This window comes from Tetrao urogallus (genome assembly GCF_951394365.1).
Source record: "Tetrao urogallus genome assembly, chromosome: 5".
NCBI classification, from domain to species: domain Eukaryota; kingdom Metazoa; phylum Chordata; class Aves; order Galliformes; family Phasianidae; genus Tetrao; species Tetrao urogallus.
The window spans coordinates 45203908-45348086 of record NC_136818.1 but is presented as its reverse complement, the minus strand read 5'-3'; the positions used below and the strand labels follow the sequence as shown (position 1 = coordinate 45348086).

The 144179-nt window shown below is 39.4% G+C and overlaps 3 protein-coding genes across 7 annotated transcripts in view; 1 reads left to right on the top strand and 2 right to left on the bottom strand.

Moving 5' to 3' along the window:
* ANXA7 (annexin A7) overlaps positions 1 to 8453 on the top strand; it is a gene marked incomplete at both ends in the record, with an annotated part of 11266 nt that extends 2813 nt beyond the window's left edge. The window contains 9 exons of one of the 3 annotated variants that reach the window (XM_079535717.1): positions 532 to 572; positions 1505 to 1607; positions 1881 to 1975; positions 3218 to 3331; positions 4590 to 4760; positions 6226 to 6396; positions 6505 to 6580; positions 7731 to 7843; positions 8331 to 8453. In XM_079535717.1, coding sequence (XP_079391843.1) covers positions 532 to 572; positions 1505 to 1607; positions 1881 to 1975; positions 3218 to 3331; positions 4590 to 4760; positions 6226 to 6396; positions 6505 to 6580; positions 7731 to 7843; positions 8331 to 8453 — 1007 coding nt within the window. Of the gene's footprint in view, positions 1 to 528; positions 577 to 1481; positions 1608 to 1880; positions 1976 to 3217; positions 3332 to 4589; positions 4761 to 6225; positions 6397 to 6504; positions 6581 to 7730; positions 7844 to 8330 lie in introns of all 3 variants that reach the window. The other 2 variants (XM_079535716.1, XM_079535715.1) reach the window with 2 other exon arrangements.
* Positions 8454 to 12612: 4159 nt separating this feature from the next.
* PPP3CB (protein phosphatase 3 catalytic subunit beta) lies at positions 12613 to 56804 on the bottom strand (the record flags this gene model as incomplete). Of its 3 annotated transcripts, none has more annotated exons than XM_079535592.1 (14): positions 12613 to 12791; positions 14476 to 14505; positions 19618 to 19715; positions 20682 to 20766; positions 25077 to 25154; positions 27058 to 27183; positions 28612 to 28706; positions 28801 to 28878; positions 28976 to 29115; positions 36181 to 36326; positions 37706 to 37817; positions 40922 to 41046; positions 43205 to 43405; positions 56669 to 56804. In XM_079535592.1, 14 exons carry the CDS (start codon positions 56802 to 56804, stop codon positions 12613 to 12615), a joined length of 1629 nt encoding a protein of 542 aa, XP_079391718.1. The 3 variants fall into 3 exon arrangements, with proteins under 3 accessions (XP_079391718.1, XP_079391719.1, XP_079391720.1); XM_079535593.1 differs by having other exon boundaries at positions 56735 to 56804; XM_079535594.1 differs by lacking the exon at positions 14476 to 14505 and having other exon boundaries at positions 56735 to 56804.
* Positions 56805 to 66310: 9506 nt separating this feature from the next.
* On the bottom strand, positions 66311 to 115541 carry USP54 (ubiquitin specific peptidase 54; the record flags this gene model as incomplete). Its single annotated transcript, XM_079535701.1, has 22 exons — positions 66311 to 66969; positions 67690 to 67876; positions 68653 to 68793; positions 69626 to 69744; positions 72086 to 73533; positions 75680 to 75872; positions 77103 to 77222; positions 80246 to 80419; positions 81398 to 81537; positions 82516 to 82747; positions 84175 to 84555; positions 84794 to 84925; positions 89007 to 89177; positions 90889 to 91057; positions 92535 to 92684; positions 94507 to 94653; positions 97238 to 97343; positions 99714 to 99796; positions 99921 to 100034; positions 102824 to 102958; positions 112869 to 112961; positions 115395 to 115541. The coding sequence occupies 22 exons, from the start codon at positions 115539 to 115541 to the stop codon at positions 66311 to 66313; spliced, it is 5241 nt and encodes a 1746-aa protein (XP_079391827.1).
* Positions 115542 to 144179: the final 28638 nt, after the last annotated feature.

Genomic DNA, 144179 nt, shown 5'->3' with positions numbered 1-144179 from the left:
TGCATATGCACTATAGATAAAAATAAAATACCAGTTTTAAAAAGTGGTTGCATCTTTTGTATTCACAATGATTTTGAACATGAAATGAGATTTCTTCAGTTCTTGCACCAGTGAATTCTCAGCATTTGTTGTTAATATGCTGTAGACATTTTAACATAAATAAAATGACTCTGCCAGCGAGCACGGGACGTGCATTCCTCATTTGCATGGATCATCTTGGCTTTCATCAACGGCAGCCATATTTAATAAGGAGAGATTCTTCCAGCTCTCACAGCACCAGTAAATTTAGCATTTTTATTAGTGCCTCACTAAAGTATCTACCAGAATGCTTCGTGATTGGTTCTTCCCACTGTTCTCAATGGCAAGAGCTTCAGTTATAGGTATTGTTACTTAGCACATAGGTTATTGCTGTGGTAGACCTGTAACTTACCATGTCTATAAATGGTTTTACTTTCAGCTTAAGTAGCGCTTATATAATAAGAAGAAACATAATTAATCTGTTTATCTTGTTATTTCATTCATTTTCAGTAGGCTATCCTGGTGGACAAGCACCATCACCGACACCTGGTCTGGTATGTGCTGTGTGTTTTTTTTATCTTAATATAATAAGATCTTAATGTTGCTTCTCTATTTTTTTCACCTTACTGTTAGTGGGAGATTGGGTGTATGGCAAATATTAGGGAGGAGGCCTGAATACGAGCTGGGGATGCGTCACAGACAAACAGGCACTGATGGCTGAAAATGTATTCTGATATTATTAATAAAGGTTGTTTAATAACAGTCCCTCATTTTGTCCCCAGTGCAAGGAAGAACTGCTATTAGAGGCAGTTCTGGGCAAAGGGGAACTCAGGTAATACAACCCTGAACGTCACTGCATCACTGCAGCACTCAGGTTGTCTATCATAGAATTTCAGAGGGGCTTTCTGCTAAAGGGAAAAAAGGAAAAAAAAAACAAAGCAGAGTATGCATCTTACCATGCAGAAAAGTAATTGATTTGTTGACATTGCTTTCAATAGGATTCCGATTTACTCTATAATTTGAATAATTAATTGAAAGTAATAAAATTTAAGCTGTCATGTATTTGCCTACAGGCATTTTAATACAGCGTTTCTCAATGAGTTTGATATGAAAGGGTGTGAATTGGTCCTACATTATCAACTGGTTTAACACTGACAAACTTTCCTTTGGTGTAAAAGCAATGAAGTCATTGCAGAGTTCCTGGCCACACTCAGAATACACCCCAAACAAAACCATCAGTCAGTATCTCTGTATGCTCAACATGCAGGCCTGCATAAAGGCATTGCTTTGGCAGTGGTGGTCGACCAAAGCTGTTCAACACAACTGTCACCCTGATTTTGTGTCAGAGAAAACCAGTGAGCCAGCAGAACAAGTGGAACAAACCATTCTGTGACTTCTCCCTCTGAAGTACTCACTGCTAAGCAGTTATTTAAAGTTGAATTAGTGTTGTGCAGGATAGCTAGTTATACATCGCTTTTGTTTTCAGCCTGCAGCAATGGCTCAGTATACTCAGGGCACAATTCAAGCTGCTCCAAACTTTGATGCTGGAAGGGATGCAGAAATTTTGCGCAAAGCTATGAAGGGGTTTGGTAAGTAAGCAACAGGCATTACATTTGTAATGTGTTAATGCCATCTGGTGCTTCAGTTTCTATCTAACCATAAAGGTATTCATTTTTCCAAAAGCTCATCAAAAGTCACACCAAAAGAGATTTAGTAGAAATCTCTTTACAAAGAAAATTTGGTAAACAGACTTAAATGATATTCATGCACTTCTTATATAACTATGCAAAAATGTGAGATTAAAAAATGCACTGCCTTAGATGGATTATTACAAGGTCTCCCATTGCCGTTCTGTTTCCAAGGGACTGATGAGAAGGCTATCATTGATGTTGTATCTAACCGCTCCAATGACCAAAGGCAAAAAATCAAGGCAGCTTTCAAGACGATGTATGGCAAGGTATGTTCAGTAAACAAAACCCATCATTTCAGCTGATGTGTAACTGCCAATTGCATTTTAGTCCTGGAGAGTGGTTTGGGGCGTTTATTAAATGCACCTCTTTGGGTTATATTTTTCACTGCATACCATGTAGACACCTGGTATTCAAGTGTTCTGATACCCGGTAGAAGTGAGGGCATACGGCAGTCTGGCAAGGTCCCTCAGCAAAGCAGAAACTTTTCTGAGTTGATAATACTTAGAAGACAGAAATTAATTGAGACTAAACTGCCTTACTGTATGATGTTCCTGAGGTTTTGTGCACAAATATTAGTGCTGAAATAACTTTTTTTTTCCATTAAAAAGCCAACTGATAAATTGGTTGAGGATCACTGCTAAGGCACAGCGCGCTGGAGTAACTCAGCTCCATGCCATTATTGCTGTAACTCTGCTCACCTGAAAACTGCAGACACGTCTACTCCTGTTGCCCCCTTTATGATACATAATGGAAGGTTCTTTTCCAAAGGAGTCTGTCTTGCAGACACTTGCTTTCAAATCATTCCTTTTCTGTGCTTTTTGCTGTGGTGAAATCTTACATTTTTATCTGCTTAGTAGCACTGCTCTGAAAGAATCACAGAATCCTTAAAGGTTAGAAAAGACCTTGAAAATCAAGTCCAACCGTCAACACGTCACCACTGTGCCCACTGATCACATCCCTCAGTGCCACATCCCCACATCTCCTGCAGGGACAGTGACTCCACCACCTCCCTGGGCAGTCCATTCCTGTGCACTGCCACTCCTTCAGAGAAGAAATTTTTTATAATGTCCAACTTGAATCTCCCCTGAAAAAATTGGCTCTTTCCCCACAAGGCTGAACTTGTTGGTTCGTATCTAAAATACGATAAGTAATTCTGCAAGTAACTGGAGTTGTAGGGTTGGAAATACTTGATGCAGGAAGGAACTGAACTCAGCACTCCTTCCTCAGTGAGCACTCCAGTCACTACAGAGTTACGGATGTGTACTGCTATCTGTTTTGCCAGTATTCTCAAAGAGGGGAGTGATAGCCGTGCTCTTGGTGGATATTAGGGATTCTCAGGAGATGGATAAAAATGTAATGTACTGTAGCAAACAAAAGCAGAAGAAGCTCATCAGCTGCTCTAATTTGGGGGTGTGTGTGAAAATTTGTGCCACTTGAACAATGTGTTAAAGTAATTTCTAGCTCCCATATTATATAACAATGGCCTTTTTGTGTTTCTAATTGGACAGGACTTAATTAAAGACCTGAAGTCTGAATTAAGTGGAAATGTGGAAGAACTGATCCTGGCACTCTTCATGCCTAGAACCTACTATGATGCCTGGAGCTTACGTCATGCAATGAAGGTATGGTTCTCCTGTGAACAAAATAATTCAAAACCATCTAAAAATGCTCATTCAAGAAAGCAAAATACCTGATCTCTGCACTGTTGAAAAATCCTGCGGAAAACAAATTTAGGGACTGTTGAGGTTAGAATTCTTCTCTGCTGCATGTGCCAGTACTGCAGGATTGGTCAGTTTGCAACAGCTGTCCAGCAGGGAATGAATGCTGCATGATTGAATTTTATTCTCTGCCCCTCTCTTGGTCATTCTTTTTGCTAGAACCTAATGAGAGCCAGAGTTCTTTTAACCAATAAGCACTGTTCACACTGAAGTTGCATACCTCTCCCTGCTGGAAACAAGCCATAGCTACTAACTGATAGTTTTACATAACCTAATTTTTTTTTTAACAGGACAAAAAGGAAGGAGTATTTTCTTAAGGTCAGGGGATGCAAGTATCTCTTTGGGTGTTAAATCCACATTAGGGGTTAGGTGAGCTAGCTGATTTACCCTTCTAACTCAGGTAAACTGGTACGTCCAACTTACCTGAATTCCTTGCTTGAGTGGCAGCAGCTAGCAGGTGGCTGACTACTGGAAACAAGTCACTTAACTCAGATAGCAATGCAGATCTCTAAAGAATATGGAGCACAAATGAAGATCTAGCTTTAGTGGGGGCAAGACTCACACAACCATTTAAAAAAATTAACCATGTTACAGTACTACTTAGAAGGTTCATATAGATTTAAGCCTACGTAATCCTTGCTCGAATAGTGATGGTCATGCCAGCGGATGTGTCTGTACTCAGAACCCCCAGTTAAATTCTATCCTGAGGAGAGGAAACCAGCTATGAAAAGTTTCTGCTGGTCCTCCATGCAGAGGAACCAGTCACCTTTGGAATAAGAAATGCACCTTCACAGTATTTACATGCATATGTCTGACTTTAAGGGCTATCAGAAGGCTCTGCCTTCCTCCAATATGTTCCCAGAATAAGGTTGCCAAATCATTTTTTCATTTTCTTCTTAAACCTACACTCTGTTACCTATGGCTGACATTGCCATAGTAGACAGGGTATTATTTTAAGCCAGTGCAGAACTGAGTATTTCAGAAATCTTCATTCCATGTTCAGCATTTGGTGAACTTGGTGCTTTCACACCAACTAGAATACTGTTCTTACAATAGGAATCGTATCCTCTTTTAAAATAACAGCTGATTGCTTATTTTTACAGTCAAACAAAATGAAGCAGGTAGTGCTTTGTAGTTATGCCTTCTTTTGCTTTGCCTACAGGGAGCAGGCACGCAGGAGAGAGTGCTGATAGAGATCCTTTGCACAAGGACAAACCAGGAAATACGAGAAATAGTGAACTGCTATAAATCAGAATTTGGAAGGGACATCGAACAAGACATCAGAGCAGACACTTCTGGACACTTTGAACGGTTACTTGTATCTATGTGCCAAGTGAGACAATTTTTATTTTTAAGACATGCACGTGCATTCCTTGCATATATCCATAATTGTTCCATAAATGAATTGCCTGTGCCTGCTTAGCCAGAGACAGAAGTCAGCCCTAGACTAATTTCCTTTCTAACAAGATAAAACACCTCAACTCCTCCTCAAGGAAGAATTCCTTCTTATCTATATGACAGATTGAGCGACTTAATCGAGCACTCTGTATTCCCCACAGAAGACCTGTGTAAATACTTTGAGCAGATGCAATCAAATAGCACGTGCTGCAAGCAGTGCTCCATGCTGCTGTTAAAGCCAGGTGCTTTTCTTTTTTTTTTTGCGTAACATTATTTGGGTAATTTTGTTAGGATGACCTTTATAGCACGTAAAATATCTGTGAGAGTTCCCTCAAGCAAAACATCACCTTCCAAATCACATTGTAACCCTCCCTTCAGATAACCAGCAGTACACGTGTGCTACCACTACACTCCTGTGAACACTGAAGGCTGCATATCTCATGTTATTTACTGGGGCTCTTTTTGTATTGAAGAACAGTAACTTGCTGTTATCCATGTTTAGAAAGAAATACACAGCACGTGCAACTTCCCACATTTTTCTGATACACCTGCCTTGAATTTCTACGACTCTTCTCTACTCTGTTTGCTTCTACCTTTATGAGAGTTCAGCTATTCACCAGACATTTGAGTTACAAAATCAAAGTTCACAAGAAAGCAAAGCTTGAAGCTCATGCTAATTTTTATTTTGATAAATCCAGTACAGTAACTGACAACCACATAATTTAAATATTATATTAACAGCTACAGACACAATAGTATTTAAGAGTGTGTATTTAGCCTACTCAGCCAATACATTTAGCAGCATCCATCCATGCACTGTGCAGCAAGAATGCACATCCCAAAGCGCATAAAATGTCACATAAGCCCTACTTGACATATTACAACTATAGTAAGTATTTTCTGGATACATTCATAGTTGAAATTAGCAATTCTAAATATAATAGAGGACCTGAGATATTTCAGGTGTGCATATTCAGAAAGGTAATTCATTAGTTCATTTAGGAAGATTCATTGCAACTTGAAGCCTAGAAACAAATCAAGAGAAAGCTTTCATTATTAAATAAAATAGAGAATTGAGTGCAGTTCCTGAAAAAGATCAGATGAAAATGTATTTATAGGTGAAGCAACACATGAGTGTGTACGTATATATATACAAATACACACGCAGTATATCCACAGTTTAAACCAAACCCTACTGACAAAGTTTTGGGCCACAATTGTATTTTTTCTAAGAAATATTAATCCAAATAACAGTTTTAAAGCAATGTAATGTATTTCTCACTGGTATCACTCATCCTACTTCAAGCTTCGGAGATACATGCTTGGGGTCTGTACTCCAAGCAGTGAAAGCACAGCTTCTCTGTGCTACTTCCTTTGACTTCTGCTAACCTTGCTTTTAGGGTAACCGGGATGAGAATCAAACCGTGGATTATCAAAAAGCTCAAGAAGATGCTCAGCGTCTTTACCAAGCAGGTGAAGGAAAACTCGGGACGGATGAATCTTGCTTTAATATGGTGCTGGCAAGCAGAAGTTTTCCCCAGTTGAGAGCAACAGCTGAGGCGTATTCCAGGGTAGGAATTCTTCACTGACTTCAAATGAGTTTGGTCAGCATATTTTGAACTAAGGTTCCAAATGTTGCTGCATTTTGTGATCCACAAGTTAATCTCATTTATTTGTAGATTGCTAATCGTGACTTAGCAAGCAGCATTGATCGAGAATTTTCTGGAAATGTGGAACGTGGCTTGAAGGCTATTTGTAAGTGATACTTTCTTCCTTACTCTTATCCCCTAAGACTTTAATTTTCTAAAAGTAATTGAGGAAGAATCCAATTCAGCACTGGCCATATGGCAAATGAATATACAATCTGAGACTCTATTACTACAAAAGTAACTTTAATTATTCAGATTATTCACTTTGCACTTGGAGGAAACAGACATCTAGCTGGGGGTTTGAAACCAGAGAAGGTTACACAGAAACTACTTGTCTAGAAAGACATGTGACTACACAGAAGCAAGGGACACTGCTTAGCACCGGTGGTTCTGTGTTTCAGAGCCCTGCAAAATGAAGCCAGTGCCACTAACAGAGGCAGAGATAGCTGAACCACCCCACATGTGATCTCAGACCCACCATGAAGCTACTTTTAGGCATGGTTCACTCCACAATCCTCTGCCACCACCTACCCCTCAAAAGCTCAACATTTCTGAGGAAAGCATTACCAGAAGAGAAGACCTGTTCCAATTTCACTAATCCCTGCCAACTTATAGAAAAGCATTTCAAATTTGTTATGACATCTGACAGGATCAGTATGAGTTACTGAAGTGAAACCAGTACTCTGCACACCAGCTCTACCACTGTTTACCAAACTGACAGCATTTCTGCAGCCATAGTGATTAAAAGCTATCATACTAAATAAGTTCTTCCCAGATTATATTCTACTGAAGTTCTGCAGGAAAAAATGATCCCTGAGGATCACATAGAAGAAAAAAACAGTAAAAAAAATCTAACAGATTTAGCAGATTTTGTAGCTATTTGTGAATGAAAACTATTTACTTCTGTACTTTTGTTACTGGGGGCCTAGCAATGGAACACCAGTAAAAGTGCTCATGTCCTGGTACCAGCTATGTAAGGAAAAGAACTGGAAACAACCTGTTTGAGAATTAAGGTTTCAGTCACCTGTAAAAAGCACTTTCAGAAAAGTTAACTGGGAATATCTACAACTTTTCTTGTGAAGTAATAACTCATTTGTTCAGCTTCAAAACCCACTTCAGCAAAACAGTTCCTGTAATCCAGAACAGAATCTGTATTGACAGCTACCTGCAGCTGACTACAACATAAATCCTGAACTGATCCTGCCAGTATCACTGTACAATACTGGAACTAATCCTAAGAATATACCTTATTGCAGTGCAATGCGCCTTCGATCGCCCAGCCTTTTTTGCAGAAAGGCTTTATCATTCTATGAAAGGAGCTGGCACAGATGATTCTACCCTCATCAGAATTGTAGTCACTCGCAGTGAGGTAAGAAACCTTCTCCACTGTAGCTTTCCACTCCTTGTGAGGTCTATCTTCTCTAAACACCTTTTTATGCAGTCCTTCTTTCACAGCTGTAGCAATCATGCATTGCAATAAAGCTTCTATCCATTTCAGATTTAAATGAACAAAGTTTTGAAGACAGGTTTCATAGAATAATTTAAGTCTCTGGCTAAATAGCAATGCTGCTTGTCTTCCTTCCTCACTGTGGTTGTTTGCCCATGTAGCAGAAAAGCATCTCAACTTCAACTCTATGAAGTTAGGATACTACCATGCTACCAAAGCAAGGAACAAGCCAGCCTCTGCTTTGGGAGCAGCTGTAGAGGGACCAGTTGGCTTGTACAAATTACAGAGCCGATCAGTTGCACACTGCACCCTTGACTTGTATTCAGTGTGAGGAAAGAGATGCACAGTTATATCTAGGAGTTAAAATTATGCTTTAAGTCTCACACTTTCTTTTATCTTCTTTGCACAGATTGATCTGGTGCAAATTAAACAGAAGTTCACAGAAATGTATCAGAAGACTCTGGCTACAATGATAGCAAGTGATACAAGCGGCGATTACAGGCGTTTGCTACTGGCAATTGTTGGTCAATAGAAGACAATTACCTGGTTGTTTGTTTTCTTTTTTAAAACAAACCGAAGGACATGTAACATGCTTCATGCAGACACTGACTACTCTTGTGCGTAAAAGAATAACATATAATCAAACACGCCTTCTTGGTGATTCATTAAGCTTTTTGCACTTACACTTGCCTTAATTTACAGCACATATTACTCTTTATTGTATAATAAAAGATATATCTTGTCTACTAGCCCTAAGCCTTAGGTTTGTTTGTTTGTTTTACCCAGACAAAACCACCTCCCCTCTTACAAACTCCTGCATAATTACTTCCTTGAAATCTCTAAACTTAACTACAGAGCTAACTGCAGATGACCAAAAAAAAAAAAAAAGGTTCTCTAATAAGAATTCTTTTCTGTCTTCCCCTCCTAATGCTGAAAAAAGCAGCAAGTGCTCAGTTTAAGTCACACTGTACAGTTTAAGCACCTTGGCAGAAGATGACTATGCCTTCTCTATGTAAGTTCTTAAATTAGTTACGATTAGGAGTTAGTCAGCATTGTGCTTAAGGCAGCAATAGAAAGGAGAAGCAATTTCAAATCTAATTTTGAAGTACCGCCTTGTAAAAAAGTGGCTTATATTGTTCTTTCATTGTTCAGTAATTTGCTGTAAGCAAACACTAACACTACAGAACATGTGTTAATCCAAGTTGAAAGTGACAGCGACACACACAATACAAATGATGCAGCAATGGTTTCATAGGATTAAGGAAAACAGAAAACCAGCTTTGAGTAGTGCATTTGTTTTTATAGAAAACCACACTGAATCTGTCCCCAGCTGTAAATTTAATGGAAGCATGAAGTCCAGCAGCTAACAATGAGTTTCCTAACATTTCTAAGCAATGCTTTAACTAGTGAATATCGTATATAGGCCTCACACACAAAAAGCAAAGCTCTTTTTTTCTTACCCCTCTAACAAATCCAGCAGCAGCTGGTAGAATCCATTTTTATATGGCAAATCTTTCATTGTACACACGTACATGAAAGTATTTGTAAAACAGTAACAGATAAAAAAATCCACCATGCAAAAATCCCTCAAGTATTTTCACTTCTATTAAACATTCAGCATTATGTCTGCCACTGAACTAAATGTGAGCAGACAATGTGAACTGGGCTGCCTTCCTGGCTCAGCTCAGCAGGTGGCAGCAAGTATCTCAGCAGCACAAAGCTCTATTGAACAGCAGGCCAAAAAACCATCCTCAAACATGTTCTGTACTTTCAGGCCTGCTTTTCAGATTCGCTAAAATGCATTCACATTTCTCAGAACAGCCAGAACACCTCCCCACCCCCACCACCTCCCAACCCTTCTCCCTGCAGACAGCAGCACTGCAGAAACCACAGCTCTTTGCTTTGCTGTTGCATCCGTGGGCTGGCAGAGCTATTGCCAAGCATTTCCCCCTCCCCACTGAGAACAGACTAACGCTAACGATATGCAGAACCTTCCTCCCACTTAAAATCCTGGAAGCGGAAAACAAAGCGAAACAACTTACAGTTTTCTGAGAGGCAGGATACCTTTTTTTCCTCTTCAACAATGCAAGAATTAGAGACAGCTCCAGACTCTACCTTTCAGAAACAGCAGCAAACAAGGAGGGATTACTTTCTAAACAGAAAAAGCTCACAGGCACAATTCTTTTACCTGACTACTTGCTTAAAGGCTGACAGAACGTACACTATATGACAAACAGCTTGACAATAACTTGACAATAACATTTACTGCACCTCTGCCCTCATATCTGGCAAACACTGCTATTGACAACAGCTGGAAGGGGATTCTCAGGGAAGTGAGCAGAGCTGTTGCATAGCAATGCCTGCCAGATGAGAGCCAGTTCTCTGTCAGACAGCAAGGCCTTTTCTCACAAAGATTTGTATTTTCTCTGCACATACAATTTGAGCTGGCCAGAACACTGAGAATGAAGACTGCAGTATCAAACCATGAATATGCGGTCTTGGGAAATGCTGTTGGTGCTTAGGAGGAAGGTCCCATCACAATGCTCACTATGTAAAACCTGGGCTGTACTGCACCACCAGGTAGCTGTTCTGCTCTGACACACTGCACACAGACTGCACAGCTCATGACTGTGGGTTTCAGAAAAAAACCAACTTACCATTTGTTAACTTGAACTTCTGCGCACAGGCTTTGAGAACAGTTTCCAGTTACAACGCATCTGCAATAAAGTAAAAGCAAACATCAAAACTCCATTAGTGTCACATCAGTTGTGTTCTCATCTCGCTCAGCAGCTTGTCCTACTTACAGAGAACACACGAAAAGCCCTAAATCAGGTATCTGCCTCGACTGTCGAAACAGCCCCATCCCACCCCCAGTGCGCCCAAGGCTCCACCAGCACCATAGCCCTCAGCTCAAAGTGACACACGTGGCACATGGCCGTCCTCATGGCTGCACTACCCAGCAATGGAGACTGGCAGACAGAAGATGTTCAGATATTCAATACATGAGAAATAACGATTAAAAAAAATGAAATAGAATAGTATTTACGTTAAATGATTTCTCCGCAAGCTAAATCTCACCTCGTTGGCTATTCCTTCAATAGCTTAGATTTGGAAGAGCATTTCTAACCAATTTTCAGGGTCAGATGAGACCCCAGTATGCCAAATAAAACCAATACACAGTGATAAGAGCCGCAGCCCATGCACAAAATTTATTGTGTGCTACTGTTTATAAAATACTTGAATAGTTCAGAACATGCATAAAATTCCAACTCAGACGGGGTATGTACAGATCGTACTTCATGGCAAACAAAAAAAGGAGATGAACTCTAGTGACATAAGTTTCAAGTTGTGTTCCAGGGGTTGAGAAGGACACGTAGCAAATGTCAAAATATTAACAAAGTACAGTGGCAATCAGTACAGTCCATTATTTGTGAACAAATTAGCACAGGGCTTCAATTTTTATTTTAACCAAGCAGTCCTGTAGATATCAAAATACATGCAGTCTCGAGTTTACACTTTCACTAATGCCTTAGCAGTTGAACAGAGCAATTGATTACGCGCTGCTTTGCCTAGAACAAAACCTATGTCCGATACAGTTTCAGTTTCCTTTACAGCTTAAAAAATAATGACAAGCTTGCAGCTATTCAGCCCAGTGATTACTAGCTACTTATGCAACCGCAGTACTCACGATAAACTAAAAGTACCCATAACATCTACGTAACCTATAGATGTACAGCATAGGTCTATATATTAAGTATTTGCAAAATGAAAACATGCATACACAAAATACAATGCCAAGCTTTACAGACTTGATATGAATCAAAATTTACTTAAACAATGTACAAAGTTCAATTAAAAGTACCTTAAAATTAACACTCCCATATTTTTCTTACTTTTAAAATTAGTATATATAATTTTTTTTTTCTTTTTTTTAAAGTTCAAGGTGGGGGAGAGTCTTGAAAAAGCTGGGCAAAAATGTTTCTAAATTAAATATTTTTTAAAATCTGTGTTCAAGTAATAAACATTCCTACATAGAAATCTTCCAATAAGCTGTAACTAAAAAATACAGTGAATACAATATAGAATCAGCAACATCTAAGGAGTAAACCTGAGGTCAGCTTTTTACAGAATGACCAACTGAGATTTTTTTTGGCATTTTTTTCTATTTAAAATACAGGGTTTTTTTTGCAGCCTCAGAAATTTTAAGACCATTCTAATCTATTGTTTTAAAGACAATTCATGAAACCGATGTCCATTAATAAATAGTTAGCTCTTAGGGTCGTATCTGAAAGTCTGATTTAAAAAACAAACAAACAAACAAACAAGCTACCTCTACTGAAAGAAAAATCCCATTTGTAAACGTAAAGTGTTGACAACAACAAGCATAAGACGCTAGTCTAGGGGTGCTTTAGTGATAACAGCCCGCTGCCTTCCTCCCAGCTCTTCTGCAGACGCAGCAGCCTGAATACACAAAGGATGCTCCCAGGAGGTCGGTCACCACGTGAAGAGAGGGGCTGTTGTCTCAAAGCACGATGCTGTTCTTCAGCAGGGTCAGGCAGATGGTGCTCCACCTCCTGATAAGTAGTCACCTCGCTGACCCCCCTGGCTATTTCGTCTGTTGTCACATCAAAAAGCAGTAATCTAGGAATTCTCAGGCAAGACATAAGTGAGTAAACCAGAAGTTGACGTGGTCACTGTGCATTGTTGTTGCCAGTTCCATTGTTTCCATTGGCATTTGTTGTGTTTATAGTATTAATACCATCTTGCTGAAGAGCATCTTTTCTTGGTGGCATTCTCTCATTGATCCTATCCAAACCTTTTGCTTCTTCAAAACTGCAGATTTTATGTTGCGGAGAGAATCCTCGTATTGCTTAACAAAATGCAAATTTGATATGTCAGTAATGGAAAAAGAAGTCGAAAGCATATACTTTTTCTAATAAATGATGCTTAAACACAGGTAGGAAATCAGCCACGTAAATGTATGGCTCTGTATCTGTACTAGTAAAAGCTGCTCTAAGTTGCTCTCCTGATACACTCAATGGCTCTCATGACCTGAGTTTATAACAAAAGGCACAGAGTATGGCAAATATTCAGCAAGGAGGAATCAAGGTGCTTAAGCCCACTTGATTGCTTCTGCATGTCTCTGGGGTGGCCGGCTCTGAACACCCTTTGCTCCCGCTGCCAAGCTCAGCTTAACATCCCTATGTCTCAGGGGAATGCCAGTGAGATGCAAGCAGCACAGCGAGTGCAGCGGAGGCAAAGAAGCAAAGGGTCACAAAAGTAATCAGAGGTTTACGTCCTGCACACACATTGATGGCCTGATCCTGCGGTTTTCATGCAGGCAAAACTGCAGGATATGGGTCACATTCTGTGCTAATCACATGGATGATGGAAATGGACACGACCACAGTCACTGGGTTAGCACTGCGTTTAACAATGGTGCCATCTAAATACATACGTATTTAAGATGCATATAGAAAACAAGTATTATTTTTCTACTGATTATTTTAGTGAACGAGGTCTGTAGTTTACTTCAGACCTGAAAACAGTTAACCACATGGTAAGACTGAGTTCTTTGGGATGGGATAATTCTTTGGAGACATGAGCACAGCTTTCACTCACAACAACGGAACATCTTACATGTGTGAGAGAACAGAATACGGCCCTTGTTTATAGTTTTGGAGATCTGACTTCCTTAATTAAAAAACAAATGATAAAGTTATTAATTAGTGCTTCACAACCAAATCTGAAAGCACACAAAGGCCACAAAGGCAGCTCTCCCAATTGCTATGCTGTTTGTCATTCACTTCATTGAATATTGAGCAAGAGGAAACTAAAGCATCTTTGAATAAAACTTCAACAGTCTGAAGTTGAGTACTTGAATACCAAATAACTGGATGGCATTTTACTCAACACAGCTAAAAAGGGTGCACAGATAACAGCTTATTTAGCACAGAAGCACCAATAATCCATGGAGTTTAATATGCCTTGTACTGGCAGGATGGCATATATATAGAAGAAATAAATTTGGTCATCAAATTATGTATAAAATCCATAGGAAAAAAAACACATTACATTTGTATGTCTTACATTATCAGATGTGTTACGGAAATTTAAAAAATATATATATGTTCAAAGCCATTAAAAATAGATTTTATGAGAAAAGCATGCATAAATAACCCTCCTTCCACACGTAACCAGCCCCCCCAAACAAAATCTTGCAGTTGAATGCAGAAAAAAAACCACTAAACACTATCATCATAAGGACTTCAAGACAACACCACGTATCACAACATGCTATTATACAAAAACCTACTGCATATTTTGTAAAAATAAACAAAAAAGACCAAAAAAACCCCAAGAACATCCCTAAAATATTAAAGATAATCATCATCCTGGAGCCAGAAATGAATGTTACATGTAAAAGGGATGAATCAATACAGTTGATTCATCTCTGCTTGTGCAAGTTGAAAGTAAAACACACCCACACAGTACTTTTGAATTCCCTCCCAGACACCACAGATCTCTGCCAATGGCAAAGACTCTGATCATACCTTTTTCAGCCTCAATTGCCTCTACAGTGGCTGTACAGAAGTGAGCAGATGCATGCAAAATGAATGAGAAAGATGAAGAGTGTAATATCGCACAGCAGAAAAGGCAATGATCAATTTAATATAGAACGCTACGCCAGATTAGATTAAAATTATTTAAAATTATAATTAAGGTTCTGGGGGTTGTTTTTAAGCTTAAGTGAAACTTCTCCTACATTTTAACTATTACAATTTATCAAGTCAAAGTATACCAAGAGAAACACTGATTACTGGAACTTCATTTATGTTTTAAACTGTACATTTCTATGAGATTATTTCTTTTTCTTTAAAGAAAGCAACATAAGATGTCAATTAATGTTAAAGTTGTGGTATGGTTAAAAAGAAAATCTATTTGAGATTAACTTTCTGAAGATTAAAATGTATTAGTGAGCTTCATTAAGTTACCAAGCAGGATGTTCTAATGTAATACTATCAGTGTTCTGCTAATAAGAAAATACTTTTCTTTTTACGGTTAACTCCCTGAAGTTAAACTTGTACGTCAATTTCTCATCATATTTTACGCTTAAATGAGTATCCCTGGGAACCAAAACGTGAAATTTAAACTATAAAAGACAAATCTAGCAAGTCATATTTACAAAGTCTCATAAACTGCTTGGTTGAACCAACAACAAAGCCTAGAGCATGAAGAGCTCTGCTTGTAACAGTCTTGGTGGATAACTTCATGTAACATGAAGAAAAATCTAGCTTACTGGTTCTACTGTAATAAGTAACCATAACTAACGTGGTAATTTCTGAGGTTTGAGATTTTTCTGTTGCTTATTGTTTTAGATCTAAAAGTCAAATCTATAACGTAAGGTTATGAGGATTTCAAATTCAAACTAACCTACTTGAGCAGACCAGTCAAGCAAAATACTTGTAATTAAGATCTAAACTGCAGCTGAGTTTCAACGTTGCTAACAGCTTACTGCCTCCCCTTCTATCTGCCATGCCTCTAATCACCTATTCTAATAAATCCTAATTGAAAACAGTACCTAGCAGTAAACCGACTTGCATAGTGCTAGATACTGATGAACATCAATGGATATTAAGCACTACGCAAGTAGGTTTACCTATATTGAAGTGAATGCTAGGAAAACTAGCAATTTAGGAAAAGATGGTGTTAGAACAGAAATTGTCCAAGTGAATTAAGTTTAGTACTTCTCATTTCCTGGCCAACACAAACCAGACACAGCAGATGTATCAGTTGCCTACACTCTGCCTTAACGTTACATAAAACCTTCATTTCCAGAGATACTCTTTAAAAAAAATAGTTGCTTGAATTCCTATTAAAATACTGTTGAATAGATGAGAATAATGCAGCATTTTAACTTCTACATACTGCACATTCCCAGTTACAATAATAGTAATAATAATAATAATAATTAATAATAATAATAATAATAACCCTACACAACTCTAAAGGAGCAAGGGCAATCCCGGAGTTATACCAAAAATCCACTGGAATGGATGGCAATTTATGTTTACATTAGAGAAAATAAACTTTCTCAATTTGTAAAAACAAATTAGTTTAAGAATTGCTTTGGAATATCACTGAATACAAGATATAACCAATTTGCCATATAGGTACAAAACTATGTGATAAGAAACACCTCTTTCCACCATTTCCTGTTACCTGTGAAGTCTTTGTTTTCAATCTTTTCCTGAAAAGATCACGAATACTGATTTATCTCTGTAAGTTATGTAGCTTGATCATAAATACAGATTTGAATATTTACACCTAAGTCATTCTACTAGTACTACTTTAGTTCCAGAAGTATCTTGGAATATACAGTGCACTTAAGAAAAAGGTAACTTTCACCTTGACACAAAAGAACAAACTGACTGGAAAATGCAAGCATTTGAAAAAACACAATTTTCAATTTGGAAAATAATTTTGTTGGATTCTTTTTTGCAGGTACCTCTAGATTGAAACTATAACCTTCATAAGTCCTGATTAACCTAGGATAAATGTTGTATTACACTAACACATTAGTTAAACTAGAACTCTTTGTTCAGAAAATTCACTTTCACAGTAAATTTTAAGTGACAATGTTGAAGGAACCCAATGGCATTTCCATCCTCAATTCCAACCTTGCCCCTGCTTTACTTAAGGGACAGATCTGACCAAAATCCTTGCCAACATATGAAAAGAATTTAGAGATATACAAAGGCTGTCATTTCTCAAGGTCTATTTTTATCCTAGTACATTAAAGCTAACTGGAAACAACCTTTGATTCTTTTTAAAAATATATATCTGTACATTTATGGGAAAAAAAAAAACCAGACTTTTTCAATAGAATGTAGTTCATAGAAGGGCCTGGGTTGAAAAGGACTATAATAATCATCCAGTTTCAACCCCCCTGCTGTGAGCAAGGTTGCCAATTTTGCATTAATTTTTCAAAATTACCTTTTAAAAATGCATTTGTCTTTGTTTAACCCTTTTTACTGTAGTTCAGATTTCTCATTTACCCTCAGATTCATCTGTTTTGTGGTAAGAATCTGTTCAACCATTTCCCACAGAGCAGCTCAGTTCAATGGTCTACTACTTCTGGTGCCCCACGCAGCACCGCGTCAATGCCTGCAACCTCCACATCTATGGGAACGGCCTGTTCCTTACGAAGCACAGGAGGCCTGGCTGAACGGATGCTTCCAACAGCAGTGGTAGCTGCTAAGATTTGAGAGGAATGTAAACACACACTCCCAATCCTGATAACTTCCACAGCTTTTTATAAATGTATTGGTAAACAGCCTGCTTAGATCTGAGCAAATTTTATCGCGAGTAAAATGGGGTAAGCAAAAATAGTACAGCAATGGATACTATTTGTTTTCTCAAATCTAGAGATTTGAGATAGTTATTGATAGCCTATTGATCAACACACGTGCAATATATTTCAAAAAGTAAGTAAAAATTTGTAGTAGGAAATCTTAGTATCAGTGACCATATTTCTGCTGCGAATATGAATTCACTGATGTGATGGTTACAGTAAAGTATCAATTAGTGAAGCTTTATTTTATTTTTGATTTACTTTCAGTTCTGCAATAAGTGTAACAAATCCAAAAAGTTCTTTTTGAGAACCGAGTTAAATCCTTATCTGTAAAAACAAAGTTAGTGGAATTAAGGAGAACTGACAGTCAGCAGGAGATCTTTAGCACATCAGCATGATTTAACAAGTGATGTATATTAATGTAATGCATCAAGGAATATTGCCATCAGAAAATTCTAGTCAAGAAAAAAAAAAACACCCACAAAAATCCAAAATGCATTTTGCATACTTTCCAAACATCCCACATTTTCAGTAATGCTAGAAAGCCGTATGCTTTATGTTAAAAAAATTTTCTAGTCAGTTTGATCCTCTCTAATATTTGCAATGTAACATGGTTAAAAATCTGTTAAATGAGTGAGAGGAATACAAACTCATTTTTTTAAGCATAATAAAGTATCTTATTAAACAATGAAAATTAAAACTAGAACATATGCTTTTGGAATAGTTGGATGGATTAGGAAACGTACACCACTTCTTGTTATAGACATTCAACAAAACAATCACATACATACACTGGACATATAAATTTACTTGTAGACATTATATGTCCACTGAGAAATGACTTAAAATGAGACATTCATGTTTCAAAGCTATAAAAGAACAGCTTTGATTGCTTAATAGTAAATGTAGTGAAAGGGTTTAAAAAAAAAAACAGCAACAAAAAATTCTAATAGAAAATTTAAAAATATTCAAATGAACAGCCTAAATCACAAAACAAGAAAAGCAGCTACTCTTGCAAAACAGATTGTGTAAAAATGTTATTCAGTTAATCAATATATCACAATCTTTCAATAGCTATAAAATTCAGTGGTCAAACACAACTGTTTTATACTTTCTATTAAATCTTGAGGATAGCAAATAAAAAGTCTGAATATCTTATGTTGAGTGCTGCTGATATGAAGTCCACTTTCAGATGGATCTATTTTAGTTATCCACCACTGCAAACCTGGACTTCATTCTTGTAATACATTTGGTACAATCTCACAGCATTGCCTCTAAGCCTAGTTAATCATTTACGGGTCTTGTGAAAAATATGATCCAATAATTCAACAAACTAAAAAAAAAAAAAAGAAAAACTTTTACAAAATATTCAATGAGCCAGATTACAGGTGTATTTTGTATAGAGTTCTTTTTATTTTCATGCAAAAAATATATGCACACTTAGTAACACCCTTTTATTTTGATTTATTTACAAGTTTTAAATTCAATCCCTTTATTCTCAACTGATTTTATAACAATTACTGAATAATTTTCAAGTACATTATTGTTCAAAATGCACAGACAGTGTGCAGCAGCAAATGCAGCAAACCTCAAAAACAAGGTGCTACAACATTGCTTCTACATCAAGAGACAGACAAGTGTCTGGGATAGTGGTTTAATTTTAACACTTATACAGACATACATCTATACCTAGAGAGAGACAGACAGATCTAAGAAAGCAGCTACATCTGCAGAGGAAGGAAACAGCATGTTACAAGGACAATTCAGGGAGGTCAATTATACATAGAACATTTGACAAACAACATAGAGAACAAACTTTGGCATTAATTACCAGGGTACAAAACGAAGCACATTTCAATCTATCAGTGGAGTGTAAAATGGAACTCTGCAGCCTGTAGTCGTTTGTTAGGATTGATACCAGTGAGAATTTGACACTGTCAATGAAAATACTAACAGATACATAGTAAAGTCATTTTCATGGAAAGCAGACGAGGATGCAAAATTACATTGCAATTTTTGTATCTGTTATGACCAAATATCTTAACACCAGATCTACTAGGGCACCCCATCCGCACCTTCTGAAGAATTGTAAACTGAGGATGCTCAAAGCCTGAAAACTGTGGCCTGACACTGCTAAACTCATTTGCTTTTAGTTTTATACCCTGGTTAAGTATCCATTTCACATTGCCTGATTAACACATAACATTCCGCCTGTATCAGCCGCTAAGACAAGAACTGAAAAGCATAAGAAATTCCCTGCATGCATTATGTGTAGTGTTAGCGAAAGAGTGAGATGTGCCCCAGTCCATCTGAGGCACAGCAAGTTGCATAACATCATTACCACTTTGCAGGGTCTGTCGTCCTCCAGCCAACACTCCACTAGGTAACATTCCAGTGGGAGTCAAACCCTTGAGTGTCAGCACACTTTCACTCTCCTCCCTGGTTTAAGAGAAAATAGTAATGAAAATGTAAGTATCTGCTCATGAAAACTGGTATTCTCTATTGGGGAGGAGGGCCTACTTTTACTGTGCTTTATGCATGTCAACACTGATGCAAATTCAAATTCAATCAACTAGAAAGGGGAAAATATTTCTATGCCATATTCGTCTCTCTCTGGTATCTAGAAACTACAAATACTGATTACTTTTGAACCAACGTAGGAGCAACTATTCACATGCAGACTTATTAGCTCTGAACGTAGCAGTGAATGCCTCATGAGGTACTGAAGTAACTCAGCACCATAAAACAACCCACAGTTTCACTGAAAGCATCTGTGCTCCAGGAGAGACCAATTTCAAAAAATTAAGCCTGTTTGAATACTTATGCTCTGTGGAAAGACATAAATACGCTATGCAAGTACTATAACATACTGACATACTATAAGCATACTATATTTTGAGTAAATACAATTTCTGTCTAGCTTGGTACAAGAAAATGGGATCAAACAAACAGGACAGTTCAAAACCACAAAAGAAAAACAAACAAAACAAGTCCTCAACTTTCTGCTATGACAGACACTTTCCCAGCCAGCCCGGACCTTCACTTTCACGCTTCTCATTTCAGTATCTCTATTTTTGTATTGTCCTTCTCACTGTTGCAGTTAATCTATAGAATCATTACAGTTGGAAAAGATCTCTCAGACTATCATGTCCAACCACCCACCTACTGCCAATATTACCCACTAAATCAAATGGCTGGACACATCTCAAAAAATAACAACAAAAAAATATTATTTAACCAAAAGTACCGACATCAATGGGGTACACCAACATGCAAAATGAGATTCTAAGGCGCAATGACCTCCTTGAAAAAATGTCTGGTATATATTATCCTGGAACAGAGATGTGTTTTCCTAGCACACACAGATTAAGAAGGATTTTAAGAAAGCAGAAACAACTCAAATACCTGAGAACAGAGAAGACTCTTGCCATCTTGCCAATTGCACGAATTTTGTTCCTGATTATTTCTTTCCGTGCAGCAGCTGTACCTACTTTCAATGGAATAAGAGAGAGTCTCAAGCTCATTGGTATTTACAAAGCTGCCCTTTTTGAGTGCATCAAATTCAACACAAGTATTTCAGTTCAGTACTCTTCCCAGGAGGTCAGTACCCAGCACTCGGGGACACAATATTACAAATTCAGAATACTACCAAAACCATAACAACTTCTGTGTCCACAAAACAAAAGTTCAGGATATTCACAAAGATTTGATCAAGCTGGCAAGCATCCAAAGTAAAACCACTGTTACAGTGTAGTAACTACCGTAATTCCTTTGCTTAAGTTTTATAGAACCCTAGAATCCTCATAAGTTGGAAGGGACCTTTAGAGGTCATGTAGTCCAGCTCCCCTGCAACAAACAGGGACACGCACAGCTTGATCAGGTTGCCCAGGGCTTGCCTTAAAGCCTTGCCTTAAAGGCCCCAGGGATGGCGCATCAACCGCATCTCTGGGCAACCTGTTCCAGTGCCTCACCACCCTCACTGTGAAAGACTTTACTTCCAACCTAAACCTGCCCTCCTGAAGCTTGAAGCTCTTTCCCCTTGTTCTGTAACCATACACCCTGTCAAAGAGTCTGTCCCCTTCTTTCCTGTAGCTCCCCTTTAGACATCGAAAGGCTAGAAATCACTTTCTGACATCTGTGTATCAAAATACAGGTATGTAACTTGACACAGAAGATAAAGAAAAAAATATATAATTGCTAATTCTTGCACAGCTGACTGAGAGAAAACATGCTGATTTGCTTGATTTTATGTCAACTCCCCAAAACATACACCTGCACTCACAAAAAACTCAACTAAAATGCCAAAGAACTGCAGTGTGCCCTTCCTTACTGATTAATTCTATGTTCTATGTCACCTTAGGTTTGCATCATTTGCAGAAATTGCTAATACCAAGGGCATGGAATAAATACTGCATGTTCCACAGAGCAGAGAAATGTCAATTGTAATAGATAAAAGTGAAGATAAAACTCTGAAAGAGGCTTTGGATTCAAATGAGAGCTGCCTTTGCCTGCACTGATATAAAAACAGAGGTGCCTCTCTTCAACATTTATTTTTGTTCAATGAGAAAATGCCAGAGTCATCCTCCTTTCCTTTTGAGGACAACCCAGGTCCCCTAAGCAGTACAGGCAGATGTGGGGACACCAAAACAGCACAACTGTCAGATTTTTCAGACCGCCACTGCAAGAACACAAGGCTTTTTGTCACACAAGAGTGGATGGATTTCCCATCCTGAACACCAAACCAAAGAAAATACGAGAGAAAAAAAGGCAGGAAGAGAGCTCTGTGCAAACACAATGAAAGAACCCTGGGGTATGACAACTATCTGTCAACCCGCTGAAATGGAATGAAGAAACCCACAAACAACTAAGTAAAACGTTTTTAGACAAAGGAACAACACTGATGAAATACAGACAGCAAAAAAAGTGGTGGCCCAAGGAAAAAAACTGCAGGAATAGGCCAAAAATTTTTATTTTTACTGGCAGTAACTTATCTGAATTTTTAATATTTGAGATGTTCTTACTTTCTCTCTCTGAATATTATTAAAGAGCAGTATGAGATCTGGATTGAGAAGAGAGGTCTTTCAGAGTTTCTGAAAAAGGTGGAGCTAAATGAAGGTCCACACATTTTCCATGTTTTCTCTTTCCATCATTTCTCTCAGTTTTCCTCCTGCCTTCACCTGTTCACTCCTTGAAGGCCACTGCTGCAGGGCTGTAATGCACAAGCTGAGCCCAGTACAGGTGCTGCTGGTGCCCATATCTCAAATCTGGTATCACTACGCCATTAAAGGAGAAATGCTGGTTTAGAGTATTGTTTTTTAAATGATCCTATGCTGTTCCAGCCTTTCAGAGGGAGCACAGCCAAGAAAAAAGGCCAAATATATTACTCCAGGCAGCGGCACTATTAAACCCTTGTTTGTTCAGAGTTAAAACAGCAAAGTAGCATCTGCTTGCAGGAGAGTGTTTTGATTACACCCTAAACTAGAGGGGATATGATAGAACTCTCCCACAGCCCATTCCTAATGCCCCCTCCATGGGAGTTCTATAATGCTCATACTGTTACGCTCCAAAGAATTCACATAAATGTTGCAACTAACCCTATGATCCAATGCACCAAATGAGAAATATTCTTTAAAGTGGCAGATATATACAGAGAGCAAACAGACTAGAAGGTAAGTAACAGCCAGAAGAATTTTCCTGCACAGAAATATCCACCTTGGGATTTCTGAAAAGTGGGTGACAGACTCAGAATTTAAATGAGTAGATGACTTCTTAAATTTTGCATCAAGTCATCTTCAAAACTGCATAGACAATCAGAAGTACCTTTTTGATATCTCAAATGAAGGAAGCTAAAGTACTGTACACGCCAGGTTTTGGAGCACTATAAACACATTCCATGCACAATCTCAGAAAATGCTCACAATGAAATTTTTAAAAAAGCACAACAGAGGACTGAATGCTCCCTACACATGCAGGGCCAAAGATACAATTTTAGAAATAGGTAAAAGAATGAAATTCTACAAAAAGGAGAAAAAAAAAACAACAAAAAAAAAGGGAATGGAAGAAAGGAGGAAAGATTCATGCACAGAAAGACAGATGTCTTGGAATATGACTTCTGATTAACAAAATACATAAGCCTTTATAAATGTCTCTTTAAAATGGGTAATAAAATAAAATACTGTACGTCTCTCAACAAAAATATATTTTCTGCATTAATACTTTTACCAGCAGGTTCTACGAAGTCATATTTCAAAACATTCCTACTGTCTGATCTGTACCTTTTTTATTGCCATACATGAGTCGCTCTTCAGATGGAGAGTCCAGAAAAAAAGGAAGTGAATGATGGAGAAAAAGATGAGTGAGACAAATCAAACAAAGGTATTTAACCTGGTAATGGTAATAAAGAAGGAATGGAGAAGAAATATGAAAAAAGAAAATGGAAAAATGCAACACTTAAAAATGCATTATTCGAATAAGAAGTGGAATTGTTGAGTATAAGTTAAAATTTGATGATAAACAATTGAAACTTGAAAGTCAACAGTTAAAAAAAATTATTCACAGAGAAAGATAAAGCACAGACAGTACCTAGGAGGCATTAAGAGATATGTATCACGCAAAGAAATTGTTAAAGGAGACAGAAGAATAAAATAAATCAAATAAGGAAACTGGAACTACTGTACTGAAGATAGGGCATACGCAACCAGGTGATGAGCGCGCTTTGGCTGGACCACCTAAATCCTAGCGTAGCAGAACACCATCAAGCCTCAGCCTGCAGATGTTTGGTGTAATTGCTTTATCTTCAGTTCAGTAGGATTATGTGCACAAGAAACATAAATTCACTGTCTGCAGGATCACATCTGAGACTATTTCTAATTTTCCACGTTTCTATCTACAGCCTAAATGGCAACAAAGTTCAAGTGGCTCATAATTAATGCATTTCAACCTAAAACACACAGCTGCCTAAGCACAACACAAATCTGCTACTGAATTTTTACACAGTAATTGTCAAAGATTAAGAATTGGATGATGTCACTAACATCTCTTTTAATTTATTTTTAGTGTTACTCAAAGGCTGTCAAAATGTTCATTCCTTCCCCCCAGCCATCAACCAATTCAGCAAATAATTCTGTTATTGGATAAAATGAGGGATGTCTGAAAAACTTTCAGATGTGACACAGAGCAGTACTGTAGGAAAAGAAAAGGACGATGTGCTAAGTCTTGATGTTACGTGCCTCTTCACCACCAGTCTAATGTTGCTTCTTTATCATCACATTACAAACACCTCCTTAACAACCCACTGTTTTAACAGTTCACAAGATGTTATTTATTACATACGTCAGTGTTATGCAATGTACACAAAGTTCATTAACTTTTATGCTTTAACTCAAACACCAAGATTTAAACTTTTATTTCATACTTTGTCTATAGTACTTTGCCATAAGAAATATTAGATCTGACTTTTGACTGTATCAACTCTTCCCCAAAGAGCAGACATTAAGAAATTAAAGAGCTTAAAAAATTCATAATAAATATAAAACACCAACAAATTCTGAAAAATTTTCAAAACATTTCAGCTTTAAATATGCCATATATGAATTCTTGCAAAGGATACAACTACTCCTTCTTGATGACAGACACGAAAATAAAATTCCCTTTCCTCCTCCAAAATACTCATCATCTAAGGAAAAATTTGTAGGCAATTTCCTTCAAATTTCAGGTAATATATTACATCACTTTAAGTTAATTACTACTTCAGAAGTTATTTCCATGAAAAAAAACACCATATCTAATATTAAACCCTACCGTCAAATTGATCTTCTCCCTCTGTCATCAGTTCATCATCAGAACAAATGCTCAAAACATTCACCAACATTTCTGTTACTGTATGTGAAAAAAACAAACTTCAATTAATTGCCTCAAGAATTTTAAATATTTCCAAGCACATAAGATGAAACCAGTCACCAGCAACTGTAGTGAATGAGCTTCCCACATGATAAACTCTTCTCTGCAATCTGGTTTCTAAAACATATGCTGTCATAGAATTTAAAAAGCTCATAGAAATAAGCAGTCATAAACCACACCACCTATCAAAGACACGGCATGGCTTTCTTTCCTATCTCACAAGGAATTATTTTAGATATGAATTATCTTCTTGTGCATTAGTATTTTTTTACATCATGGCAAGTCCATTTCAATTCAATTTTATACAAAATTTACTGATATGTGAAAATATTGAGACTGCTCAAATTCACATAAAAAAGTGAAAGCTATTCCATTCCTGGCACCTGCAGGCACCAAGCAGAAGCACCGAAGCAGAAAAATATTATGATAAAAATACGATATAAACTGCTTGTCAGTGTTTAAGGGGAGTTTGAAAAGACACAGTGGATACTCAAACTTGTCTCAATTTTGCTGTTTCTGGGAACCTCATTATTCTACCACAAAGCCTTTCACATATATATCAGGCTTTTCTTTAAAATGGTCGAGCTTCTCCCACCTTCGGAAGCACTTAGAAACCCATTCCAGAAGTTCAATCAGATGTTTAAAAACTTCGTAGTTTCCTGCCTACATCTGTTCATGACTAGTTCATATAACCCTTGTGTTATCTGCTATGCTATTCTTCTCTGTTCTTGGTCAAGAGTTACTCTCTACTTTGCTGAAGAAGTAAAATAAATAATTCTGACTTTAACTGTGTAGACCAAACAATATTGACAACACGTCCTTCACTGGAAGTTGAAGTATGCGCGTACCCAAAGGCCAAGACAAATTACAAGGTACATTACTTCAGCAGTCTTAGGCATAACAGACTCATTATCGGCATTGTAGAGAAGTAAAATAAACAACATGAGCAAAGGGTTATTTAATGCATCATCAGGTAAGACAAGGAGAAACAAAAATCTCCTTCTAAATGTCCTTGGTTTAAAAACAATAAAGAAGTTCTGAATGGACTTCCTAAAGACAACATAATCAAATCTAGAATCCTAGGTCTGTATGACCATAAATACATATATATCTAGAGTATTTTTCCAGGAAACGTAGAGAGCTTTCCAGATCTCCTTCATGAAAAGAGCAGTTCCTATCACAGAAGCATTTTAAATAGACTCCAATAGCCTCTAACCTCATTGCTTACTAACTGGAGACTACTTGGAGTTCTATTATCCTAGATTTAAAGTTATTAACTCTAGAGGGGAAAAAAAGGACCTGTGCTAAATTATCTTTTCAAGAAAAAATATAGCAGAAATAAGTTATTTTAATGAAGGTCAATCTGTTATAACTACCTAATAAAGTTAAAATTTTACAGGAACATCTCAACATAGTTTACATCTATAGCCATACAAGATTATTAATTATATATGACCTAGCCTTTTGTAGAATAAGAACAGTTTTCATGTCAACTTTATTTGATGCCCAAAAGTAATTCTTAACAACGCAGGTAAATATCTCCTTAGTGGAAATTATAGTTTCTATTAAGACCTTTGCTTTATTAGATCCAGTTCAACTACTTGCATTGAAACAGGTGAAGAAAACAACCAGAACTGTGCAGCAAGTTGTACACGACATATCTTCACATGCCAAACAAAACCCCTGAAATCAGTCTAAAAACGTCACCAAATCTCTCTAATCAAACATCCAAGTATTCCATCCAATAAAGACAAATGCAGATACAAATTTTCACAAAAATAATGAATTAATTAAAAAAATCCAAACAACCCAACCAAACAAAAAACCTTCCTGACAACAGAGAAATTGGAAAGAAATTCACTGGTGTGTGATTCTTGCCTACCTTTTTCTCCAACAAATGGCAAGGACCATGTAAAAACATCCATAAAATTTGGTAGCCAGTAAGGATGAGGAGAACAATTGAATTGACGAATATTCATCACATTGTTTTCATATTTTAAAACAGCAGCTAAAATAAAATTCAAACATTTTGGAAAGAATGTTTAAAACTTATGAAGTACTACAAATGTAAAGTCACAGGTTTGTTTTACTTCTATTTTGTATTACAGACAAAGTAATCCCAGAGATAACTATGCTTTCTTTTGCAATATTTAAATGATAGATATCTAATGGAGAACTTTAGACTGTATTTTATTCCAAGCATCACAGTTTAATGTACCCTTACATGTCAGATTGTGCCTCTACTATCCTATTAAAAGTCCATAATGAGCAATGATTTCAAAAGTTCCTGGAAAGGTATGATTTCAGCAACTTTAACAAAATGTGAACTCAGAATAGCAGCATATCCAGATTCAGGTTCTACACTTGCTGTGTGTCTTCCCATATTATAAGCCTGCATTCTGAGACCCTGTTGTAGAATGTAATATAACCACTGAAATTCAGAAAATCAAAGAGAAGAGGAAACACAGTACAAACAAACAAACAACCAGAAGCATTCTAAGGCTAAATAAGTCTTGGTTGTACTTTTCCCTACTTAAGTTTGCATTACACTGGGAATAGGTGATGGGAAAAAGGATTCTTAAAAATATCTACAGAGATGGCAGAAAACCAGAAAGCCAGCACTGCTACTTCTCCTTTTCTTTACTCCTTTACCTTTGATACAAGTAACAGCAGCTCATCTTACTCTCTAGACAGTTAATCATCCTACATAAGTGGTTTGAGTTGGGTAGATAAGGGTTTCAGAAGCAGAAAGAAGAAAATGCAATGTACTGAATAGGCAAGAGGTGTTGGATTCAAATTAATGCTATTTGTGCTGGAAAGCACCCAGGCAAATTTTTAATATCTCCAGCTAAGAGGACTCAAACAGTTTGGGCAGTACTCTAGATGTGTACTCATCAGGGCAGACTAGAGAGGGAGAACATTCCTTGACCTGCTGTCTGCACTCGTTTTAATTGCTCCACAATAACACTGGCCTTCTTGGCCGCAAGGGCACACCAAAAGGTGGCTGTAATCTGCTGCCCACCAGAACACATAGCTTCTTCTCTGCAGAGCTCCTTTCCAGCATACATATACTGATCCAGGCGGTTATCCCTCCCCAGATGCAGTACCCTACACTTGCCCCTTTTGAACCACATTAGGTTCCTTTCCACCCAACTCTCAATGGTCTCAGTGAAGGCAGTACAGCCTTCTGGTGTGTTAGTCACTTCTTGCAGCTCTGCATCATCAGCAAACTTGCTGAGGGTGCACTCTATCCCTTCATCCAGGCCACTGATGAGTATGTCACACATTCTTCTTCATCACACAACTTTTATTCAGGATTTTTTGGTCTTTTACTAACTGGCAGAAAATTTTTGATATTAGATTGCTTCTTTAGTAAGACATTTTAACAGCACATTTTCATTTTATGATTGCATAGTTATTAATTACAAGTTCTTACCTTTATTATTGTAGACATCCAGGTAATTAGGTGCTGAAAAAATTGTTATTAATGATGGAAACCCTGTAGTTTGACTTTTCCTGTACATTCTATAACTGTAAAATCAAACAGATTATTTTACATCTTACAGGAATAAGCAATTATCTTTCATTTCACATTGTGAATTATTTCTCGAAGGGACATACTTACCCTGCATCTTGTGCTTCGTGTGCTCTAATGATTGACAACAAATTATTATTTTGCAAAAATTCACAAACTGCTGGATAGCTGTGAAATGAAAACAATCGTGAGTAAAATAAATCCTCTAAAGATATGTGGGAAGACTTAGTATTAAAATATTAAGTAGATTCTAGCATACTCTCACCTATAAAAGTATGAGCATCCTCTGACTGTATTGTGACTGAAGTGCTCTGGTGAACTTTCATTTCCAAAATCTTCTGAAGGATCTGACCACAGTAAGTCACACATTGGTCCAAATGCTGGAGGTTCTTTGAATCTATCTAACTGTTTGAGAAAAAAGCAAGAGCACAAAAATTCTCTGAATATTAAATCTGTAAGTTTTATACATTTTTTAGGCTACATATCCATCAATACCAAGTATTTACAGAATGAAATCCAACCATATCATAGATAAATAGGTTTTTTATATTTGTTCTCTCCTTGTCATGAAATAAAGCAGAGGCATGCCAAAAGAACCCAACCTGTTAAGAGCAATAAGGTTTATTAGTTGTAAGAAGAAGTGAGATAAATTCCAGACTGATGGATATGCATAATATAAAGTCAAGTTACAGGCAAGGAACAAGATGGTCCCTTTTCATGCACATGCCGCATCTACCAATCTGGAGACACTACCAGGAATTAGCCAGGAAGAGAAACAGTACAGAAAACAGGAATGATAAAAGAAAAGCATGAATAATTAGCACTTGACTATAACTAGCTAAATACGTCATCCAAAAAAATCCAACCCCCAAACCAAATCCCTGAAGCAGTCATCTCCGTAATGGATCATTCAACAATGAAGAGATGACTAGCTCAGCCATCCTGGTCTTCTCTCATACAGTCTCTATTTCTCAACTACAGCCCTGGTGCAATGGGCCATGTACTTTCTGGAGGGTCTTTTTTGTTTGCTTTTTTTGCTTTTTTCTAGCTGCTTCTTAAAAGATTTTCACTTAGAAACACTTGTTTTAGCAGCCTATACCATTGCTGGTAACCACAGTGAAAAGGGCCAGTGATAAGGACAGTATCATTTGTTAACATAAAAGCAAAATACCCTGTTTAAGTAATAACATTCAACGAATCTCTGATGCCCCAGAAATGAAATCAGTTTTCCCAGATTCAATGTAAAGTTTATTTGATCTTTGTGTAGCTGGAGTTTGTTCACAAGATGATTTTATCCAAGAAATGTAGGAACGGTTCTTTGATGGACAGTGCATTTATCTCACTTTACCTCCCATACCAAAGAAGATGACTTTGATGGTACTAGAGAACACTTAACTCTTCATGACAGGTTCGAAGGGAGGTTTGGTGAGCACCTGGTGAATTTGAGTCTAACGGTCCATAGGAATCCATTCAAATATGGAACCAGCAGTAGTGCCAAGCTCTCTCATGCCCTGGAAAATCAGAGCTCCCGAGGCTGCCACCTGTAACATAAGTGGAAAGGTCCAGATCTTTACAAACTCCTGCCAGATAATGGCAAGGCAGGTATTAACTGAAGTTGTTGTTGGAATTTATTCAATATTAAAAATCCAGTGGTTTAACGTTTCCCACACTGGATGATAAACCCAGCATTGTATATTCCTTTGAGATTGAAGAAATCAGTCCATCAACATCTGCAAGTACCTGAATTTCTGTAGATTAAACCATCAAGTTTCTAAACCTCCAGCAAAAAAAAATTGGGTCTAGAAAGTAACAGAAGCATTCAAATAAGGAAGTTTCATTGTTTCTTGATCGATGTTTCCTGCAACATAGAAGGCTGAAAGTCTAGAAAGCATTTCTAAGAAATTTTTTCTTGAGATAGATAGTGTTCAAGAATTTTTCTTATGACTTTGGCCACATGGTTAGAAGAAGACATTATAAATGAAAAGGTTTTGCTGCTGCAAGCAACACAATTCTTCCAAGCTTGTTTCTCATAGCATTTGGAACAAAAATGTAGATATTTCTTGAAGTAAGGAAGTCAGCTTGTAAAAAAATTAATATACTTACATGCACATCAAATCAGTTTATACTTCACTAGACAATCTACCAAGTGGCATATTTCTCAAGACATTTCAGAATTTAAGAAAATGTCACTTCTACTCAACCCAGATTGTATATATCAAATCAGTAAAATGAGCTTAAAGGTTTCTCTAAGTAGTGACAGCAATAAAAATTAATAAAGGACAAGTCAACTCAAAACAAGCATTAATGAATAACCATTTCCAAGCACGCTGTGACCATGGCAAAGCAGAATCTCAATACAAATTAGGTTAATGTATTTCTAAGCAAGACTAAAGTAACTGAGAATTGAGACAATTTTTTTCAAGAATAACAATCACTATGTCTGGTGTTAAAAGAGAAATGGGTATCGTATTTTCTAATGGACCACAAGATATTTAAATCTAATTAATTTCCAGGTACTGAGAAGTCAGGGCTGCTGCACTGAGGTGTACCACACCTCCATACAGATGAGAAAACTGAGGAATAGCAAAACCTTGGGGGTAGATTAAGGTACAGCAAATTAAAACTACTATATCTCTGAAACAAAAGACCTTCACGAAAGTTTCATATACTCGAAGACACAGACAACAATTTTAATTAACCTGTCCTAATTTTCTGAGAACTATTGTGTAGTAATATTCTAAAAACCACACGAAGGTCAGAGAAGTGCAGCAATCAGATATTACTAAAGAAAAGGAAATTTCAGCATACCACAGAAAGAAAGTAAGGGATTATAAAGAGATTTCTTGGAGCGCCCCATACATTTCAAGGCTCTTTACTGATCAAGCCTACGTGTCACTGAGAACTCAATAGAAGAGTGATCATCCACCGTAAATCAGGAAAAAAATGTATATCTCTCTGCCTCTCTTCTTTAAGAGACAGTTCAATTTTATGCAAACATTTCCATATCAATCACTAGGCACAGAATCAAGATTCCTAAAATACTGTTTCAGCAGAAGGCTTGGCAGTATAAATCAACAAAGCAGCATCTATAAATTGATGGTCACATGTCTGAAAGAGACACTCTACCAACACAACCGTAACATCAGGGTGAATGAACTTCACAGGACAAAAATTAGAGTATTACAAGTTTCACAAACTTGCAATTTCCCAGAAATAAGAAGCACTTGCAGCAATCTTGACAGTTAGGCTTTACTGTCACAGCTACTATGACATCTGTCCTCTACCAGAAATGAGCATGCCAAAAAAATAATTATTTAGTTCACGTAGTTAAATAACTTTCCTGAAAGTCAGTAACACAGACAGAAGTTCATCCAGAAAAAAACTGCATCTACATAGAATTTTTCTTTATTTCTGAGTAATGACTAAACTGCTTTAAGCTGTGATTTCCCTTCATGTGCTGGATGCTGCTGCTGACCGATTTGCAGAAGAGAACTGTCTCCTTATAAGAACTTCTGCTAATAAACCAGAAGGCTCGCAATAGTATACAGTTGTCTTGATGTTTACAGAAGTTGCTTCACACACCACATTTGTATCACAAGTGTATGGTATTTTCCTAGATAGAAGAAGAGGATTTTACACCACCTATTTAATTTAAATACGTGTACAATATCAGTGTATGCCAAGCTCTAATGCAACTATCGAAGCTGCTGCCAACCCATGAAGACTGAACAAAGTTACCACATGATTATTCAAAAAACAAAAAAAAGGCAACATTTCTAACAACACTGTCTTATATTTATAAATGTGCTTTTCATCAGCAGCAATATCCAGTGCAGATTTTTACATATGTATATAAACACACGAGCTTATAACTCATCCTAATGTAGCCTTGAGCATTATAAAAGCAAATGTAAAGACCAACACAACAGAATTACTTTTTAATTAAATTCACTTGACACTTTGAAACCTGATTAGCTCTAAGACTGAGACTAAAAGAAAAATAAATTGCAATCCCTTATAACAGACTGTTTTTGCACACAGTTTCCTTCATGCTACTTTCCAGAAAGCTCTGACAATCTTTCTTTGCATCTGTGATGCAGTAAGAGCTAAGGCCTCATCAGAACAGCACAGTTTACTAGCCTTTCCTTATCACTTCTCTCTCTCTTTCTCTTAACATACAGACATCTGCATGTTAAGACTGCCTTGAAAAATGCAAAATATCTCAATACAATTTCCCATTTCTACCACAGAACTTGTATATATGCTTCATATCTATTTCTACCATTTTATTCTTCTCTCTCATCATTCTCCTTGACTGCAATATTCAAAGTGAAATACAATGACATTCTCAGCCTCCAAAATGGTCCAATTCAGTAACAAAAAACCCACAAAAAACAAATGATTTAAAAGTGAGATAAACTGGACAGCAGCCTCTAATTCTGAGGAGAGGGAGAAGTAAAAAGGGAGTGCAACCAACAGAGACAATTCTAAGAAACAATATACAAGAAAAGACGATACAAAAACAAAGGGGGCTATCAATATTTACAAATATTAGTACAAAGCAAAATTAGGAACATAGTTTTTCCATACCTCTGATATTTTGATATTTTTTGAAATAAGCTCCAACATACCCTTGTTCCATATGTATACAAACTTATTTTTTTCTCCTGTCTCACCTGTGATAATTCCAAAGTTTTCGTAGAAGCAACTATTTCTATTCTACGCTGCTATGAGCTGCTTTTCAGCTGTCACTAATCAGGACAGGAAAACAGGTATGATTTCCAAACACATCAAGCAAAATACAAACGGTGCATTCATATCTCTGATTGAAGGAAGAAAGAGGAAAGCCAGAACACTGGTTCAAAATTACAAGTTTCTGTAACACTCAGATTCTGTTTTGTCTTTCAGCTTTTGAAAATTCCAATGGGGTAACAACCCCCCCCTAACGCCACAGCAGCATTGCTATTCGTAAGCTCTAAGTAGAAGTAATAACAGCCAAGATGCCCAGCTGCACTGATAAAATCGGCTACAATTAAACAACTTCTAAGAAAATAACTGCGGCACCGATCTATACCTGTCATTTAAACTTCAAAAATTGTGCTTCATGTCCCATTCAAGTCTAAAATAAGGCTGCTACCAACCACTGGAAACTTACACTTTCATTCAGCAATCTGAAACCTTCTTCCAAACTTACACGCTTCTGAATCCTTTCAGAAGAGATTTATAACTATTTCCATGTATTCTGAAAATACTGCAACAATGTCAGTTTTTAACTTCCACAATTGGTTAATGGGAGCACTTCTTCCTTAAGATCTGTAACTCAATTTGTAGGTAAAGTCTTCTAGGAGGCCCATCAAATTGTTTATAATTATTTCATTTTAATCTAAGTTCATTATGAATATAAAACTTAATCTTAACAGTTGCCATAAAACTCAATCAATTCTATATCAAGTGTAGCAATTAGACTTCCTGCTAGAAAATACTATCAGAGTTTCAACTCCATTTTTTCTTTAATCATAGCCTCCATTTCTTGTACCAAAATTCCTATAATGAAGTAAAAGAACTATAAATTCCCATCAACAGGATGAATCATTACAAGTAACAGAATGTTGAGTATTGTAATCTGGAAACACATTTCAAAGGGTTCGCAGCTCTAAAATCCACTTTTGTAACCAAAATGCAATCAAACAGCCTCATTTTTCTCTGTACTTTCACAAATTGCAAAATATATTAAAAATAGAATTTCCTTTATTACATTGTAAAAGAAATTCCAACAGGAGGGGAAAAAAATCTTACATAAATGCACTAGTTACCAAAGCCACTGTACTAGGGATATTACTCTAAATATCTAAAAACTGTAGGATATCCACAAATGTTCTAAAACTAACGTCACTACCACAAAAAAAAAAAAAAAAAAAAAAAAAAAAAAAAAAATTATTGTTTTCTCTTTTTTGCATCTTTAATGAAGAAGGTACAATTTTCTTATTTCTTGTAGTTTAGAGGAAAAGTATAGGAATGACTGCTGAGCCATGACAGATACTATAGCCTTCCATGACCAAGAAGTACTGGTGTATTTTGGCAAAGGCTCTCAACAATACAAGTGATAACAATTCCCAAGCAGATAGGCCTTTAGAGAAGGAACGTGCACCTTAAGTTACATAAGATTCACCTGTCCAAAAAACTTTTCATAACAGAAAAAAAAATATATGTTTTTGGTCCCTTCAGAAGTAGAACTTATTTGGTATAACCAGTTCCTCCAAGGATTTCAGATACCAGAAAAGACATGACTACACGTACACAAGGAATTTTGGAAAACCACACAAAATGCACTCAAGCAGTTGATTCAATGCAAGGGAACACTCTTTCCTCCCATCTCTCGTCTCCTTTCCGTTGCCTCCCCCAGTGAGACACTACCTGGAATGACCTAGGGAAGGCAGTAATTGTGCTCAATTCATTATTTCTAGTCTTCAAACAACTGGTTATCTTTTTTTAAAATTTCCTATTGAATAACTCAAACGTTGAAAATAAGACCTAGCAATAAAACAACATTCATCCCAGGCTGTTTGCCAGTATTTCAAAACCTGAATAATCAGGACTCTTTCTTGGCAGAAGAGCCATGTCCTGTAGTCAGGATGTCAGCTGAATTAACTAAAATAAGTCAAAAAGGAGTATGCAAGAAGGAAAGCAACTGTGTTTGAAATTCTCAGATACAATCTTGACCTGACAGCAGCACTCTACAGAAGCTGAAACAAATGTATTAGAAAAAGACATCTTCTGTCATCACAACCGTCTTCCCTTTAAATTGCACACTGTTAACCACTGAGTGTTTCAATTATTCAGTTTTTAAAAATTTTCAGTCTCGTCACTGATACAATCAGCACTTTTCCCACAGTGGGAAGCATTCTATAGCTGTTAAGCAAATACCTTCCATATCTGTCATTTTAAATAGCAACCCAACTTTGTAGTAAACATAGTTTCATACTTTTTCAAAACAGAAAAAAAATCCACATGCTCAAGAGAGTAAAAATAATTTTTTTGAAGAAATATAAGAACTGAAATATGCAAATTGATTTACCAAATGATTTCAAGACTGCAATTAACTTCTATTCCTGAAAGCCACAAGAATTTCAGTTCTTATCTAGTAAAAATTAAAAGCTCTATTTAGATTAGATATGAAGCTCTTACATGTACTACACGTCTTAGAAAAGAAACTTTGTGGAGTTTTTGAGGAGTTTTTGTGTGGTCTGCAACAGTCCCAGCTGTCCCCACTGAGACGTACAATGAAAAATGCACTAGCTGGGCCAAGCAGGAGCACACATAAAAGCCCTTGGTCTCAATTTCAGATCTTGATTTACACTTCCATAATGGACAAGAACAGAAAATAAACTGACAACTTCACAAACATAAATTTGTTTATCATCACACAAATACCTGTACTTCCACTTAGTTTCAAATACACAAAATACTCACTCTCCTAATGTCATCTAGTGTATTAATTTCTGGTGAAAGTCCACCATGAACACAAAGAAACTGTTGATTTAAGAGAGCAGCAAGAGGGAGGCAATCAAAAGCTTCCATGCAAGCATCATAGACTCTTTCAGAGTATTTTATTTTACCTGCAAGAAAGAAAACACAAATTAAGAATTTTTTGTTCCACAGAGAGTGCAGTCTAGTGGATCATAAATGTAAGAGTGAAACTGACAAATTATATACTCAAAACAAATACTGTTGAGTTTAAATGAACATTTTCAAACACTACAACAGCAAGAACATTTTTAAGAAATTCTCTTCCAGAACTAACAACTGTTTTCCATTTATTGTGGTGTTTTTTTTTTAAAGTGTGGAGAAACTATTTTTATTTAAAATAAATAAATAAACATCACAGAACTATGGGAACTGCTCCAGAAGTAATGCCTTCTATTTTATTATGTTGATTCATGACAATGGAGGCAGATGTTATGAGGACAGCAGAGGGTGAACCTCCTACCAATATTCTGTTACACTACACTGTGATGTGACATGTAGCAGCAGAGGTGCAGCCTGAAAAAGCAATGGCAAACATGGAAGTGCATTCGACACAAAGGTAACTGAATCCCTCCATGTGGAAAAAATGACACCCATTGACATCCATCAATGCAGAACATTTATGGAGACACCAAACAGTGGATGTGAGCACAGTGAGGCAGTGGTGGAGCATTTCAGCAGTGGTTACAGTGGGCCGCCTCCACTGGTGCAGATGTTTACAAGTGCAGCATAAAGGTCTTCTTCATTGCTGGCAAAAACGCGCAGCTAATGGAGATGAATGTGTTGAAAAACAACGTCTTGTACCTGGGAATTTGCTCTATCAAACAGTGTTACTGTGCTCTTTGTATCTGTTGTAGTTTCCATGGAAATCAATAGGAGGCATTACCTTCAGAGTGATCAACATATTTTGTGCTATACAAATATATAACATACCTTAAAAAGTACTGGGAAGTTTGTGACTTCTCATTTACAGTGAAATGCTAAGAAGTGACTATACATTATATCACATAACTTCTATCTTTGTTGAAGACAGTTTTATCAGAGTAAACATTCCATTTATTAGTGCATCAATACTAATATGGACTTTCAAAAGTAGGAGCAGCTTATGTCACCACGAGTTACCTTAGTAATTTAGTTAAAATCAATACCCGAATGGAAATTACTCAGCAGCAGAGTATTTTCTTGCTAGCTTCACAACTCTTGATTACAGCCAAGAAACCAAAATAACTTTCTTCTCTCCAGTATTTATGTGTTAAAGTTTACTCCATAACATATCTTTACAAACAACAGCCTTCTACATACTTTAACTCCACTGCCACACTTAACAGCAAGCAGTTTTACAGAAGTTAGCTGGGTTTCTGAAAGTTTGCAGGACTTTCATTATACTAACAAACATCTCTCAAGCAAAATGAGAGAGTGGAAATCATTAGGTGGAAAGTAAACTAATGTTATGTCCTTAGGCAATACTTACATTCTTGTTTAAAGGTAAAATACTCTGTTAGGTGTCTGCATTCATGGTTGCCTCTCAAAAGAAATAACGTGCTTGGATAGAGAATTTTCAGGACCCATAAATACAGCACACACTGTTGGAAAACAAAGACATTCAATAAATTACACTTTAAAACCTGTTACTACTCAGACACTTTGAGTAAGAATGCCAACAGCTTCAAATATAAGAACAGCTCAATATGCCATTACATAAATACAACGCTACATCTCCCGACCCAACACAGCAGTTCTGGACCAGAGCAATGCAACTTGTTCAGTTTCGTCTAGGCAAAGCATGTCTCAGTGCACAGAATCTGATTTCATAAGGAAAGCAGACATACGCTAATGGAAATAAATGATATACGAAATCCATGAAAAATCTGTTTAATTTAAAGACATCTTGTATTTTTTAGAGTGTTTTTTACACCAAGAAGTGTCAGAATTTACCATTTCTGCCCCCCCCCAAATGGAAACGCTGCTTGTTTATTCATTGTTCAAGCAGCAAATTTAAGGCAGTATAGTAAATTTTCATACGTGATCATTACTGCAACATCAGTAGCAAAGACTGTCGGGGCAGAGCTGCAGAACATGCACAGCTTTTGAAACTTAGAGCCTGTTACCATCCAGCATTCCTGAACACCCAAAGTGTATTTCTTAAGCTTCAAATATAATTTTTGTATTTTTAACTGAGCACAGAAAAAGTTAAATTCCAGTAGTTCTGGACCACCTTGAAGTCATCTGCAAGTCACTACTATTTTTTCCAATCAATATAGGAACCCTGAAGCTATTCTTCAAAGTTACTTTGCATAGTACGGTAAGTACATGAAGGAAGAAGGAAAACAAAGGAAACATACATTGAAAAAAAACACCAAGGACTTTCATTGAGAAGTTCAACTAAACTCATTATTGGTTTTTCATCTTAGCAAAAATATACAAATTAATCATTTTTCTATGTTTTTGCAACTGCAAAATATCTTGAGGTCCTGCAAGGTCCCCAAGACTCTTTAAAACTACTTCCCAGCAGAGTACATTCAATTTGTGACAAAACTGCTAATCATCAGATAAATACGTGAATTCATTTGGCAAATTCTGTAATTGTGAAATATTTCAGCTTATTCAGTTTGTATGAAAAACTTATAGACACTGGCAATCTTAAAGATTTGCAACAGACAAGTGTAAAAGCAGTGCTTTTCTGCCAATGAACAAGTACTAAACAAAATTGCTGGGATTTTAAGCATGGCATCTATTAAGTCAAAAAGAACATTTATTGTATTGATCCTATACCAACATTTACATTTTTTTATTATTATATACAAACTAGTTGTCTATGTCCTATTACATTCAGTATAGAAAAGAGGAACTTGTGTATATATATGGGAAGAATTCCATCTTGATCCCAGTATCTGCTTTATACAAATATAGTACAGCATGTAGTGAATTTTCCCATTAGAAAAGATGGCATTTGTTTAATTGTATTAAACATATGTTAACATGTATTAATAAATAATAAACATATGTAAACATGTATTAATATTGTTTACTACTGAAGTATCAATGCAATTAAAAATGTTTTAGCATAGACCGATTAAAGAATTTATTAGAGAAAAATCAATTTTCACTCTAGGTGCTTTTAAAGATCTTACCTTCACTGTTCTGTGAACAGACAATTTTATCAAAACTATGTTACATTTCCAGTCACTAAGAGAAACTCTGAAGTAACCATATATGAAAACTCCCAAATTCCACCTGGAGGTTAAGTCACATTTCCTAAATATTAAGGATTAGCAAGCAAAAATTTATCTACATTTTTTAATTTAATTTTTAAGGAAAATGTTGGAAGCAAAGGGCTAAATTTATTATTTTAACACACTATTTTTTCCTTTCTCAGGGAAAGGTGGGCACAAAGCACAGGCCCACCGCCGTGTACTTACAGCATTTCAACTTCATTCAGAAAATCTGCCACATACTTTACTGCTGTTCCTACAGCCACTTTGAGCAAAAAAAGACACAGATTACCTCAATGAAGAGAAGCATATTAAAAATCCTGGAGCGGTTTTCAAGAGTATATTTAGCGTATCTTCACATGTTCCACAACTCTATTTAGCATTCCAAATATTATATTAAAAATTAAATTATAATAATATAAAATAAAACAAATGAACCTGTTCCGATCAAAATATTCAAGCACATCCATTGTCCACAAGGTTTTCTTAAGTGTAATGCTTGAAAAGTTGTTTTGTTGCTACAGTTCATCATTGCTATGTAAAAGTCCTTGAAAAGAACAATTAAATTCTTTGTAATCACCAAGAACAGGCCACAAAGACCAAATGAATATACAGCACATTTACGTTGCGATTCTTCCTTACAAATGACTTTCTGAGGCAATCATTCTTGCTGCATCTCCTGTTTGTCTGCTGTCCCTGAAAATTCCTTAGTGCATGTCATTCACAGTACATACACATGCCCACACATAATTTTAATACAAAACCTCATACACCAAACATTGAAAAAATGCTATTTCAAATGGCATGCTCTATTAGATTTGGCATCTATGAAGAGATCCCCAGCTGGCTCAAGAAGAGTAGTTAATTGAAAAATCATACATCTGGAACACTGATATGAATCTGCGAATATCTCTGATGCGTAACACGTCTCATAGACATGCTGAAAATTAAAAAATTATTTGAATTCAAAACACCTGAAAAAATAATGGCAGATATACACACGTCATCCTTTGGGAATATCTGTAATCACCCTCAGAATTTTAGCAAAGAAAAATAATAATAATAATTCAATAACATTATATATATAAAAGGAGTCTTCTTTGTAGAGATAAATATTTTAACACACTGAGAGAAGGACCTCTCAGACACGACTTTTGGTCTCCAAAAACTTATAAATGCATCTTAATGCATATTCCCAGAGAAGCAACATTATACATAATAAAACTACAGAATTCAACTGTCATAAAACCCAACTGCAGAAAGAGGAGGAAAAACGAGTAAGTCTGGTGATTTCAACAGGACAGTCCAAATCGCTGGTCAATATCCTTCTGTAAGTAGGCCTTTGTAATAGAAGGAAGCAGAGCAAGGATGAACACATTCACATGTTACAGCAGACCTAAAATGTCATTTGCAAATCTCCATGAAAGCGTGCTTATAGAAAAATTTAGGACAAACAGATTAATATATTCAGTTACCTCTATACTAAAATAACCTCTGTCTACATAGTCACCGAGGAAGAGGTATCTTGTGTTAGCAGGTGATCCTCCCACTTCAAACAGCTTCATTAGATCAAAGAACTGGCCATGTATATCACCACACACTGCAAGCAAAAATTTTGTTCAAATTAATTTAAAAAAATCTAACAGAAAAGTTACTAAGTTATAGTTAAGTAAACAGCCACAAAGTACTTCTAATAAAAAGACATGCATAAAAAAGAAATAACAGAAGTTTTTGAAGCTTCATCTTCTGCTGCTCACTAAGATACTGTTCTCACTACATGTAGCAATGCTCATAACAATCAGATTTGCATCTGGCAGACTGTGGAATATTTTTCAAAAATAGTTAATACACAGAGCATTGAGGTCTTGAAGGCTGTCAGCAGCTCTTTCCTGTCTCCCCCAGCCCCTTATGTATATTCACAGATCTGCCTTCGTATGCATTTTGAAAAGGTACTGCAACGCTGCTCTGCAACAATTTGCTGTTTCCACGAGGGACTGAAAAAAGCAGGGCGAGTATGCCTTTGTTTTCTGACTATCACACCTTTCAACATCATCATATCTTCTTTTCTACTCTTCTCCTTCAAATAACCATGTTCACTATTTCAACAGTGGATTTTTCTTGTGGTTGTAGAATATAAAACAGTACAAGATCAGTGGTCAGCACAACCTAAGGCACAAGTGCCAAAGACAACAGCTGGAAAGACTCTGAAGAGCACGCAGCAATGCCAGGTCATCTTGCAATTAAAAAAACAGACAAACAAACAAAAAAACAACCAAAACCCAAACAACCTCAAATGGAAGAGACAACTGCTCCTAACTTCTAATTCCCACAAGAATTTCCAGTGCAATGGAACTCAGGAGTTGCTTTCCTGTTTCTGCAGGGAGGTGCTGCTGATAGCACTTGAGAGCCTACGCCTTCTATCGACACAAAATGTCACTGATCAGCAGACCAACAGTCTCTCGACTTCTTGGTGTGCATCAGTAAATTTGGGGTGGGGAAAACAAGTCCTTCTAATTTTGGAAAGAAGCATCAGATATGGCACTTGGCATACTGTTATTTCCTTGGAGTAAAATAACTGTCACGAAGACCTACAAAACATTAGACCAAATAAAATGCATCCTCTTGTATGTCACTTCTCTGAAGATATTTACTCAAACTCTGCGAGAACATTCCTCTTTTTCAGATTCCAATATACCAATAACACAGGGCAGCTACCCAAATGAAAGGAAAGATAAAAATCCTAAACATATGGACATTAGTTTTGATCTAGAACTTGAAAATATTCTGAGTTCAGTCATTCAGTTATTTGTTTCCACCAGGTCAGTAGTTTAATTTTCTTTAAAATGCCAACACCCTCATACTACTTCCATGTTTTCATTTGCCTGACATTAGCAAATCAAAGCAAGCCAATGCCCTGAAATAAGCATCTGGAAACACTTAGTTTTCCAAGGCCCATTTAAAAGAAAGCTTTCAAGTTAAAGACCACTTGATTTGAACACACAAAAAAATAAAACCTACATCCATTATTTTAAATTATAGATACGCAATATAAAATATTTTCTATGAATCTGGATTTTTTTGTAACAACAACAAAAAACAATACGTTAAGGACACTAAGTCCATCTTTCTCCAGGTCAAATACAAACAGAACTAGTCCAAGTACGAAAATATCCCTAGAAACACTGCAAGTCAGTTTTGTATCACAGCAGATCACTCCCGCTACATTAACGATGGCAAAACAATCTTAGCTTCCCAGTACTACTACTCTCATAAGAACACCTTTTGCACTCAATCGTCAATTTTGCCTACAGAGGAACTATAAGGTGTATTTTTCACTCAGAAAACTAGGTCACAGTATTTGCTTCAAACAACAGCAATTAGCTTCTCTTCACATATTTAGATTTCAGAATAATTCTGAGCTCACTTATCTGTTCCGGGGACACATCTCTGCTCCCACTTACATCACAGGAATTAGAAATTCATAATTCACAAGCATTTAACTACTTTCTCTTTTGTCATTTTAACCCTGCTTACTCAGTTTTAATCCCCAGCAGGTTCAATGCCTCAGTTTTATACAGTAATGAGCAGTGTCTTTTTTCAGGCCATCTGAGTGCTGCTAAGCAAATGCTGTGTGAGATTATTCAAAAAGATTACACAAAAATTTTATTCTAGTGATTCTTAAGAAAAACTATACTAGTGAAAAAAAACCTGAATATTTTCAAAATTTAATTATTAGTGAAATAATCTAGAAACATTACCTGTAATTGGAGCTTCAACTTCTATCATAGTTTTTTCTCTCCGTAATATTGCAGCACCCTCATTGATGATTCTAAGTGCAATTTCTTCATCCACTCGACCTTCCTTTATCAAGTGGTTCTTCAAAATGTCAACCCTGGGTTTTCCATCTGTGTCAAACACTTCTTCAGATGTCAAACGATGCGTTGGTGGAAAAGGGACAGCTAAAATTTAAAAGAAGAAACACTAGTTGCAACAATGCTATTCTAAATATACATTCCAATGGGAAGAAACAGAACTGGATCTATCATGGAACAGCTGTTAACCAAAGGAAATTTACCTTCCAGTCAACAAACTCAATGACACCAACAAAAAATGGGGTAGAATAGTGCTTTCTGCATATGTATTAAAAGAATTAACACCTATACATCTGAATAGAAACTACAAAATTACTGAAAGGCACAGCAGAACATACAACATTTTAAAGAGTCAAAATTGCCTTTGTTCAGGAACATGATATTTCTCAAATACACTAGCATTCTCCGAAGGAAAAAGTATTTGGGATGCAGGAGATCCATTTAATATCCACTCAGACTTGCAAAAGGCACTTTATAATATGGCCATCATCAAAAACTCTTCAAAACAACAACAACAAAAAACAACCCTCAAAGGTAGTAACAAAAGGATAGAAAACTTTTTAAAGGCCTGTAAGAAGAAGGAGGTGATAGCCAGCATGCGGAAAGGAAGGTCACGAGATCACCCCCCTAGGATCTGTGCTATTTAACATATTCATAAATTACAGTGAAAAGGAGGTCACTCATAGAGGGGTGCAGTTTTCAAGAGACAACAAGTATTCTGAATAATGAAGAACTGTGCAGGTTATAATGAGCTCCAGTAGAAATACCGAATGGCTCAGCAAGAAAACACATTAAATATTAATAAATGTGAATTAATGAAGGAAATAAATTCTAACTTTACATATAAAAATCACAAATTATAAACTTACTACTACTATTCATTATCAAGGTCTTCCCTACTGCTCTAGAAAAATACCCAATTAAGAATTACTAGCCAGGGAATAGAAAACTAAATACGACCATTATGCCACTGATAAATGCAGCAAGCAATTTGGGTTCACTCATGTTATTAAGGGAAAATAATAATTGAAAAAAAAATAATTAAACAACAACAACAAAATTCCAATGTTTTCTGCTACAGGATTAACAAAGGTAAGCTAGAATCCTTCAGCCTAAAATTTTGAAAACTAAGGGGGACTGTGACACAGACCTATGGCAGCATTAATGGACAAGGGGAAACAACTCTCCCTCAGCCTCCGTATAGGAGAAAGGCAGCAGGACGGAGTCCGACAGTTTCAAGTTCTGTCAGACTGCTGATTAAGGAGCAGAACAACTTCATACTCTCAGAAAAAAATCTGCAATTCTGGGAGCCTGTGGCATAGCCATCATGAATAGATGAAAACCCTTCATCAAGCCTGTTTTCCTTATTCTCCTGTTGTACTGTCTCCAAAAGATTTAACTGTGAATTGAGGCTGCCCACATACCTGACACAACTCTAGAAATGTCTATAAGTATCTGAAATCCGGATCCTGTTTTGTGGATCAAAAGAGATCCCATGTGATCCGTATCTCCAAGAAGCAAAGCACATGAGAGGTCTGAATTGGGAACCCAACCAGACTTAGCAGCTGCCAAGACTGTGATTTGACTGCAGCCTACATAGGAGTGTAGAATATCCTGAGTTAGAAGGGACCCGCAGGGATCACTGAGTGCAACTCCTGGCTCCACACATCACCATCAAACATCCAAACCTGATGTCTGAGAGCACTGTCTTGAACTCCAGCACTCGGGCTGTGCTTGCTGCCCTGTGCAGCCTGTTCCATGCCCACCAACCCTCTGGTGCAGACCCTTTCCCTCACCCCCAGCTGCCCTCCCCTGACGCAGCTCCATGCCGTTCCCTCGGCCCTGTCGCTGTCACACACAGCAGAGCTCAGCGCTGCCCTCCGCTCCCTGTGAGGAGCTGCAGCCGCCATGAGGGCTCCCCTCAGCTCCTCTGCTCTGGGCTGAGCCACCACAGGGACCTCAGCCGCTCCTCACACACCTCACCCTCTGGACGCTTCGCCATCTTCGTAGCCATGCTTTGGATGCTCCCTAACAGCTTTCTGTCCTTCTCACGCAGTGGCACAGACCCGCAGCAGTGCTGGAGCTGAGGCCGCACAGCACAGCAGGACACCCCTCCCCTCGCCCGGTGGCAGTGCTGGGCCTGGTGCACCCCGAGGTGCGGGGCCCTATGGCTGCCAGGGCACGCTGCTGGCTCAGTGAACTTGTCTGACAGCAGCAGTTCATTCCTGCACATGCAAAACATATGTGGGGATCACGAGAGAGGAAAATATACCAAAATTTCCACTAAGCAGTGCACCCAAATATCATCTAGCTTGTGCAGGATTACAGGTGATAAAACTAATCTAAAAGATATGTAATATATATATGTGCATATACGCATTCAAAGAATGGAACAAAAGGAGCAACACTGTTCAATTCCCCCCATTTAAATATTATTTCAAATGTGATTTAAAAAAAATTAAAATAGGGAGAAACATTTCTACTGAATGGAGATCCAACTGTACGAACACACTTGCAGTTTGCCAATTTGCATTCTCTTTCCTTAGTTTTCAAAGCAAAACTTTACATTTTAAAATCTAAGCTGAAATACTAAAACATTGTCTGGCTTCACTGAAGTTGACTTCTGGACTGCTAGCAATATACTGCTACCTTCTGTTCTATGCCTTAATAAAAATCTATCGGTAAAACAACTGACACATTTTGACTGAAATGCAATTATATTAGAAAATAAACTGCAGAATTGCCTGTTTTTTTCCTCTAATAACGTTCATAAGTAAAAAGAGGCTGAAAATCTTGCTTTGACGTTACACAGCATAGAACAAATCTGGCATTTCAGTTTTGGACATAAATGCTTTACTAAGTAAACAGAATAGCTTTCCTTGCAGTCCCCTCTAGTAGTCACGTTTCACTTGGAAGTGTTAAAATGCTTCGTGATCCAAATCTAAGAAATCAAAAGGCATCCACTTCTATTGCATGTACAACAACTATTTAAAAACCTGAATCTGCCTCTGAAAAGAGAAACCCATCATTCCAACAAGATAAATTTAATTCACCTCTGGAAGCATTTTACCATGACCAACACCGCTTCAAACTCTTGCATTTGCTGTTTCTGAGCTTGACTTTCCGTCCTCCATATTCTCTAAATGTTATTTTTGCTTTATTTGGTAATTCATATTAATCTCCATAATAACTTTCTAGACAATCCCCTCTCCTTTTTACACACGATTTGTGCCACAAAGAACAAACCAGCTCTACATAACATAAACTTCAGATTAATCAAATATTATCTAATAAAGTGGGTCTATTTCTCTTGAAATATTTTTCCAGATATGGTTTTGATGACTGGATTTTGGCATAAGTGCTGTGGTACTAACATGACCCAATTGCTGTATTGCACCATCTAGAATTAATAAGTGATACTTCTGAAGGTTCACATGAAGAAACCGAGGAGCAAAAAACATGAGAAACGAACTTGATGAAGGTCACAAGGCACAGATGCTAAGCTCGATGAAGAACTTATGCTTCTGAATCTAGGTCCATGTCAAATGCAGTTGGTGCAGCTACATGAACATACACGCTGTGAATATCCACGAACGAATGCACACAGAGTGAGCTGGTAGGTGAGAAAGTCAGTTACTAAACAGGGAAGACACGTCTGTTTGCAGGTATCAAGTTCATGTAAGCTTACAAAAGCAGTGGTTCCTTTGAGAAGAAGGGACCATGAATGCCTTCAGTACTGCCAAGTTGAGCTCATCCTTTTATGCGATATCAGACAATTCACCAGGTAGATTTCTCCTACACTAACTGTTGCAAAAGCATGAAAATCATGCCTTCACAGAACCACAGTCAATCAACACCGAGACGCAGTTTTGTAGAAACTGTGCTTCATTAGCTCTAGAATTACTCCTGGAAAATGACCTACTTTGGTGAAAGACAAACCTTTTTGCTTTCTGGAGATTTTTTGAATAGATGCAGGACATGGCAGAGAACTGGATGTTGAGGTACCCAGTTTCACTCTCGCACAAATCATTACTGATGCACTGCGACAGCCAATGGCCTCACAATTCAGAAAGATGGTGCTGACCTCTTCTTTGTGACATTTGGAAATACTTCAAGGGTTCTAAGCGTGTGGCAGGGAGAATTTTGCTTTCTTAACAAAGTTCCAAGTAATATTTTTTAGATTAGATTCTTAAAAAAAAAAAAAAATATCTATTTCAACCAACTATTGAGTTCATCTAGAAAGCTGCATTTTCTGTGAGAATATAAAGACCTCTTCCGTCTGACCTTCTGCCCAACATCTGGGAAGAACTGCACTAAATTATTTTAATTAATATCTGTACAGAAATTATACTTAAATGAAAAACTGAATATCCAAGGCTTGCCTTTAATATCCCAAAATCATGAATGTTAGTATCAGAAGCCTTAAAATTATTTCCCTGGAGTTTAACACAAATCTTTTTTTAACAATATACGTACTGCCCAAGAAGAATATCTTTTAGAATAATCTTCAGAGAAGGAAGAATAAAACACAGCTAGTGATTTAATCTGCATCACTCACCTGGAATAAATCAGCAATATTTCTTATAAAAATTGATTCTTTCCACTTCAGACCTTTTGTCTCAACAGTTAACACCATATTAGAGCTTATACCTTTGAAAAAAATACTAAAATAACATTTTAGTAGGTTAAGGATGACCATTTTTGAAGCATGCAGACCATTTCTGCAAACTAATGGGTTTAATTAAACCTTTGATGAAGTAGTAATGGAATGTCATAGCCTAAGGAAAAAGAATTGCAGCATGATGTGTTCCAAGACAGAAATACAATCTGCGTGTTTCAAAGTCTTTGTGCAGAACCTGTGCTCTTGGGACTGCAGCGGAACGGTAATTAACAGTAATTACCCTAAGGAAATAACATGGTGTTGGTCATTAAAGGATTCCCTTCCACTCCCTGCAAAGCTAAGCAACAGATAAGCACTGAGATGAATTGCTAAAGCAGTACACACTGTGCTACAAAATAACAGGCTACATCCCATCGGTAAAAGTAGAGATATTAGTAACAAAGATAACACACCATGACTTACAACAACATACAGGATTTTCTAAACTCAAACTGTTGCTTACTGGTAAAATGTAATCAAATTCACTTTTAAAATATGTACGGGTGGTACAGTTTTAAGAGCACTGATTCAAAGCTTTAAACACTAAAGCCAGGGAAAGAAACAAGGAGTAACTTGGTTTTGTCAGCAAAATGATGTTTTCTATTCCTATTAGCGTTCATTTGCAGAGAAGAAAAGAAAATGGAGCTTTATATCATAGTGCTACTTAAAATAGAGATCACAAATGAAAAAAAAAAAAAAAATCAAACAAAAAACCCATCCCACTTCTAAACCTAATTCTATAGATGGACTTTTACAAATCTCTGGATTCATTCATTTACACGTTACAAAAAAGCGTGCTATAGAGATCCAAAACTCGTCATCAATCCAAATGGATAAATTTGCAGCATGCTGTGAAGAGGTTCAGAAGCAGAAAAACTACATTAGTGTGGCACTTCACTCAATGCAATAATCCCTGCAGAGAGGTGCAGTATGGCAACTAACACAAACATGCTACTTCCAGACCCAAAGCAGATCTCACATTGCCTAGTAACTGACTACAACAGTAGCTGCTAATAAAGTCTAACATGTAGATGCTGTAAATTTAAACCACACTGGTATATATGCCCATTTTACTAACTGTGGTTAAACCTGCCTTGTATCAGAGGCACCCTGTTGGAGAAGGTTAACGAAACAAGATGAGATCAAAGCTCCTAGACAAATGGTAGGAAAAAGTATAAGGGCTCAACAATGTATTCTCACAAGCAACTATGGAACTGCTCCTAAGACCTCCAAACTTAAATAATTCTTTTTTTTGTGTCTGACTTTGAAAGAAAAATGAGCCCTTTTCCCTCTATACTAAGGACCCCATGTCACGTTCTATAAACTGGGCTTTGGCTTTATAAGCACACCCAACTCCCCAGTTTCCATTTTAAAGGTGTTTTTAGTTTCACAGATAAAGCCTCAGTTCCCATTGACAAGGTTACTAAACACAGACATTGGGTTTGTGTCAGATCTCCCAGTTTAATACGAGGGAATAATATGATGCACTGGTGGTGGATACACGTGAAACATACGTTGCGTCTCCCACAAACTGGTAAAATGTCAGAATGGTTTCAGCTGGATGGGACCCTGAAGACCACGTAGTTCCAAGCCCTTGCCACGCGTCTCTTCACTTACGAGGTGCTCCAGCCTTCTGATCATTTTCATGGCTTTCCTCTGTACAAGCTAGAACAGCTCCACGTCCTTCGTGTGCTGGGGGTTACAGGGTCAGATGCAGCATTTCAGGCGGGGCCCCATCAGGGCACAACAGAGGGGGACAGTCATTTCCCTCGCCCTGCTGGTCAACTCTCCTTTGAAGCAGCCCAGATACTGCTGGCCTTCTGAGCTGCAAGTGCACACTGACTGCTGGCTCATAAAGGCATACAACTCTTAAGTGAATACAACTATGGCGCTCTGTGAAGAAAAGCCAGCATTATTCACTTCGCCAGCATTGTTGTCTGTGTTTGCTGTTTGGCTGTGTTCTGTGGGCTTCTGGGGGCTTAGGTTCTATGAATGCATCGCTAACTATGAACCAGCATTCAGAAAAACAACAAACCCCAATTCCTAGCTTATCTTCTGGTCTGTCCCTGGAGTTTCCACCTCTACATACTAATATCTATATAAACCAAGAAGAACATCCACGACTACTGCTATCAGGACAAAATACATCCAATTGTCCTCTTTCACTTGGTAGGACATCACGCGACGAAGAAATAGCATGAAGACATCACAGATGGTGGGGCTACAGACCTGCAACCTTGACAGTATTACTCAAACACTAACACATGACAGCATCTTCTTGAATCAGAAAGCTAGTATCAATAGCTGTCAAAAGATACAAGTTATCCCACTCATCCCAAACAATACAGTACATATTCTGTGAAGTCAGTTCCTTGTGGATTATAGCATTACTCCGAAATGCCACAAAAATTATCCCTTTATTCAAGTTTCTTTAAAGGCATGTCTCTTGCTACAGTGTCAAGTGTTCTTAAAGCTAAGACAGATGACCTTGACGACCTCGAAGCTTTGCGAAAGGACTGCAGGCACTCTTTCTTTCATCTCCTGCAGTCTTAAAAACTCCATAAAATTATGAATCTCAGATGAAACCACGGTTATGCCTAACATGCCATGCTGCATTCACCTTCTATGCTGAGCTTTTTTTCTATTAATATGGTGAACGCTTTTGAAAATTTTTCTCAGAAAAAAGTATTACTTGTCTGAAAACCACTAGAGGACCACCTTTAAAAATGACCACACTGCATTACAATAGGAGAATATTTAATGTTTAAACATGCTTCTTCTCCTGATACACAGGACTTTCCCTCACTGTGCTTCATGTTCCAAACAGGGTGGCTTAAGGATTTCCTCTAGCAAAGTAAGTTTCATTACTGCATGTAATTGCTATGAATTCCACAATTTGAATCATAAATTATGTGAAAAAGTATTCCACCTTCCCTCATACTCATTTCAGGAAAATGTTGTTCAGTACTGCTGTTCTCCTTTTCACTGGAAAACAGAAAATGCAGTTATTTCCTGCTAATCTTTTCTAGTGAGAACTGATGTAAGCAGCACCCGACAATCCCCCTTGCTCATATACCCCTTCTCCAAGTTACAGATTCATAATTTTCCATTCTACCTCACACAAAATCACTCTGTGCTGCTGAACGTATCTCTACATAAAGAAGAAAACCAGGATGGGGGACCAAAATTACATGCTGCCATTCCAGTTGAACGTTTAACACAAGACATAGGAAATGGATGCTGCTGCTCTCTCTTTCTCTTTGTCCTAAACTGATCTTCTAACAATCCCTAAATTCCCATCAGTCTGTCCAACTGTCACCAAACTAGTATTTTCAGATACCACCCATACAGACCTAATGTTTATTTCCAGAGCTCACCACAGCAAAGGATGTTCCTCCCCTGTAGTCTCTACTACTCGGCCTTTGTCACAGCTGTGTCTCCTGCAGCTTGGCAAACCACCCGCTCAGTCTAACGGAGGCCTTCTGAAACAGCTCTGGAAGTTCACTACCATAAGTGAGCACTATTACTTTGCTATTCATTCTGCTTTCTAAATAATTTAAGAATATATATATTAAGTATATCAGGGGGAAATTCTTTACCCAGAGAGTGGAGGTACTGGAACAGGCTGCCCAGAGAGGTTGTGGATGCCCCGTCTTTGGAGGTGTTCAAGGCCAGGTTGGATGGGGCCCTGGGCAGCCTGGTTTAGCATTAAACGTGGAGGTTGGTGGCCCTGCATGTGGCAGAGGGTTGGAGATTCATGATCCTTGAGGTCCCTTCCAACCCTGTGATTCTGTGATATATAGACAGATGTTAATCTCCTTCAAGTATAGAAGTTTATTACCCAGCAATGTATTTTCTTTCCTAACTAACTTTGATCCCAAAGAGGACATTTCCTCCTTTGTTTACTTTAAAGACTCTGATGAGGGAACGTGATCAATGGCTTTGCCTGGATCAATCACATCACCGGCTCCTCCAAATAAATGCTAAAAATTCCTCTGGATTTCCTTCTATGAAAACTGGACTGATTCCTATTTAATACCATATTTCTCCAAGGACTGAGTCAGTCTACTCTTTCACAAGTGCTGTGAGTCTGCTTAAATTAAACTCACTGATCTACAGCTCTTCAGTTCAATCTGGAGCTTGGTAAAAACGCTGCTGTGCTCCACTTCTCAGACTTAGAAGATGAGTTATGCCACAGGCTACAGAAAATAGATCAGCAATTTTGCACCTGAAAACCCCAAAGAAAAAAAAATCCATTTGAAAAAGAATACCACCAGAAAAATATCTTCTGGTCCCAGGATATACACTTTTTAAAATTCATACTGTTGGTATGTTCTGAAACCATTTACAGTTCTGTGAGACTTCTTCAGTCTCATTCAGAAAAAATAAAAATAAGAAACTGACACCTGGGAAAGAGTTCTTTGGCTCTTCCATCACAAACATGGATGAAAGTAGTTGCCAGATTTCTGCTCTGGCCTTATCATCCCAAGCCTCACCCTACTAAGGGTGAAACTAAGGCAGACGTGGGTTTCTTTGTTTGCTGCTCGTTCTTGTTGTTTACAGTTCATGCATTCTCATTACTCCCTCAAAAAATGAGAAAGAACACATACGGCTTTTCAAACATTAACTCATCAGAATTCTGTTCCATTCCACTTTCTCTCCTACATCATAACTATGATTTTTTTCCCCCAAAGTTTTAATATTCTCTTTAATAGCCTCCTCTTCTCCTCAATCAGTTTTGAATCAGGCTAGGCAGCAGCGTAAGGGCATTCTAAGGGTCTAACTGTATTTTCAAAACAGTTGTCAAGCTGCCTGTATACACCTATCCTTTCATCTGTGTGTTTTGTTCCTTTTCAATTTACATCAGACTCCCTATTTTGAAGTTAAATGTTACAATTCTTTTTCTCACACATGGACATCACTGCCAAAAAATAGCTATTAGTATCTTAAGTTAGGATCCCGCTCTAGGCTAAACCATGAGCTACTTCTCGTTGGGATTTGTGGAGTAGTTGAGTTGCTTCAATAAACATCATTTAATAGCTAAAAATGACCATCTATACCTATCACACTTCATCACAGCTTTTATTCAAAATAAAGGTATCCTGAAGTCTCCCATCACCAGGAAAGCAGACATCACCTTCACAGATGTTGACCAAAGGCAGTCACTCATTGCAAAAATAAAGTAAAATCAGAAGAACCAGACAGAATCATTAAATACAAACAGCAGTTAGAATGCTATCTTCCACAAGACAGCACAACACACCAAGTGTTCTTCAGAGACAAAGAGGGCATCTCAGAAGGCATCAAATCAAGAAGACAGGTACCTTTTCTCATCTCTGTCATATGCAGCAACAGAAGCCTGGCCATCCGATGGCCTGGGGAAACCAAACGCCACAAACAGAATCATACAATCACTGAGGTTGGAAAAGATCTTAAAGATCATCAGGTCCAACCACAACCTAACCATACTACCCTAACTCTAACAACCCTCTGCTAAATCATGGCCCTGAGCACCACATCCAAATGGTTTTTAAACGCATCCAGGGATGGTGACTCAACCACCTCTCTGGGGAGCCTATTCCAGTGCTTAACAACCCTTTCTTAAAGAAGTGTTTCCTAATATTCAACCTAAGCATACCTTGGGACAACTTGAGGCCATTTTCCCTCGTCCTCTCACCTGCCACCAGTGAATCTATGCATTTCAACCCTGCAGCTAACCATTCACTTAAAGGAGAAGCTGCAAGTACAAATTACTTAGACACAACTTAACTAAGAAGTGAAAAAAAAAAAAAAAAAATTGAGCTTTTAATATACTGTAACACATGCAGACACCGATTCATAATTCTTATTTGGAAGGAATGCAAGGCCAATGCAGCCAGACGGCACACGGCGCATCTGAAGCCACGACTGTGTTATGTATATGTCCAATATGAACATTCTACCTGATAACATGTCAGGTATTTTTTAGACATGGGCATTTCTGACTTGTAGACAAATATACAGGTCAAAATATAAAGGAGGCCATATCCTAATTATTACCCTAGCTTTATTAATCAGTAAATTATTTGTATGTAATTAAACTAATAATTTGATTATTACATTATCATACCATTAGTAACTAATGTTTTTTTCTTGAGTATCTCTTGCCCACTTCTGCCAACATGTATTAATAACAAATAATTTAATTTCCCACAGCATCTTATTTTTGATAGTTTCTGTTACTTTTCCCCTTTTCCACCAACAGAGAGCAACAGATAAAGCAATACAAACACCAGCAAACATTAAGTCCTGAATTCATCTTTCTCCCTCAGAAGATGTGCTGCACGGAGAGCATGAGAAAAAGCATGAGAAAAATACAGCCCAATGCTCTACTGCACAGAGACACCAGGTAACATCACTGCATTTTTCTTCCAAGTTCTGTGGCTGTTCTCAGGGAACTGAGATGTTATAAAAGAAATGCCTCAGCAATGAGAGGCAGAAAACCTGGATGCCTCAAACAGATTTCTTCTGGGAATGGAGCTGACAGCATCCAAGAACCCCTTATATGGTTTTCCAACCAATAGTGCTTTTGAATTTTGGTGAAAAATGATTGCTTTAAGCAGATTCCTAGAAATGTATCCCAGTAAATAAACTCATTAATACCTATCAGTGACAGACTTGATACTTGGTTGAAAAGCTCTCAATTCTACAATGATTCTTCAGCATTCAAGAATTAGAAAGTACAGGACATTCTTTAACCATTCAACAGTTTCACAAGCACACCCGAGTCATGCATTTTCATCAGAATAAATTAATATTTTCTGTTCCCTGGCACACAGTGCTGTCTTGACAGAAGCAGAGGGCCCACCTATTTTCAACTAGCATCACCATCCCTGTAATTTGTTCATTGTGTCATAGGTAAGAATATGAGGAGCGCTCCCTATATGTGAGAGGTAGCACGTCTATTTGTGAACAGAGATGTCACATTTTAGCATGCTTTCAACGAATGTATTTCTGTTGCACAGATGCACCCGCTATGCCCTGACACAACCTGCAATCCTGCTACACTGGGGTTGCTGTTGAAATATTTCAAGCTGCACAAGCACCTCACTGGGGCAGGGGGTGGTGGAGCCATCTGCCCTTCATGCTAAGAACACAGCTCAGCACAGCTGCCCGGCTCCCTCCAGAACCCCACAGTTCAGCACAGCAGGTATACAGCAGGCAGGCTGGCAGAAAGAAGAGAAAAATGCCACTGTATAAACGCTGAACTGGCTGTGATTCTTCCAGATGAAGGTACCAAAGCCTACTTACCTTTACAACGCCTCTATCCCACACAGCCAGGTTCAGAGAAACACCGTAGCCTCAGGCTGTGATCCTGCTAGAATGAAGCAAGCCCTAACTACCCCTTCTAGCAACCAGATTCACAGGCATCACCTAACAGAGCAGAGTTACAGAGTCTTTGGAAATCAGCAGGCTCTTCCACATCACCTGAAGAAGTTATATTTGTTACAACAGACTGCAGTAGAGGTATAAGACCTCAGCAAGCCTAAACACCACTATAAGTTTAGCACCAAAAGCCCTAATTAACACAAGTCCCTAATTTACCAGTTCTATCATTTTCTACTTTCACAATGCGTTCAGACAAATCAACAGGTTAAGCAATCCCCAATGGGTAGCAACTCACTATGAGTAAAGGTTTCCAGCAAATTGGGAAATGTGCAAATTTCCAAAACGTTACAGGCTTCCAAGGGTTTAATTAGCACCTGCTGAAGAGAAAAGCATTCTCTTCATTTCCCAAGACGAACCGTTCAGCTAAATGATCAGGATCTCTCCTCTGAAATCAGTTGGATTGTGTGCTCTTAGGAATGTCAGCCTTGCAACCAGACTGCTTTGTACACAGCCACAGATTTCCAGCTGCCCCAGTCTGCTGCCACAAAGCCATGCTCACAGTGCCACAGCCAAATGCAGCACCATGTCAGACCTCTGGGTGCTACCTGTCATCCAAGCAAGCAAAGAGCTGAAATGCTCATTGCTGATGGCATCATCCAAACAGAAAGGTTAAATCTAACAAGCACAGTGCTACAGTTGCAAAGGGTTACTCTCCTTGAAATACTAAGATGACATGGTCAGCTGCTTTTCACAGCACTGTGGTCGCCAGACAGCCTCAGTGTCACACAGAGCTATTTGCATGGCAACATTTTACCTTTTCCTCCCAGCAGCATAACGTTTGGCTTGTAGAGGCTTCCAGGAAAACCCTCACACCCAGGAAAAAAACGGATCAAGGTGAGTCCGTCCATCAGAACTGACCGCCAATGGCAGAGGCTGCGGCTCTTTCCCGGCATCACGACCCGGCATCAATGCGCAGACGGCAGAGAATCCCGCAGAGTTCGAAGGGCCCGACGCCCCGGGCGAGCAGCCCCCGCGGGTCGGTGCCAGGCGCGGTCGGGCCGCACGCGGGGCCGCGGCACAGGCCTCGGGCTACATAAGGCCGCCCGCCCGGCTCAGCCCCACGCAGGGCCAGCCCCGCAGCGGCCGCCCGAGCCGAGCGGCGCCTTCCCCCGGCGGCGCCCAGCGCAGCGTCTCCCAGCGGAACGAAGCCGGCCCCGCTTTTCCTCGCCCCGCGCCCCCATTCCCCACCTGCGGGCGCGGCCCCCGCCCAGGGCCACCCGTCCCCTCGCCCACCGCGGCCTCCCGCCGAAGGTCCGGCCGACTGCCCCCGCGCTCCGCCGGGCCGGCCCCCCCCCCTCCCGGGCGGCGCGGGGCCGCGGCTCGCTCACCCTTGACGGCGCGCTCGCTGGTGGCGTGGGGCGGCAGCAGCAGCACCTTGCTCCCTTCCTTGGCGGACATCGCTGAGCGCCGCCGGGCTCCGGCGGCAGCTGCTGGGCGCGGCGGCGCCTTCGTCCGCCTCCTCCGCCCGCGGGCTGGCGGGAGAGGGGCGCGGGGCGGCGGGCGAGGCGCGGGCGGCTAGAGGCCCCGGGCGGCGGCGGCCCGGCGGAACATGGCGGCAGGCGCGGCTCCCAGCTCCTCGCGCAGCGAAGGGACGGTCCGCCTCGGGCCCGGCATGCACCGCGCCGCCGCCCCACGAGGGGACTGCGGGAGCGTGGCGAAACTCCTGCCTCCGCCGAGCCGGCGGCGCGGCCGTAAGGGAGCGTGGCGAAACTCCGCTCCCCGCGGGGCGGCGCGGAGAGGAAGGGGCGGGGGCTACGGCCCGGCGTCGCGGGCTGCCCCGGCCCGGGGAGGAGGCGGCGGCGGGGGAGCCGGAGCGCCCCGCCGCTTCCCCGCCCCCTGGGCTGGGCGGGCGTCGGGCCCCAGTCGAGGGGCGGCGGAACGGCGCGGAGCCGCCGGCCACCATGGAGAGCTCCGTGGGGCCGCCCCCGCGCCGGAGGAGCCATTTTGTGAGGCGGCGGGCGGCGGCGGGCCTGCGGGCTGAGGCAGCTTCCGCCCCGCACCTGTGCCCGCAGCGCCCCGGGGCCGTAGCCGTGTGCGCGTAAGGCAGCTCACGCTCTGCCGCTATTCCATAATAAATCGCCGATTTAGAAAACAAATCAAGAATTCCCCCCATCCCTCCCTAACAACAACAAAAACAGTATTTGTTGCTTTCCTCTTAATTTCAGCCTCTCTCCTCAGTTCTACCAGTACAGAGCTGTGCAGATTGCAAGAGCTCCCTGAGGCTAAAAACGAGAGAACGAGCAACCAACCCAAGTGCCCTCTGAATGAAACACCCTCTGACTGTTCTATCTGCCAACGAACCCAGCCCCTTCTCTAGCAGGCATCTATGCACGTACACAAAACGATACCTACACAAACACACCATACATCTATACAGCTGCTGCTTTGCATTATGGCTAATAAGTGAGAAATGTTTAAGAGCTGTACTGAGCTGTGCTACTCCCCACAGTCAATCAGAAATCATGGAAACACTTCCAAAGCCAAAGTTCACAGCAAAGCATTGCTCTTGCCCTACCCAGGTCAGAAGGAGACCAAGAGCCAAAAGGGATTCCGTACCCAGTTTGAGCACGAAAAGCTGCTTGACCACCAAAAATGTATAAAAAATAATAGCTTACCCAAGAGCTTGGTTTGACATTTTTAAGTTTATTACATGACCAAAACAGTCCAGGTTAGAAATTTTGAATGAAATATCACTTTAAAAACATTCATCAGAAGCTACTGCTAAACTTAAGGGAATCAGAATTATAGCCATTTTTGTTATTTATTAATGAACTACCTAAGACTTCAAAACAGATTTAGTAAATACAATTCTATTAATTCACTGTCCATGAGTTAAAATGTGTGCATGAACACAGAGAGCTGGAATACATTAGAGTACATACCACAAAGAAATCCAGGATCACTACTCTGGATTTACTGCTAAGCTCCCCAGTAGTAGGAATTACTATTTCATACCACGTGTTCTGCAAATGTCTGTCATTGTACAACCAATTTAAAGGGTCTAGTTCTTAGCTGGAAAAAAGCTCATTTGCTTCAACATCATCCATATCTATCAGTTCAGAACAGGGAGACTATGGGGTAGGGAGGGCAGTAAGTACACATTGCTCCCAATGCCTTAGAATTAGCATGAAGTGCACCTCAAACAAGGATAGAATAATGAATTCAGTCTTACAGAATAAAGTGAAGCTCAGCCATAAATGCAGTTTTGATGTTTGACAGTGTAAAACAACAGAGAAAAATTCAGTTGTCCCATATACTGCCAAACACAGAGAAAGCCTGAGACCTTGCATGGTATAGCCAGGTCACTTTATCACCTCACCTGAGGCAGAACTGCAGAAAAGATGCTCTTTCAGTTGCTTCCTTCTCTCTTGAGTCCACAACTAATGTACCTTCACATCCCTAGGGATGTGAAGTGATGGGCTGACACAAAACCGTGAGTGAGGAAAAAGCATACTATGAAGGCTGCTCAGAAAATAATGCCCTTTATTTTATGATGTCGGAGGCAGATGTTGGTGATATTGGCAGCAGAGGTTGAACCTTCCCACCAGTATATTACATTTTGTTGCCATGCAGCAGAGGGGCAATCTGACAAAGTGCTTCATATGCACTTCTATGTCAGACACCAGACATTAGAGTTCTTCCATGTGGAAGAAATGGCACCCACTGACAGTCACTGATACTTTCTGAACATCAGTGGAGACCAAACAGTGGGTGTGAGCACAGTGAGATGATGCATTTCAGCAGCAGCAATGACAATCTGCACCAATCTGACCAATCCACTGGTATCTGCACCATTTTATGAGAATGGCATGCTGTTCTTGTTCATGGTTGGTGAAAATACATAACTAATGGTTGTGACTAGGCTGAAAAATAGTATTTTGTAACTGAGAACTTGCTCTATGAAATAGTATTATTGTGCCCTTTGTAGCTGTTGTAGATTCATAGAAATAAATAAGAGGCATTACTTTCAGAGCAATCTATAATTTTGTTCTGATGCGATGATGAGAGGAAATGACATCAGCTTCCAGACAGCATACCTAGTGGTTACCATGCTGAAATACTTCCAGTGATAGCCAGGCACCCTTTCTTCTTTCTAGAAGGGACATCCACTCACATTGCCCCAGCTTACCAAATATAACTTCATAGTGAAAGCAAAGCTGTTTGATTCACTACCTCTTGTCTTCAACAAAGCAAACAATTTGTACTAGCACCACAAGTAGCATAATGACTGTTGGAAGTCAGTGGTATTACTGAAGTACAGCCCTGAAGGCAGAAGTCAGCATGCCTTCATAAAGCTGACAGTTTACCTCAAATCTCCCATAAATGCCACTCAAATAAAAGCGTTATTGAAAAAGCAGAACTGCATCTTATTTGCCATTCAGCTTTGCCACCAAGTGGCCAACTCATTCCACACATTTTAACACCCACTTTAAAAAAAAAACAACAACTGACTGCAGTTGATTAGTGTACCGATCTTCCTCTAGCTTGCACTAGAAAAATTTTTGAACAGCTGCCCTCATAGTGAAGAAAAAAGCCAGCAATAGGCACAGGGAATAATCAAGCCACTCCATCTTAATCTGTACCATAGAGAGTAGAGTCATTTGGGATACAGATATGTTTGCCTTCCTCTTGCTCCATCTGAAAGTAATACACATTTGAGCTGCATGCAAAAGATGTTTAAATAAATAGGTGTTATGTTAAAACAGATTTTTCTGACACCTCACCTAAATAGTACAAGATATAATAGAATATGTATTTAAGTAAATAGTCACCTCAGACAAAAAGTCCAGGCAGAAGCTAGATATAAAAGTGTGTGAAATTCAGTATTCATCTCATGCACGAGGTCAGAACAGTCCCTTATGATTCTAATAGCGACATATCTTGAAAACTGGCACAATGCATTGTCCCAGAATCATCTAATTACCCAACAAGGACTTTTTGAAAACTCTAAGAAAGAAACTGAATCACAGGAGAGAGAGAGATATATTCCAGACCCCAAGAGAAAGGATGCATAGAGCAAATCTTGCAGAGATAAACCAGGTCTGAGAAGGGAAGAATAACATAAGGAAGGCAAAACTTTGAAGAGCTTGTTCCATTTCATTGACTCTCAGTAGTGACTGCTTGAAATGGTCCTTTCTGAATTGCCAGAAATGGTATTGCGGTTCGTATAAACTGTGAGAGTGACTCAGAAGCCACATTTTAACTTAAACGCATTTTGAACTATTGCTGTACTGTGTAAGTATTCAATATAAGTACTTGAAAACTTTCTCTTAGATCTACACAAGACTTCCTTGTTGTCCAAAGACAAGTTGTTATGGCAAACTGTATTATTCATACCATGCAGCGTAATTCAGAAAGATGGAAAGCATACACTTACGCCATTTTCTCCAGCATCATGAAATTGTTATCACCACAGCACTGCAGTTGCCAAATGTCAGACAAATCAGTGATTTGGGAGGAGACCAAATTATTCCTTCAACCTCTCCTTGATATTACAGTAAGTCAGCATGCTCAAGGAAAACTTTCTGACCAGCCGTGTGGTTGCCAGGAACACACAAGAAAAAAGGCCACAAGGCTTCATGGCTGTTCATGAATTACTGAGGTAGGAGACAAGCTGCATTTTAGTAACAGATCAAATCTGGGAATCATTTTATCTCACTAAGTTTCTGTTTCAGTAACAACTGATTGCATGGGATTTCTCTTCCCTATAAGGCATATTGTTCATGGGTCAACATAACTCAAAGTAAAAATTCATATTTTTACATCATAGTTGTTTTAGAGTGATGGGGTGTTTTTATTTTTAAATAATGTCCTATAGGTAGGCCTGCTTACCTAGAATACTTTGTTAGCTAGGTCTCCTGCTTGTGGAGGCTTTAAGAAAACTAGAGAATACAAAGGAGGGCAGGAAAAAGCAGAGTGAACTCAATTTTTAGAGTGAATAGAGGTGACTGGCTCATAGTCTATTATTATCATCAAGACTGTAAGATAAATGAAAAGAGGGAATTGCTTAGTCTCAGATGGAAGAAGGAGCAATAGCTTAAGGCTAAGGAAGGAAAAGTTTGAACTAGATAAGAGAGGGGGAAGGAATGCTTTATACAGAGCAAGTGAACAATGTTTTGAGAAACCAATGCAAGAGTTTGAGGTACTACCACTGCAGAGGTGTGAGATGTTAATTAGAGATGTAGTGTTAGGTTTAGGTTAGAAAAATATCACCTAAAACTTTAGGGTTAGGCTAAGTGCCGCAGGCCAGAATGCCTTAGCCTGTTTTTTGTTATTGTGATAGTATGCAAAAAGTCAGAGGCCTTGACCAGCTTTCAAAACATAAGTCTGTACTTCTGTAGCCAGTTCACTGAGGTAACCAGAAAGTGAAGGAAATATGCAGGAAGCAAGTGCAACAGGCTAAAACTGTGGTAGTTGAGTAGCTTGCGATTTGTACTAGCAATCATCTGTTAACTCTGGTTTTTTTTTTTAGCTTTTTTTTAAGGTCAGTGCAGTTTCCCAATATTGCACAAAACTTTAAAGCGACTCCACCAGTGATAATAACTGTGGAAGAAGTGCAAAAGGTGCATTACAGATCCATGTAACTAGGCTTGAAAACGTTCTGAACAGTGATTTGCAGTGATAAAATGCTAGTGGCAGCAAACAGATGTGTAGAAATCTTACTTTTGCTTTTTACCACTCACAGTGCTAAGCAGGAAACAGCACAGTGTTAAGAGACTCCAAAATATACCTAATGCAAGTGAGGGATCTGTAAAAAATGTAAGTGCATTTTTAAACTTTGCCTCGGCTGGTATAAACATCAACCTGGCCATTACACCATTTACCCTATGCCTATTTACATATTATTTTGTATGTATAATATTTCTGCATAGTTTAATTTACAGTGGCATAAACGTTATTAGTCCTGTAAAGATCACTGACCACTCTCTACATCAATCTTCCCTTTTCAAAAGCAAAAGCAGTACCCTGGTTCTGAGGATCCTTTCTGCCTAGGAATTACGCACAGAGAGAAAATTCAGATAGACCCACTGCCAAGCATTCTCCAGAAAGATGGAAACACCTAAGGGAGAGATGCAATGTATATATGTTTTTGTTACTGATCTTTTCCACTCATCTATTTCCTTCAGTTCCAACCCACTCAAATTCTCTTTTCTTTCGCTTTCTTTTTTCTCTTCTCTCTCTCCCGCAAAGTGATTCACAGATCTGCCTTCTCTTCCTCACTGAACTATGCACTCAGTGCATAATTAAGGTGACTTATTAATTCATGACAAAGATGGAGTTAATTCAAACTGCCAAAACATGCAAATAAAAATGAAATGACATTAAATGCAAGATGGTCCAGTTACTGGGAATGCTTTCTGTACTTTTTACCTCCTACCCGAACCATCACTGTCAGCAATGTTAGGAAACACAGAAAACATCAGAAAAAGTTTCCTTCCTCTCCTTTCCTCTTGGCTTCTCCAAGTTCACACACCTTAATGTGGGTGTTGCAACCTTTGTTTATGAAGAACTAGGCACTTACCTTACACTTCTCTGAAGCAAAGTTCATTTTGTGTCTGACTGGTGCTGTACCCTCTAGCACATGCTCCACTGGACCAAATCAGCTTCTCAGCAAGTCAGAGTATGTTTTCCATAAACAGCATGCACAAACATGGTTGCCTTCAAGAGAAATAACTTTGCTAGGTAGTTCCTTTTTCATACACAGAAAGATTATATTTACATATGTTTTGCTACTACTAGAACACCAAATCCTTATTATTGCTCCTCTTTTCCCCCTACATAGCCAGGTCTAAATACATTACAACACCTTGAGAGATTGTACAAATGCAGTGAATGTTTTACTTTCAGGAAAACTAGAATTATTTAAGATGCAGATTTAAGATTTTTTTCCCCTCCACTGCAATTCTATCCACTAAACTACTCTGCAGCCAGTAACAGAGGTCTTTAGGAAGAAAACCATGGTTATGATGCATCACAGCTTACAAGCTTTAAGAAGAAATACTGTTCCAAAATAGCTGCTAGTGGAAGCTTCCTCCTGTCTTATGGGCAGTGATTTTTAATGAGCCATTGAACTAACATAATGTACTTTCTAGGGTACAAATAGAAATAAACATCACTGAGGGGACAGAAAGTTTGCAGTTAGTGAAAACACAATGCAAGACTTACTAACATCACTAAGACTTGCAGGCAGAAGTTACAGAAGTAAGGGTCGGTCTTCAGGATTGCATTTCCTTCCATGTTAAATGCATTCTTGAATCTACTTCGGTTTATTTCTTAGTCTGATATATTAGCATACGCTTGGTATGGAAATGTTTCAGAAGTTATGTCCTAATTTGACCACTTCAGGTCTCTAGTTCAGTTAATTTAATACTAAGCAGTTAGTATACACAGATTTATAATCAATTTTGAAACATAAGAGTTAGAACAATAAGTGCAAAACAAACAAACAAAAAAAACACCAACCACCACCAAAAGAACAACAACATAAAACACCAACACTTTCCTTTGAAAAGAAAAACTGAATAACACCAGTGCTAATATGATGAAGATGAGTTGCCTAGGCTCAGGATTGTTCTGCACATTTTACAGAAACATACTTCCTTCTTCCCAGTAGCTAGGATTATTAATAAAAAATAAACATATGTGTTTCCTTTAGTTGCAAATGTTTCATACTACATTTTGCTTCTTGAATAAGTGGCTTTGTGCTTTATTTTGGCAGATTTTTGTTTTTGTTTCAGATAACTGAGTTCAAGACTACTCAGAGCCTCACTCTGCACCCTGACTCTTTTAGAGCTATAGTGAGAAAAGCAGAAAATACTTATGTCCTCATCTGTATACTGGGCCTACTGTAACTTGATCTATTAAAGGTGTAAAAAAAAATATATATATATATACATATATATAGACCAATAATATATACCAACGAGTAGCAAATGCAACAGGAATGTTTCCATCAGATGTGCACCACACAAGCATCCACTTCTGTTCTGCCTTGGAGCCACTTCCTATAAGCCAACTTTTACTTCCTCAGCTAGGAAATTCAGTTTGTTTTCATGTGTCTATGAGCAGCCAAAGAGACCAACAGGTCCATACCCGTGCGGAAACAAATCTTAATCAAAACCATTGTTTCAGTATAGTAATACTCCATTGATTTATTTTTAAACAATTAGTAAAAAAAATTAAAAATTAGCAGCATTGTTCAATATTTTCATATTATTAAACTGGCTAAACCACTCTGAAAAAGCCAAAATTAGGAAGGGAATTTTGGAATGGTAGAGTACAGAAAGAAAGGTTTGTGTCCCACCCCTAGAGCTAGTGGGGTCAGTTATGTACACAGAAATGTGCAATATGATCCCAAAGGAAAAACATGATTCAATGTTACATAGTGACATGAAATTGTAACAAGTCAACATAATAGCAATTAATTATTCAGAAACAAGAAACTGAAAAATGATGTTTACTGAAATGAACGAAATTCAAGCAGACTAAACAGCAAGAGCAGATGAAATCTTATCAAGCACCAAGGTGCAAGTAACGAAATGAAGTGGAAATGAAAATTATAATACTCACCCAGAACACCAGTGTGATCAGATTAGCAAGACCATGCACTAGAGGGCAGTCTGTATCTTCCACTAGCTGGCCAGGATAAAAGGTCCTGATCTACAGTCCCATTTTTATGTTAACATGCAACAGCACAGGTTTTAACAGCTTATAAGCAGCACATCTTGTTATACATACAGGAGCAGGAGTGGAACTCTTGTTACAATGAGATTTCTCATGACATCAATCATTTCTATATATCCTCTGGATAAGGGTAAGAATCCTATTTGCATACATCTTGCATAGATTCAATAGATGTCGCCACCCTCCCCAACCAGGAAGTTTCGAATACTTTACAAAGGACATGTAACTACTGCCTGTTAGGAAGGGAAAGTTACAGTAGTGTAAAACATCAAATCTAGGAATAGAATTACACCCTTGCGATTTCCTTGGCTCTAAACACACACTTATTATATAAACTTTGTAAAGGAAGCATAACAATTTACTCAGTGTGTAAGAAAACAAGCAATTTCAGATCAATTCATCAGCAAAGGCAAATGGCAAAAAAACTCATAAACAGGTGAGTAGAACTATTTTCATAGGTTTATTTGAAAAATACTTACAAAAGCAAGTAGGTTTGACACTAAAATAGTTAAACTTATTCTGTGTTTACATTGGTGTCATTAAGCGTGCAGCATTAACAATCTTTTCTGTTTGAAGCATTGTTAGTTTGCCTTAAGGAAGTGGGGAAAAACTCTGGTTTACCAATGAATAATGTCTCCCTGCCACTTCCTCAGCAGCAACTGCAGCTGTGATCTCTGAAATGAGATCTCAGTATGCAGAAAACTGGGTTTGTTTTACTAACTTCCAGCTTGTCAAGCGTAGATTTACTGGAACCTGGGAAGTCGGTTAGTTTATTTTTTCCCTATGAAGGAAAGAGAAGAGGAAGGAGAAGAAAACAAAGTAATTGGCTTCGTATGCAAAGAATTTATCAAAGCTACATTTCATGAAAAAATCCTTAAAAATGTCCTTATATTAACGGCCGTCTTCCTTCAAAACATGCGTATACTTTTGAACTTACCCGTAAACCAATGCCCCTGATGCCTAACATTCCTACAACGTTTTTTGCTAGAAGAGGCCAAGACTATAATAGCTAAGATTCCCCATCCAGACAGCAGTTCAGTAGTGTCAGAAAAGAAATACAGTGCAATTAGTTTCCACATATTACATAGCTACATTGTAAGACAAAACTGGCACAGGTAATTGATTGAGAGAGTTCGCTGTCTCCATATAATCCACACTATAGCAACTGCAATAGTCTGTTCACAGAGTGATTTATCATGGTGCATGGAGTGGATGGGGCCTTACCACCCATTTTTCTGCACAGTGCCAGTAGCTGCTGCTGCTCGAGCCAGCATATTTCTGTGTGCCTCTGACGCTGAAGAAAAAGCCCCATCCTTCACATGCACTGGCAGCATCCACCTTCTGCCCGGCTGAGGGGTATAGCTGTTTTGTCGCCAGTCTTCTTCTGGAGGCATATCAACTCTCCTTGGACCCGGGGCCTTCATGGAGGAAGGGGGCACAGGACAACCTTGAGGGGCACCGAGGTCCCAAGAAGGCTGATGTGGTATTCTTAAAGTGCTGTAGTCTGTGCTGGTTGGCAGCCTGCAACTGGTGACATAAGACTCACGCATTTTATGTTGTGAAGGCTGTTGGAGGAAGCCTTCCTGTAAACTCTTGCCTGGTTGGCCAGCACATTTCCTCCAGAGTGTCATTCGTTTATCTGGTAATGTTGCTGTTTGTCTGGCAGGGTAGCTCATGTTCAGCCAATGGCCAGAGACACTTGACGCTCCACTTCCAGAACACAGATTAGGAAGAGGTTTTTGCCCCTGGGGGAGGGTGCCTCTGGGTGCACAAGGAAGACTGCCACAGCTCAGTGCCATGCCTGGGTAGTCTTCACCTTGGAAAGCTTCACCCCTGTCAGGCACAACCAGAAGTTTCTGGACGATGTTCTTCTGATCTCCTAGGGAAAAAAAACAAAGGGCTTCTCAGTTATTTTTTGTGTATTGTTGCTTCCTCTCAGAACTTTCAGCTGGCCAATGCATGACAGAAGATAAACTTCATCACTAACACATCCAGTTAATGGTTGATGTATAATTCTGAACAAAAAGTAATTGCAACCTTTCTAGCATTTATCTTCCTCTCTGCGTTTTCTACTTATCCTACTTCAGTTACTACCACAAACTTCGCAGGGCAAAAGATTCCTTTAATCGCCATCTCTTGTGTCATCAAGGAGAAGCCCAAAGTACTTCAAGGCTGTGAGATTAAACTGGTTTTGATATCTTTCATGGGAAAAGTAATTCACAAGTGGAAAAATGCAGAAATTAGTTATTTCTACTAGCACAGTTACATTCGTGATTTGCTGGAACTAGTAGCTTGCAGATATACTTTAATACATGACAATAATGTGGTGGGTTTTATTGCTGCTAAAATACTGAAGAAACTATCTCACAAAGATGTAAACATGAGTTCATATTAAAAGTAATTATAATGTTTCCATAAAGATCATTTTATGTCTACTTGGCACAGAATCACTGAACAACTCCGAAGGGCAGAAGAGAAAAAGAATGTGTTTAATCCTTTCAGATTTCTGGAGATGGTATATTATGAAAGGCAAGATCTGCAGCGATATATTTCAGCAATATTTTTGATCACGAACGAGGATGAAAAATCCTGTGATTACCTGACGGTTTACGTGCCTTGCCCACCATGCTGGGCATCAGTACATCATGGGGTAGGTGCTGCACCTGGTTTGGGGTGTGCTGGGGATCAAAGGGAAACACAGGAGGATCATGGGGGAAAGGAAGGGAAGTGGAGCTGGAAGAACGGTGGCTGGTTTCCATTGGCATTTTCCTCACATTTGGTGCTTCCTTTTATAAAATGAGAAAGGAGAAGAAAAAACATAAAGTGATGAGTAAACACAGAGTTGGGTTGAATCAAGCAACAGTGGTGTTGATCCAAGGAAAAGGATGAGTTGCTGGAGAAAAAAAAAAAACCAAAAAAAAACGAAAAAAACACCATGCATTTGTAAGTGAAGAAATACAAACAAAAATTGTATCAATCCAGTAAGGCTCTTACTGCAGTGGTGGGCTACTTGGGAGGATTATTTGATTGGAATATGCTTGCATAAATATTCCAAGGAGATTTGGTATACACCAAGACTGAAATGTACCAAGGAGAAAACAAAACAAGCCACACAAACCAGTCATAAAGGTTTAGTTCACAAACTGAATTCACAAAACAAGAGCAGGCCAGTAAGCATTAGAACTGATTATTATAGCTGGTTATGTTGCTCATCACCAAGAATAATCTGTTACTGTTTTCCTTACTGGCAGTTTTTATCTTCTACTTATCTAATTAACAAAAAGAAAGTAAAAAGTTTATTCTGAATGGCTTTGTATACTGGACAAGGAACTCTAGCTCACATCTTACAGTTGCAGAAAGTATTACTCTTGACTCCTGAAAAAATGACTTCGTTTAAAGAAAAGCTCATTCTTCTTCCAGAAGGAGAATAGAAATTGCAAAGACAAGCTTTCATTATGGCTTATTACTCAGTTGTCTGCTTTCTTGTTTATAGGCTACTATGTGTAGTCAGAAAACAGCAAATCTACACGCTCTTTGGAAAACTGCACATCATTCTACTTACAAAACTGTGAGAAGAGACCAAGGTCTCTTCCCTGTTCGAGACAACTGTCCCACTGAGACTGCGAGCAATGCGACGGAAATTCTCGGCACTGTACATTTCCTCCTCTTCTGGTTCCCTGCTACGTTCTCTGGTATATGTGACCTGCAGAAAATATTGGAGACTTCAGAAAAGGCTTTCTGTAACATCATTTTTGTGTAATTATTACAGGAAATAGATCACTATGTATTTAAGAGATTCTGCCTTGAAATTCCATGTTCTTTTCCTTTTTGAAATGCTTCACACAAGTCTTACCTTGAGTACTTAAAGCAAATGAGCCTTTTGCACCTGGTTATACAAAATGTTCTTTATAATATCACTAAAGAAAAGAAAAATTACCTCTTTTAGAAGTATCCAAAGCCAGGACAAAAACGTTACCATTTGTTCCATTTAATGAATATGAAAGTTTTATAGGAGGTACTTGTATCAATACATATTCTTGTACAGGCACTAAACTACCAATGATTTAAACAGATCCCCCTCAGAAAAAAAGTATATTCTCCCATCTGAAGTGACCAAAAACCAACTACAACAAATATCCTTCAAAACATGTTGCGATGTAGTCAAAACGGGAAAAGAAATCTGTGCTTCTGTAAGTAGTAATACCCAGAAGCAGTAATCATAAACTGAAATGCAAAGCAGTACATGTCAGTATGTTCAAAGAACATAGATCTTAAAAGTCTTCAGGGGTATGTGACCTCAGAGTCAGAATGGAGGTAATGTGGTCACATGCAAGGTGCATGTAACACGAGTCATTCATGTTTTCATTAATCCATTCTGAGCTAGGTCGCACTTTAAATTCTCTTTAATAGCAGTATCGATGATCCCACTACCTTTCTTTCTTCATAATATATTCTGCCTCTCCCATTTAAGTTTCTTTCACTTGCATAGGCTAAGCATTTCCCTCCCTAGAGCAACTTAGTAAACATATCATCACCTTGGAGACAGAAGAGACAGTGGAACCATACAGATTGCGCTCGATCTCTGCTGTTGGGGTTTTCGAGAGACCCATGCCAGCTGTAGTATGCAGCTTCCTCGCATTCAGGTTTGCAGATACTGAGAAGGAAGTTGTTATGGTTAAACTCTAGGCTTATTTCTACATTACAGAACATTTTTGTTTATTGATAGAGACTTTATACACAGAATGAGAAGTAACCGCAGATTCTTTCAACATCAATATATTAAACTAACTTTCAGCATTGTCAAAGGAGGAGTCCATCAAGACGCTTGCTCCTGTTTCACTTCCCCCTCTACAAACTCCTGGGAAACAGCGAATTTAAACACTCAGTAGAGCCAAGATCAAATGATTTAGTTGCACATCAGCGCTTGTTTGATATAAAGCCAGGCTAGTTTAGTGTGGCTAAATGGACAGAAGATAGCTACCAAGCCAGTTACCTAAGTTACTTGAGATAAACAAGACCACCAACATAAGTTCCCCACATGTACATCCACTTGTTCCCACTCTGTGCTACAGGTTGTCAGCCATTCTTGTCCTGGTTAAGTAGCTGAAAGTGCTATTTTCAATAAAAACCGCTACAGTTACACTTTATTTCAGTGTATGACCAACCAGTTATACACTAAAATATCTCAAGGAACATACAGGCAGATCAATGGTCTAATAAAAGTGGTGACAAGGAGTCTATCTATGAAGGGAGCAAGGTGCTGGTAACAGCACATTTCCTGCACTGAGGAGGCATTTGGAGGATTGGGTGCCTGAGCCTCTGCTCTGTTACAAAGCTTCAGTAATGAAACACTGATATTTTTACCATTAATTTGAATACAAAGGCCTGACAAAAACCATTAACATGTCACCAATGGCTTAAACCCTATTTCAAAATAAAGAGGAAATCCAAGTTAAAAGTGGGAAAGAGCTATCCCAGACCATTTTCATTGAGCTTATTACAGTAGATGCATTGGCTCAAGCATTTTGTTTCTAAACAGCATCTGCAGAACTTAAGAAAAAAGTATGAAAGTCACAGCAAACCAGAAATAAAGACCTTGAAGACAAACTTTACTCTAAAAGGATATCCATATCTCATTCTTCAGATATGCAGTGAGAAAATAGGCAGGAAAAGTGTAAGCTCAAGAAATAGGACGTTTGATGACAGAATCTGAAGCTCCAGTTATCACTAAAGCAACTCGTTTCTATCCTGCTGGCTTTCCAAAAAGAGTTCCCAAATTAGTGTGCTATAAAGGGACACACACATAAGACATTCTGATCCAAGCTCATGCAAGAAAGTACCTGTGAGGCTGTAAGATCAGATCTTCCCTAATTCTGAAAGAAAACCAAAAGAAAACACGAAATGGCTGTCTTAGGACCTGCTCTATCAGCAGAGTACAAGATGAGAATTTTATGGAATACTTGAGCTGTTGAATTAAAACAACAAAACAAAAACAACAAAACAACTATTCAAGAGTTTTACAATGGCATTCACTCTAGATACAGCCAGACTTGATTTGTCAGGAAAAACAGAATTTCATACCTCTATAGTTGCACAACAGGAGGAAATCTATCTCGTGTGTGTATTCGTTTCTATTCTATTTGTATACACACACACTTTGGTGCCTGCCAAGTTTTGAGCAGCTTTATATTTGGCCAGAAAAATTTACAACCCTAATACAATGACACAGATCAAAAACAAATTTGATTCAGTTGAAGCAGTTTGATTCAGAGAAGCAGTGTTGTCCTACCCCAGACAGAAGATCAGAACAGCTTATGTGGAACTGGGCTGCTGTCATCTGACTCTAATGACTGCAGCAGTGTCAGAACTGTTCTCACCACCAGTGCCAGAATCTATTCATTTGCTTTCAGCACCAACTAATCTACAAGGTCTCAAGGATTTTAGTACAGATCATGCACCCTAATTACCACTTTCACAAATAATTTTCCAGAATTCAAAGGAGATATCCCTTAGCAAAAAAAAAAAAAAAAAAAAAAAAAAAAAGTTCTCAGACCTAGCAATGCTTTTCAAAGTTATTCCCCTATATCAGGCGACTAAATTCTTAAATACAATACAGTCAAAGTCACAAATCTGTACAACATTCACACCAGGAACAGAAACATTTTTAATAAACTGCAGAGGTGATGTAGGATAGTAGAATTCAACAGCCTAACCTAAACAGCTAGCTTCCTACTTCAAAAGAAGATCAATTACTTCTATGTTATTTTTAACAGATTTTGCTGTTTGCCAATATCAACAATTACTGCAGCCTCTACAGGCTGCAGTATCACAGTGCTTTTCTACACCTCTATGCGGTTAAAATGTTTTCAGAGTTCTCAACCTAAATATTTACTGAAGTTTGTACCCGTGTAATTAATCTGTCTGGAAAATATCCCCTCATCTGTTATGGAATATGGTGGTAGGTCAATCAAGAAAAACAACTGCAGTATTCTTACCTGAATGGTCAAATGGATACCTAGCACTGTCCTGTCTTCCCAAGAAAGGTCTAGTGGCCTGAGATGCCTGCAGACTAGTCTGATAGAGGGATTCCAGTTCTGAGAGCTCCTGTTCTGTGTCTTGATTCCACTGTGGATGCAGATGTACTGGGATCCTGCTCAAGTCATCTCCAACTGCTCTCTGATCAGAAAGGGATGGACTTCTGCCAGGTACAGGAAGCCATTCAGTATTCTTATTATCCTTTTGAGAACTGTAATACCTAGTGACATTATCCACCCAGCAGTCCACAGGCATAGAGGCAACCATGCTACTAGTAGCTCCATCATCCACCTGTTTCATTCCTCCATCATGACAGTGCCTTTCCAGGTAGGGTGCAGGGTCTACTAGATTCTGTCCACCTCTTCTACACAGCTCTTCACTGATAGAACAAATACTCTTAGAAGCAACATGCTTACCCTCCAGAGAAACTACCCCATCCCTAACATCCACAGTTGAATGCAATTTTTCAGAAGATTGGGTTTTGTTCTCTTGGTTTTGATGGATTAGCTGTCTGTAATCAGAGAGTGAAGGGTTGATGGAAGACTTTTGTATTTGCTTTGGAGACGTCTCATTCTGACACACTGCAGAAATCCAGCCTCTTTCATGAGTACCTTTCCTCTGGGAGACTGCATGCATTTTCTGAAACTGCTCTGCCAAGGAGCGAACGTGTCCCTTTGTACTAAAAGCCTCAGATTTGCAACCTTCTGCTATACCGTATTCATCCTGTGAGGGTAATAAAATCTCATGACTGTTTGCTCTGGAGTACTTATTTGTTTTCTGCAAAGGATCCAGGGAACACTGCTGCGAAGGGGATGAAGTTGCAGGGGACATTTCATGATAGCTCCCTAAATGATCAATGCTGGGCTGCACTGGAGATATTGAAAGTTTGGAACAAGGACTGTGCTGGTTGTCCTTTTCAGGAGATGCTGCTTGTGGTGGATGCGGACAGGGAAACAGTGTAGGCAAAGACCCAGAGTTTACTGTGTTAGTCTTGGATTTGTACTGAGGTGTGAGAATGGGTGCTATGCTATGAACTTCTTCTAACTTACTGCTATTGCAGCATTCCCTGTACTCTTTCGGCCCTGTGGCAGTAGTGTCAGTAAATTCCGCACTATGGTGGGCATCATTCTCAGTTCTTGCAGACCTCTCTGCCAACCCTTGCCTATAGGGAAAAGAGGGAACTTGGTCATGAAAATCAGAAGAAGCAGACTGGAAGTTTGGAGAGATCCTGTTGGATGGATTGCTTTCAGGAGGGGACAGGGAGGAAGACTCTGGATATAATGATGAGTGCAATTCATGGCAGGAAGCAGGTGGGTGGAAGAAAGAACTGGACCCAAATTCCACTTCCTTGTTGGGTTCCAGTGGTACCTCCTGGCTCAGCAGTACTTGGAACGGGCCAGTCTGTTCACTAAAACACACAGAAGGGCAAATAATTAGCAGCAGTCATTGCTTATGCTTATCCCTAGGGTGCAGAACTTACCCTGCACTACATATTCCTCAACAGACTTTTCTTTCTTTCGCCAACTGAATTGTGATGGAAGACTTCGCATTAAAATTCAGTAGATACAGAAATGATAATCCTTTGCTTCTAAGTATGACTTTCTACATTAATTGATCTGCTGAAACCATTTCACATTTTGAAGAGTACTGTAGTACAGTTATGCTTTATGGAATCTTTCCCAGCATTCTTACAAAGCACCTTATGTACTTTAACCAATAGACTGTGAGTGCAGGAGGAATAACTGTGTAGGAACAGTAAAAATAGCATTTACATAAAATGAACAATTGTTTCCAATGTTAATATATTAGATTTTTTTTAAAATAAATAATTCGGAAAAGTTCATGATCTGAAAACAACCTGATGGTATTTTCATAAGGTCCTCTCTATCTAGGCAACTTCATGTAGAATAACTTGACAAATAGAAATAACAGATTATAATCTCTCTCATATTGTCTTTGTATTCTCAATTTTAAGATACCTAAGTTAAATAAATAACCATTATTTTGCAATAATATATATTCTAGGTAAACTTCTAAATAATAATTTGTATTCTTCCTATATATCAATATAAGACAATTATGTTCTTGGGTCATACATGCCCCTCACACTTTTCTGAATTTAGTTTAGCATTTCAATATGCAGATGTACTAAAGAGTTCCAAGTTCATGCGATTGTGAGGAAACAGTAAGCTACTAACAGCTCTGACAGAGACCCTGAGGAAACTAACATCAATCTGCTTTCTCCTTGAGATGTACAGAATTTCTCGTATGTGTAATTAATGCATGTAGCAGAATGACCTTGTCTGTGGGTAACTGCAAGCCTTACACTCTCTACATTACTTACTTCAAAGCAAGAATACAAGACACTGGCTATCAATACATTCTTTCCATTGGCTGCAATATTTACTTCAATAAAACTTTTGGAAAAGTAATGTTCTTTTCACAAAGCAACAGTAAATTCAGCATTAACAAAATTCAGAAAGTTTCATTTTTTTCATTTTCTTAGAATCTATCAAAATGCACAATTGGGGCTCTCTGTTTCTTCTCCAAGAAGATATAATGGACCCTCTTTGACAAAAAGATCGTTCCTCATTGCATAGAATTCAACTACTGCAGGAAAAGCACATTATGAGCTATAGCCCAGCAGTTGTGCAAATTCACCAAGTTTTAGTATATAGTTTTATTTAAAAAAAGGAAAAGATTCTCATCTGAGATTTCATCTACATTTTTAATAATAGAGCATGTTAGAAAGGAAAAAGGAAATAAAAGTAACAGTAGAAGAAACGCCCTAGAAATCGGATAGGGATGGTCTTGTGCTAGGAGGGAATGGTATGGGAAGAAAGAAGGATCAAGCTGCATGCTAAAGAGGGTAGGAAGAAGGGATCAGTTACGGCAGAGAGTTAATTATGCTAGAGTTGAAGTCTTTATATGGAAGAAAGAATCATGAAGAGTCTGCTAAGCCAGTCTGCAGGAAGCTGGGAAGCACAGAAAGGAAATGAAGAATGACAAAGCACCAGGGAGAGTACTCAAGGTGACAGGATAAGGATCTGGATCCAAGAGCTGTACTAGAGCACCAATAGATAAGTGGACTAGAAAGAAAAGACCAATGTACTTGACACTTCTCAGAGTACAGTTGGTTGCTGTTTCCAATATAAAAGCAGTTATTGCAAGACTTTTATCACAGTATTTTACTGTTCTGAGTCCTGAAACTGCTCCCAATGGCAGACAGCTGCACATTACATCTTAATGTCCCTTCTCACCAGGTTACTATTGTATTCTTTCTCACTATGCATAAAACGTTAGTGCTGCCAAGCACTGACTCCATTTCTATCACAGACCACATTTTGAACATGTGCACAGTGAACTACTGAGGAGGGAAAAAAAAAGCTAGCTGACCCTCCTAAAATATAATCCAGCCTAAACAAAAAAGAAATAAGGACAAACACTGTAGAACTTGGACTATCCAGAGTAATATGTATAGTTTTCTATTTCTTTCCAGACTGTACTGCTCAGATGCAGCTCAGATCTGGGTCTAGGCGATAGACTTGGACTACCTTGTAGACTGGGACACGGTGCCACCCTGCGGTGGGTGGCAGGTTGGCGACGGCAGCGGCTGCGATGGCTGTTGGTGCTGCATGCGATCCTGGAGGCTCCGGGCTTTTCGGATACTGATTTGCAGCTTCTTATCGACTAGGGCTCTGCTGTGAGTGCTAGAGTTGGCATCATGCATGGCAAGTCTTAGTTTAGCTAAAATGCAAAAGAAAACATAGCAGAAAAACAAACAGAAAAAAGGAATAAAATTGAAAAAGAAAAAAAAAGATGCAGCAAAAACATAAAACATGGACCATGCAAATACTGCCACAAAAAGATCACAAGGATGCTACTGACTCCATTAATGCACATTCAGCTTAGCCAGGTGTCCAAACAAGTTAACTGAAACTAAATCAAAATGAAGTAAAATTAATAATTGTTTAAGTATGCTTCGGCCCAACTTCTCATCCCCTTCACACAGGCTCATTCCAGTCCTACCACATTGCTGCTTCATTCCTCTGTTCTCCTGCTGTATAAGCCATACCTAGCACTTCCATTACTTAGTGGGTGGCAAACTTGCCCATGGCAGGGTGGTTGGAACTAGACGGTCTTTAAGTTCCCCTCCAATCTAAGCCATTCTATGATTCTGTGCAAGGATACCCAGCTTGATTCTGAAATTGAGCACGTACCTTGCTGGAATGGAAGCTAAGAGTGCTTTCACAATAGCTGTATATTGCACACTACTCTGCAGCTCACATAATTTCTAAACACAAATGCAGAGGAACCTACCCTGTCTGCGGCCATTCTACACAGACAGAGAGGAGCATGGGGTGAGACAGCCAGCCAGTCACAATGGAAAAAGACCAAAAAATAAAAATAAAATGAAATTACATAGCACACATTAAGTGTCACAAGGCATTTAAGCGCTTCAACATCCTAATGCTTTTTCTTTCTGAGAAGTAGGTACAGCACAGCTCTTAATTTTTTTTTTTAATTAATTCAAAGGACTTAGGAGTAGACTAACCTTTTTCTCCCTATTCTACACCCTCCATAAAGAACAGCCATTTGTAATTTGGCTTGAGGATTGGGAAAAATTGTTAAACGAAGGCCAAGTAGCAGAAGAAGTTACCATGCTGGTGCTTGCTGAAATGCAACATTCAGCACCAAAAACGGCACATCCGCACCCCAGTGCTGTTACTACCACAGCACTGGAGAGAACAACAGAACAGATGCAAACATGAAAATATGGAGATGAAGATAGGGCTAAAATCCCATGAACAGAATGCTTGACAAAAGAAAAGATTCTGTTACCCATCACTTTCCTAAAGACCAGCTGGATCCCTGTATTATTACCTGACCATTTAGCACGATTAGAAATTTCAGACTTTCTTACAATGTTAGCAAACTGTCAAAAGCGCAATAGCTGAAGCGGTTAGAGTTACTTACATATAGCTTCGTTACAGAGAGCCAAAGCTGAAGCACAATCCCCCTTCTGCTCCTGATTCAGTGACTCTTCAAAGATTGAGTCTGCCTCCTGCACGGATTTCTCAAAGCCATCACTCCTCCCTGCAATGGGCAGCACCCTTCATTGTGGTTTCATTCTTTACAAAACCCTCATTTACACTTATCCCATTTGTGACTGCTGCATTGTTTCACCATTGGCAGTAGACCTTTCCCTGGGCATAGCTGTGCATATCTCAAACCATCTACTGTAACATCTAAACTTTTCCTAAACAGGAATATTACTTGGGCATCTTGATACACTTTACATACACACACACACACACAAATACAATGTGAACCAGACTTTTTCCTCAATCTTTGTCTACTTGAGAGAGTTGTACTGGTTTAACACATTATTTTCAAGGCCAGCTTTGTAAGAGAGATGGTGTAGACACGTCAGAGGTAATTCAGATGATTTCTAAACACTAGGAATTACCTTGAATTTAATTCTAAATTTATCCCAAAATAAATTAGTAAAACACAGCAGGCCAGGGCTTTTCTTGCACAAGATTATCATAAGTCTGCTGTCAGAAATCATCTGACTCTTCCTCAGATATCCAATTAGTTCCACATAAAATGTCTTCAAACTGAAACTACTGATGTCCACAAAACAATACTCAGACTTGAGTGCAAGTGCATATGACTGCAAAAAATAGTTCTGTGATTGCACTGAATGCATCCTCTCAATTACTGAAACAAACACAGAGAATATGAAAATCCAACTGTCTTGCAGCTTTGAGAGGAAAAGATAGGAAAGAAGTAAAAAAGAAAGGGACAACAGTCAAAAATTCTTTTTACAGTAGTTTAGACAACAGCATCAGAAGGGAAAAATATAAATCATTCTTGGGTGCAAACAGCAAATAAGAAACACTGAAGAAACATCCAGTTCTGAGAGGAGAAAATGCTCAAACAAGCTAGCGTCATCTATTAAACATTATGCAAGTTTCATACTGAAATGTTCACATTCAAGTGAGGCAGGGCAAAATAATATTTTATAATATTATAAAAAATAATGATAAGACTGTTTCACTGAGAGGTGGGTTCCTTTTCTAGAAGGTCTTTATTACAACAGAGAATATGAGTATCTTTCTTGGCCAACAGAAATTTACACCTTCTCAACTCACGTAACAAATACTATGGTCTGACCTGTTCTCCAACTGCACTGCGCACAAATGGAGAAACATAAACCCATTAAGAACCCATATGAAAAGCAATTACTGCAGAGAGAAGTGAGATTTGTTAGAGCAGTGAGTTAATCAAGCAGCACATTCAGTTTCAAAATCAAGGCTACTGAGGCTCATAAGCAAGGCCAGTATACTGAAGTTCCACGAGTGTAGCAATTTACTTGAAGGAAAATGAGTCACAGGAGTCCTGGAGTTCCGTGCACCAGCAAATGTTTCAGGCAACCTAGCAGTCTTCTAACGTTAAGCTATTACATCTCTAGGATGGGGAAAGGCTTAATGGGAACAATCAAAATTTTCCTTCTCAGGTCAAAGGCAGTAACTCAAACATTGTACTGAAGTCTTTTTAGATAAAGAAGTATCCCAGTTTCATTTCTTCTTACCAGTGAAAAGCTAAGCAAGTCTTGCTTCTACCAACACAACAGAAGACCAAAGAAGGCTAATGTGTTGGAAAACTATGCTATTTTCCTTAGGCAGGAGAAGACAACATCCTCATGCTCAAGAACAGGGGCTCACTTTTCAATTTTTACCTCATTAGCACTTTATAAAAATAAATCCTAATGCTAATAAAAAAAAAATTGTCTACTTTGGTACATCAGAATTTGTAAACTGGTTACCTGCAGGTCACAGTGGGACCATAAAGGATAACCTAGAAGCTTATAATACCAAGAAATTTTTAAAAATTACATTCAGGTGATCAGACATCCTCATAAAGACCATATTAACCAGCCACCATAGGTATACATAGTGACATTCTAACAATTGGAGTTGCTGTAGGCTGCAGAGTGCCAGCTGTATTGCATCCAGAGCTCGCACTGCTGTGTGGCATCCCCTCTCAATCCTTCACCTCTGTTCTGCAGCACACAAACACCTCATCTCCTTCTCTGCTACAAGAGGTTTGAGTGAACAGCGTAAGGGTCCCAGGAGGTCTAGCAACATGGGAGTGTTTGGGAGGACACAATGCCTCACTAAGTCTGCCCCAGCCATACATGATTTTAGGAGACCAAATCCTACACATTTCATCACGTTTCTTGGCTCTGCTGACTACCAGGAATCCACAGTTAAGCATTCTACTAGGTTTCTCTCAGCTGGGTTAGCCAACCTCCTATTTGATTCCTCTTACTGGCTAATGAAGACTGAGAATAAAACAAAGGGCACTACACTTGAATCCTGTCACCAAGCTCCCTCTGTTACAGTCACATTCTTCCAGTTAAATCTCCTTTTCTGTTGCCATCCGTTACTAGAAAGGAGAGGAGTCTTGAAGAAGACATATTAAGACTTAATATTTGGCTTTTTAGATTTTTTTTCCCTCCAATTCTTGTCCTTTACAAAAGATAAACGAATCCAATCCTGCTCAGATTTTTAAGTACTCTACCCGCTTAAGCTTGCCCCAGTACTTGTTGGCACCCTTGAGCTGCAGCTGTACAGCTGAACAGAGAGGGAGAGTATGAAGTATAAAAGCAGGAACAAATAGAATTGCTCAGGTCAGTGATGCTACAAGAAAGAAAAATAAAGAAAATAACAACTTAAGTGGACAAGCAATGCTGCAGGTGGATCTGAGGTATCTGGATCTGAGGTATCTGAAAGGTGTTTATTCCAAAATGCTGGGGGAAGCCTTAAAGCTAAATCTATAGATCACTACACACAAAATAGAAAGGTGCAATTATTAACATCTCTGCATTAGAAACTTTTACCTTGTTGTCAGATTCAAGAAATAATATAGTTAAAATGCCAGTTTTCTGTATGCAACAAGTTTGAAACCGACAGCGTTCCACTATGTCAAGACACAAAATTGCAATACTGGGAGTGGAGAATGGGGAGAAAGAGTAGGAAAGTAAGTTCTAAGGTTCAAAAAAAAACTTCAACACGATAATCTTGCAAAATATACTGCATTCAAAAAGTTACCCTGATTCTGTAGCTCATCTAGATCCATGAACCTGCTGGGACGGGGATTAAAGCCCATCGCTGCCTCCATTTCCTTTTCTCTTTTCCTGCGTAGTTCTTGTTCATGTGCTCTTCTTGCCACCTCCTCTTGCAATTCATCCAGTTCACTCTTTAAAGGGGCAAACATCTCCCCACCTTCCAAACAAAATTTTGTTTTTATAGTAAGATCTCTGAAAGTATCCATTAAAAGACAAAATAATGTTAATGGACAATAAAATTGCCATTAGTGAATAGCAGACTGACCAAAGACCACAGAATTGCAGACCACAAATTCTGTTTTGTTCAATTTTACTTTTAATGGCTGCCCAAGCCATTTGGTTTCCAATTGTCTTCTGTGTCGGTGGCTCTGATAAAAGCGTTACAGTATTAGTTCACAATCCCCTGTAGCACAGCCCTTCCCTCAATTCAATGACACAAGAAACAGCACATGAAACAGAGAAAAACCTGAAGAGAGAATTGTAAGTTGCTGCTGCAATCTTGAGACTTCTTACTGTGCTTAGAACTGTAACCAATATTATGCCAATGTAGCCAAATGAAAATGGAAGGAAAAAAGGCTTATGTACGAGTCAACACAGCAGAAATCAATCTTCAGCCTCACTTCAACTTTGACCTGTATATAGAAACTACCTTCCCTCAGAAGGATAATTGGAATGTGTATCTGCAAAAAAGGTCAGCTTTAGTCCAAGTATCCTGTAGATACCTAATCACTGTTGTGAAAATTTTACCATTATAAGCTTCTTTTCAGGAGTCATCAATCCTATAAGTTATCATGAGTTATGCTTGGGAAGACATTTTCAACTAATAGCAGAATACTGAATTATAGGAAAGAAAAGGAAAAATAGTTTTATTTCATCAGACAAATCAGCCTTTGTTGAAAATGACACAAGAACAACATGATCAAAAGGAACATTCCAAGTAAGTTTTTTGCCATTTCCTATGGTAAACCAAAGTTACTACTTGTTAAATTGTGTTGTTATATTCCTCTATGTTTCAATTCCTTTTTTTCATAACTGCATTGTAAAAGATGAACATCCAGAAAGAAAAAAAAAAAAAAAAACCAACTCCTACATGCTTTAACTCACAGAACCACTACTACCGAGAAGTTTATCTTACCATTTCCAAAGGCGCGTGGGCTGCTTGCCCAGCTTCCATTGGATGAAGTAGGCTCCACTTCCAGTATGCTGCTACTGTGAGACTTTGGGATGCTACGCCAGGCAGGAACCAATCCACCTGTTCGTTTCATATGAATGTCCCTCCAAAAAGAGTAATTACAGTTCACAATATTATTAAACTCTTTGGGAAAAGTTATGTCTACATTTTCTATTATCACAAAAATATTTACTTGCATTTTACTTTTATAGTTCCAAGGGGAAAAAAGAAAAGCTACCACAGAAGATTATTTAAAGAAACAGACAAAGAGAAAGCAAATAAGCAAAAGGACAGTAGTTCTTATATTTGCATGTAAATACAGCAGATGTCTTGCAAGACTTAAGTGAATCTCTCAAACTAACAATCAGAGAATCATAGAATGCCCTGTGTTGAAAAGGACCTCAAAAATCATCCAGTTTCAACCCCCTGCAATGTGCAGGGTTGCCAACCATCAGACCAGGCTGCCCAGAACCACATCCAGCCTGGCCTTGAACGCACCCAGGGATGGACATCCACAAACTCCTTGGGCAACCTGTTCCAGCGTGTCACCATCCTCAGTGAAAAACTTTCTCCTGGAGTGAAAAACTTCCTCCTAAGTTCCTAACCTTCCTAATCTTTGACAAGGTCAAAGATTCCTATGCAAGACTATCGATTTCTGATTTTGTACGCAGATGCTACGAAACAATGATTTATCTGAAAGAGAATGATCAATCCTAAGTTCATGTTAAATTTGATATTTGAGATTTTAAGTCGTAGACTAAAGGTATGACTATTTCAAATGCATCATTTCAGTCAACGTTACATGTCTCATTCATTTATTTTTCTTTTCATAACTCATCATCATCAGTAAGTTATCAATATACTGACAAGAAAAGGGATCAATCTCACTCAGATTCGTATTTCCTCTCTATTTCTCCCTGCCTCAATGAACTTGCCTTACAAGCTAGGATGACTGTTTTGTGCTGTTGGCTTGCTTTCATGGGGCTAACTTTGGCTTCTTTTGTTTTGTTCTACAGCATTATGTAACACAGCAAAACAGAAATGCAGACTTCACTCCAAAAATGAAGTTTGTTAAAATCTACCTGTGGGTGCTTGAGTTTTCAGACAAGGGCATGTCCAGACTAACTGGGCTGCTGCTGTTGCGTTCACTGCTTTCATATCCAGACTCCATCCTCTGTATCAGATGAGGATGCTGATCCATCACATGCTGGGTACCACGGCTTAGCACAGGACGCTTGTATCTGACATTTGACTGGCTTGATCTTGTTTCTTGAACAGTATGTTCCTTGACCTCGTTCTCCATAAGCTCCTTACCTGTTGAGATAAAAGAAAATAACCTACTAGAATATCCAGACTTTCAGAGCAGCAAATCTACATATTTTTGCTCCTTGATTATGCTTATACCAGAAGTAGTGTCTTTAAGTTCATTTCAAATTAGAAATAGAAAGCTGAAAAAAATAATTTACAGCATTTCTGTTACTTTTCAACAAATTTGGTTTCGAATCTCTTCCATTTAGCATGTTACCATATTTTCCCAAACAATCCAATCTGAAAAGAAAATCCCTTCCTCCCCAGCAGTTTGTATCTGCACAAAATCATTCAACAGTATACCCAACTGCGCCTTTAGTAATTCCAGTTTATATTGTACTGTCATATTAACTTCAGATGCTACACTTTCTACCTTTTTTTTCCTGCCATTTACAATGTGATGAGAAACATTTTTATTTACAATTCTTCCTTGTTGATTTTCCTGTATGTTCTCATTTGCCTCTTTGCATCCTTTTCCTTTTTACCTTTTTCCTTTTTTCCCTTTGCTTTTTTATTCCCGTGCTGTTTATTCCTAAGCTGTGCTCTCTTCTACCTTTATCTTCCCTCTATACATTTATTTCTGCTGCCCAATTCCCTTAAACTTTTAGTTCCTTTCAGTTGGTGACAGCTGCCCCCACCTCTCAAGGTTCTAAGTTTTCTGCAAGTGTCCTTGTTAACCACCACTCCACTGCCAGTCACACAGATCTCTTCCTTCTCATCTACACGCAGTAAAAAGCAGCAGTTCCAGAAGCATACCAACAAAAAGAAAGAAACTGGTAAACAGCTGTTCTCTACAGTGTTAACAGTTTCAGGAATATACACCTCCTGAATAAGAATAAAGTGACTGTACTACATTCATTTACCAATTAGGGGAAGGGAAGCAGATGGTGGGGCAAGGGGAACAAAAGACATTAAGTGGTTCACAACAAATTCCTTCACCTTGAAGAAAGAGTAAAACCAAGGACAAAGTCTCTATATTCAATTTGCATAGCTGCTGCATAAATCATCATAAACAAATGCTGGTAAATCATCAGCTGCTCTTATCCTCATAATGGACGCTCAGCACTAATGCATGAAGTATTTGCTACGCCATAGTTTAAGCCATCATGCAAAAACAATCAAAAGAAAAACCCTGACCAATAAAAAAGGCCACTCCCAAGTAAGGAACTTCCAAATACTTAGCAGTGTAGTATGGAGTCCATTTAAGCAGTACAGACAATAAAGTTTCCCTTATTATTTGCTAAAATGTGAAATGTAACATATGGAAAACAAACAAGTATCGCACGTTCAATATCCACAAAGAAACTTCAAGGACGTGAGTCACTACCAGCCACATTCAAAATTTCACTTCTCTATTTTACTTAAATGAAACTGAATAGCAGAATATTATAAATTCCACACCTCAATGTAAACCTTTCTTCTCAACCTCTTACCTGCCTCTTCAGAGAAAGAACTAAGTTGAGTGTATCCACAGTGCTTCCTCTTGTCTTTACTGAAGATGCTATCTATATTAAGAGACTCTCTCTTGGGTCTCCAGCTTGGCCGGTACCTGCTAGATGAACTGGATTTAGACTCACTACTGGTACTCTCAACTTCCCAGTCTCTAGAGTGCACAGAGAGGCTTTTTGAAGGCCGTGTTTCTGCCTGATCCATATGACTCCCTCCATGAGGGGAATTTTGGTTGGTTTGAGAAATTTGCTGTGGTCTGTTGTGGATCATATTGCTCACTGTCTCCTTAAATTCCCTTAGTCTGCTGGTGCTGCTGGATGGCTTGGGGGCAGCTCTGGGGGCTTGTTTCTCCTTCAAGGTTTCTCCTGTAGTTCGAAAAAGAGAGAGCAAAAGCCACAAAAATAACTTCAGACTAAGCTAGCAGACTTACAGCATCTTCATGCAGTTTTTGAAAAGTAAAACAAAAGCAAAAAAAACAAAAGCAAAAGAAAGAGACAAAATGCAGGCAAAGATGTAACAAACAAGGAGAGAAATGTATATACAGTGAGGATCTTAAAAATCAGAAAGAGATATGGATATTTTCAATAAAATAGAGATTCTTGCCTTCACTGTGGTATCCTGATGACTGAATCTCATCTCCTTTTCGCCGAGACCGGCTAGAACTCCTCTTGCGGTCTGCCAGTGAGCTCTTTTTGGAAATATGCCTCTGATTACACTCACTGTCAGTCAGGTGCCCTGAAAGGACAGAAGAACACAGTTGAGATGACAAGAGCCTTTGGACTGATCGCTATGTGTGCTGAGAACAGTAGGGCTCTTCTGCTCCTTAGGAGCTGCAGACTGTCCAATGCTAACTTTCAGGTTTGGTTAAGCTTTTCCATCCACAAGTTTCTGGTTTTGTCTTGGAGAAGGGAAGTCTGGTTTATTTTTGTTTGTTTTGTTTTAAGGTTATCAGTGATACATTCCCTCCAATGACTCTGATAATGAGAGATTATCCAAAAGGAGAACTCTAAGGATACCATTTCTTTGCTGTCTGAATACTTGCTCAGTTTTAACAGCTATGAACAAAAAAAACTACAGACAGCTTGTTTGGCATTATTCTGTTGAATGAAGGCTTAAACGCATGAGCAAGTCAACGTCTAAGAAAAAATTACTGCACATCATCAGCATCTTTACACTAATTCTCTATCTGCACTCTCTTGGCCTGTAGCAAAGTAATTTGAGTTAGTTTAGGCTACAAGGAAGAAGCCTCAGTTGGCTCTCAAGGGCTAAGCCAGCTAATTTGCATCTGCCACAAGCTAAGAACGTACACACATCAACAGCATGGATCAACACACAACAACGTCCCCTTAACTACAAGCTCATGTGTCCTAGCATTTTCTCTTGCACATGATATATTCCTAACTTTCCTCAGATAAAATGTGACTTAAGAGTATATGACAATTAATTACGTGTTTTCTGTATTACCACTTATTTTCTTAATTTTACGGTTCTCACACGTTCACAGTCCTAAGCCTTCAAGCACAAACACACGCATGGCTTTACTCACGTGAGTAGTCCCAAGCAGAGATGCAGGATAAGAAGGGAATTTATGAATAAGCTACAAAGACTTATCTAGCCTTAACATCAACAAATTTCACCTTGTACAGGATGACAGCAATGGAAAAATCTGTACTACTCAACAGTGGATGAACAGCCCCCAGACTATGCAACTGGCTGTTTTGAGCCTGGCCCTTTTCTAGAAATTAACATCAAAATCAACAACACTTAAAGTAGATTTTACAAGTAAAATCGTACTTTCAAACAGTTGAAAAAGTAATACACTCCAACTACAACTGCCACAAAGGTGCTACAAGTACGAGTGGGAAGGAATCCAAACAATAAAAAGCAAGCTACACAAAACTTGTGTTTCTATTCATTTGTAAACTGTACAAAGATTTTGTAGCTAAATTCTTTAGAAATAAAATAAATAAAAGAACTACGGGAATAAAAGAGAAATGCTGACAGTGAAGACTGAAGATGTACAGCATTTAGGTGACTGAGCAAGAAGCAGTCAGTTCTTTGGGAGAAGCCATTTACCCCCATAGAATGGACTGTCATGCATCTTCTAGGGTCTAAAGGAACAGTAGTATCTTATACCTTGTAGTGGTGTCTCTCAAGATAAAAGAGGATTGTGTTTCACTTCAGAGTGCACAACTTCTCTAGTGAAATTTTTTTCCCTTACAGCTCTTTCAACTTAGTAAGAATGGTTAGTTAGCACTCTTCGTGCCTGCAAGAAAGACTAGTTAGCTTAGAGTCTGTCTTCATAGACTAATGAAAGAACATAATTCAGCCTTGTAAAAATGAAGGCTGCTAGCAGTGCATAAATATTTTCTCCTCTTCTCATAAACTGCAGATTTTGTCATAACGTCACTGAATGTTTAACAGACATAGAAGAGATTCCAAGAATCATGAGCCTGCAACACACACGTTACACTGTTTCTACTTGTACCCTCTGGAACAATGACTAAAACCAGTGTAATGCACCAATAGAGGAACTAGCAGTCCCAGAATACAGTCAGAAACTTCACACTCATTTCACTAACTTCACTAAAATAAAAAGGCAGGATTTCTGAGTGCTCAACTGCACATGTGGAAGTGTGCCTTGCTGAATGTGTTCCTAAATGCCTCATCCTCCATGTGTAGGATTGCTTCAATGGCTTCATAAATGGCAGTATTCAAAAGAAAGTTTCACTGGGGGGTTTTTCTTTTCTTTCTTTCTTTTTTTTTTTTGTGTGTCAGGGAATGGGGGACAGAATATGTTAATAGAGAAAGAATGAAATCAAAGAGATTAAGACAGAACATCCACTACTCCCTCCCACGGAAATCTCAGTTGCATGAATAGGGTACGCACATTTTTCTCAGCAGCACAGGTTGGCAGGAGCAAGAGAGGGCTCATGCAGCCACCCTTCATGCTTTCATCCTGAAGAACCCAGGTATCTGAGGTCCTATGACCCAATGCTGGTCCTTCCCAGAAGGGCGATGTGGGATAGGGTCCAGAAAACTCTGGGCTGAAGCAGTGGGGTAAATGGCCATTAAATGCAGAATCCTGCTCTTGCCCAGAACGATTCAATAGCAGCAACAGTTGACAGGTCAATGTGGATGGCTTCTTAATAGCCCCACGGATCACCCTTTGATGACTGAACAGTTGCATAAGTTGGCAGACTGGCTTTTTGGAAAGGTTTCAGGAAGGCAAAAATAAAAGGGGAAAACATCCAGACAGGTGACTAGCTAAGGGGACATATTGACTGTAACTAAAGCAGAATCAGGGAAGATGAGGATGACTGAAATTAGGTGGTGAGAAATGGTCTAGAACTGAAGGGAATAACATAGGACAGAATCAGTGGGAGAAGAAAGAAAAAGAAGAGGAGAGCATCACTAAAAAATGACAGAACAAAAAGTTTATATATCGAACTTAATCTGCTTACATGGTGGCAACCCTCCTACTACCCTCCCCTTCTTTCTTCTTAACAAACAGATTTGTGAAAAATTGTACCAAGGGTAATCTAATACAGTACACTTTCTGCTACTTTTGCAGACCATACAAATAATACTTCACCAGCATTTTCATTTTTGGTTTTTCAGTAATCTTTGGATCAATGTGAATTTTGTTTCTTCACCACTCTCCAATTCTGCTCCAACTTTCCCTTCTTTCTCACACTCTACTGAGGACTATTACCAGAACTTGCAGTGCTAAGTATTTGCTAAAATGTTAGCAAAGCTATCTAAAACCACAGTTTACAGTTACTTGAACCTCTGCTTAGAATAAAAAGTCTTGAATAAAACTTTGAAACATTTTTTTCAGGTTGCAATGTGAAACGCTTGTACCATAGATTGTTTCAAATGGACGAAAGATGTCTAAGTGTCACAAGATGTAACAGCAACTACTTCACAACCAGAAGGACACAGTGGTGTATTAGCTATTGACCCTGTTGCAACCAACAGCTGCTGATTCAAAGTTATTCCTCTTAGAAAGTCTTTAAAAGAACAATAAAGTAACGACCAATGGATTTAGCAGGTCATATTTCTGATGCTTGAGAAGTGCGCCCTTAACTCATGCACTGCTTTTTCAGAAGTGACGTTAGTAGTGCATGCAGAAGCAGGCTGACTGAGATCACTGGCCATGAGTAATACAGATCTAAGCTTGCAGACTTCCAGTTCATTTCTTTTCCACAAGAGAGTCTTCAGGCAGACTCTTCAGCTGCCTGAAGGAATATGAAGACAGACTCTCTTCCAACTGTATGTTCTCACTTGTCTCCATAGCACAGGCAGGAAATCATCTTATGCTCCTCCCTGGTGCAGTACATACACTGCTATGCACTGCCAACACACACATACACAGGAAGTCCTCGGTACTCAGTTACGGGAGATTCCTAGTGAGAGAAATACCTTTCCCAGACAGCTGCAACTCCTGAAACAAACTGCCCATAGATGAGTAAGTAGAACACACATCACTTACAAACTGTACAATGGTAGTGCAAAACAAACTCCAAGTTCCAGAATTTTACATGACTAAGAGAGCAGGTAGATAGGGGATAACACAAATAGTGTGTGTAAATTTTTGCCTGGCTAGATAAAAGTCTACAAAAGCCAGCCATACACTTAAAATTATGCTAATCTTAGGCATTACAATGGTTAACTGCAAACCAAAACCATACAGGATAGCAAACATTGTTCACTAGTCTGTTATGGGTTGCATAAAAAGAGATTATTCACTGAGCTCCACTGTAGTCACCATATTTAATGACAATGACTACTGCGATATAAATTTATCTGCTACCTGTGTCCCTGCTGCTTTGAGAAGCTGCATCATTGTCCACGTTGTAAATGACCGTTCCCTGTGAGTCAGAAGAGAAGTGACTGACCACAGACTCATGGTGTGCCTGTTTGTAAGGATAGCTGTCAGTAGAGGAATCTGTTCTGGTATCACTTGAGATGGAAGGTTCTCTCCCTGGAAAAGAAATTAATGTCAAATTTCAATTTCTTGTGGTTAATTGGAGATTCACCAAGTTTTCTGCAATAAAGAGCAGGTTACTCATCATAACCTTCTGAGTTCTATCTGAAAGGAAACACCTTTTAACATTTTTTATATGTATGTATTTTTATACTTAGCTTCCTGAAGTTGTTTTAGAACACAATAATATTAGATATTGAAGGGACACTGAGCAGAAGCATTTGCAGTGTATTTCCTGGAGACCAAGCAGCAGAACTACAAGGCCTGTTTACAGCATATATCAATCTGATGCTTGTAGAGGTGCTCACAACTGATGGATAGCAGTGAAGGGCCTTTCCCCACTCCAGGCTCCCTAGTTTTCTTCAGAATAGGAAGATATATTTATAAATTGAAAGACATCTTGAGTGAGAAGTTTTCTTAACAGCCTTTATTTGCATTTATTTTAAGAAGAGTTGGAGATTTGTTTCATTACTACCAGACCATCAACATATAACTAAGACGACAGCAGATGTTCTCTATTGATTTACTGATTAGGAAGCATAAAGCTAGATATTGTCCATGAAAACCATAAAACATTCTTAGAATTACAGATGTAAAAATAGGCTAAAAACCCAGGAAAAAGCTGTATTTCTGGTTTTGGCTTTACCTTGTTATACTTGACAACCAATAAATCCATTCTAATATAAAATACTCTCTGCAACCATCCAAAAACAGAAACAATTTTCTTTGCTAAGCCATTATTGTATAAAAGTAAACCCTGTTTCTAGTCTTCACCTTATCTGGATTGCAATTGCACATCTTTCTCTGAATATATCTATTGCTCACGAATTATATTACTGTAGGCTGAGGTCCTACTTTAACATCCAGAATCATCCAGAAATTCAGTAACCCAGCAGCCCATCACATCACTAACAATATGTAGAGCAGTTATCACCTCTGAAGCAACTTATTTGGATACACCTTTCTAATTCAAAGGACTACCTACATTACACAGAACTCAGGAAGTAGAAAAGCATTACTGGCATCTTTAATGTTAAGTCTTACATATCTACAGTTGTAAATTTTTATTATTATTTTTTTAATGAAAAAGGAATCAACTAAACATCACCTAAATGCATAAGCCTTTGCCAAAGGCTTTTCCTTCAGTTTCCTTCAGTTTCCCACAAATCAGTCTGTATCTCATACGTTACTTTAAAAAAGACAAGCCAAAGGTTGATAACTGCACTGATTCTTGCCCTCCCTTCCTGCCATCCCCAGTATTTCTTCTCCTTTCCCTCAGATTCTTTCAACATCCCAAAGGATGCATTTGTGATGTTTCCTTAATGTTTCTTTTCCCTAACTTCCCTCCCAAGCTTAATTCTGCAGCTTCCTCTGACTGGAATGATTTTATCATTCCGTTCCTGATAGAACTACTGATGGATTTATGAGCTCAGCCCACGAATTCATCAGTTACTGTTCCTCTTTACAGCCATTTCACAACAGACCCTTCAGTTCTTTTTTCCATCTTTTCTCTAACTTTTATTTTTATGCCTGAGAGATTGCTATCCACTGGAAGAGAGGTTCAAAGGTAAAATACTGTAAATTCTCCTAAGAATTCTAGATCAGCTTTGAAAAGTAACAAACGCTAACAGAAACACACTCAAAATAAAAACTTTTTACACACAACACTACAGAGTAAAGGAATAAACATGCAGTCCAGAGCGTTTACCTGAGTCTTCACTATCATAGCAAGTCCTACTGTATTGCTGCAAATCCACTTGAGGGGGCAAGTCTTGTGTCGATACTGGAGTTCCTCGTGGATCAGCATACAGCAGCAGTAAAGGCTGATAATGACCTTTAATACATTTTGTCACAACATCTTTCCATTTTGGACCAATCTGAATTAACAACAACAAAAAATATTAAGACAACTTTGTCATAATTTTCTACAATAAGGACTCCTTTTGCCCCCCTCCTCTTTCTTTACTGACATTCTTCAACTTCTTCCACATCCAGTACTGAAGAAGACACCTCAAGACTACTAGTAGAAGTTGAAAAATACTTCAAAAAGGAACATTACTTCTAAAATGTAACTGCAAGCAAACTATCTCTTAAAACTGGCATTTCCATTCCTCTGAGACTCAGCTTATTTGAGAAGTAAATTATCACTCACAGCATCAGCTGATCAAGAACGTATTTGGAACACAGTGGAACCAGCTCAGCTAAAACCAAGATATTCACTATTTTGTGACTAAACAACCATTATTTTTGCTAAAAGTATAACTACAAAAATAATCCTTCCCTTTCAGAGGGTTTGGTTTCTTTGTTGTTACTGATTTTTTTTTTGTTTTGTTTTAATAAAAGGCAGTTCATCCCTTCAAACATTCAAACTTTGCATCAGTCAAAACAAAAGACCAGTTAACAAAGCTCTTTAATCCTTCCACCACCATAAACAAAATGAATGGTAAGCAAAAAATTACACCTCTAGCATGACAGCAAATTTAAGCCAATGCTAACCACTTTGGAGTGTGAACCTCCTCTGCTGCTAAAACAAACTCCATAGCATTTTGAAAAATGAGGTAATTACCATCACTATATCATCTCAGAAATATTCCTCATATACAAATACAGACTTTATTAAACGCACTGAACATCTTTTCTAAAAGAAAAAAAACTGCTCCATATGCAGTTAATTCAACTAAAGCACTGCAATACCTATCATAGGCATTTTTGCTGCAGACAAATGTGACTGAGAACAAATGGAAGGATTAGTTTTCCCTTTGAGACTGTGCTTGGCACGACTACAGGAGAAAATTTTCCTCTCTCATGTTTGAGCCTCCATGACAAGAAGGAATAAAAGGAAAGTGGTGTGAAATAAAGTAAAACAAACAAATAGGATGTAGTAACACTGTGCCAATATTCTAGCACTAGTATATGGAATGTCAAGGACTTCATGATTGGTGAAAAGAAAAGAAAGGAACAAACAAGTGGAAAATCTGTTGTTGGCAACAACTACTGGGGAAGATTGGCATCCAGATAGTTCAACAAACAACCCCAAAAGCCCTCACTAAATAGCAATGCTGCTCCTCAGCAAGGGAAAGAGAAGCATGATAGCCTTGTGCACAAACAATAGGATTTCAAAAGACATGAAAGGAAGAACATCAGCCAACACAACAAAACTAAGAATGGGGCGCTTCTGAGATTTCCAGTATGCTTTCCCAAGAACGCTTTATTTACTCATGAAAAGGTACAAAGCTATGGGTTTTTGAGTGGGAAAATAGGTTAAATTTCTCAAAATCTTTAAAGATCAGTAAGGATCTGTACACAAGTAGTTAGCAAATTTCAAAGAGACTGTTTTTCTAAACATTTTCTTACCTCTTTGACATGAGCATCATCAAAGTACATCCATTTACGAATTTTAGTTTGGAAGAAGAAAGTAGAGTAATGCTTTCCATAGTAACAAATCATTCCCACCAAATACAGCTCTGAGTGTTTTGCTCTGTCATCAGTTACTCTGAAGAAGAGCTTCAAGAAGGGAGATAAGGAAATTGAAAAAAGTCAAAAATCAATAACATAACCCAACATCTTACATATTGCCTTCCAGTTGAAGACCATAAGGTACTATCAAGAAGCATCAGTTGTTCTTACTTCAAGAGACAGAAAATAAGACAACAAAGATCGAAGTAATTAACCAACATTCAACAAAAATAGAGACATAAACAAGGAACAAACTAGCAACCGAGCAGGTGCTCAAGAATCGAGTCAGTCTTGGAGACTCTAAAAAAATCTATAGAAGCAAAACTGTGCACTGAAAGAAATTATCCACATACTCTGTGTTATGCTTGCTGATTCTATGAAATACTAATTTAATCTGTTATTTCCTCTCTACTTTGTAGAAACAATGCAGCTCTGACACTAAACAGCTGGCATTTATTTTTGACTCAAGCAGACTTCAATTTAAGATAATATCATGTAAAAGATGAAATGAACATACCAGCAGGTCAAAAGAACTTGTCCCACACAAAAATCTGTCCTCTGATATTAATTGATCATGTTCTATTTAAAAATACGCTGTGGTCATTTTTAGAGCATTTAGTGCTTTACTGCGCAAGTACTGCACTTTGTGTACCATCACATTTCCATCAACTTGCTCTGACTGTAAGTATTTTACTGCAGTATCTCAGTGCTACAGTAGAACACAGCTACAATTCAGTATATACACAATGCAGCACTAAAACATGATATAATTTCGATTAAGTAAATCCTCTAAAAGACAAATCCTATGGATGCTGTGCACTACTTAATTTAACCTATCAGTGAATCAAACGATGTCAGCCATCATCTCTGAGACTGCTCAATTTTAAGTAACTCCTAAGCATTACAACTACACATTTAAATTAAAAGGATAAAGAGTTAAATAACCATAAACCATATTTTATCTTCATAAGTAACAAATAAACTTCTGCTCTACGAAGTGAAAAGTGTACAGAGGCATTTTAATAAAAATCAGCACAAACAACAACCTAAAATTCCCTTATACATGTTTTTATTCAGACAAACTGTTTTGTGGAGTATTTTTTTTTCCTCATTTTCAAGAACCATACACAATAACTTAATAAAAGTTGAGAATATGAAACTATACCGGTACTTTCATAGTTTTTGAGAAGCATCTGGAAGCAGATCAGATCTTTGGATCTGCCCTATGTTTGTAGAAGCTGAAAAGGTAAAGGTAGCAACTTTTTATTTATTATTATTAAATCTATTACTATGAATTATTATGTGCAAAGTTGTGCATTTTGAGGTAATTAAAATGCATAGGTCCCTCTGACAGTAATGTTTCCCACTTACTCCCATGAAAACTGTAACAAGTGCAAAGATGGTAACACTCTGATAGAGCAAATTCTCAGCTACAAAGCACTATTTTTCAACATAGCCACTACCATTAGCTGTGCATTTTCTCCAGCAACAAAGGGGAGCCTGCATTCTGCACTCCTAAAAATCTGCACCAGAGGAAATGATCCACTGTCACTGCTGCCACTCCCTCACTGTCACATCCACTGATTGGTCACCATAAACATTCAGCATGCGTTGATGAATGGCAGTGGGTGCCATTTTTGCTGCATGGAAGAATTCAGTGACATGTCTTTGCTCTACATACATTTCCATATCAGACATCATTGTGTCAGACTACCCCTCTGCTGCCATCTGTCACACAGCAACAACACGTAACAGAATATCAACAGGAAGGTTCAGCCTCTAAAGTCATACCACCCGCATCTGCCTCTGACATCATGGGCCAACAATAGGAGGCATTACTTTCAGACCAGACCTCATATGAAATACTCACATCTCCCAGTTTAAGGCAAGTGCCCAGGCTGTGAATAACATCCTCAGCCAGATCAGAGTGGTCCGAATCCCAAACCAGGCCAATGGTGATAATCTGTGGAGAGTTCATCAGCACACGACGAATACGTATCTTTTCCCCACAGTTACTCTGAAATTTTAAATAAAACAAAACATTGAAAATAAATCTGTTTATTGTAATGTTAGTAATGCTAGGCATTAACAAGTGCAAATTTCAATAGTACAGTTGCCACTGCAGATCTTCATTGCTTATTTCTTGCTTTGTTTTCCTTTTTTTCTTTTCAATACAGCTATCTCTACTTATCAACCAGCCATTTCCCCCTATTCTCTAGCCAGAGCACTTGTTAGAGATAAGCTTGCTTTTGAAGTTAACACATTTCTCTGAGGTTCTTCTGATCCATTATCTGTTGCAATTACAGGCATCTTTAAAGCATCATGAAAAAAACTCCACCATCTGAATTAAGATATTATCACTGTAATTCTAGGAAGCAGAGCATTATCTTTTTATTTTCGGGACAACTTGAAAGATGAACAACTTTGAACTTTTTCTGAAGTCTCATTACAACACCCGCTTTCCCCCTGGGTTGGGTCACACAAAAAAGATCCCAGAAAGAAAGCATCTTCAAAATGAGAATAGTTTCTCATCACTATGGGGAACAGTTTCTGAATTTAATATTCTCATTTCTGACACTACAACTCTGGAAACAAGGACATAAGGAGCTCCTTCCCAACAACAGTTTAGAAAGTTAACCAAGTGCATGTGTGGTTGTGAGCTTTTTTTTTTTTTCATTCCAGATAGAAAGTTAGAACATTATGATGCTTACACATAGATACCAGACATTTATATCAAAGATCACTACATACACATTTTGCAACAGACATTCAAAGTGCAAGCAATTCTGTGGATTATCTCATCAAAACGAACAAAAAACAACTATCTTACTCTCAGATAGTCATCATCTTTGCTCCTCCTGCTAACATGAGCACTTTTTGTAAGACAGGAATAATACAAAATTCTAGTAAGTCATGCTAGTGAAGCTTCCAGTAGTCCAGCCTTAGCTAAACATCAGTAAGAATATTTCCCAAATAAACTAAGGAAGGGTCAGCAAGAGCTGGCAAGCAATTTCACCCAGCTGTTTATTTACAGTTACAAACCATCTTCATCTTCAAAAACACCAGTCTTAGTCTTTCTACTAAATAATAATGTTTTAGTTATTAAATATCTTAAGACTTCTGTTGTTTCTTAAAACATGAGCATCTTCATTTCCTTTACTGAGATAAGTAAAACCACATATTCACCAATACCTCCTAAAAAAAGAATTTAATATTTGAATGGAGACTAAAAAGAAATGTTTCAAAGTTAGAAGCTACAGAGGGCTGGTGGGGAGGGAGATAGTCATAGAAAGGAAATGTGTACAGCAACCACAGGGAATGGACACGAGATTCCTGCTAGAGCCTGCACTGCTGGACTTCAGGCTCACGAGGCACTGAATAGTGGCATTACACAAAGCAACAATTACGCAGCTATTCCCTGCATCAGTCAATACATAAAGAAGTTTGATGATGGCTGTTACACACTTAAAGCTCTGGATCTGAATGTACCCAAATTAAAAAGATATCAAACTTATTTTAGAACCAAATCAAAGCCTTATGATTTGAAGGGGAAAAGGTTAGTTTTACACAAAACCATTTTTATTTTTCTCAAGCTGATTTATTGGATTTTTACTGTGTAGCAGTATGCATTTTTAGGCAACAACATTTTTAACAACAGCAGCCTACGTTTATCAACTTAGCATATACAGTAATTGTTTTAAAAACGTTATGTACCAGTTAAATGCAAATCATCACACATTTTCTGGTCAGCATCTCCCATACTCTGAACAGTATACTTCATTCAGAAACTTGAAACAATACCTTCTCAGGTTTTCTGTGATGGTTCCTGCCTTTGACACAGCTCTCGCAGGTATACCGGCTAGCCTACAATCCCTCACCGTTGGAATAACCTCTGACAATAAGTGTCTGTTCTTTTCTCTTCCCCTCTGATCAATTTTGGCTACATGATGCAAGTACAGTATCAATAGGAAAATTTATTCCAACTGAAAAATTGTGAATGGAAGATTACCCAGGCAAAACAACTGACCTTCTACAAGCAATTGTAGTAACTGGTGCAAAAGTTATACTACTTGTGCCACAACATGGTACTACTGGCAAGATTCTTTAAGAAATAAGTACATCTTTTCTCATGCTCTTATTACAGGTGGTACACACTGCTTTCATAGGAAAAAAAACAAACACCAGAGAAACTGGATGAATTTCTGGAACACTCCTTCTAGAAAGCCTAGTTACTCAAAACCACTGCCAACATGCAGATCTCCCATAAAAAGATAAAGTTGCCACATTCTCTTTCACTTCTGTTTCTTTAGACAAGAAATTTCTTCATAGGATCAAAGAATAATTGCAGCTTCATACGTTGGCATTGGAGGCTTTAAAAATCTTCAGTGAGGCACTCAGCATCAGCAGTTTTCTTTTTCTTCATTAAATAACTGAGAAGTACTGAATTCAAACCCAAAGAAAAATCTCATCTATCCTTTTCCTTAACATCCCTTTGACCTTTATCTTGAAAAATGCTCATGAGTCAAAAAATACATACCAGTGTAATCTGTTAATTCTTCTGTCCTGTCTGCCCTGCTCAGAAGAAAACAAAACATACTAACCGGACAATTTCTCAGGTCTCCCATAGTGCTGGCATTCTGTAGTAGCTCTCCAAACATATCTGGAGTGGGTTTCTCACGTCTCTCCAGCATACAAATAGCTTGATTGCTTTAGCATAAAGGATAGGAAACAAATTTTTAACAAAACCAGAAAAATACAAAGCACATTAAGAGTGTTTCGCTAAAAAGCTGAGAACCTTAAATTGCACAACACTGTTTATATTTAAGGTTGTAGTACAGAAAAAAAATCATATGATTAAAGATGCTCCACTTCAGCAACCACATTAGTGAAGTAGCACAGTAAAGCACATCCTTACTGAAGAAACTACAGGTGAAAAATAGCGCAGTATTCAATTGATGTAACTGTCCATGTTAAAAGAAAAGTAACAGTAAGTACACAAAAATACAAATGGCCTCATGTTTAAGAGCCATGTCTGAAGAGATAAATAAACATACTACTCTTTTGGGGCTTTTTTTTTTTAATTATGTGCAACTCAACATTATTGAGATTTTTTTAATATAAAGTATTGAATACAGTTTACATGACTATTTTGTTGCTCTTCTAATAAATGTCAGGTAGCAGCAATAAGGAAAAACAACGTATTGCTTTACATTACTCAACTAACAGTTTTCAAGACAACCTTTTGAGGCTATGCCTCTCATGCAGGACAACAAATGAAGTGTTTTTCATACCAGTCAAAATTTCAGAACAGAAACAAACAACAGTTTTGCCTCTAGTATGTTATGGCAGGTTTTAACTGAGCAGCAAGGATGAGAAAAATCAGCTTCCCTCTTCTACAATTCATTCAGCAGAACCGTAACAGAGCTAGAGCAGCAGTTCCTTTAATGAAAGATCATGGCAGTCAGCAACTAGAAAGGCCAAGTGTTATACCCATCTTTAGCACTGACAAGAAAGAGTAATCAAGGAACTGAGACTGGTCAATCTTGCTCTACTACTTGGGGAGACAATGGACCAAATATCCCCTTGGAAATCACCTTGTCATAAGAATGATAAGAAGGTGAATCACAACTGTCAGAAGATTTCCCACGGACAAGCTATGCATGACTAAGTTGACTAATTCCTATCACAAAAAGATAAGCTCTACTGACAAGAGGAGAACAGTGAGTTCTCATTTGGTCTCTAGCAAGACTTCTGAGTCTTCTATATTGTTCTTGTGGCCGAACTGGGAGATGTAGACTGCAAAGGTAAACTCTCAGAAAGCTAACTGCATCTTGGGCTGTATCAAAGGAAAGGTGGACATCAGACCAAGGGATATGACTATTCCCCTCTGTTCTGCCCTGGGGAGGCTTCATCTAAACTACTTTGTCCAGGTATGGAGCCCCCAGCAGAAGAAAGATGTGGAGTTGTTGGAGCAGGTCCAGAGGAGGGCCAGAAAGATGACCAGAAGGCTGAAATGCCTCTCCTACAAAGAAAGGTTAAGGAAGCTGGGCTTGTTCAGTTTCGAGAAAAGAAGGCTTGTGGAGACCTCACTGCAGCTTTCCAGAACCTCAGAGGAGCTTATAAGCAGGAGGGAGACCAACTTTTTACAAGGTCTAATAGTGATAGGTTAAGGGGGAGGCAGTTTTAAACTAAAAAAGGGGAGATACAGATGTTAGGGGTACATTTTTTACTCAGGGGATTGTGAGGCACTGGACTAGGTTACCCAGAAAAGCTACAGATGCAGCTCCCTGGAGCAGACTCTCCGGAGGTTCAAGGCCAGGTTGCATGATGTGAACTGATCTAGCTCCTGATTTAGCAATTGGCAACCCTACTCAAGGCAGGGGGATGGAACTGGGTGATCTTCAAGGTCCCTTTGAATCCAAGCCATTGTATGAATACAAAGTGGACCAAAACATAGCTGGAACTTCAGGCTCACAGAATCCGCAGTCTGTAGTGTGCACTCATAGTGATGAATGCCGATAAAATTACTGGGCTTTAGCATGCAAGTTGAGCAAAGTAATTATTTCTCCCTATTCAGTAACCACAAGGACACAACCAGAGCATTGTGACATTACTTTTATGAGCCTCCCACCCCCTTCCCAGGACAACAGATGTATGTGGAACTGGACTGGAATAAGTCCTGCAGAGAGCCAGGAAAGGGTTGGATATATGGGGAAAAAAGAAATAAAAATCACACTGAGGGGCAAAGCTCTGGAACAGCCACTCCAGAGAGATAATGCAATTTCTATCCTTGAACCTTTCCAACACTCAGCTGGGCAAAACTTGGAACAGACTGATAAAGCTTTAAGTTAGCTCTGGTTTGAAAGGGAATATGGACTAAATAGAAAAGACGCAATGAACCATGCCTAAGTTATTTTCTGTTCCACTAAACTCTCATGCCCTTTGCAGTGGTTATAAAGGCTCCACCAGCTCTGAACAAATCATCTTCCGGACAATTAGTGTTATGAAGGTGATGATCAAATGGCAACAGTAGCATAAATAAGTTCTCTTCCCTGTAAAAAAAAAAATTGAACTCACCAAAGCGATGTTGTGGAGATATAATGTACCATCTGGATGAAAGGTAATGGGTCAGAAGTGGCACCACAGCTGGTACAAACACACTAAAGAGAAAGAAAAAGAATTGTATAGGTAAGATTTTTTTTTTGCTGGTCCAAAGCTACACGTCTTCAGATTAAAACATGAGGCTGAGAAGCGGCGATTTGTGTAAAACACGCATCATCTCACCTGCTCAAACAAAGTCATTGCAAACTTCTGATGCGAAACGCAATGCGGTGCAGTGCAAATATCTTCCTTTGTCTCATCCGCAATGTGGAAGTGAATTCGCATTAGCAGGTTTTCCTAGTCCAAGAGGCAAGAAAGAGTGAAGAAGTAGTAAAAGAAAATGGCACATCCAACTTCTAAATGCTACACCAAATAACCATTTCTTTTATTTACTGGAACAGCTGAAGATTGTCATTGATCACTCTGCCCAATAATCAAATGTGAATGGATTTGACCAAATGGAGCAGATAGAACAGCTCCACAATTTTACATTGGTTGCTACTAAGTTCTCTTCATCAGCACCAAGTAACCCTGAATCAATTTCTACACTACAGAGGAGTTTCAAAATATGACAAATAATCTACATTCTATGAAAGAGGGGGAAAACTAATACATGAAGAAGTAGATTAAGTTCCGCATGAAACAAAAGCACTGAAAATTTTCTAGACAGTGTCATCTGTTTTAAATACATCTGAGGATTTATTTTCCTCTCCTCACATTGCTAGCAACATTATAACTGGAACAAACAGCAGAAATCTGTCTCTTCCAGCAGCAGTTTTCACCATCAGCATGACTTGCACTGATGGTTGATAAACATGCAGCAATCAGGTGAAGATTAATTACTAAGCAAAACAGCTCTGTCCTAGTACAATTTCCCCCTAACTCAGGAATCTAAGATCTTCTTCTGCCACTTAAACTAAATCTCTGCCTTTAGGGCAGAAAAGGTTAAGTGAAAAGCTTGGGAATTATCTCTGCCTTAAAGCTTAACCTCAAAACAGAACTTCTGTCAGTTTTAACTGCTTTCATGCCAGTACAATTAACCTAACAAACATGAATGTGGTAACTCCTCCTGTAATATAATATGAGCTATTTAGATTAGATTTCTCAAGAAACAGACTAAATCTGAAGTTCCCATGTTGTACTACATACAGACCTCTGCATGTGCTCAGCTGCACACAGATTTGACAAAGCTGTGTTGACAGTCTCCTATACAGGCCCATCTCTTTTGTTTCACTTTGAAGCTTTATTGTTACGATCTACTCCGATTTTGAGCAAGCCTATTAAACTATACTGTTTTTCTATACCATTACTCTGCCATAGTACTCCACAAACATAGAGTAGCTTGCTATCATAATTCCATTAGCAGTCCATTTAGTCTAAGAACTACAATAGTTCTACGAATTTATCACTTCACAATAATTCCCTACATTGCAACTGTCAAATTAGGCAGATACAGGAAATGAAAGATTTAATACATCCACTCCAAATGGCATTCTGCCTGAGCTTTTACACTGTAGTAGTAAAACCAACGTTTGTAATTGGATTAAGAAGTAATATCTTTCTTAACATCCAGGTAGTATGCATACACCCACAGACACCATTTTCAAGAAGGAAAGGAGTCAATAGTTCAGAAGACAAAAGTACCTCCTACTTAAAGAAATACATGAAAATAAAGAAAGAAAAGAAGAAAACATGAACATAAGACAAGAAAAAGTTCCTATATAGAAAAAAAAAATCACAGTGGGTCAAACTAAAGATTTAGGATTTGTGTGTTGACACCCAAAATCACAGAATCACAGAATCACAGAACTGTAGGGGTTGGAAGGGACCTCCAGAGATCATCGAGTCCAACCCCCCTGCCAAAGCAGGTTCCCTACACCAGGTAGCACAGGTAGGCATCCAGGCAGGTCTTGAACATCTCCAGAGAAGGAGACTCCACCACCTCCCTGGGCAGCCTGTTCCAGTGCTCCGTCACCTCACTGTAAAGAAGTTCTTGTGCATGTTTGTGCGGAACTTCCTCTGCTGCAGTTTCCAGCCGTTTCCCCTTGTCCTGTCTCCACTCACCACTGAAAACAGTCTGGCCTCACCATTCTGCCCCCCACACCTTAGATATTTATAGACCTGGATCAGGTCCCCTCTCAGTCTTCTCTTCCCAAGGCTGAACAGACCCAGTTCACTCAGCCTTTCCTCATAGGAGAGATGCTCCAGGCCCTTCACCATCAAATCCTTTTCTACTTTTGAGGTGATCCTTAAAACTAACATCCCAAATCACTCTTGCAGTGCCTACTGTATAGATAATATCACCTAAGTGAAGATGATAAAAGAGAACAAATCTCATTGGACACATACAGCCTTGTTCACAGAATTGCTACCACACAGTTCTGCCTGGATAAAACATCTTCAGTGAACAGTAACAGTCAGAATGGCACAAAAGTGAAGCAAGAACAAGAGAAGTCAATGGTCCTAGCCACAGTATAATACAGAGTATTTTTTCACTGCACGGTACTCCTTTTAATACTACCTGAACAAACTTTTCTTCAAAAAGCTTAAAATTCAGACCAGGCCTGCAATATAAAATTTTGAAAGGTATATCTGCTAAGAGAAATTTGGGAAGAAGAGGGCCAGGGCAGGACATGGCAGATCTTCACCAAGACCTTTACCTATATAAGGGCTATAGAAGAAGATAAGCCAGCAACCAACTGAAAATTTTGTTGGTGCAGATGAGAAAGCTTGATTACTTTCTTTGATTGAGAGCATTATGTTTGTGAGGTTTTAGTATGAGGTTTTAGTATCATACCCTGTACCAGAATTTTGAAAAGCATGGAGATAATTTTTTATTAACAACACAATTTCCATCAAACATATACTTGAGACTACAAGCAGAATATATGAGAAACCGAAATTTAAGTATTGGTATTTCCATTTCAAAATCATTATGATAATTCTTAAAACAAAAGCTGGTTCCCCCACTGGACACCTAAAGCTTGGTGACTTTTTTGAGGTCTATCGCAATTGGGGTGGGGAGCTGACTGTGTAGTGGGAGAGTTTGCATCTATGCCTTCTGATAATCTTTCAGTTATACTCACAAAACATTCAGCAGCATCATCCATAATGCCCAGCTGGAACCGCTGCTCATCCTGAAATGTCTTTGCAAGAGCTGTGCGTAGGGCATCTGAAGGCAGCACTTTCTCACTGCTACATTGAAACTGGTTGAAGATACTCTAGTAAGAAAACAAACAAACAAAGTTTAACCACTGTATTTTCAAATATACAACCACTAAGTTGTCTGAAAACAAACAAGAAGCTTTTAATTCACACTGACCAAGCAATAAAGATATTTGTACTGTAAAGGAACTACGATAAAAAAATCCTAGGGGTTTCTCCTTTGAAGCTGTTATCTATCTTCCTGGTGCTTTCTTTCCTTTCCTTTCAAAGAACATAGAGACAAAGAAGGGAGGTTTGGGAGCCCAGGGCTAGCTTTCCTGCACAATAATCATCCTTAAGCCTTCCTCCAACTTTGATTCCTGAAACAAATATAATGGACATCAAAACTTCTTCACTTTTTACTCCTATTTTCCCAGCTTGACTTTCTGACTTCCTATCAGTAGCATTCTTCCTACGCGCACTTTTTTCTTTCCTCTCTCAGTTGTGGCTTTCCTAACTTCCTAGCCCACAGTGTGTTGTTTGCAATCTTTCAGGAATTTATCTACTTTAAATAAGCACAAATAGGTAAGAATCAGATGATGACTGGGTCAGCATAAGGAGAGGAAAATGCATTACATGAACAGCAGCTCCTATCTATGGCCAGCTGTTCAATTGCTTCCAGACACCTGTTATTTTCACACCTGTATATCTCACAGCTCATCTGGGTAATGATTTGCAACAAGTAGTCCTATAAAGAAGCATTATAATTGTAAGTGTGAGTTATCTGTGTGAAAGTTCAACATATATTCCCAACCGAATATGCTCCAACTTCTATTATGTGCATAATCTCTAAAACATTTTCTGATTTAATTTTCATTGTGCCCTCCTACAAAAGAAAACAGAATATGGTATGCAAACTCCTCAGTAAGTGAAAAGTTCTAGACCTTCTTTTCAAACTGTTCTTACTCTAATTTTTATGACAAATGAGTTTCTTCATCAGCGTTGATCTCAAAATTTTATTTGCCTCTAAAACTTTCCACACAACCTTCTTAAAGATCACACAAAAAGCTTGTTCTTACTGCAATTAAAACAATATCTTCAGTTGTTAACTACTTGACTTTTCTGCCTTCTAGACAAGTACAAGAGAATGAGAAAGCTAGCTTCAGAGTGGTTTGTTGGCTTGGTTTTCTTTCCAATCTGTGATGAGAACCTGTAGCAGCATTCATTCCTGTTACTTCTCCCCTTAATTACTGAAAGCATCTCTCCAGAGTACTTAGAGCCAATATTCACTAGAAATAACTGGTCTTATTTGCTTCGTATCAGGAAATGAACAGGTAAACTGGGACGTCTGCTTAATTCAGTTGCTTTGAGGAAGATGAAAAAATACAGAATGTTCCAGTCCCTGCACAGCCACACAAACGGATCTGTGTCTGCTTCATTCCTGGCTATAGAAATGGTAGAATTTATAATACTGACAGATTATCTAATACAGATGTAAAACATGCATCTCTTCACCAATATTTTTATTTTGGTAATGTTTCCAGAGTTGATTGATGGATGAGGACCCACCATGCTAAAGACAGGTAGCTCTTCTGATACCACATTTATTAGAATATCAGGTAATGACAGGGAAATAAAGAATAGGCTGTGAGGCAATTAAAGTCTTCCATCTCATGAGTTGATACCTTTCCTCAGCTACCTTACATTTACATATACAAAAATGGAAAGAATTACATAAGCCAGTCCTTAACAATCCCAATTCCAATTTCTGTCCCACTGACAACGGAGGAAGTTCCTTATTATTGCATTAGCAGATTTTTCTCATTTCAGCAGACATCTAAAAACAAAAGCAGTGAAAAACAATTCCACCCTATTTAAGCTCCTCCCTTTGTGGGATTTAAGAGCACCTTGAAGCATTCATGACTGTTCTTCAGAAACACGTTCATTCTGGTTATCTTGGTCTCAATTTATAAATCTGGAAGCTGAGACACTTGCCTAGCAGCTTAGCAGGCAACTGAGCAGCAGGGAACTGATGGACAGGTCATAGTTTGCCCCTAGAAGCTCAGAAATGACTGCACTTTTGTCAGGGGGAGAATCAGAATAGGCTCCTCACGAGTTAAAACCAGAAGCCACCAAGCAACCATATTTCTGAAAAAAAAGCATACTTTACTTTTACCTGTAAAGTCCATAATAGGTAACAAAAAGATTCAGGAACAAAAATGTGATCCTGATGATTATAAGCAGCTCTTTGAGTTTTCCAGAAAACCTGCCTTTTTTTTTTTTTTTTTTTTGGCATCACAAAATAATTGCAGACTTCATGAGCAAAGAACAAAGATAAAAAACAATCTTTTAGTAAATATAACAGCCAAGAATTACGAAATCACAGTTATCATAATCTTGCAACAGAAATAATCTAGCAGCATTAAAGAATATTACAAAGAATTTTATTACGTATAGTCAAGCAGCAAAAGACCCCAGTATTAGATAGAATGTCCTTCAATACTTGGAATGGCATAGAGCACAATGGTATAGTCTTCTTTAAGCTATGAAAATTAAACTGTCTTAAAAACAATGAACAATCTTAATGGTCAAATCTTTAAAGTCCTTTGAAACACATCACATGTGTCTTGCAGGAAGCCCCAAAAAACACCTAGATAGAAATAGAGTCAGATGCACTTTGAACCCAGTGTTGTTGCTGGCTTTGCCTTTTTCTTTTTTTATTTAAGAAAAGCAAAACAAGAAAAATCTTTGGGGAGTTCTGAGCAAGATAGTGGAGTTGTTCCCCCTTCTTATTTTTAAAGACACATTCTTTGCTCACCTTTTCTTCAGAGCAGGTCTTTCTTGTCTCTCAGACTTAGGTGGACAGGTGTGGCACTTCCTGCTGTTTCATCGTTTTAAGTTATCTAAGCTGGATCTCTCTCCTTAATTTCAGATCCTGCCCTTGAGTTATACACTGTTAGTCACTTGCACATGTTCCCCAAACAGGTCTGAAAGCCAGCTGGGCACAGACCAGGAAAGCACTGCTGGTCCTGCTCCAGGAGTTTTCAGGACGCCGTTTCTCCAAGTGCTTCTGGAGCTTAATGGAAGCTTCATATATGAAACATTCAAACTCTGCTCTCTTTCAAAAGCTTCTTCACCTGACAGTGAAAAGCTCAGTGTATTTACAGTGCTTATGTTGTCCCCAAATGGCCACATTCCAACGCAGTTGAGAGTATCCTTAAATGCCACAATATGAAAAAGACACTACTAAAAGCCTTCTGAACAAGAAAAGTCTTTCCTATTTTAACACTTTTCAGTAGCTCCAATCAACAACGCAGCAGAACTGAAAAATGTATTTTTGTACCCAGATATAAACATGTCCAGGCTCAGCATAAAACAGAAGCCATTCCTAATATTGAATTAACAACAGGACTTGGAATTCTATACTAATGATCTGTTTCTGGAATGTTGGAAATAACCAATATAGAAGAGTACAGACATGGGGTTTATCAGACAGGACACAAGTTTTCTAATAAAACTTCATTCCTGAGCCCTATTTAAAAAAAAGAGACCCATCTCTTTCTCTCCTTCTCTACAAATCTTCAAAGGTCTGGAAAGGTAGCACAGACAGAAGAATTAAGAAGCACAAACAGAATATAACCAAAATGAATTGCTGAAGCCAATCAAGTTGCATCTGGTCCATGCCCAAGTACTATGTCAGGATCAGCTATATTCTTCACATAGTTGGTCTTAGGCCAGCTTGCTTAGAGGCATCCAAAACTGGAAATTCCTTAACCACTCCAGACAGTCTGTTCCAGAGCCTCACTTGGTTTATTACCATTCAAGTGGCTTTTTCTTAGTTTCTAAATGGAAGCTTCCTGTTATTTCTACAACAAGTTTGGGCTTTTGACATCTGCCAGAACAGGGGATTGCTGTGTCAGTGCTCTCCCAGAATAATCTCCTCCAGTTTGGGAAGTGTGGGAATCAGCACAAACTTTCTGTAGCTTCAAGTAGAACAACTTACAGTTTGAGACAAAGAAACCTTATTATGCAGTTACTCAAGTTAAAACCTGGCTTTCTTCCTCAGATTTCCAAAATTCACACATATTATCATAAAATGACTCATACTTCATTTGGTTACAGTGTAAGACAGTCACTATGCTTTGAGGTAGTTCTGGGATTGATGTTTTAGACTTATTTTTAAGACTGTGAAGCTGAAATAACTGTGAATTCCCTTACCCTCCTCTAAAAGATCTGTTCCAAATTATCTCTAATAGTGCCTACATTCACTGTTTCCTTAGGAAAGAAGTATTCAATTTACTTGGGGTACATTGACATCTCCCATGTGTATCCATCCAGATTGATGGAACAAGCTTAGACTTGGCAATAACTACTGAATCGGTCCAGTGCCCATGCAGTATAAATTTGAGTTCTGTTCTTGGCAGCTTTCTGAGAACCAACTATTCTCCTCCAGCACTGTGCAGAAGTTCCTTCTGAATGGAGACAGCACTGCATCATGATATTTCTTTCACAGAATAGAACATGTTCCTCCAAAATGCTTTACTATTCCCTGTGTTTAAAGTTTATCTTTTAGCAAAAACTCTCCTCTCCTGATGCAACTTCCCATTCAGTACACCAACATATAAAAGAAATCAATAAAAATGCTGGCTGCTAAATTCATGGTTGCTTCTCCCAACCAATCTCCTAAATTTCCACCTACCTTATTTCCATTAGCTCACATTTCTCTCTCACTTCCTCATGTTATATTTGGCTTCACTAGAGCAAGTAATACTGGCCATATTTGTCTCTTCAGATCACGTTCTAAACCTCCACATCTGATAACAGCCAGCCTACACAATTTTTACAGTCTGATCTATGTTGTTATTCACGCTGTACCTTAAACATTAATGTCACCTCCCAGTATGGATTTTAAAGTCGTACATCACGTGGCTACTAACAAAATTAAGTAAAAAGGCAATCATGAATTGGAAGCTTCAATTATCAGTTTATTAACTCAAGAAACTGTTTTGCTGCTAACTACTTTTGTCTGGGAGTTAACTGCAAGTGCCAAATGGAAAAAAAAAAAAAAAAAGCAGATTTATATATATATATATATATATATATATATATATATTATATACATATATTAAAAAATACAATACATTGTACTCTCTTTGCAATCAACTTTTCACTTAATGTCTCAACCCCCTTACAAACGTTCCATAAGAAATCCCTACACTTCTAACAGGTGCCTAATCAGAACCATGCATCATTGCCATTCCATTTCTTTAAGCATTCTAATATCCTATTGTTCTCGGTTTTCACCTTAGAAAACAACAGTCCACACAGAAAATTCACATTCTTCCTGCTTTTGTTGCACATGACAAAATCACAGAAAAGAACAGCCCTGTTGGAATTTATCAATCAATAGAGTATTCTTCTTTGCAAACTACAAAAAACACCCTGTCCGATATCCTGGCACTACAGAGCTCCCAGTACAATCCCTGGAAGGAGAACAAACTCTCTGTGGCACGCTCAGCACAGTGAACGGATTTCCCCCTTCCTGCTCCCTTCCAGCTGTGATAAACACACACCAAAGCAAAGTCATACTCTAGAAAAAGGAAAGCGTAACAGAATAAAGTAGACTTGAACACCAATGATAAATCAAAAAGCTGTTCCAATTACAGCAGGCAAATGGCATCGCAACAAAGATACCTACTGTACCAAAAAAACCCCACATTCTATTATGCTATAAAATCTCAAGGAACCGTGTTTGGGATTCCAGTACAGAGTCTGCAGCTCTTCCTTATTTTATTGTATTTTTTTTTTTTACAGCTCTTGATGCAATGTTCTTTCAAAATGGACAAAGCTTATGTCTGCAATTAATTCACAGACAGCCAGGTAGTTTAGCAAGTTTTAAAACAATTCCACTTTAAGAATTTATGAAATGAATATCTCCAGTGGCACAAAACTAAGATGCGATTTGATATCCGATATGACACATCACTGTCCTGTGATTGTTCTTTCTATAAATAAAATTAAAATTATAAATAATATTTATGGAGATAGCTGAGCGTTTACAGTAAATACTGTGCATGACATCAGAATCCCTAGAAACAGTTGCAGCAAGCCAAGCACGTATGAAAGAATAACTACTTCGTTGTTTTTCAAAGGCTAAATTTAGCCTAGTGGAGATTATCTTCCTCTAGAGTCATCAGGAAGAGAATGCTCCCCTTAAAGCAACTGTTCAAATTTAGGAAAGAGCTTGAACCCTCTCTGCCCAACACAGCAAGTATTCTGCCAAGGCAAGCTGGAGAGAAGGGGTGGGATGGAGACTCTTTTCCCCAGGTACTGCCCCCTTCCCAGACTAGGCTCGAAGCAGAACATGCCAGCATGCTTTGGAGAAAAGCAAACACATCCTACGCCATCCTCACTCGGTCTGGGCAGAATCTCGGACAGGTCCACCTGGCAGCATGCAAAGCTAATTACCTCTCCCCAGACCCTAATAGGAGATTTTCGCATGGTATAGAGCTCCGAATTCTTGGCTTCCCACTGGATCCAGCCATATCTTCTCCCTCATCTTAGCAAAGCCTAAGGCAAGATTCAAGAGAAAGAGGATGTCAAAGACCTACAGGCTACGTTGGCAATACCCTGGGAGGACAACAGTTACAGGTTTCCAGTGCAGACAAGAAGACCAGAGCAGGGAAAAAGATGAGCAATGATGGGAAGGGATGATCTGGCTGCACTGGGACACAGTTCACCTTGGTGATGCCTGCAGTAATAAGTGCATATTAAGCACATCATCACATTTGTCATGTACAAGTTTACACATACCATGCACCAGACAGTCTCAACTCCTTCAGGAAAAAAAAAACAGTTTGAGAACCACTGATCCAGAGGGCAGTAGAGAACAAGTAAATACTTGAAAACAGCTTCCCCCCCTCGTTAATGCCTTAAGGAGTTCAAGAAGATGAATGCATTCATCTCCATAATATGATATTATCCCTCATGCACACCCAGTTCGTGTAGGAGCCCCGTTCTCCAGTTGCATGCAAGATAACCTATGGGTCTGATGTCTGTGAGGGGCTTTTTGGTTTGGTTTGGGGGGGAGGAAGGGTAAGGTGTACATCCCCAATTTGACTTAGAGTATTATATATCTGGATACTATTTGAATCGGTAACACCATGAATATCAGGGAAATCTTTGGAATATTTATGTATGGCATCAACATTTTACACCATTTAATAAAAGGTGGAGACTTGCCATTCAGAGAATAACAAAATTGAGAGATACTTTTAAGTTAATGAACATAAAGAAACCAGGACTAAAACAGTTCTGACTTTTAACAAGCAGATTTCTATGTGTTTTTCCTCTTGTATAGCTTCACAATAAATGTAGGTAAGCTTTCTGAAGGCTGTAGAACAGACTTGGGTAAAACACTGATATTTCCCATGCAGAACAGGCTGTGGCTAGAGAAAATATTAACATTATGGTTTGGGTTAAAGCCAGATGAAATTTATTTACTTACTTTGTTGAGTACTAGTTACTGTTACTGCCCACATTCAGAAATAATTCTCCAGCTAATTCTTTACTTGGTTATATACTTCTTTAGTATTTTTCATTGTATATTGAATTTTGTGAGCTACTGGAATTCTGCACATTATCAGATTCAAGTATTCTAAAGTGTGCAAAAGAACTTCCAGGATTCAGTGCAATGCTGGAAGCTTAAGATTACAACACCTTATGGCTGCACACGGCATTGGTAAGAACTACAGAAAGGAAGCAAAAAAAATCCTAGAAGATACCTGTAAGCAGGAAGAGAGAACAGCAAGTTTTTGTAAGGCTGCATAATTTAAAAATAAGTATATGGCTGCAGGCACACAATTAGTGAATGCAACCACTCTAACACTTAAAGGCTTATTAATGGCACACTGCACACTTCAGCAAGACATTAAAAGCAAGAATCATATCAACAAAACAAAATATTATTTGACCAAATGCCTGCTTTTAATACATATATTCCAGAGATTCTGCCACCCTGCAGTCTTACTGTAGCACCTTCCTCCTCTAAAACCCATACTGCTATTCCAGATGCATCTTTGTTCACAGAATCACAGGGGCTGAAAGGGACCTCTGAAGATCAAGTCCAACCTCCCTGCTAAAGCAGGCTCCATAGTGTAGGTTTACATAGGAAAGAGTGCAGGTGGGTTTTGAATACCTCCAGAGGAGACTGTACCACCTCTGTGTGCAGCTTGTTCCAGAGCTCTGTCCACCCTTCTGTAACAGCTACATAAACATTCATTCTCTCCTCTTTCACAGTATCATTTTTTCCCCTCTTTCTCAGTCCAAAGACATCAGCTATTATCTTTATATTAAAACAAACCATGTCTGCCTTAGAGTCCACTGTACTTTCAGCCAAATGGTATCTCCCTGCAATATCTTGCTGCTTTGTTAAACATAAGAACAAAAACTTTTATTCATGATCATTTCCCAAATCCTGCTCTTTCTGCCCTTACTTACTCAAGAATGCTATTAATCACTTGGCAGTACTGGAGGGAATTAGCTTCGAGTCATTTATCCCACTGAATTTCATGAACTCAAACCAAATCAAAATACTTAGTTTTGTCATTTCTCTATAAGGAAAGGGATATACTCAATATTCCAAATCAAAATACTTAGTTTTGTCATTTCTCTATAAGGAAAGGGATATACTCAATATTCCATCTTTTCTTTGCTTACATAGCTGTATTTCTCACTTTGGATGTGCTATCCTTCTCCTAACAGACTCTAATACCCTCTTCTAAAGATATTGCTGTAAATATCCCTCTCATCATGAGTTGACACAGACTCTTCTTCAAAAGGAAATTGCTTATCTCCTTTCATGCTGTAAGAGTTTGCTTTTCGCTCTTTTGCAATGGAAAACCCCTCCAGAACATCCTAAAAACTCCCTAAGTAGCTGATTTTGAGGCTATCTTGACCAGAGTACCCCCAAAAATCACTCACCAGAAGACTGCTATTATACCATAAATACTGCCTGTGAACTTCAGATGATCTCAATTCAAACCTTGCACTCTCAGTTTTGCCATAAAACATGCTATCTCCCCTTTTCATCACTGCACACAGAATTCATAGTACAATAAAATCTCCCACAACAAATTTAAATATTTACTAAGATTTTACAACCCATTTATGATCAAAGAATATGACTTAGTCATTTCAGAAAAAAAAAAATCATTGCTCAGGAACATTAAAGCTGGAGTTCTCATTATGTTTTGCTTATGACGATTTCTCCCACCAGGCTACAGGGGCAGCAATGAGTTTGCAGAAGAATTTAAAAAGGAGGATACACACACACACACACACACACAAAATCCAAAACAGAAGCAATAGAAAGTAATGGGTAAATACAAACAGATGTAGGACTGTACAGTTTACTCAAGTATGTAACAGTACTTGAACACTAACTCCCATCTAGATCTTACTGTCTAGGCAGCATCTGAGATAGATATTTTATCTGCATATGTTTTCTAAATCAGAGACCAAAAAGAATTGAGCCACTTAATGCAGGCATCAATATTTACAGTAGAAAATACCTTTTAGCTTTATGTAATCAAAAGTTTTGAATAGAAAGGCCTTTCATGCTGACATTTAAAGCAGCCAGGAAGGGTGAATTCTGAAGAACATACTATCTATATATGATAAAACATTTCTAAGCCAAATGACAATTTAGGAAAAAAGGATAACAGTGCTTTATTATTTGAAGTGATATTCAAATACGGAGGCTTGCAATGATCTGCACTCCACTGATGACAGAGTTCTATCTGCAACTTACCTACATTTTCCACGCTGCATCGCTGAATACACTTAAAAACTCAGCACTGACAACTGCATGCTGCACCTAATCAGATTTACCTTCGGTCTTGCCAATTTCCAGCTGGAAGCTTAATTAGACATAGAAATACCACAGATATTTCTATTAGTTTAAAAGAATTATTTTCCAATCTTTACCTTGAGAGCACAGAAGATGCAAGAATCTCCCATACATTTGTGCGTTGAGATTTGTCGGAAACTCCGTCGGAAAATGTCAAGATGCCAAAGAACCTGAAACATACAGAGGAGCACAGCTGATTTTATGAATGCAGAAAATAAAATACTGCATTGAGCTTTGACTAAAGTTGCACACACTGAACAATTCTAATAGTACATTAACCCCAATGAACATCACTTTTAACAGTGTCTTTTAGCCAACTGCAAGTTAACATTTTCATCTTTCTCAAGAACTATACCACTTATATACAGAAAACTACAGCAGGATGCTGCCCTCAAATCCGTTTCACGTGCTTTGGACTGAATGCACATTGCTTTGTGCAGCAGTGCCACTCCGCAAAGCTGCGCAGGGCTGTAACAACCCTTAGATGTCCAGGTCCTCTCATCCCATTCCTCCTCCCCCTTCAGCCTCAACGCTCTGAGCAGAAAGGGCAACCATCAGAAATGGAGCACCAGCAGCGTGTGCATTAACAAGCTCCTGAATGTCAAAACAATGAACTGCAAAAGCCTCCTATGCCCAAATGCTGTCGTTAGAAAGCGCTTTTACACACTGTGATGACTGACAGATTTCTAACCCTAACCAGTGTGGACAGTTACACTTTTCTTTCAGGACAGGTTATTGAGGTGATGATCACAGCAACAGCACAAGGCAAACTTGGCTGGAACAGCAAGCACCAAGCACTGGGTAAAGTTTCACTACCAACCCTGGGCAATCATATAAATTCTTATCTGCACAACAGTGCCAGCACCGACCCAAGGTGTTTCACAGGCAGCTCCTCATGCTTGTTGCTGGCTGCTTCAGCAAGCACTAAGTGGGCTTTCCTGCCAGCCCTGCCCTCAGTCAGGAGGCAGAAGCCCACACTGAGAACAGCCCTGACCTGAATTGCACTGTGCCAGGCTCCGGGCAGAACGCAATGGCTCAGGCTGCCATGTGACTGACTGAACACTTTGTTAGCACCAACAGAGGGACCAAACAGCTAACCAATTAATTTGTCCTGAGGAACTAACTAGAAAAACAGCATTCTGAAAAAATAAAAAATAAAAAATGTTCTGTTTTCAAGAAATGTAAAGTATCTGTAACAGTTTGTTAACAAGATCACAGCACCGAAATACTACCTAAAACTGAACTACAAAAACAACACTTTTAGGGCAGATTTGAGCTGTAAAGTTTCCCAAAGTCTCAGAATTGTTCGGCTTATGTTTTTACTCAAACTCTTCCTGTACTTAAGAGCCTGGGAGGCAATATAAGTTTTTGGAGCATCTGATTACATACAACATTCCTGAACAGCTACTGCAGGCTTCACAAAAAGAAGAAAAATACATTTAGGAACTAGTCCAGTTTGTCAGTGTAATTGCCTTTGGAGCTTATCTTGAATATTTATAGAAATACTTAAAAGTAAAGAACAATAAACATTCAAGAGTCTCTCAGACTAACACTGATTAAAAAATTAAGACAAAAAACAGGAGTATATATAATATTATAAAATTATTAACATCCTGGTTTTTTAAATAATAATAATAATAATAAATATCAAGCTTCGGCTACAAGTATTTCTGGTATTCTTTCACAGAAGAAAACAATTTCTGAAGCACACTGAAAGCCAGGTCGCACACTTCTACCTTCCTATACAGCACACAGCTGGCATTGGGCTCTACTTCAATCTGACCTAGGCTCAGTAACTTGGGATCAGGAGGCAGCCAGTGACTGTGCTGTGCAGCTTAACAAAAGCAGTTAACACATCACTGAATACTGCGATTTTCTTGACTTATTTACCTTCATACCTAGTCCTGTACTTCCTGGCACACTAAAACTATAGAATGTTACTAAAGTCTTTGTATTAACTGCATCACCAGGACATCTCAAAGCCTGAAGCTAACTGAGAAGCTAATTGTGCCCACAAAAAGAAAGCTGCAGTGACACAGCCTGTGCCACCCAGTCAAATCACATGATGGGAATGAGACTGAGGGCTGAAACTCAAATAGATGCCCTGAATATGTAAACAGTGACAATATAAGTATAGCAGCCACCCCACCGCATTTTGACACAGAAGAATTGTTTCTTCTGGGTAAAAGAAACCAGCAGTAAAAAAGAAAATTGGACTGCATTAAAAGGTGATTGTATAGGTGTTATCAACCCTTCACTTGGATTGGATCATAAAAAATAACTTATTTACTTTAAGGAGCAGACAATTTAGATTAGAAGATTTAATGCAACATTCTACTACAGATTTTCATCTTTGGTTGGCAGCTTCCCAGTTTACACAAACAGAAAGGATTCAAGTATCAATGCACCAAGAAAAACCGAAACTTACAAAAGCTTTTCTATGATGCAATAAACATGCATTTCCAAACTTAGTTTTATTTTATCTAGGCTTACAAACAATTACAATGCCAAGCCCGACTGCATTTGTTGCACATCACAGCCTAAGAAAGTATTGCAATCGACACAAAGAGGAAGCAGAAATTGTTTACAGTTTGCCCTCTCACCTGCAGAGCGCTGTTCAGGAAGCAACTGTTCTGCCCCGGCTCATTGCTGAGACCTTTACTGGGTGCTATCGAAGTTGTACTCCGTGGAGTAAACATCCCCTGGACATTCCCTCGGCCCACAGAAAAGTAACTTCTTTTCCAAGACATCTTCCAGTGTTAGCTGTAGAGCACGTAGGTTTTGGCTGGCAGAGTATTTCACTTGGTCGGATCTCTCCTTTCTTTCACCAAAATTCCAAACTGGAACAACATCCAACCTTCTGCACGTTATAATTTAAATGGAATTTCTTCTTTCTTCAGGACAGCGGTAGTTTGTTTTTTTAAACCCAGCCCAGGATACTATTCATTTGATGCTTATGTATGCAAAAACCTCCTTTACAAGCAGCCACAAGGTTTGCAAAAGGGAAGGAATCCATGGTCTTACAAGTTCATCTGTTATGCTGTTGCTCCTTTTTCTAAGTGGGCAGTGGCTTCAGGGAACAAATGGCAGATTAAGGAAGTCCCAGAAATGTGAGAAGAAAAACCAACAGCTAACTTGCCCCACTACTCCCTCCAGAAAAACAGCTTCACTAATTCTTTTATAATCCTTCTATTGAAGGTGGGGAAAAATCCAATTAGTGAGAGAGTAGAGAAACCAAAACCAAAGCAAAACCTTTGCAGCTCTGCTTCAGTTATTTCTGTCTTGTGTGACGAACGTGGCATTATCCTCACAGGAAAAAAAGCAGCAACTCCAGAACTTGAGAGCAAAGAGCTTGAGAGCAGCTTGGAGTCTCCGATACAGTTCCTCTAATTCTGCATGCAATCTTTAGAAGTTTCTCCTCCTGGTGCTCCTTTTGCAATTGGAATGCCCAGCCGTGCCAGAAAGCTTGAGAGAGAAAAATAATCAAAGGCTTGCGTCATTTAATTACTCTCTTGGCTTTGCGCTGTTCTGCCAAGACCAGCGTTGCCTCACCTCCCACAGTACACACAATCTTCTGAGACAATGAAAAAAAAAAACAACAAACCTTCCTCCACCCAAAAAATAAAACAAGGAGAACACAGAATTCTAAGAAAAGAACGTTAGAGCAAGGAGGGCAAGTATGGTGAAAGAGTTAAGAAGTTAGATTTAAAAAGAGAAAAACTAACAACGTTTACATGAACTCCACACCAGTCTTCACACACACCCTTCGCAATGCTTCAGTGTCAAGCTTCTTACAGATCTCCTAGCAATTCATGAAGTAGTGGGAATGACAATATGAATGTTAATAAACTGTTGATGCTAGAATTTGGACTGATCCTCAGATTACGAGATGAGGAGGGACACAGAGCTTCCCAGCAGCTCAGAAGACAGAGCTGTCTTCAAACAAAATACTCTCCACATTTCCCTAATCAGAGACGTTTATCTATAAAATTGACATTAATAGAATATGCCTCTTCCAAGAAATAGCGATGTTTCTGAAGGAGCGAAAAGAATCAGTAAACTGCTCTGCTCATCTACTTCTCATCCTTCAGAAAATAAGAATTTAAAAAACAACAAAAAAGCAGCAGCATTTGTTGTAAGGAATTCCTAGAAACAGGAACTACAAGAATTGATGGTAAAATATTTTTATTTCTTGGAAGACCATTCCACCTCTTTACTGAGGATTATATAGTATTTTCCTGGTATCTCACCAACAAGATTTATGATTATCCCATTTTTGGTAACAGGATAAAAATTGGGTACAACTATTATGACCAGTATACAAGTCTATTCCATGTGTTCTGAAGTAGTAATTGCACCACAGTACAGTACAAAACAGGTACAGGCAGAATTCAAGCATCAGCAAAACAACTCAGAGAGCAACTTCTTATGAAGATGAAGATAACCTGGGTATCTGTGGAGGTACATTTTTCACCTTCCCCAGTTATAATTTTTTTCATCTTCTGTCAAAAAACAAAGAATTTCCTCATCATCCACAAATGTGTTACAGCAGTTCGATCCATTCTCTTCTAGTAACCTTGTTTGTGCTTTCATTAATCTCATTTTGCAAATTTCAATGAAGGCTTTGTGTTGCTGTAAGGCGGGCAAGCATCTATACAGAGATGAATATTGTTCATGGTTGCCAGTATGCCATGCAAAATGCTCAGATATGCTTGCAAGCTTGCAGACACAGACCATTATCACGCCAGTCACACAACATTCCTGAGCACTGAACATACACAGGACTCATTTCAAAGCATTTTCAGCCTCAACCCCCTTTTCTTTGCTCAATCCCGTAAATGAATCACAAGCCAAACAAACTGTGTGAGGTAAGTAAGTTTCAGGCAGCAATGCAAGGATCTCTGTAAACCACTGCTCCTTGCCGTAGGTGCAGTAGCAAGAGATCAGAGCAGGATGCCATGAGGAATGAGCTGAGGCAGCAGACCCTGCACTAAGTCACAAAAAGTCTCTGAGCCACGCACCTCTTTTCACAGTGCCAATGGGAAATACAACCCAAAACACATGCCAGATGGACAGGTGTGAGCTGCAGAGAGTAAAACACTCAGTGGATTTCAAATCCAAGACAAGATTCTGCTCTCAAAACAGGCTACAAAATTCTGAGCTAAGATATCTCAGTTATTACATGGTGAACACCTTTTTTCCCTGTGGATTTTCATTGTCTTGGGACCAGAAATAGATGAGAGACTTGTATTTCATCTATCATCACTAGGGGAGTGCTATGACAGTGGGGCTCTCACAGACCACACAAGCTTTTTGCATTCGTACAGAAAGGACTTCCTTTCCCAGGTTCTCATTTATAAACTCAGCCTGCTCCTTCAGCTAGATGGCCACTGCAGAGTTAAGAGAACAAGAAGGAAGCTGTAATCCGTAACCACCAGTTAGACAAAAACAGATCTCTGGAGATAAATGGCAGCTTCACACTTTACCAAACACTAAAACCTGCCAACATTATACAACAGCTACAAGATGGAATCCTAATTCAAGTGAAACGTACACGAGACAATAGTCATACGGATTATTTACAGGCTCACAGTGCCTCTGTTCTACCATAAAAAAACCACAAAAAGGATAGCGAAGCACAAGCACGAGAAAAGAATGTACGGAGAGAAAGCAACTAGTGAAATACTCTGCAGCTACCACCAGAAAGAAGCTAACTCCTATTTTAAAGGCGCAGCACACCATTCCAATAAAGAAATAAAACAAAGGCACCTGAAGCAGCAGTGGCTGTAAGGGCACAGGCAGGAGGTGCTCCACCAACACACTGCCGCTCCCAGGCCTGGAGTGCGGGTGTCACAGACCCCAGCCACTGTCGTGAAGCGAAACCAATTTGTTTTCTGAAAGGTAACCACTGTAACATTTGCACAAAGAAAGTATGTGCTTCAGAGCACAGCGTAACTAAGTGAGAAGACAACGTTTTCATGTTGTATTTCTGAGTAAATACATTTCTCAGACTTTAAAGACTCTTACCCTATTAAGAACCCATAGACACCAAGTATTTATTTTAATAAGATATAGAAAATTGCTATAATTGCACTGCTGATAGAGCTTCCCAGACTTCTGTAGCATTTTACTGTTAGGCCACAACAACTGCAGCTCCATACAGCTCTTGTACTGCAAAAATAACAAAAAAAAAAAAAAAAAAAAAATTCAAAACCTGTAGCTCCTGTATGACCAAGTGCCATCTTGGCATGAGCCCAGGAAACACAGGGTGAAGTAAAAGAGAATGGCATTATCAGAGCTGGGAACGCTGTTCATCCAGAACACATATAATTCTCACTGCTGAGTTCCACTACTACAGAAATATGAGAACAGGAGTGCCAGATGCAAAAGCATAAATGATGCTCTTGGTTCATTACTCCTAACATTATCTTAGAGACACAATAAACTAAGGCAGACAGCCCAAAAAACTTTTAATGAACTTGAGCCTTGACTATTGTCTGAAGAACACTATTCACTGGAACAAGGTACTAAATTAATCTAGCCAGTCTGATTAAATAATACTAACTAGATCCCTAAAAACACTGTCCTGACATAATAAAAATATAACAATATAGAATAAATTAAGAACATATAACTTGAAAATGGAAATTAAACATGCCAGATATTCCCTTCAATTCAACTAGTTCTCCTACCGTTGTGAATATCTTCTTTAGGTAGAGAGGGCTCCCAGCCCAGGCCCAGAGAGCGGAGCAGAGCACCCCCAGACAGAACACCAATAGAACATCTCCAGCTGCATCCTCCCTTCTCCAGTGAGATCCCACTATTACACTTCACTTTAAGGGGAAAAACTGTCATGATCCTCTTACTTACATGTCATGTCTCTACACACACTTTGGACAATTGCTTGATGTGTCATTTCAGAGACAAGGCAGAAATAAAACAGCCTAATTAGGGAAAGGAGATGATTCCATTTAGCTCTAGGTACAGCTGAAAGCACCAATGAAGTATTTATCACACTTAAATAAGAGCAGTGGTCCAGAACTTATTTTTAATTAATTTTATATATCTGAAGAAATGCACAAAACAAAGTAAATGTTTCAATGTGTTTTTAGAAAAGAATGGGCTCCTCATCCCCCATGTGCTCTAACGTGGTGATAGGCAACTGATTACTGATGCTGAGCGTAAATTCCACTTTCTCATACAAAACCATCTCTGAAAGCCTGACCAGGTGATAAATGGAAACCCACTTGTTTTGTTACAAGAGAGAGACTGGGCCAAGACAACGCCTTTTCCGTGCAGCTGCTTCCCTGCAGGGCCACCTGCCCTGATCCCATGGCTGCTGTCAGCCCAAGGAACAGTTCCCACAGCCAAGAAGCTTGATAACACTTTATCATGGTTTTACATTTCTTGTTTTTTCGGGTTTCAGTATTCCACATCAAAACATCATGTAGCGTACGGGCCACTGAAGTGCTAATGCCCCAATTCCAAGTACCTATCCCTGTACATTACAGAAGTCACGGGATCTGGCCTTTCGGGGTGGGGGGGTCGCTCTCATGCTGCCTTGGAGTGGGTGCTGGAGGTGCTTTCCTAGCCATTCCAAGCTTTTCAGGTTGGACTTGGTACCGGGAACTCTCTCTCTCATCTTGTCTGATCTATCAGTCTCAATTTCAATTAAATTGTATTATATTGTGTTATCTTGTATTCACAGAATCACAGAATCACAGAATCACAGAACTGTAGGGGTTGGAAGGGACCTCCTGAGATCATCGAGTCCAACCCCCCTGCCAAAGCAGGTTCCCTACACCAGGTCGCACAGGTAGGCATCCAGGCAGGTCTTGAACATCTCCAGAGAAGGAGACTCCACCACCTCCCTGGGCAGCCTGTTCCAGTGCTCCGTCACCCTCACTGTAAAGAAGTTCTTGCGCATGTTTGTGCGGAACTTCCTATGCTCCAGTTTCTGGCCATTTCCCCTTGTCCTGTCTCCACTCACCACTGAAAAGAGTCCGGCCTCGCCATTCTGCCCCCCACACCTTAGATATTTATAGACCTGGATCAGGTCCCCTCTCAGTCTCCTTTTCTCAAGGCTGAACAGACCCAAATAAGTTTTCCTCCATAGATTGTTGCTGCTGTTCTTTTCCTCCCTTCCTTCCTATTTCGTGGGACTGGGGTGGGGAGGGAAGGGCAGAGGCCTACTGCCCCCGTCACGGGCATAGATTGATCTAGTCAACTCCGTGACACACTTTCTCTATGTAATTGAAATTATGTAAGTACTGGTTGATTTCTGCAGACAAACGTGATTTAATCAAGGCAGATCTCATCAATATTAAGACCATCATTTACAGTTCAGGCCTCAAAAAATATCCAGCTTTGCATCTCAGTTTAAGCTCAATCTTGGAGGTGATAAAACAGAGGGACAGAAAAAGCTTTCATTACCTAATAGCCATGAGGCTGGTTGAAGCAAAGAGTGAACAGCACAGCAATCTTAAAGGTAAACATCCCTGACAGATATCAGCTGCCTCAGCACCAAGCAGGAGATGCTGTCCTCTATTGCACATCTCATCTCTGAGATTCACAGATAGCTGGAAATATCGGGCAGATTTTTCCTTGCACACCTAGATGAGAAACTCATTACTAGAAGGTATGTTGATTCCCATTCATTCCTATCTGCAAGAACCTACAGTGCACATGGGACAAGAAAAGTCTTTGCTTAATGTGTGCATTTTCCTCAGTCTTGATTGCTGTGCCAGATGAAAAAGTCTGTGATGCTTTCGCTGCTGAAGCTTACACCCACTTTTTAGCCTTCTGCTTAAAGGAATAACTTAATTACAAGGCTTTCTGCTAATTCTGCTTACTGGGTGGAGCACAGAACTGACAGCACGACAGATTCCTGCAACATCCTCATACTGCTCTTGCTTATCTTTCATTCTGCTGTTGCACAATTTCTATCTGCAAAGCTCTGTAGAAGTGCAGCAAAGCTCAGAGCATCCACTAGCTCCCCGGAACCACATCAGGAAAAAAAACATCCAGAGTATGTGGGAAGTTAGGAGAAACTGTCTGTAGACAAGACACCAAAGGGACAAAGCTTCTGGGAAGTCCCTCTGCTCAAAGCCAAAAGGTTGGCATTCCTCAGCTAGCAAACAGCTTACTGTTTCTCCAGCTTTCAGAGAGAAAACCCTTTCAAAAACGAAGCAAGAGTGTATGCTTGTACTGATTTCTCAGACTAGTAGATACAAGGGAAAAAGAAAAACAAACGCACTCAATGTTCCTGTCAGCAGCTCAGGCCAACAAGGGGTGTGGAGGCATTCTGCACAAACACCCAACAGCGAGACTGCAGGCTGCTGAGGTGAAACAGTTTTATGCTGCATGAAGGCAGTTTATTTCTCACTGCAAGCAGCAATGCTTGCAAGTATTTCATCAAATTATAATGGTCTCTGTCTTCAAACAATGAAATGAAATGCCATGAACACTAATCTAATCTGAACCATTTGATTTTAAGCTTGACAGTCAGCCAAATCTTTCCGAAGAGCATCTCTCTCTGTTAAAAAAAAAAAAAAAAAAAGTGGCAGAAAGCCACAGGCTTTGAACTGAGAATTGTTCAGTGACAGCAGAGGGCCAGAAATCCTTTCCTGCCATAGCTCGAAGGTAGCCCTCCTCTGCTTCTCCCTACCTGCCTGCAAGTGCTTCTGCAGGGTCACAGTGGCTCAGCTGTCACCTCTACAGTCCTGATGCAAAGCAGTACATCAGGGTGCTGGAATCTGTCTTCCATTCATTCCAACAGACAGAGTTCTGCTCATAACAGAGAAAAAATGTAAACCAAGTAGCTATGGAAAAGGGAAAATAGGATAGCCAGGTCTAGACTTTCCTAAAGCAGATAAGCGGACCCAAAGCACCCAGTTGGATCTCAAAAAAAGCTGCTAAAAACCATCCCATAAAGAGCTTTATCATGGCAACTATTAAAAGGTGGGTTACAATACAAATAAATAAATAAATCCACAGCTGCGAATATCTGAAACTAGCATCACAGCCTTTCCTGAACAAATGCACCTCAACCTGCAAAATGATCTACAAGCTATGGGAGGAAAGCAACTCTCTTATTAGAGACTACAGATTCTAAGAGTGCTGTGTAGAATAATCGAACAATACAAGGCTTCTGTTGGAAGACAAACAATGAGATATGAGGTCATAACTAGAGACACAAAGGCCATGCTATTTTATATGGGCTTATTGCCAAAACACACTTCACTCCCCAGATAAAACCTTTACTCATATCAAAGATGCTGTAATAATAACCAGTGACCTCATGCATCACAGGACCCTCAGCACACATTGGCTGGGCAGTTTGTTGGAGCGGTGGCAGCCAGCGCCCAGGTGGTGCCAGCCCCTTGGGAAGCACCCTGTACCCCCTGCCACACAGCCAAAGAAACCATTACCTCAACAGTTTTCCTCTGACACTGAGGTGGGAAGGAACAGACGCACAGTTCAGAGAAGTCAACTAGACAGATGTCAACCCTCCACAGTTGCCCAGCTCTGTAAGACTGCTGTATGGTAATAAAACCACACACCTCAACACAGCTGCGTGGAAGAGGATTTCTGAAGCACATCTCCCAAAGGTTTGTATCACCTTCAACGCGAAATGCAAGTCTACTCTCCAAAGACTATCTGTACTAGGCTTGGTACTGAACGTTTATGAAGGGGAAGGGGAGAGGGAAAACATCTCTTCATCCCACTCCATATGGAATATGTGGAGTTAGGATAAGTGCAGTTCAAATGTTAGGCAAGAGCTCAAAAGCAGCAAAACATCACCATTCAATCCTGTGTAACACAGAAAATTAGAACCAACAGGAATATAACAGTTGTTAAGCAGATGGTGAAATGGAAGGGTCAGTTTTATCCTAGCAGACGCTGAGGCAACCTCCATCACCAGTTATTTCCTTCCCCAGACTTCACCTACCTAGGCTTTCCAAGAAACCTCAAGACAAATTCAGCACTCGATTCAATCTCCAAATATAAACAGTTTCCTTGCAAAATTCTGGATTTTACTGCCGTCAGCCAGAGCAACAAGATTTCAAGGCTCTTTTTCCTGTGGCACCTTTATTCACAAGGAAATAATCCCATTCCTATTCCAGTAACACTTCTGACCTAAGAAAACAATTATTTTCTACTTTGACATGCAAATTCTAGCCTAACAATGACTGAAGAGTGCCCAGAAGCTTTCAATAGCATTCAGTAGCATTCAGCATCACAATGCTTTATGACTGGCAACTTGAAACCTTAAATCCCTGACATTCTTCTCCGGACCTTGCAGACTTTTCCTGTATAACAGCATCCCAAAAAAATCGTGGAAAACTCAACCTCTTCTACTGTTACTAAACTACTGTTTAGTAACTATGAATTCTGTCAGTCTTCAACTCTCCATTCCTTAAAGCAAAAGGCAGTAGCTACCAATCCCAATTCACATGCTGTTCACATTACAGCACAAGTCCCTCTACTTCACTAATCCGTGTCATTGTATTTCAATTTACTAACATTTGTAACAATGGAACGTCCAAATACATAAACATCCACACAGAACAAAAGAGACAGATTGGCAAGAAATTCATTTTGCAAAGAAATAAACAAAAAAGAAAAATTCCAGCAACACTAACACTTGAATTGCAAAGGAAAGATAACACATAATATGCAAAGACATGATGAGAGCAGCAATAGACTTTGACCAGGCAGACAAACAGCCTTTCGGCAGAAAATAACCTTTCTGGTGATGTATTCAGAACCCCAAAGTTAAACACCACAGCATACTTGTCCTTCTCCAGAGAGCAGACCTGATAGCACCCAAAGGCATTAAGAAAAAGTAGGAAGTAATTTCCTAAACCTCAGGACGTTTGGGGTATTACAATAACACCCACAGCTCATTCTCAACCTATTAATTCATTAATTTGTTTTATCTATCCCACTATCACCACTTAAACCAGGATGGCTTCTCACATTCTTTCTTGCCAGTCTATTACCTTACCAACGTGCTGAACCAAAGCATGAGCAGAGTGAAGAAAGAAGGATCAGCAGCAGTTCAAGCTGTCTAAACCTAAACATCTAAACCTTTTTTCTTGGCTTGCTAAAATTGATAAGGAGTGCTTCCATGCTGCACAGCATTATATGGATTGGTATTTCTACACAAAAATATAAAACAATGCACCCAGCATCCATAACATGCTGCTTTTTCCCCTCTTTCATCTGTGCTGTACAGCTATAAAAAACACTTCAGCAGAATCACGAGTATGCACATGCACACATAAGCGCTTAACTATCTTAACTTGGTTTTAAGAGCATTATTTGTTAGTTTTGAGAAGTAAGCATAACTAACAAAAGGAAAAACTCATTTTTGCTTGATTTTGTTTCGTATATAGATGCATTTTCTGCAAAATGCACTGAAGCTTTCAGAACTTGGGTAGGAAGAACACCTGAACATAACACAACCGCTGAATCCGAACATCGTGTCTCTCTCAACAGAGGCCAACAGCACATGGGAAGAGTTAAACAGGTAGGGAGAAATCATACCTTTATATCCTCCTATACCTTACCAACGGCCTGGAACAGCCAAGGAGGGGGAGTAGAAATCAAAGGCTGATTCATTGTTTTCTATAAAACTAGAAGACGTGATTCACTGTTTGTTATAAAACTAGCATGAGAAAACATCTGATTGATGGATTTAATGGAAATTACAGAGAAGACGACACTTTTTGCAAGCTGGTGACTTGTTCCCCCCCTTCTTAAACAGGAGGCAGAGACATAATCAAACCCTAAAACTTTACATTAAGAACTTGTACAGCAGGCTCTGGCTTCCCTCTGGCAAACACAGCATCTATAATACATTGTCAAAGCCTCTGCCCAAGGTTCCTGCACCCAAGAACACACCCAGTACCGTGCCCCTCCACAGCCGCAGCCCCAGCCATCACACAGCCCCATAAAGTAAACACCCACCTTCCACAGATTTGTGTGTTATAAAGAAGAGAACAATAACACATGAATGCACAACAGCCCTGAGCTCAGGCTAAATATCAAATGCAGACAAAATCATGCCACTATTCCTGCAAATACAGAAAAGGAACTCATGTATAACAGGATGTGCAATTGCCTCCAGTGCCAGAAATTCTACTTTCACTGAGAAACCCCTTACAAATAGACAATTTATTCTGCCTAAGTTTTGACACTACCAGTTGAAATAACAAAATAATAAGTGGTCAATAAAAGATCTAAGCATTCTCACAATACACCATTTCATCTATAAAGACAATCATAACATATTTAAAGCATGACCATCCTCCTAATTCAAATGGTTTCAAGCTCAGAGAGTGTAGATTAGGTTAGGTAGAAGTAAAAAGTATCTTGCAGAGAGGGTGGTGAAGCACTGGAACAGGCTGCCTAGAGATGTGGTTGATGCCCCATCCCTGGAGACTTTTAAGGTGAGGCTGAATCAGGCCCTAGCTCCGGGCAGCCTGGTCTAGTGGTTGACAACATTGCCCACGGCAAGGGGGTTGAAACTAGATGACCTTAGGTCCTTTTCAACTCAGGCCATTCTATGATTCCATGAACCGGATTGAGCTGCGCACATCCCTGTTCGTTGCAGGGGAGCTGGATGATCTTCAAAGGTCCCTTCCAGCTCTACAGGTTCTATGATTCTAATGAAGGACAAACTGGACCATACCACCCGTACTTGTAAACAAATGTGTTTATACTGTTATAAGCACTCTGCAAGATGTGCCATAAGAACTACACTGGAAGACAAAAACTCCTGACATTGACTTCTCAAGCAGCTGGAAAAAGCAACCAAAAAAAAAAAAAAACACAAACCGAAAACCACCTGCAAATCCAGTTCAACTTATTTCATTGCATGAAATTTGCAGTAGGAGGTTAAAAACAGGCAAAGGGTATTTTCTTTAACTTTCATATACAAAATGTTAGCAAAACATGCATTTCAGGAACTAAAACATTACAGAAAAGGCACAGCACACACAGACAGAGGTTTTATGTGAGCAAAGCAGATTGTATCCCATAAGGAAGTTTTCAGAGATACAATTCCTTTATTTTATGTTAGAACAGAAAGCAAGGTGAAGCTGTTAGATTCCGATACAAGCTTGGACAAAATTGACATCCTTCAATACAAAATCTAAATTAAAATTTCTAAGACAATTATTAAAAGATCATTTGTATCAGCCTTAACAGAAGCTACTATTAGGCAACTCTTCCATGCTAGTTTTATAAACTTACACAACTCTTCCCTTACAGACTTTGATACCTTAAAATCTTGGGATTTACTGAAGAAAAAAAAAAAAAAGAAAAAAAGCAGTTGATTCTATAAAATGCAAGAGCCATTATACAAGTACTTTATATCAAATATAGGTTCATGAAGATATTATTGTCTTCATTTGGAAAGGTTAATCCATCCTCACCAGAGAAATATTGTGGAACTACCAAATATAAAAAGGATTGTGTCCTGCTGTGGCCTGAAGAGATCCACAAAGCATGAAAGAGATTCTTGTTAAGTACAAGCAGGCTCTGTCCTAACGGGTCACAGAAGCAGAAGCTGTGCAAATGTGCTGTAATAGACAGACTGGTTGGGTGTTGGGGAAAATAAAAGGAGAATGATGCCAACAGCCTTGATTTATTTTTGCTCTGCCTGGTGATGAAACAACACTGCTGAGTGGCACCAGAAGCTTCCTTCAAAATAAACAGAAAGTGCTCAAGAGGAGGTACACATCACCAAAGTCATCTCTGCACATTATTTGCTCACTAGCGGAAGAGTGTGAAGATGCAGTTGAAAAAGTTCCTTCCTTGCAATTTAAAGAAGCATGTGAAATATCAAATAAAACAGAATTCTGTAGGTGTCTTAAGAAGTTAAAACATTTTTAACCAGCTGGTAAACATGGAGAGAAAAACATCTTTAAGTATTTTTTTTTTATTGTTGTTATTTTCAAACAATGAAAAAGAGCAAGTGTGAAGGAAGATCCACATCCTTCTGTACAAAAAACAAGGCCTGGCCCAAAAGCACAACCCAGGCAACAAGTTTTCAAGCCACTGACTTCTACACTGAAAGACTAGCTAGAGGGAACAGAAGCCTTGCTGAGCTTCAGAAAGATTTCATCCTGGGCTCTATTGAAAAGGATGCTTACCTTAAGAGATTTAGTTTAACTTCAGTAGTGTTCAGCTATTTCAACACTGCTGTGGGTTTGAATTTTACTAAAAAGCAAGTAGTTACTCCTGTTATGTCCCAAGACTGATTGCACACCGATGGGTGAAAATACTTGTGAAACTACAGACAAGGGGTATTTGGCTGAAACCTTCTAACATTCCAGTGACCACTATCCATGCTGCCATGTTACACACCTGTTTCTAGCTTAGTACAGCCCAGAGCATATGACATTTAGAAAGCACAGAATATCATACCATTCTAGGACTAAGCGCTGAGTTCATCTTTTTTTGCCCTCGTAGAGTGAAGCACCCAGCCTAAACTGATGTCTTGTGCTCCTCCACAGCACCCCAGGGAACGAAGCCAGGGGCTGAAACAGAGACACTACGGGGAAAGAGCTCAGCCAAAGCAGTGACAGCAGCTTGAAGGGCTCTTCTGCTCCATCACACACAGCAAGGGATGGGGATCTTGCTGGTCTCTGGATGAGACTGTTTACATAAGAGTTTACTTTCTTGCTTCTGACTATACCTGAAATCCCCGAAGCCCTGCAAGAGCATGGCTGTGCCATTCAGCACCCTCAGGGGCATGGATATAGCCCTGTCCCTCCTTGGGAAGATGCCATGGAGGTGGCTGCTCCAGGGCCCGCAGGTACTACAAACCAGAGAGGCCCAAGCTGGCCTCAGACACAACACAATTTCTGCCAAACTTATGAGGCCCCCAGTGACTGACAGACCAGGAAGCAGAATCACAGCAGGCAACAGGAAAGCAGCACACAAGCACAGCTCTGTTTTGCCTTCCCTAGTTCTCAGGAATGTCCACCTTTAAAAACCACTAGCTTAATACCTAGTTCTTACTTAAATCAAAATTGATCTTTCCTGACGGTAAAACCTTTTAGGGGGCCCTCCACAGGAGAAGGCTCAGGCATCTCAAACCTGCAGAGGACCCTATTTCCTGCTAGAGCAACCCACGGCGGTTTGCAGGGCCTGCCTCTCCCCACAACCCCCGGGAAGGCTGCCCAGAGCCGGGCTCTCCACCTTACAGCCCAACCTCACGCTGCCCACATCTCCTCCTGCTAAATCCTGTCAGAGCAAGAGCAGTCGATGAGCTCCAGGCCCAGGTCTCCAAGCATTCTTACACAGAACAATGCAACTTGTTTTCCCCAGAAATCTCTAGACATTACACTGGCAACACAGAAAGCTGCTGAAGGGACACAACTCTCACACGTGCCAGAACAGGGTGTGAGGAAGATTAGCAGCTTGGTACAAAAACAAGCACAGATCCAGAACACCAGCAAGACGGCAAAAAAGCATAACCAGATTTTGTCCTGCAAGTCCTCTCCCTTGGAATAAGCAGCCTTCACAGAACTATTATCTGACATGTGGAAAGGCAACACAACAGCTATCCTTACTGAGAAGGCGTCAACATACTGTGATACTTTCAGTCACTGCATTACGCCACAAGAAATGCTTTGTTGGGAAATCCCAGATACTATATTCTCTTTCAATACTAGAAGAATGTGTTCAGACATACTGCTACTTAATATTATTATTATCCATTGCTTAACCAGAATTACAACATATCCCTCTTCCCTACACACACCTGTAAGGGAAACAGGAAAAAAAATAAGATTCTGTCCAGATTAAGAGCCTGTGCATCCTTCCTCTGATTAATAAATCATACACACATGTGCATGCACACGCAACCAAGTGGCTGACCTGGAAAAATCTTACACTTCTGGTCAATCAGGATGAAGTTACTGCATTTGAAGCAGTTATTCTGAGCTTAATCCAAAAATGTGTGATGCTGGGTATGTTTTCTCTACTGGCTTGGGGGAAATTCTTCCCCACTATTTTCCCCCATTTCCCTCAAGTTCCTCAATTCCAATACACCGTGGTGATCCAGGTACTCACTGATTAGGACAGGAACCAAAATACAAATCTTTTGGAACAAAGAGCTGGTTTAAATTTGAAGTTTGAAGAAAAATGTGAAATTACACACACATTAACAGATCAGTCAAAACATTCTTACTATCCAAAACATGAAAATCTGAAAAAGATGAAACTGGAAAATGTGCGAAACAGCACAGCTCCGACACACAAGCCTCTGGAAGAAGTAATCTCACAGCTCACATCTGTGACAATTCCCAGGAATAACAGCAACCGATTAACATCACTTGGCTCTTAGTAGAGCTGAAAACCATGTCATACTCCAACATGTTCCCACACAAGCTTTTGTTTCAGCTCCCTTCATTTTGCTCCCCAATTACTCAAATTCTACTATTCCTCTTGCATAAAAGTAGTTTGCTTCTATTTATTCAGAAGCATAACATGAGCATAACTTGCTCTCACTCAATGAAATATTCCACTCTCCTGTGCCCCACTCTTCCTGCATTCATTTCTAATGGCCTTTAAGTCTAGCACAACCTTGACATGCCCATTTCTAAGCACAGTAGTAAATCTTGCCCCCGTGTTGATGACAACAGCCTGCACCAGACATTATGTTTTAATGCAATGGCTCCTGTTGTATCTCCCTAGGAGAAGATGGAAACATACCAAAAACATTTACAAAATCATTCTGTTATCCTCCAAATCGTTCCTTTCCTGCCAAGCATAGAAAAGCTCAGCAGTTAGGCAGCAGGTGTGCCAGAACCATTGTTCATCCTGACAGCCACCACAGTATGTTTCCTTTTCTCCTCGAGCTGTTTATCATGTTTCTCTGGCCTTACACCAGGAACTCTCTTAACTGCGCTTAGCTTGCTTTGTTTTGTAAGACACAAAACACTGATCAGTGACTTGAGCCTGTAGGTCTTAACTGTGTTACAAATGAACAACTTTAGGAAATAAAACACCATGTCCGCAATGCATTGAAATTAAAACATGAGATTCTTGAAGTGAACGTTTTTTTTTTTTAATTTCTGACTAAAAAAAAAAAGACATAATTAGCAGCAAACAGGTTCCCAAGGCTTCTAGACCTCCCACGATGTACAGCACGCTAGCAAGAAAGACCCCCTGAACCTTCTAATAGCAGATGAATACAAGCAGCTTCTCAGCGTGTTTGTTTCAGCTTGCAAATTATCAGCTGGGCTGGGCCATCCCTCTGTCCTGCTCTCAGGAGCATTCCACATTCGGCAGATACCAGGCAACAAAAATCTGACCTTGCATCAAGCACAAGTTCATGCCTGCCTTCCTGTACAGTGAGCCAGACAGAGGTCATGATGCAGTGCTCTTGCTATCAGTGGGAGGACGGGCAATTTCTGAGGGTGACATTTTACACATACAAATGAACCAGAAATCAAACTGCCACCAAAGCAGGGAGGACACTTTCCTCCCCATCCCAGTGCTCTCATGCAGCCTGTCAACATCCCTGCCCTTTGGCCCACAGGAGCAAATCCAGCTCACAAAATTAGTACGTGGGGGGATGGGAAAAGGAGAGGAGAAGGGCTTGCCATATTTCCTGCTAGTTTAGTGAGCTGAATTAACTTACCAAGAAATCAGACCTGGGGACAGGAGAAGCAAACAGCAAGGCAGGAGCACAGGTTTCCTCCCAGCTCTGCATCAGCTGCACGCACACCCAGCTGAGTTCCACCTAAAGCTACGTCCCATCTCAGATACTAGAACATGCAGAGATCACAGAAAAGATATTCCTTCAAAAAAAATCTGGAAAGCACATGAACAGGTAGAATGTGTTTATCACACAGAATGACGAGCAACGGAGATGATACGTTGATTTTTTTTTTTTTTTCTGTTTTCCTTTTTTTTTTCTTCTGGTGGCAGATTCTAGAACTGGATTTATCATTCAGTGGAATTCAAGCCTCTGTTTACTATCACCAAATGCACATTAACAGTTTGTGATTTCCCCACATTTACAGATTTAAACAAAGACGGACTTCATGCTAAGCTGCAGCAGTGAGAGCTATAGAAGTTATAAGTTACAATACCATGCCAAAATTCACCCAATAATTACTATTTATTTTGGAAACAGAACACTTTACAAAAGGCAGGGAATCAGGAAACCAGCCAAAACATGTCCCTACTTTCTCAAGTGAAAATGTTATAAGTAATTTTTAAAGCCCTACATATATGTTATACCTAATTTCATCATCATCTTTCTTTCAAATAGAATTCAAGGTAATGAGTAGAAGGAAACAACACTGCATCCCTATCATGTAAAAAAAAAAACAAAAACAAAAAAGCAGTCCTAAGAGATTCTAATACAGTATACTATAAAACAACAAGGATGGAAAATGAATTGTCAGTAACCCCTTTGGTTGCTGCACAAATATCAAGGTGAGAAGAGATTCTGACTGGCTTCATCTCTGCACTCATCATGGATACCAGCAGTCAGTAGCAGCTCTGGTATGACTGACAGAAGGAAGCTTGTGGCTTGGAAAGTGCATTTCAGACAGGCAGAAGAACATATATAACATGTACACACATGAAACAGTGTAATAAAGGAGAAACCAAGCATGCAAAAGTAGATTAAGAACAAACTGAAGCAGCACTATTTCTTTGCAGCTTTGAAACGAGGACAACACATACTGAAAAGTAACATTTTCTACCTTTCATTACAAGGTACTGAACTCCTGTGAGAACTCAGATTTTACTTAAAAAAAAAAAAAAAATACTGTCACAACAGTGGCAACATTGAATTCAAACAACTGACTTAAAAATTACTAGGACCTACCTTTAGGAGCCAGTTTCTATTGCATAAACTCTGCATCAGTATTGCAACAAAAGCTGGAGATCAGAGCAGGCTGAAAAAACTCTCAGAGGACATTCTGTTAGAGAAACTGCTCTGAGTAATGCTATGGCATGGAAACATTATTTAGGGGAGGAAAGAACTGGAATAGTGTGGGAGGGGACGACCTGCAGATGCAAACAATAGGAAGCTGTTCAAAAACCAAGGGCCTCCCTCAACACAGGAAAGCCTAATCTGAGAAGCACTGCCCCCCGCTGCCACCTACCAGGCAGGCAGCTCTGCCAACAGAGATAAGGCCAGATAGGCCGATCCTGCTTACCAACAACTTACTTGGGAAAAAGGGCAACCAAAGAGAGGAAAGTGCCTGAGACCTTTCAGAAAAGGGACCCAGTTTGGGGAGGAAGGAAAGCCGGGCTGCAACAAAGTACCTCTTTTTACATTGCAGGGCAGGGCTCATCTCCTAAGAGTGGGACAAGCAAACTGGAGTGGGATCTCCCAGTTGTTTAGTTAAACACAAAGTATGTTGTCTCATGGGAGGGGTTGATATCCAGGAATGACATGTAAGCACTGAACAGAACAAATGAGAGGACTTAAAAAGATTGCATCAGTTTTGATCTCCTGGTTTAGAGTGCTGTGGCTGCAACACAAACATAAAATCAGTTTTTCAAAGAACGATTATTGTAGGACAATTCCTGGAATCATCCTGTGTATCTCTAAGCCCGTGATGCCAATCAAGAGGAAAAAAAATCTTGTCCAGAGAAATAGTTTCCAATCCCTGAGCCTGTCATAAGCTCAGTTATTTCAGCTTCAAAGCAGCACTACTACAGTTATTCTCATACTCTCACAGCACAGCTCCTGGGACAGCAGTGCCATCCACACTCAGCATCAATTTCTTCCTCCAACACGGTCACATTCGCAGTGCAGACAGGGGGAGTTACAGCGTATAGCCAAGACTAAAATAACTTAAAAGAAAACTCTGGTTATGTTATGAAAAACAATGCACCCCATTGTCTTTCTGTTCTAGCACAATGTAATGCTAACAAACAGAATCAGATTGAAATATAATAATGTTTTGGACCATACAAGGTACTGAAGATACTATCCCCACCGGGACCATTTACCTAATAGAAACAAACAATGTAAAAAGGAAGCAGTTAGAATACAATTAAATTCTTCTGCCTTAAAAATAACCCAGTCTTGCAGGACAGAAGGGGCTGAGCCAAGTTTTAACCATGTCTGTCCAATATAAGGTAGTTTTGGTCAGATAGAAACAGGAGTCAGAGCAAGAAAGGAAAAAAATGCATAAAGCATAACACTAAGTTGTATTTTACCTTGTGACATTGGTGTTCTGTGACACGTGTATGCTAATCTTGGATCAAATCATTTTTTGAAGCGTCCTAACAGTAGCAGAATTGTGAAAAAAAAACCCAACACAGTGCAATATTGACTAATCATGCTGGGCTCCAAATCTGTTCTACAGCCACGCATGGTTAAAACAGCATGTTAACTCCAAAGCACTCTTTCCTCAGCTTCTTTTAATGATGACAGACCACAATGCAGTTCACAATACCAGTGCAGACCTTTTTCAGGCAAGGGCAATATGTCGGTCCTCACTTTTATCATTTGTGAAGAATGACAGAGTCTCCCAGGCATCCTGCATCATTACTTGGACCCGCAGGTGTCCTTTCAAATACCAGTATAAGTCCTACCAGCAGTCAGCAACCCATCTGTTTAAGAGGCACTATGTCCAGGGCTCAATGACCTTCAGTTGGCAAGCGTCCTTGCCAAGAAAACACTGGTCTCTATGTTCCCTTTCCTCCTTGTTACCCTGCCGGAGGAAGCATTTGCCTATTCCTCCTCAGGCACACGAGGACCCACGTGACTGCCCATTTCCTTGCTGAGAAGTGAGCCAACAGTCCTGTTCAGGAGCACTGAAATCAGTCATAGTAAGGGGTTGGTGGTACAATCTTTACAAATTTGTTTCAGCCTCAGTTCCCACCATTTTGGAACTCCCTTCTCAGCTTTTTACTAAAATTCTTCAAGTGACCAAACATACTCAAGTAACAGCTGGAGCTGTAGATCAAATTGTGGCTATTCCAAACACCTGCTTTTACTCCCTGTCCTGCAGCACATGGATAGCAGGAACCAGCAGTTACCTGCCTAAACTATCCCCAGCTCTTCAACACTTAGTGATCAAAGAAAGCATTAACAGAAGCTCTTTTTTAAAGCAAGTTCTATAACTAAACTAAAGGTTTAGAACTCACACAGCGTTAAAGGAGAGGTAGGGATTTTTGTACTAGAACAAGTCCCACTGCACCAGGCAGAAAACAAGGCTCCACTCCCTGCCACCAAAGAGCAAACAGCTGGGGCAGCAAGAAGCCAAGGAACACGTCCTGAGCCGAGACACAAGAGCTCTGCTGAGCTTACAGAAGGGCTGTGCCAAACACACAAGCTAAGCATCTGACTCACTCCCACCAAACTAAGAAAGAATTAACAGCAATCACCACATTTCTGCATAAAATAGGAAGGAAAAAAAAATAAGTGTTTCCACTCCTCCAACATCATCATTTCACCCCAATTAGGATAATATAAGCAACTCCCAAACATCTCTGGTCAAGCACAGCTGCCCTTAGGGCTACAAAGAGCTAATAGCAACGCTAGCAATTATGCAGTCATCCACAGTTGCCTTTGACTGAATCAAGGCAAGAAAACCAGGCAAGATGATAAAGCAACAGAAACAAACAAGGACTCTTTCTTTCCATTCCTTGCTTTTGTTTTGCTTTAAAGATCAGTAATCTGAGGAGCAAACATATTTGCAGACAACCCTATCTACCAGCATGTATGCCTACAGAACACATTCACAGTTGGCAAGATAAACAGACACTGTCTAAGAAAGTGAGAAAAGCATATGTTTAAAAAATTAATCTGAAGAAACAAAGTACAGATGACAGAGCTGAAGTAACCACTCTTAATACTGAAAACAGTTCAACATCAGCAAAGTCATATGATTTCAGCTTGCTCCTGCCATCGCAGATCACACAGCTTTCTACAAGTAAAGGTGACGCTAGCCGTTCCCTTCACCCCTGAATAGTTTTCCACCATAGCAATCCCCCTCAGAGCTTTAAATGTCAGCACATGCAGTGTAATTTAAACAACATTAATATATCTACATGGAGAAATTTGTCAGGAACAAATGATTTGGGGTGATTGCCATGCCACACTGAAAATGCAGTTTTTGACCGAGATGGTTCCTGTCCTCCTTTCACAGCCTGCTTGCTTCTGTTCTCATGCACTGCTCTGTTCTGCAGATGGCAGCCTGTGTAAGACCACATGACAAACTGCTTCACGAGATCAATCTGGGTTAAAAATAAAAAGAAGATAAAACAACAAAGGGGGCTGTTTTCATAGCTTCAGTAATTTAAAATTCAGAGGAGTCCTACAGTAAGCAGTTTTAACTGGCACAACCAAGACTAGAAAACTGCACGGGGTACGACGACAGAGAAACAGCAGATGGGGTGGCTTCTCCTACCACCTTCACTACCAAAGCAAAGGTACCGAGTTTTAATTCCTTGCATAGGTAACTTAGTGTGTTTTATGACACAACTGTGCCAACCTAACAGCTGCTTCCAGGGCGGGCCCGCTCCCATCATGTGCCCCTTCTGCTTCCTTAATGCTTGTGCTGGCAGCCCATGAAACAGCTAGTACAGAAAGAACAACTGGCAAAAAACAAATATTCTGTCAAAGATCACTTTTTCCATCATCTAGCTCACTCAGAATTCAGAAAAGCCATTGAAAGAAAGAATTCAGAAAAGCAAAGGAAAGCATTGGCCTGAAGACAGATTTCCTTACGTAAACAGCAAAGTTGCCCCTCAACCTACATTCAGATGCCTGTATGGCAATCATACTGAAGGTGCGGCCTCACACAACTGTGAGATACACCAGACTGTCCATCTGTTGGCTTTCCCCAGCCTCCTGCTTTCAGTGCACAGAGCCCTGAGCCACAGCCCAGCCCCATGAGCCACCCTCGCAGGGCAAGACAGCATGGCACCACCTGAGCGAGGGGAGCCTCCTGGGAGCCCTTTCCTGAAGGATTAACACAGCCATAGCAGAGCTGTGGCAGATAAGCACTTTGCTGCACTGTAGGGAAGACCAGGTCAGAATAACCACTGTAAATGAAACTCTCAGTTAATCTTTCCTAGCTTCCTTGTCGTAAGCAAGCCAATGGGTTTTGTCTGTTTGTTTTTACTTCCAACATGTATCTCCTGGAATTTCAGTAAGTCTGATTATCCCCTTCATTGGAAAAATGTTGAGGTCAAAGTAGTTAATTCTGAGGACACACAGCAGTGACCACCAACAAATTTTAAATGCCTTTTAGAGGGTTGAGGGGAAGGCTGGCTGAGGAGCGCAGCTACTGCTCCACACTTCAGTTGCAGTTCTCAAGAGGGGAAAAGACCAACAACAACAACAAAAAACCCTAATAACAGTCTAACAAACTTTAGGGCAACGTGTTAAAAAAATATTAGGCAAACACATATGCTGTACTCAGCTGACCTCCTCCACATGGCAGGACAACTGCTTCAGAACCGTCTGGAGGGAAAAAAAAGAAAAAGCAGGGCATAAGATACTCTGTCAGACACAGCCTGCAAGCCAACGGAGGTGCTGACGAACTAACGAGAACCCATCCTGCTTTCTTCCTTGTCATCTGAGCAATTCTTCTAGGAAAATCAAATTACCTAGAGCTATTAAAGTCACTTGTAAATTACAAGATGAGCTGAGAGCTCCTTTACTGTTTCTCAGTATTTCTAATGAATCAAACATAGAATTTCTTTGGCATTGAAAAGGGACCCCACAAATACCACAGATAACTGCATTCTTGTTGGCACAAGAAGAGCAACTCCATTGTGTGCTTATTCCGAGTGGCAGCAAAACACAGGTGTTGCACAAATCCAGCCTGGGTTTTGTGATTTCCACCTCAGTACATGAATCAGATCCAAAGCAGCAGTTCATAAACACCCTACCAAAAAAGAGCAGGTAAAAGGCCTTCCTGACTACCAGCAATGCGCAAAGCTACAGATGCCTGTTAACCAAGCCATTATTGCTTCTCGATCAAAACACAAATCCTTCAAACGAGTGCGATTCTGGGCCACTCCAAAGCCACAGACAGGTCTTCTGTTGCCTGCACAGGTAAAACAGATAAAAATGGCTGGTTTATGGCCCACAAAACATAGCATAACATCTGTTATCTCATAAAAGGTTGTGGATGCCCTGTCCCCCTGGAGGTGTTCAAGGCCAGTTTGGATGGGACCCTGGGCAGCCTGGTCTACTACTAAATGGGGAGGTTGGTGGCCCTGCATGTGGCAGGAGGGTTGGAGATTCATGATCCTTGGCGTCCCTTCCAAACCTGGCCATTCTGTGATTCTGTGAAAAGGAATCTACTGTGGCTTAGAACACAACCCTGAGACATTCAAGAATTTACTTACAGTTTGACCAAGTCAAGAATCAGGAAAGTAACTTTCCTCACATAAAGCAGACATGGCGCAGATCAGTGTAACTGGAGCAATCACTTCATATCTACTTTTCCCAATCATTAAAGAAGTTTGTGACAAAAACCTATGACACCCAAACTATAATCCTTTCTATACTAAGACCTCTGCAATCGCGTGCTGCTTGACTGAAGCTTGCAAAACGTCTTAAAGACAATTATGCAAGATTGCTTCAGCACCTGCATCAACTTAAGTGATGCTTTCAAGCTCTCATCTGACAGAAAAGAAGATGACAGGTTGGAGGTGGAAAATTCACTTTGGAAACTTAGTTATGTCCATACGACCACCAGCAAATTCTCCTTGCTCACATTAATTTGTCTCCTTTGATATTTTAGTTTGTAGGCTTTGCTAGTTTACTTTTGTATCAATTCAGCAACAGAAAAAAGATCACAAAACTGTGGTTATGAAGAATGTAAGGAGACTCACAACATTTTATCTTGTATCATTTTAAATTTCCTGCCCTAATTATTTTCCTGCGTCTTATTTTTAGTCTGTCCTACAGTTGAACCGTGGCAGATTGACATGCAGTTGGGATGTATAGCACAGAACTCCCAAGAGCACTAAAATCCATATCATGATATTGACGGGCGGAAAACAAAAATCCACGACACAGGCAATTTCAGGAATCACCCTAATCAATGAATGTATATATTAAATATATAAAAATACTTCAAAACCAATTTTAAATCTGCAATTTATTAAAATGATTCCTCTATTTATAAAGAAAAAAACAAACAAACAAAAAAACCCAAATAAATAGCTACTATAAAGAGAAGCAACAGCATTTCTTTAATTACCTTTCTTTCCACCTTGAAGCGTTTTCTATATTCCATCAGAACTGCCACTATTCCTTTAATTTGCTCACATTTGCAAACACTGCTGCAGAAGCCTAGAATCCAGTGACTTTTCCAATTATATATACAATCACATACAGGCAAGTTTGTTTCAGAGCTAGTGAAATGAAAGTGGCCTGAGACAGTGAAATATCACCAAGCTTTAAAGCAGCAATTTCAGGGAGGACAGAAACAGCTGACTCCCTCTATTAGAAACAATGAGCCGCTCACCAAAATTCCACAGAAAGCCACATCCATCATAATAATAGGTGCTACAGTGATAAAACACACCTAGTTAAGGAGATTTTCAGGTAGAAAAGTAATTGAGCAGATTTAACTCAGCAGCTTAATCCTGATGTGCCCCGGAGGACTTAGCTGTTCACCTTTGTCTGGCTTCCTAAAGCTGCATTTTCTCTTCGGAATACAAATCCGCTCCTGACAGGACATCAGTACTCTCTATATAAGCAGGGCAAAAAAAAGTTGTATTAACTGAACACTAAAGCATTATGACCAACATCAGAGGTTCCTTGTCCCCATATGTGAGGAGCACACAAAACACAAGTATGCATCAGTATACCCAAACAGAAAGACTTCACTCATCTAAAACCATGCTCCATTAACATTCTTAGTCCCTTAAAGAATCCCACTGCTGACACAAGTCACCAGGGACAATGCAGACTCCATACCCATGCAGGATGCCTGCTACAAAGAGCAAAACAGAATACCAAGTATGAACATCAGCATCTATATATAGACAGCAAAAACAACTTCTGCTGCATACTGATTAGACTGAAACACTGTCAAGGCAGAAGATGAAAGAAACCTGCAGAAGAGATGAATCCCTAGGTGTACATTCAACACTAAAAATGGTAGGCACCATGACAATTACATACAGCCATACATGGAAATCTTTTTATTTTCAAGAAGAGCTACTCCATAATCCAGTTCCATAGACTTCCAATTAAGTCTGCTTTGGAAGCCAACACATGAACTCAGTATGGTAAAACATGGAAAACTGACCTGTGCCTTTCCAATTCAAGGCTTCAGGAGAAGTCCCAGTCTACTCTGTTAGCATAGGGATACCAATGAGACCTTCAGCTAGCCAAGAGACAAAACTGAGGAAGTCCTGATTCACTTTGTGATTTACGTTACAAAAGAAAATGAGAAGCCATTCTGTCAACCTTATCTGCATCCAAAATTTCTCGAGTGGGAATTTTTCTTTTAATAGTCCTTTTTGACTACTTTAACATATCTGGTGTAAAGTGAACAGAATAAGGCAGAAATGAGAACTGCAGTCTGAAAGCCTATTTAGCATAAAGATGAAACAAACGTTTAAAAACAATTTTGATTTCTTTTCTATCCTTACTGCAAAGAGAAAAAAAAAAAAAAAGACACCCACAACAAAGGCCACAGCCAGTGCTCTGCCTTCACCTCACTAATGCAGCTCCCAGGTGCAGGCAGATCCAGCAGAATCACTTCTTTATATGCTCAGGCACTGCCACCTCACCACCAGGGGCATAGCCATCATCTACTTCTTGGAGGTGACCACAATCTCATCACCGGCACCAGGGGGAAGGCAGCTGTGAGCCGCCCTACAGCCCTCCTGGTACTACTGCCACCTGTATTTTCCCTGCCTTCATTTACCAAATTATCACAAGTGCAACGCAAAATCACGCTGTTGTGAAGGGCAATAGGTGCACAGCATAATTGCCTCCACGAAAAACAGAAGCAGTGAAGGCATTATCCAGTATATGCTTAGCCAGCTCAGAAACAGTTTAAACAGGTAAATGCAAACAGAATATATGCTATGTATGGCCGTACAAAGAAAATGCATATATATACACATATATACATATACATACATATATGTAAACATTCAGAGAAAGAGAGAAAAAAATAATTAGGCGCCATGCACAAAGCACGTTCTGTCACTGTAGTTTTCTGAAGGAGAAAATCATTCGCTGGCTTATATAGCAGCGAGCACAACGCCGCTATGCCGCAGAAACCCGTTCACGAGAACCAGCACAGGCTGCAGCGGACCCGCAAGAGGAGCCCTCCCGCCCCACTCCCGCCTCTTACAGCTCCCGCACCCCCCGGGGCTTCCATCGCCTTCCTCACCCGCCGCCGCACCGCCCGGTCCCGCCGCGCTCAGCGCCTCCGGGACCGCGCCCCACACCGACATCTCCCGCCGCACCGGCGCCGGCACCTCCCGCCGCCCTCGCCCGCCCGCCCCCTCTGCGGCCGGCGCTCCTTCTCACGGCCCCGCGCTCTCACCCACGGGCCGGGCCCGGCCGCACCGCGCACACGTGCGCAGCCTCCGCCGTTTCCCGCGGCGCGATGAGCGCGGGAGCGGCAGCCTCAGCCCCGCCTCTGGCAGGGTGACGTCACCCCTCCGGCCGCGCACCTGATCCCAGGGCAGGTCGCGCTTTAAAGGGGCCGCGCCCGCTCGGGTGAAGGCCCGCGGCTGCGGGAAGCTCCGCCCGAGTCCCGCAGCGCCGGGAAAGGTCGAGCAGTGGAAGCCCCGCTGCGCGCTCCTCGCCGCCACCCGGGCGGCTCGCTGGGGGCTGTGCGGCTGCACACCTGAGAGGTGGTGGCAGGATACCGCATGCATCGCCTCCCCTTTTTTTTATCTCGTTTCCTCGAAAGGAAACCCTCAAGCCGGGCGCACCTCTCTGACACCACACCCGAGAGCGGCGATTCTTGAAGCAACTGAAGGCGCTTGTTCCCTTATGCCCCCCAAAGGCAGCGCCTGTTGGCATGCTGTCAGGGTCAGGTGTAGAGCCACGAGCAGAAAACACCGCTCACATCTATGTCAGACAGGTACTGTGCTGCTTCCAGAAGGAATCAACCAGCTCAGCATGGCACAGAACTGACAACTGCGGGCTCGCACAGCCGCAAGCTGGCACGTGAGCACCGCTCTAACAGTAAGTGGCACAAATCAACCTGCTGTTCCTGCACCCTTCCCTAACCAGAACCAATCACACTCTTGCCCCGCCCTGCTCAGCCATCACCTCTATCACAGAAACGTGCCAGAGGACGACAGCCTGAGAACCAGCACCGAGACACGTGCCACGGAACACGAAGTGGGAAATGGCAGCTACTGATACAAAGGTTTCCTATGCAAGAATCAAATCTGAAGACAACCAGTAGTTCCCTTACTGCATCACCTTTTTATTGCCAATCAGCGCAGGAAGTGTTGCATTGCAATATACCTGATCATGAAAACACATTAGCCTCTCTCATGCCAAGGAGAGATTGCTGACTGTTATCAACCTGCAGCCATTTGGGCACTTTTTAAAGTTATTATTTTTATTTCACTACAATTAGCATGGCACTGCTGGACCAGACTGCCTCCCAGGATTAATTGCCACCTCCTCCAGCAGCCAGGGCAGCTTTGTGCAAACCTAGTCCTCTGTGCCTGCTCCAACAGCTCACCAGCAAAGCACCAAGCAACGTGCCTTACCTCCCCAGTTCTCCCACATTTTGTCAAAGACAAAACCACAACAGGAGAAAACATCACCCACTGGCCAACTCACACAGAAAAATTATTTCCAAACAATTCCTTGATTCTGCAGAAGTCTCCCTACTAATTTGGTTCTACCATCAGTCATACCTGCACTTATCCAGATCAACACTGGCCTTCAAGTAGTGCTGGCCAAGCTACACTTTGGGACACTATGTTATATCCTCACATCAAAGATGTTCCTCTTGCACTTGGACAGAAGTTACATGCTCCCATGGTTTTATGTTGACATATGCTAACGCTATTTTTTTAAGTGGTTAAATCATCTTAATTGAATTGATATTGACTGTAAACAGCAAATGTTAAAACACTTTCAGAACCAGCAGATATCATCCTCAGCTCTCTTGTCTCAAACAATAAAAAAAAAAAAGCTTTTTGCTCTTTCATCCATCATTCAAAACTGAGAAACAGCATGGAATGATCAGTTGTATCTACACTATAATTACAAGAAACAATGTTCACTGAAAGCTGGGCTGGCTGCTCGTTAGTGAGTTTCGATTTGGCATCTCACTCTCCAACACATCAACAGTAAACATTCAGTGGGGTTTTATTTTCAAGTATATTTCCAAAAAAACCCTTTAATTATTGATAGTATTCCAAATGTCAGTAGCCTAAAAAAGTAGATGTCATTTCAGAGCACTAGCTGCTAGGTTTCTAATCCATTTACCTTAATTGCAAGGCGGCAGTTCAAACTCCACTTTACACTGAACATGGGTGTATCTGTCTCAGAGTCCATGTTTATGTGCATAACAAGCCCTCACACTGCTGAACAGTAACAGAGCAGTGCAATTTAGCATGGTGGTCTGCACTCAAGGAAGCAGTCACAGCCAGGAAACTACAAGAATCTGACAAATTTACTGACTCATTTTTCACATCCATCAACTACTGATATCAAGCATTAATATTCTTGCAATAAAGGTAAGCCACATCCCATTTTGGAAGTGTATCAACGCCCACTGTGCTGTTAAGTGTCGACCTTCCTTCATTCTCAGTTGAAGTCTATTACTCAAACTTTAGATATTTTGAGCCTTCACTAAATTGCAAGTTTGAACTGTAATTCTGCAGAGTCTTGTTAACATCATACTTTAATTATGCTTACAAATAAAGCTTCTATTATGTATCCTAGTGTTGCAATTTAACAAAAAGAAAGAAAAATGCCAGGTTGCTGTGTAGCATCTGAGAGGAGAAACGCCCTTCTGTGATGCAAATGCTGTGGGAAGTCTAAACTGGTATTAAAGCTTTGCTGTACTGACCACTGCAGAGAGGCTTTAAGCTGTCCTGTACCACGTCTTAACAAACCTTCACCGTTGCTCCAAACCTCTCTTGGTCCCTGCCTACTGCTCAGACCAAAGGCGCTGTATAGCGTACTTAGGTCACATCACACACAGCTCAGCATCGTCTTTCCCTGCCGCAGAACCCAGCACTAAGAAGGCTAGTCAATGACCAGCAGCCCTCTGCTGCTGCAGTGCTCCTGGCTGCCAGGCACAGGAGGAGCTGCCCGTGCCTGACCCTGGGAGCTGGCACAACCTGGCAGTGTTGCTGTGCTCCTAAGCCCTGAGCTTTCTCACTCGGATCCTCTGAATTGCACTAAATGCTGCTTTTCTATCTGT